This window comes from Scatophagus argus, chromosome 13, assembly GCF_020382885.2.
Source record: "Scatophagus argus isolate fScaArg1 chromosome 13, fScaArg1.pri, whole genome shotgun sequence".
In the NCBI taxonomy this organism is placed as follows: domain Eukaryota; kingdom Metazoa; phylum Chordata; class Actinopteri; family Scatophagidae; genus Scatophagus; species Scatophagus argus.
Genome location: NC_058505.1, coordinates 13,722,403 through 13,851,265, shown reverse-complemented (window position 1 = coordinate 13,851,265; position 128,863 = coordinate 13,722,403). Strand labels below are relative to the sequence as shown.

At 41.2% G+C, this 128,863-nt stretch overlaps 10 protein-coding genes across 16 annotated transcripts; 7 read left to right on the top strand and 3 right to left on the bottom strand.

Annotated features, from left to right (window-relative positions):
* Nucleotides 1-212: 212 nt before the first annotated feature.
* Nucleotides 213-27,075, top strand: LOC124069942 (semaphorin-6B-like). Of its 2 annotated transcripts, XM_046409484.1 has the most exons (18): nt 213-673; nt 759-835; nt 13,542-13,665; nt 14,947-15,058; nt 16,021-16,081; nt 16,196-16,258; nt 18,819-18,917; nt 19,003-19,093; nt 19,348-19,467; nt 20,043-20,131; nt 20,254-20,471; nt 20,560-20,691; nt 20,981-21,130; nt 21,242-21,418; nt 22,110-22,250; nt 22,984-23,061; nt 24,278-24,339; nt 25,736-27,075. In XM_046409484.1, exons 3-18 carry the CDS (start codon nt 13,545-13,547, stop codon nt 26,713-26,715), a joined length of 2,694 nt encoding a protein of 897 aa, XP_046265440.1. In that variant the 5' UTR covers nt 213-673; nt 759-835; nt 13,542-13,544; the 3' UTR covers nt 26,716-27,075. The 2 variants fall into 2 exon arrangements, with proteins under 2 accessions (XP_046265440.1, XP_046265438.1); XM_046409482.1 differs by having other exon boundaries at nt 213-835.
* Nucleotides 27,076-41,758: 14,683 nt separating this feature from the next.
* LOC124069001 (nuclear receptor ROR-beta-like) lies at nt 41,759-56,516 on the top strand. 2 transcript variants are annotated; one of them, XM_046407661.1, is made up of 11 exons: nt 41,759-42,223; nt 48,512-48,597; nt 48,690-48,831; nt 49,799-50,326; nt 51,439-51,560; nt 51,755-51,887; nt 52,399-52,506; nt 53,265-53,375; nt 53,772-53,884; nt 53,979-54,186; nt 55,147-56,516. In XM_046407661.1, exons 1-10 carry the CDS (start codon nt 42,217-42,219, stop codon nt 54,138-54,140), a joined length of 1,512 nt encoding a protein of 503 aa, XP_046263617.1. In that variant the 5' UTR covers nt 41,759-42,216; the 3' UTR covers nt 54,141-54,186; nt 55,147-56,516. The 2 variants fall into 2 exon arrangements, with proteins under 2 accessions (XP_046263617.1, XP_046263615.1); XM_046407659.1 differs by having other exon boundaries at nt 41,760-42,223; nt 53,979-56,516.
* A 629-nt stretch (nt 56,517-57,145) lies between these two features.
* Nucleotides 57,146-68,500, top strand: LOC124069003 (endophilin-A2-like). Of its 3 annotated transcripts, none has more exons than XM_046407664.1 (9): nt 57,146-57,398; nt 62,193-62,261; nt 62,402-62,618; nt 62,833-62,966; nt 63,202-63,360; nt 64,099-64,202; nt 64,549-64,682; nt 64,837-64,893; nt 65,668-68,500. In XM_046407664.1, exons 1-9 carry the CDS (start codon nt 57,354-57,356, stop codon nt 65,853-65,855), a joined length of 1,107 nt encoding a protein of 368 aa, XP_046263620.1. In that variant the 5' UTR covers nt 57,146-57,353; the 3' UTR covers nt 65,856-68,500. The 3 variants fall into 3 exon arrangements, with proteins under 3 accessions (XP_046263620.1, XP_046263622.1, XP_046263623.1); XM_046407666.1 differs by having other exon boundaries at nt 57,147-57,398; nt 64,855-64,893; XM_046407667.1 differs by lacking the exon at nt 64,837-64,893 and having other exon boundaries at nt 57,149-57,398.
* Nucleotides 68,501-68,599: 99 nt separating this feature from the next.
* stap2a (signal transducing adaptor family member 2a) lies at nt 68,600-74,685 on the top strand. Of its 2 annotated transcripts, XM_046407662.1 has the most exons (11): nt 68,600-68,950; nt 69,814-69,885; nt 69,965-70,084; nt 70,159-70,215; nt 70,311-70,462; nt 70,788-70,919; nt 71,018-71,087; nt 71,733-71,835; nt 71,932-72,027; nt 72,108-72,236; nt 73,027-74,685. In XM_046407662.1, the coding sequence occupies exons 1-11, from the start codon at nt 68,705-68,707 to the stop codon at nt 73,080-73,082; spliced, it is 1,233 nt and encodes a 410-aa protein (XP_046263618.1). In that variant the 5' UTR covers nt 68,600-68,704; the 3' UTR covers nt 73,083-74,685. The 2 variants fall into 2 exon arrangements, with proteins under 2 accessions (XP_046263618.1, XP_046263619.1); XM_046407663.1 differs by lacking the exons at nt 71,733-71,835; nt 71,932-72,027; nt 72,108-72,236; nt 73,027-74,685 and adding an exon at nt 71,185-71,684.
* Nucleotides 74,686-75,544: 859 nt separating this feature from the next.
* sema4e (semaphorin 4e) lies at nt 75,545-82,010 on the top strand. 2 transcript variants are annotated; one of them, XM_046407296.1, is made up of 15 exons: nt 75,545-75,639; nt 77,092-77,398; nt 77,546-77,691; nt 78,142-78,204; nt 78,289-78,387; nt 78,504-78,603; nt 78,702-78,812; nt 78,931-79,082; nt 79,245-79,423; nt 79,541-79,697; nt 79,887-80,109; nt 80,238-80,353; nt 80,489-80,646; nt 80,730-80,782; nt 80,974-82,010. In XM_046407296.1, exons 2-15 carry the CDS (start codon nt 77,296-77,298, stop codon nt 81,639-81,641), a joined length of 2,328 nt encoding a protein of 775 aa, XP_046263252.1. In that variant the 5' UTR covers nt 75,545-75,639; nt 77,092-77,295; the 3' UTR covers nt 81,642-82,010. The 2 variants fall into 2 exon arrangements, with proteins under 2 accessions (XP_046263252.1, XP_046263251.1); XM_046407295.1 differs by having other exon boundaries at nt 75,557-76,018.
* Nucleotides 82,011-82,238: 228 nt separating this feature from the next.
* cactin lies at nt 82,239-88,774 on the bottom strand. Its single transcript, XM_046407293.1, has 11 exons — nt 88,621-88,774; nt 88,152-88,496; nt 87,016-87,631; nt 86,792-86,887; nt 86,549-86,694; nt 86,183-86,345; nt 84,325-84,439; nt 83,972-84,164; nt 83,689-83,811; nt 83,137-83,474; nt 82,239-82,924 (listed from the first exon to the last, which is right to left on the bottom strand). Exons 2-11 carry the CDS (start codon nt 88,457-88,459, stop codon nt 82,434-82,436), a joined length of 2,589 nt encoding a protein of 862 aa, XP_046263249.1. The 5' UTR covers nt 88,460-88,496; nt 88,621-88,774; the 3' UTR covers nt 82,239-82,433.
* Nucleotides 88,775-88,933: 159 nt separating this feature from the next.
* LOC124068827 (ubiquitin-conjugating enzyme E2 R1-like) lies at nt 88,934-93,679 on the top strand. Its single transcript, XM_046407298.1, has 5 exons — nt 88,934-89,889; nt 90,199-90,285; nt 90,428-90,525; nt 92,247-92,381; nt 92,502-93,679. The coding sequence occupies exons 1-5, from the start codon at nt 89,704-89,706 to the stop codon at nt 92,710-92,712; spliced, it is 717 nt and encodes a 238-aa protein (XP_046263254.1). The 5' UTR covers nt 88,934-89,703; the 3' UTR covers nt 92,713-93,679.
* Nucleotides 93,680-94,529: 850 nt separating this feature from the next.
* Nucleotides 94,530-106,674, top strand: sirt6 (sirtuin 6). The gene is made up of 8 exons (XM_046407297.1): nt 94,530-94,743; nt 95,599-95,726; nt 99,995-100,177; nt 102,026-102,085; nt 103,521-103,616; nt 103,707-103,787; nt 105,181-105,304; nt 105,452-106,674. Exons 1-8 carry the CDS (start codon nt 94,537-94,539, stop codon nt 105,767-105,769), a joined length of 1,197 nt encoding a protein of 398 aa, XP_046263253.1. The 5' UTR covers nt 94,530-94,536; the 3' UTR covers nt 105,770-106,674.
* A 6,889-nt stretch (nt 106,675-113,563) lies between these two features.
* On the bottom strand, nt 113,564-116,329 carry LOC124070043 (relaxin-3 receptor 1-like). Its single transcript, XM_046409656.1, has 3 exons — nt 115,428-116,329; nt 114,759-115,202; nt 113,564-114,654 (listed from the first exon to the last, which is right to left on the bottom strand). The coding sequence occupies exons 1-3, from the start codon at nt 115,629-115,631 to the stop codon at nt 114,058-114,060; spliced, it is 1,245 nt and encodes a 414-aa protein (XP_046265612.1). The 5' UTR covers nt 115,632-116,329; the 3' UTR covers nt 113,564-114,057.
* A 2,283-nt stretch (nt 116,330-118,612) lies between these two features.
* Nucleotides 118,613-127,007, bottom strand: LOC124069677 (cyclic AMP-responsive element-binding protein 3-like protein 3-A). The gene is made up of 10 exons (XM_046409042.1): nt 126,860-127,007; nt 126,526-126,621; nt 125,905-126,178; nt 125,270-125,400; nt 124,829-124,939; nt 124,514-124,620; nt 122,365-122,433; nt 119,717-119,801; nt 119,285-119,378; nt 118,613-119,201 (listed from the first exon to the last, which is right to left on the bottom strand). Exons 1-10 carry the CDS (start codon nt 126,878-126,880, stop codon nt 119,089-119,091), a joined length of 1,101 nt encoding a protein of 366 aa, XP_046264998.1. The 5' UTR covers nt 126,881-127,007; the 3' UTR covers nt 118,613-119,088.
* Between the last annotated feature and the right edge of the window lie 1,856 nt (nt 127,008-128,863).

Here is a 128,863-nt window from a genome sequence, read left to right as displayed (position 1 = left end):
GCTATACACTCCAGTGATGAATTCTGATTTATTTTTCTTTATTATTTCTCACACAATATTGCCTCTATAGCATCCGTATTAATTTATTCATTTTCATGTTTTAGGTTTTTCAATTTACAACTTTCCTGATTATCAGATATTTCAATAATGGCTGGACTCAAAATGTGTGTGTGTGTGTGTGTGTGTGTGAGAGAGAGAGAGAGAGAGAGAGAGAGAGAGAGAGAGAGAGAGGTCCTCCATTCATCATTGATCCACTGCAGGACTGTGTTTCAGGGGGTGTGAATTATGGGCCCCTGCTGTCACTGTGACTGCTCCGCCTTGGACATTCCACCTCGCTGCTGTAAATTTAAAAAGGGGATTACATTTTGCTGACTACTTATTTCAAAGCCGTAGCTCGACCATGTGCAGACAACTGGCCGGTGGTCCCCACACACAGAAGACTTAATTTCGCAGGATGTGTGATTTTGCAACGGTTTGAACAGCAAGAGGTGGGGGACGTATTCTGGACCATAGAAAACCTCATTAGGTTGCCGGTTATACGTTTAAACTGCGGACTGATTTGCTTCAGTGGAAAGAAAGAAAAAAACGTATTGTAGTTGATTGGGCGTTTTGGACGCGCTCGGTGTACGGTGATGCTACGGCGACGCGCAGGAACCGTAGAGGGAAGAGACAGGTGAGGTGCGGCTGGGGAGCTGCTCTTGTTTCAGAGAGGCTTAGGGTACCGAGAGCCGTGGTATCCATCACCCTTTTCTCCACAGAGAGGAAGAAGAGCGACCGAGGAGGGCGAGTTGGCGACTGGCACCTGCCTCCGCCTTCCTACCTGACCATCTGTGCGGTGAGTGTGCCAAATGTTCGGATTGAGAGATGGATATGTGGGAAGGAGACAGGGGGGTGAACAGGTATATACAGCATGTGCGCAATTTTATTGCTGCCACCAAAGGCGATGCTGCATTATTCCTCCTCCGGCTGAGCCAGTGGATGTCTGCTTGGCATCGCCTGGACCTTTGTGGACACGAACCGCTCTTTGTGTCTGCTGCAAGTTTGATGTTTTTAATTTGAACATCATGTGCATATCTTGGTGGCATATCATTGTCCTTTCACGTGTTGCATAGGAGCTTACAGTGCTTACTCTTTTACGTAGCCTGTAGGTCTGAGGTGATGTCAGCAAAAAGAGCTCGCAATACTTGCAAATAATAACGCTGCATTGCAAGGAACGAGCACAAAGCCTGATTGAAATTCTCATTTGGATCACGACCCGGATCGTAGTTCGTGATTTAAATGAGACTCACTGTTTCTTATTGTTATAAATGTTGTGCGTCACGCTGTTTTATTAAATGCTTTCTTAAGGTTTTCTTCTAGAGTGAAGGTTGCATGTGATGATTTGGGAGCCCGAACAGTCAATTGATTATGTCATTACTCCTTCACAGTAGAGAAACAGGAGTGGCATGATAGATGCACTGTGCACACTGTATTCCTAGTGTTTAATTTCAAGATGGTTCTTTGTGGTTTAAGTATAACTACCCAATACCTTTATGTCTCTTAGCATTTTACAGGTGTTAGTACAGATCCAAACATGACTGACCAAACCTGGAGAATACTGAAGCGAGAACTTCCAGTGAGAAGAAAAATATGTCTTGCACTCTTACAATAACTTGTCATCTAAATTGCCCATAACCACGCTGCAAACTCTAAACCTCCATGGCAGTTAAACACTCACTCACTGCTGTCCCACCTCCTACTGAAGTGATTTAGCAGTTATATGTAATTTATTGTTTACAACTTCATCCTTCGCACTAAAAGCTATCAAGTTCCACAGAAGGACGATAACAAATCCCAGCTGCTGCTGTTTACGTTTGTGTTCCTGTGCGAGCTGAAAGGCTAGAAGAGATGGTTGGAGACAAAAAAATAGATGGAAAAGAGGGGTGGCAGGCAGCAGAAACGCAGACAGATAGACCAGGGACACAAAAGATAAAGCGTGGCAGATAGCAATGTGGCGTAGAGGCTACAGGGGGGATAAGCAGAGGACGTAAAATACAGAAAAAGAAATGATGAAGCGGAGAGTTTGCAAAGTGAACGAGCGTCGAGGGAGAGGGGCTGCAGACAGCAGTCTGAGCGGGTGTGAATGGTCTCCCTGTTATCCCTGCTGCCCACACAGACAGCCACACAGCAGCCGTGTGAGCAGGTGCTAACCCCACCACACAGCAACCGCAGGGAACAACAGGTGCAGCTTCCTCCAGCCTCCCTTTGGAAGGCAGTCTAACATCCACCCATCCCGCACATATCAACAATCCCATATCCCTCTCAAATCAAAACACCCATAGCCTACTGAAGGGAGCTAAATGAATGCTTCAGTCTACATTTAGGAAAATAGCAAGCAAAGGCCAGACTGGAGTAATTCAATTAGAAAATTAATTATGCTGGAAAGTTGGGACCACTTGAAACAAAGAGGCAGAGCAGAGCTACAGGTAAAAGCCATCTAAGAGAGCCTTAAGGAGAGGCAACTGCCCACAGGGACATTTAATGAGCTATATTGATCACAGAGGTCCCTATTCAATCACACATACTAAGCCGCAAACAGGACATCTCAGGCACGGGAAAAAAATTAGACTGGATTGCAGCGTAATACGGCCTACCCATAAAGAGAGTAAATCGACAGCAGATTATTGTGTTGGGGTTGCTAAGGAGCACATTTTTAGAAATGTGTAGAATGACTGTTTAAGATCTTGTGTGTGTGTGTGTGCGGGCGTGTGTGTGTCTTTGTGTCTGTTAAACAGAGTGAGAAGAAACAGACAAGATGTTGGAAGGAGAGAGATGTTACCTAACAGCTTCTCTTTTCCTATCGCCAGGAGAATACATCAAGCATTCTGCGACAAATTGCCTCTCTTTACCTTGGGTACACAGCAAGGAACATTGACATTCTCAAACACTCCTGGTTTTTAAGACACCTAAGACACTTAAAGCTACAAAAGGATTTGTTGGACATAACTTCATGATTTTGTTTTTGTCACTTTTTTTCTTTTGTCACTTGTTTTAACGTACAATCACTGTAGATTTTCTTGTTTTCACAGTCTGGTGAAAACCTCCCACTCACTGCTCTACTTAAATGTGAAGGAATGTCAATGTACGCTTTCATAGTGTGTTTAGTGCACTTTCAAGTTTAGATGAACTTTATGTAACTTTCTAAACTTACTGTATCAACCCCCATATGCCACAAAGTAACCACCCTGCTCTGCGTTAGAAAGCAGAGAGGATTATTCTCTAATCTGATCACAGAATTAAGCAAAGTTATGATTAGTGTCAAAAGATTTGAAAGAATGCTTTCTTTCCTCAAAAGCAGCCAGTTAGAGTATATTTTCAAGCTCCAGTTTCACACAGAGTGCAGCGTTTATCTGGTGGCAGGGTTTCTTGGGTTTCTTTAGAACAATATCAGCACTTGAAAAGAGTGTTGAAGACTGCAGACCTCGGGGCAATGAGATCAGAGGGGCTCTGGCTGGGCAGGCATCTGCTGGGTGACCTATTCCAGCAGGGTCCTCAGAACATGGACCTCAGGGAGTCATTGTGCAGGATTATGAGGGCCAGAGGGTCAGGAGTCATGCAGGCATTCTTTCTTTACTTGTCAGAAACTCGCTCTTATTTCGAGACAGGTATTTAAAATAAACTCCTTTATGCAAAACATTCTCTGTGTTCATGTGAGAGGCTTCCAGGAGTCAAACCAGTCCTTTTTGGACAAGTCCTTCCAGATGTTTGAAAAGGAAAGCAGCAAGATAATAGGTACTACACAAACAGCAGAGCTTTACCTATGGCAGCCTGTGCTGTAAATTGTCCATGGTGTCATAAACTGTACACCACAAGATAAATGATGTTCAGGTGGCCAAGCTTGATTTGGTTTGTGTAGCAGCCCCATATACTGTGTAATAATACCTTGCAGTTGTTTTCAATGTAAAAATCTGTCATATGCTTTACAGTGGCCATGCATCTTCAGTTTTATAACTCCCTGTATTCGCTGATTCCTCCCCTGAGGTGCAGCCTGTTTTTTTATGAATCCCCATGCATACTGTGTGGCCTCTGCACACGTTATAATGTGCTAACGTGTTATCATGTTGCATTGTATCAGTGTGTCCAATGTATCACCTTCACATCACCTCTGACACTCCCTCACCCAATGGTCAGACATTCATTTTAACAGCATGTTTATGTGCATATTTGTTGTGAGGGTCAAAAGAAGTACGAGTTAGTCTCTCTTTAATGAACCAATCTCTCTGCATGCAGCTGGTCCTCCCCTATAACTGCCGGGCAATTTTGGTTGTGAGTGATATCACAGCTATTTCAGCTCAGACGGATAAAGATATGGTCTAATCTCTCACCGTCTGTGATCTCATTTACATTGCAAAATTGCAAAGTGAGAAAACGACAGTCCACGTCATGCTTTACTGAGGCTTATCTGCATGGACAACAAAATAAGCAAATAACAAAGTAACCTTTTCTCAAATGCCACTGCTGGGACACTTGACTTTTTACTTCTTTGCACAAAATGAATGGAGGTATATATGCCCAGGCACTTGGTCTACCTTCTCATATTTTGCTGCTTTTGTTGCCCAACAATTTCTAACCTACCTAAGCCAATGGCGGGCTTTAGTTATGGCAGCTTAGCTACAGGGATTTGGAGGACTTTTTTATTGGGAGATAAAGGCACATCCGAGTCCTTTGTCTCTCAGCTACTCGAGATGGTTTTGTAGCCTGATGAAGCTTTGCTGTGGCTAATCTTTCTCCCTCCTTCATCATGTCCTCTCCCACAGCCATCCCTTCTTTGCAACAAACACAACTTTTCTCTTTAATTATGCCTTTTCATCTGGGACCCAGTCACAACTCAGAGGAGAGCAGCAGAAACACAATTATACCTGCGAGGAGGAGAGAAAGGTCTCAGGGGAGGCGTTGTCTCAGCGAATGGATGTGTATATGCTGCAGGTGTGTGTCTGTGCGTGCATGCATCATGCGCATGTGTGCACACATCAATCTGCAAGAAGATTCTTTGACATTTTGATGTCTGTTGCGCATAGACCACCTATTGTGAGCTGTGATCCTCTTAGCAGGCTTCTGCCAAAAGAGCTATATTTACCCTTACTGGTGATCACAGTACACAAAGAGCAACTCGACAAGAATATGAGCTACCTTTCAGCCTGTACCTCCTTCTACGCCAACATGAGCCACTGAAAGTGTATGAGATATATGGTAATGGAGGCCATGTTGAGACATTAGCACAGCCTATTTAGCATAGTGATTGCTGAAGTTCAAACATGAAAGGCAGGGAGATGTTGGGCTTTGGTCTGTAAAACATATAAACAAAGCAAACAAACCAAAAAATCTAACAAAAATGGCTGGTATCACTATTCATGTTAAAAAGTCATCAATTTTTCAAGCATTAAGAATATTCCTCTTTGTACTGTATATTACAAGATCACAGTGGTTCACTTAAAACGCAGTTAAGCAACGGAAAAGATACTCCCTAGAAACAGATGTCATGGGCTACCTTGCACAGTACAAAGTGCACCATTAACACTGTGCAACAAAACAGAATTATAACAGCAATAAAAACAGGTCAAATTGATAGATGAAAAACCATTGTCAATGTTGTGTAATTGTCTTCATCTTCATTGCCCTCGTATATACCGGAGTGTGCATGTGTTTCACTCTGTGCTCATAGTGTGTGTCTGAGCATGTGCACTGCATACTCATGTGCTCGCCTCCAGCTCAGAGCTGTGCAGTGAATGTATATGTGCTTACTGCAGTCAAACTCTGGTTAGTAACGTTTGCCCTTGCTGCAGCATTGTACAGCACCATAAATGTGTGTGTGCGTGTGTGTGTGTGTTGTTTTCATGTGGATTTCTGTCTCAGTGCTGCACCAGAAGCAGATGCATTACCTGTTTTGTAGCTCACATTTTGTCATTTGCAAGTGTTTGATTGCTTTGTACCTGCATTTCTGAGACTGTGTTTCTCCCGCTGAATGTACATGTCCATTATCCATAGGCTGATAACTCGCTGCATCCATATGGACTGCTGTGAGTCTGTCACTCGCAGCAATTTGGCTTTAGGCAGAAAGCCTGATTGTGGAAGAAGTCTAAGGGGAGATGGAGCTCTCTCTGGCTAGACTCCAGCTCTGTCCATCCTATTTTAATTACCTATGGCACTCTCTCAGGGGAATATCTCCCTTCCTCTCTGCCTCTGTATCTTCTCTGCTCCCTTCCTTCATCTCCCTTCTCTTTTTCTCCGTGACCATCTTCTGTTTTCATCTCCTCTTTCGTTCATTCACTCTCGGCATGTCTCTCGTCTTTTTATCTCTTTCCTCTTTTGTATACACACACATAACCTTAACAGGCAGCACACAGCTGCGTCAAAGGCCTATGCAGAGGTAACCTTGCATTAGCATATAAATGACCCTGTAGATTGAATAGTATTTTAAGATATTTAACAGCAAAAGACAGATTCCCTTAACCCTGATTAGACCTGCTCTGAGGAGACAGGAAGCCACTTCAGGGAATATCACCTCCACCTTGATAAGATAAAGACTTGACACAGTGATTCCACTGCTGAAGAGAGCATGGTCTTGTGTGTGCGTGCATGTGCATGAGTACATGCGCGACAACACATTTGCTCTTCCCTGTCTTTGTATGTGAGAGGGTGTGATCAGGTCAGTCAATCTGAATAAATATTCATTTCTCTTCACTCCGACTTGTTTTTATTGACACCATGTGTTTCTATTGGTGCTGCCACCTGTTATGGCAGCACGTTCTAATATCGCTCATAATTATCCCCAAAGCAACCAACTTGTATCAAACTCTGAATTTGCAGCCAGCAATACTGGCAATCATGCAATTCATAGCACGAACATGGACAAGATTTACTGGCTAATCGTTAAAAAGGAATGACAATGTGAAATTAAAGGAATACTTTGACGCTTTGGTAAATATGCTCATGTGCCATTCTTGTACATTAATATGGGGCTGTCAAAAGTTTAAAAAAAATCAATTTCCCAGCCCCTCTACAGCTCACTAACAAGCATGTTAGATTTTATTTTCTGTATAAAAAGTGTAAAAATGCAAATTCTCTGTATCCACTGTTTATCCACCAACTTTCATGTGATTAATGGTAAAATAACTGCTTGAGATTAATTCACATTCACTTTTTTAGAACATTACTGGTGGTGCTGATGAAGGGGTACTTGAGATGGTCAAGGATGATCAAAGACCGTCAAGGTTGTGTCAGTCAACCATTGGAAACTACAGGAAGTCACTGCTCTAGACAGATAAGCAGTCCTTCCCCTTTTTTATCATTCTTCTTCCTACAAGAAAATAAACCAACCTTGTACATGGGTCCATTCCTTTGCCAAACTGCCTCAACTATTGTGGGCTAATAGTCTGATGGTAACGTTACAGCACTTAAACTTTAAAACTTTGTTCCTTTAACCAAAATGTAGGCCCACTTGAGCAGAACTTTTCACGTGCTTTGAGTTGACAGGAATAGTGAAATTCACCTCTCTCTTTCAAAATTTTAACTCGAAAAATTAATTTTTGACAATATTTTGAATTCTTTCCTCATGTAAACTATTGCAGTTAATGGGAAGTGGGGCATCTTTAAAGATTATTTTTTGGTCCAGTCAGTTCTGCTGATGGACCCTCCTGTATGTCTCATTTGTCTTCCTCCCTTTCTTTTTTTTTAAATCTTTTTTCTCTGCCTCCTTCTTCTTCCTCCTCAAAATGTCTGTCTCTGACTCACTGCTGTGCAGCAGCTACGATCACACTTTTTATGAAGGTGGTATCAGTCTTATAGTTTACCTCTAACACAGTCAGTCAGTAATAAATACTGATAGCCTGGTGGATCAACTATTACGTGAATCTCAATATTTGAAACTTTTTCCTATCTGGATTCTTTTCTCCATGCGTTTATAATACAGTTTTCAATCAAGTGGACATCAGACCAGCTGAATCCTGAAACCAACATGAAAGTGCCACAATTGTTAAGTTCCGGTTTTTGAAAACTATGAATGTGAATGAGAGAATTTCCATATTATATTTTGAAATACAAACTGATTTCAGTTTTTCAGTTGCATATCTTTGTGGTGAATTAAAAAATCCTAATGTTCAAACAGAGGTAAAAGAAGAGGAGGTATGACACCCATTAACAATGCCATTTCCAAGCGTCAGAACTTCCCTACAGGTGATGCTGCAGATGCTCTGTCCAAGTGTATTCTGTGCTTCGTGTATGGAAATATGTGAAAGTATTAGTATTTTTTCAGTTATTTTGTGTGAAATTCATCCTGGTACCTCAAAGCCCATAGCTTGATTAGTTTGATTGTACACTGTTTTCTCTTCTAGAATTTCACAAGTTCGAGTGAGGAGTAAATTTGAAACGGTTATTGTGGGTATCATGATCAGATCCTTTAACGTGAGCACTCTCAACAACTTCGTCTTAAAGCTTGAGTTACAATAACTGAGAATAGATTCTTTGAAACAATCATAATACACCTCCTGATGTTTAAGGACAAGCTAGGAGCATTTAATTTTGTAGAGTCATAAAATGTTGGTGTGAAATTTACTATATCAGTGTTATCTGGAATCATCCTGATAGGAAAAACTGAAATCTCTCATGGTTACATTTTGTTCACGCCCTTTCAATTTTCAGTGGAAATCTCTTTTAAGTCTGTTAATGAAGCTATAGTGCTTGTAGCGTGGAGTCCTGAAGTGTGAAGGTGACCCACTTCTCCCAGTTTAGCCCATGTCTCTGTTTCTACCCTTAGGCCATCTTTTTTTATTCTGAGCTTTAACCTGTATACTGTCCTCAAGGAGCAAGTGTGTTGCGAATGAAACAAGGGTCTATGGGATTCTGTTCTAACTGAATTTTTAATTGATATATGATATATATTGACACTGATATGTATATATATGTGTGTATATTTTTAAACCTTACACTTTAAAAAAAATATATTGTAACTTGTCATAATAATCCAAAACATACTTCCTTTTGTCCAAAGTAATGTTTTTGGCTTCCCTTACTGATTGAAGTTGTTCTTTTTAGTGTGAATGGCAGTAATTGCCCAGCTAGCTCATTCGGTTGAACTGCAACATCTTTGAAGGGGAAACCCAGTGAAAAAAACTGTGTGTTTTTGTATCTTTTCCAAGCGAGTGTGTGATGAATGCATGGTTATGTTTTCAGTGAATATTTTCCATTGTTGATCTATTGATTTCAGATGAGCTGTGTGTCTTGCCAGTGTGTGGATAATGTGGAGACAAAATGCTTGCAGCTTCCCCATCCCCCTTCTTTCTAAGAGAGTGAGGGGACCCCCACCTCCCTATATCTGTGTCCATGTACGTGTTCATGCACACTCATGTGAATGTACATGGATTTGGGTTCATGCTTAAGCATATGCATCAGTGTGTGTATACCTGTGTGTATACTCACACATATGTGCTCATGTGTTTATTAGAGGGCGAACCCGCCCTCCTCGCTTTTCCATCTACTGCAACAGAACATCTCTGCCCAGCTTTGCTATTGGTTGCTACGGTAACAAAGGCACAGAGTGGAGTGGCTGCAGCAGCTGAAGAGAGAATGAGAGACAGAGGAAGAAAACAGAGAGAGAGAGAGAGAGAGAGAGAGAGAGAGAGAGAGAAAGAAGGGAAGATTTTTGCCTGTAGACCTCATCACAACAACAGATTTAATGCAACGCATCAGAAAACACAGCTCAGATACAGTGACAGGCGAAATGTCAGTGCCACAGAAAGTTGTGTTTAGACTTTGCTGTCACGCACATGCATGCACACATATTAAAGGATTAATTAATGGCTGTGCTGTAGCTAGTCGGGTGCAGCAGAGGTCAAGGCTCAAGCATCCTGACAGCAGTGCCTGCAGCATCAGTGACGACTGGTTTAGGTGGCTGAGTATCTGCGCTTTCAAATAGGCTTTTGACACCTTTTGTATTGTTATTATTTTGTATGTTTCAGTGTTTCCTGATGGTCAATAAATGCTCTTCAGTGTGGATATGGGTGGTGATTTTTATTCTGTCTCTGTTTAGTAGGATGAGAATGTATTGATCTTGCTCAGCAGCTTTAATAGTTGAGATGCCTTGTGCAAATACGAGCATGTCCAATATGCACTCAAGGCCACTGAGGCATTTTAAGATGGGATTATGGGTAAATATTAGATAGCTAATCATTAAATAGATATCTTTCATATAGCTTGTTGACTTACTCTGAGCTTTTATAGAAACTCCCAGCGTGCTGCTGTTTAAACCCTGTCATTGCTGTCCAATCAGCTGGAGCAGGTGAACCACAACACACGAACAGACTTTATGAAATGGAGGTCAGTCTCAGCTGATGAGGGCAAAGTATATGGGCATACTGATAAGAGGTGAAAGCAGGTGACTGTGCTTCTTCAGATGACCTGCTGATTGGTTAATGATGTGAGTGTCGGCAGGTGGTTTACTAATGGATATCCTGATGAGGGTAGATTACACTGTGTGGCTTTCACACTCATTACATGCATCCCATGATAACCATGTCATTGTCACACCATTTAATCCTATCACACCAACATGATCTGACACAAACAGACATGACACCCATTCTTCTTTCCACACTTTTGTCTCTCTTCCCTTGATTTCCCGATGCTTATTCTGTCACCAGCAGTCTGTTTTTTTTATAGACTGATGAGCTGGAAGTCTGTTACAGCCGGTATCTCTCTTCATCTTTCTTGTCTTCAACCATTTCAAACCATCTCTGTCTTTTATCCTTCATCTCTCTGTTCTGTCTCTCGGCTCAGCAGGAGAAAAAAAATCCAAACCCTTGATAACCACACGTCAAAGCGCTGCCCCAAAACCTGTTTTTGTAGACTGGAGCATTAAAAATACTGCCTTTGTCAAGACGCTGGCTAGCAGCAGAGCTTTCATACGTTGGCCTTGGCCCAGATCTGATGGTTTATTTTATGGATCAATAACCTTAATCAATATACCCTCTAATGAGGAGGCTCCATGAATGATTGGCCGCAGGGTCTTGGTATGTAGCATGTGCAGGCTGTTTGCAAGTGTGTTGGAACAGAGAGTGATGAAGGAAAGAAGGATCTCCAGCATTGAACCCTGTGCTTTTTTGTTCACTTTTTCTGTCTTAACTGGCCAGCTTTTAGCAGAGTTATAACATGTATGAGCCAGAAATGCCTGGCCATTGTTATTACAGAATAAGTTTTAAAATGAATGCTACTTTATATTGTTAATGCAACAAAACTATTTATACATAAATACAATTTTGGATCTCGACACACCTATAATTATTTGTGTCTACAATTACTACAACTTCTATAGTGCCTGGGGGATATTAACCAGAAGTATAATGCATATCTCGCTGATTCAGTGAGATATGCTATCAGCTAGTGGCAGCTTTCGTCTGAAATCAAACCGGCAACCCTCCGGTCACAAGCCACTTCTCCAACCTCTAGGCCACAGCTGAGTGTAAGTCATGCTGAGTGTAAAAATATATGTATCATGTCTTTGTGTTCAGATTTGCGCTGGTCCATAACCATATGATGGAGCACACATTTCATTTAAGTTCATCCATCCATCCTTTCAGTTCATACAAGAAAACAGAATTCCATTTCAGGTTTAAGCATCAAATTTGGATCCCTCCCATGAAATGAGGCTGACCCCAAACCTGACTCAATCAGTTCTAGTTCAGGGGCTCCCAATGGAGAGTGAGACGAAACAAACCTTCCAACCCCCTGTGAGGGCTCCACCAAATCCTTCTGATGAGGAAAAGGCTTAAAGATGTCAAAACTGTAATTTCTGGGCTGGAATTTCATTTGAAGTGTCCCCCAGTGTATAGTATGCAACCCACATCGCTTCACTGATGTCTTCAAACAGCTTGTCACTCAAACGCAAGCACAGTCTGAAGTGTTGGCAACACAGGTGAATGTGCTCACATATATATGAGTGTGTGTGTGTGCTGCATCTGGGTGCATCTGTGTGCTTCCAATAGCAATGGTCGTCACCTTAGCAACTAACACATCCACCTCCCTACCTGGTGTTTTGTCTTTGAAAACATTCATATAGGGTTTTTATCCTGGAACAGACAGGCCAAGAGATATAAAGAGAGAGACAGGAAGGGAGGAGGTGGGTAATGAGAGATGGAGGATGAAAAGAAATAAGCGGGGGTTGGGGGAAAATGGTATTCAGGTTGATTTGATGGGGACAGCATTCGTATTGTTCACATAATTTCCTTCAATTTCTGACTTCTTATTTATGTTCCATCAGACTCAACATTTTCCAGGATTTCAGCAGCACTGTCAGCCAACCCAGATCAAACCTGGTTACTCCAGCCTTTTTTATTCTCCTCATTTGTGTGGTCTTTTCTGTTTTTATCTTTGTATCTTATCTTTTTAGTCTTCTCACATCAAAGACAGTGAGATTGTTTGATGGTGTGGCTGCTTCAATTAATGGCGGTGGTAGTAACTTATGTGCAGCAATGTTGTGTCCCTGTCTTGGTTTTAGAGGTGAAAGAGAAGCTGATGTGCAGAACTGATGCTTGTTTTTGACTTTCTGACCCTGTAATGTGGATTTTTAGATGGTTGGCATTATATTTTGTGCAGATCTAGAGGATGAGCACTCCAGACTTATGTGATGCAATGACTTTCCGTGCTACACCATTAGTTCAAAATTATTAAAACCAAAACTCTCGTTTATCACCAAATACTTGCAAAATTATTGACATTTGTCAGCCCATTTTGTGGTCATGCTAGTTAGATGCTGTTTTGCATGCTTTCACAGTAAACTAAGATGTTGAAAATGGTAATGATGATACCTGCTAATCAGTATGTTAGTTTGGTTTGCTGATGGTAGCCTTTAGCTTGAACCACCAATGTTTGTACAGCTTCACAGAGCAACTAGCATCACTATAGCCTCTTTTATGAGGCTTGTTTGTGTGTGTGCACGTATTTTGCCCAATATGACCCTTTTCTGGCCTCTTATTTTTATTAAGACCAAGCTCTGTTTCCTCCCCTTTTCTTTGTTCATGATTTAGGACTTTTGACCTTAAAAAAGTCGTTGTCCCGCTTATCTCAGTCACTCCCTTCATCTCTTTCTTCTCTCAGTCTCTTATCTATAAAGACCAGCCATTCTTTTCTTGTCTCTAATTACCAGTAATATAGCCTCCATATGTTCACACAGAAATGCATTTAGTGAAAGGAACATTACCACCCAAAGTGGCTTTGTAATCCTGTGAATGTTAGTTTCTTGGTGTGTTATATGGCTGTGAGAATCTCCTTCAATTCAAACTGTTTGACAATAGAGTGACATTTCTGACAATAGATCCCATTACACCACAAGACAAACAATAGAAACACATTAGTTCCTGCTGAAAACAGGTTGGTGACAGCAGTCACCCTGCTGTACTTCTGACCCTGTCCTCTCTCTGTCACAAACACACACACACACACACACACACACACATAAAATATTGAGTGCACAACAATGAATTTTTTTCTGTCTTCTCTCTCTGTGTTAACAGTGCATGTGTGTTGCTGCCATGGGGACCGTGGCTCCTCCCCTCACATTTCTCCTCCTGCTGCTTCAACTGGCTGATGGCTCATTCCCAGAGGAGCCCAGTCCTCTCAGCTACGTCCCTGTAGAGGGTATGTTACCTTCCTACTGTGTGTGTGTGTGTATGCGTGTGAGCGTGTGGACATGTATTCCTGTAGTTGTGGGGACAAAAATCTGTTTACACACTCACATTGTGGGAACCTGCCTTACTTATAGGGACAAAATGCAGGTCCCGGCAATGTAAATCATTAAATATTACGCTGAAGACTTAAGGTAAGGTTGAGGTTAGGGTTAGGATTAGGCCAGTAATGTTTATTGTTATGGTTAGGTGGTGGTTAAGCCTCCAGGAAATGAATGTAGGTTTATGTAATGTCCCCCAAAGTAATGGGAAGAAGACTGTGTGTGTGTGTGTGTGTATGTGTCTGTTTGCGTGTGTGCGCGCGCGCATGACTGCATGCAGCATGTACAGCATTGATGAATGGCTCTGTGGTGGATGTGGAAATCGGAGTTCAAGGGTCAGAGCCTTGGTGTGAAGCTGCTTTGAAGCTACCCAGGCATACAGATAAATTTTAAGAGACTTCACTCAATCTCTCACTGGCACAGTATAGCAGATTAATCAGAATGGAGAAAGAAAGAAAATATACAGATGAGAGAGAGAAATGATTGGTATAGATATTGAGAGATGCAGGAAGATGAAAAACTGTGAGACTATAGGATTGGATGGGGTGATGCAGATGACGAGAGAAGGCTGAGGGGTGGAGGAGAGAAGAGGAGGAGACAGGTGGAGATGGATCGCTATGTCCTCCCTCCCTCGCCTGCAGTCAAGGACGATGAGACAGTTTCCCTATCTGTCTCCTGATGATGAGGGCTCCCTGTGGAGACCATTGTCCTCCTCTTAGAAACTTTCTTAGAGTCTGATACTGCCACTTTCTCTCCCCATCTCATCTGTACGCTCCCATTTATCTGAAATGTAGGAAAGGAGAGGGAGGGAGCGTTCTTTTACACAATGAAATAACAATGATTGCACACAGTTTTTCTCATTATGGAGCTGCATGCATCAACAAAAGCAGGGGGAAAAAAAAACACTAGGAGGATAAAAGTGTGTCGGTGTGCTGTTTCTGGTACACCATTCGTCTCTGCCCATTATCTTTGTTTTCCTAAACAAAAGCATCAAGAATGAGTGAAGACACTATTAAAGTGAAGGTTAGAAAATCGGTTTTATGACCTGCCTTAGCTGTTTGAGTAAATGTATGTTGAAAAAGTACTCTCTCTGTCCGTCTGACTGTCACAGTATCCTTGAGCAAAGCACTTAGTTTCTACCTTGTTTTAGAAAAGTGCTTCTCTCTATTCCTGTGTATGTGTGTTCATGTCAGTTGTGCGCAGGTATCCAGTGTTCTTGGGCAGAGCTCATCGTTCAGCTCAGAGGCAGGAGCTGCACATCCAGACTGTCCTCCAAGTCAACCGCACACTCTACATAGGAGCCAGGTAACCAACGGCAACCGCCTCCAACTGTGTGTTACTGATGCTCTTGCATTAATATCCGTTCGCTTTCATTTGATGCCTCAGCTTCCATCTGCTGTCACTCTGTAGAGGACATCCAGTTTTTTTGTTAAATGTCAAGTCAAAGCAGTTTGTTCACATCACTCTTAAGGGAAATAAGAATTGTTGTGCACCAGCAGTTTTAAAAGTGTGGTCCCTTGGGCCAAATCTGGTGCTCAAGCAATATTATTTGTCCCCCTGATGAAAGCTGAAGTGTTTACATAAAAAATTTCACATTATCTTTCATAACTGTACTGACAATCTGAATACAAGGCTCATGTGAATCCCAATAAGAATGACCTTGTAAAATCTAATTCTATCCCCACATAAGGCATGAAAACCTGTGCTACTGTGCCTCATGCTGAAATAAAGACTAATAAACCAAATGAATAACACAAATGCATAATATAAAAAGACCAGACTAGAACAGATTTGTGTCGCATAAAGAAAACACAAACAGGTGGCAGAAATGATGCAGCGATAACAGTTTTTTGTCTTGTTTTTTTTCCCCCAGGCATCAATAACAAAAACAAGAACAGTACTTTCATTCAGCCATAAATGAAGCAGGCCACTATTTTATGCTACACACAGTATACAGTCACACATATACTGTTTTTTTTCTTCTTCTTTCTTTGGCAAATGAGTATTAACATAAGCTGTTGTAACTCTGCTAGTCCTCCCTTTCTAGTGGGAAAAATACATCTGCTGTCACAGAAAAAATGAAAACATCAGTGTTATTCTAAAATGAATTAAACCACTAAACATGAAATAAACCACTAAACAGTGACTTAAGTGGCTAGTTGCTTTAACCTTCCATACACATTGTTTATGCTTTATATCAGATATGATATCTTAGAAATATATTAGCATGATATTGGCACTGATTTGTTGTGTTGTGTGTTTCGCAGAGATGACCTGTACAGAGTGGAGCTTGATAACACGGCAGGTGATGAGATGTTTTACAGCAAAGTAAGACCCATTGTCTTTCACGCACACACACACACACACATGCACACTCGAAATTGATGACATATACACACACAGCAACAACCGGATTCTGACTGTGGTTTATTCCTTTGGCAGAAACGGACCTGGGAATCCAATAAGAACGACATTCGAGTGTGCAGGATGAAGGGCAAACATGAGGTACAGGGCTCATGCACAACTCTCTGACTTTGAGATCCACTCTCAAGCGCGTAAACACTATCTACACTATCACACGCATGGACAGACACAACAGCTGTTAGAGGAACTTTATTTCCTCCGGGTGCACCTGCATGCAGTATTTACACAAATTTGATCTTGTTGATACGGAATCAGCGCATCATTTAATCAGGCTAGCTCAGTGAAATGTTGCCCAGGTCCAATAGATGCCCATGAAGCTTGAAAGCCATTTTCTTGCACACCTGCATTATACCAGTTTTCTGCTCATACCTCATTTGTACCCCGTGAGGAAGACAAGAAAGTGGACCAATTATGTGTGTATGCAAAGAGGTAGTTTGTGGTGTTCTGAGGTGTGAAAGGAATGTGATCAAATCTACAAAAGAGATTCGATGTGATGGTCGCTGGGATGACAGGGAGTACGCTAAAATATAAGCTTTATTGTCTGGCAGTGCCACCGGCAAAATCCAATTTGGGTGGAACTCGTGAAAAAAAAGGAAAAAGAAAAAAAAAAGAGGCAACAGGAAACATTATTGAGCAAACTGAGCAGAGAGAGTGACACAGCCTCAGGGTGGAACCAGTAATTGAAATCAGTTGAGGAAGGGAGTTATAGGTATAGGATGGGATGTGTGTAGGCGGAGGTGAACTGGTGGAAGAAACACGTAAGGAGGACAGGGCAGCCACCAGGTAATAAGAAAGAGGTGAAGAAACGACAAATGTGCCGCTTTAAAGAAAACAATTGAAAAAAGAAAAGACGCAGGTCGCTGAAAAGGAAAGAAAGCTGTGATAAAAGAGGAACAAAGACAGGTGGGGAAAGACTGGCCCGAGGTGGAGAACTGACGAGTGCATCAGAAGAAGAAAACCGACAGACAGTGAAAAATGTTAGCTAAAGCAGATAAGGAGATCAAATCATAAAGCTCAGGTATTTTTGATGCAATGGTCAGTTATCTGTCATAACAGTTAAAAGACCAGTCCTAATGCTTTGCAGTCTTATAGCATCTAGAGGTGAGTGTGAAGCATCATCCAGTTAAAGATATTAGAGTTTCAGAACAGATCTTTTTCACAGTACACATTTTTCCTAACAGGGAAAGCACAGATGGATCAAATAACATTGCAAATGGCCATGTTCCTTTTGGCTGTGTCTGTGAGCCAGTGTGAGCCTGAAACTGAACTGAAACACCTGAATGGAATGTGTCCATTGTTGAAGTTAAAAGGAAAACATTTTTTGGAGACACAGTCATAGTTAGATTAGACAGATAGATTAGGAAATTGGTCACACATTGGTATGTCAAATATGTAGCTGAAGCCAGCAGTCACTTGGCTTAGCTTAGCTTAACATCTTATATTTGTTTAATCAAATTAAACAAATGGCATACAGCATATTAAATAGTGAGTTTTAGACATCAGTGGTGAAAAGTAAATCAGTGACTTAGCTAATTTACACAAACAAATAGCAGATAAAGATATATCAAGAAGTTAAAACACCTTTGAGGTGATGACCATGTTAATGCATCAATAATGATAGCGTAATATAATGCTTAATGAGTACTTTAACTTTTGGTGCTGTGTATATTGATGGTAATAGCGTGCTTTTACTGCATGACGTAAATACAGGTTTACTTGTAACAGAGTATTTCTGCACTGTGATATCACCACTATTTAAGATGAGTGCTTCTTCCATAACACTCAGATATGCTGGTTGGCATGTTTTGTAAGAGTCACGCTAGCTGTTTCTACAGAAACCATTATAGCATCACAAGAAGTTAATGTATTGTTAAGAGAAAATCTTTTCATATGAATGGCAAAACTGTCTGTTGCTTTCTCAGTCTCACTTCAGCTACAATTCTGGCCAGATGTCAACATCAGTTGACCTCTGCAGTACACATAACACAATCAGCTGATATTCATGTACCAGTAATTCAATCCCAAGTTATATCCCAAGTATTGTTGTTTTGGCACTTGGCAAGCAACAAAATGATACGAAGTTTACGCAAAATACCTTAAACAAAACATAACTTTGTCACACATGCTGTTAGCTAGCAACACTAGCATCAGTCAGTATCAAGAAGGAGCATTGACTTTCATTCCTGATAAGCAAATCAACATACACACGTTTATTTCCATCAAATTCCATCGGTTCTTTTCTCTGTCATTACAACTTCACGCCACCTGATGCCGTAAAATGCGAACACAAATGAAGTGCAGGTCAGACCAGTATCATTTCATTTACAGATTCACTGGTGGCAGCTTCAAATTTCAGCTCAATCAGCTGCCTCCACTTTGAAGAGGGCTATAAAGTCCAAGTCCTGTTGTTCCTCCAGATGGAGTGTGGCTGAGGGTGTTATTTCCTCTAAGGATTGGTTTAAGCTGCATTTTTCATACTTCACACTGGCAGTCTTCTCTGACTGATAGTTTTGAGTTTAGATTTGGTTCAAAGCCGCCTTTTTTTCATGTTGCCTGCACCTTGTGATTTCCTCCTCCTCTTAAATCTTTCCCTTTTGTGTGTGTGTGTGTGTGTGTGTTGTTGTTGTTGTTTTTTCAACAGGGAGAGTGCCGTAATTTCATCAAGGTTTTGCTCAGACAGCATGGTGGTCTGTTTGTATGTGGAACAAACGCCTTCAACCCGCTCTGCGCCAACTACACTGTTAGTATCCATCTATCTGTCAGTCTGGTTGTTCTCTGTGTAGCTGCCAGTTTATTTATCTGTATACATTTTTTTCCTGTTGTAGAGAGACACTCTAGAAATGGTGGGAGAGCCTGTCAGTGGGATGGCACGGTGCCCATATGATCCTCGGCATGCCAATGTGGCTTTATTTGCAGGTAGTATCTGGTGTTTGCACACTACAGATGAAAAATTCAGGGTTTCTAGTAGACATCAGATTCAGTTTTCAGCCCCAGACACCAACACATCTGTGCCCTTGTGTTTACCTTTACAAATGATTTATTGTCGGACCTCTCGCCGCATTGCTTGTTTGGTTTTAATCTTCCTGACCTTGTGCTATCTCTCCATCTGTGTCTTCCCGTTCGTCATAATCTCCTCCTTTGCTCTTTCTGTGCATCTCTCTCGCTCTCAGATGGAAGTCTCTTTACCGGTACCGTGACAGACTTCTTGGCCATCGACGCAGTGATCTATCGCAGCCTCGGAGACAGCCCCGCCCTCCGCACAGTCAAACATGACTCCAAATGGTTCAGAGGTACTTTTACAAACAGACACCTAAATGAGCCTCAAGAGCCAGGCACTTTCAATAAACTGTCAGCAAGCAAATAACAGAAATCATCTGCATTATCTTCAGCAGTTCACTAAAAGAAAATGAAATGGCTGTGGTTGTCTTTTTGTGAGTGGCTTACAAGGTAAATACAAGGGAAAACCAAACATGATTAGACCTACATTTAATAGATCCGTTGTAAGTGTAACATGTTCACACAGACTGATGTATTCAGGTTAGTCGGACACAAATTCATCGTTTCAGCCGTCGACTGAACAGTCCAGTGCAGGAAAAACGAGCCGGGGTAGGTCAGAGCTGGAACAATTCTGGATGAATAAATGATAAATAATGTGAATCATCTTGGCCATGACAATAAATTAAACAGGACATGAATATTTAATGAGTGAAGCCGATGGACAGCGGCAGTCCGTGTCGATGTGAGTCTTATTACAGCTCCATGTCAGGGACTGTGCAGCGTTACATTTGGCCACAGGCACTGTGCTGCCACTCCTGTGTGTGTGTGTGTGTTCATCTACAAGTGTATTTCTCTTATTATTTTTCAGAGCCCTACTTTGTGAGCTCCATGGAGTGGGGGCCTCATATTTATTTCTTCTTCAGAGAAATGGCCATGGAGTTTCATCATCTGGAGAAGGTGCTCTCTGTTCTTTTTTTTTCTTTCTTTCTTTTCTTGTTTGTTTGTTTATGTCTTTTAAATTTTAATAATTTTAAATTATTTCCCTTCCATTTTGCTAAACCTTTCTGGTTTTTTTCCAGGTGATGGTGTCCCGTGTGGCTCGTGTGTGCAAAGCAGACCTGGGGGGTTCTCAGCGCGTCCTTGAGAAACAGTGGACGACATTCCTGAAGGCACGGCTCAACTGCTCTGTCCCAGGAGATTCACACTTTTACTTCAACCTCTTGCATGCCACAAGCGAAATCATCCACATGCAGGGCCGTGACGTCATCCTGGGTCTCTTCTCCACACCACCAAACAGGTACTGAGACGCACACAATGTGGACACAAAGAAGCACAAATGCTGTTTTTTTGCTCATCAACTGTCTTCTTGTCTCCGTCTCCGCTAGCATCCCGGGCTCTGCGGTGTGTGTGTTTGACATGCAGCAGCTTGCTCATGTCTTTGAGGGACGGTTTAAAGAGCAGAAATCCCCCGAGTCTATTTGGACTCCTGTACCGGATGAAGCAGTGCCTAAACCGAGGTATTGTTATGTAGAGTGTGAGCAGAACAAGGCAAAATGCTGCAGTGCTGCTGTCCTGAGCATCGGTCTCACATATAATCTAATTACTCTCCCTGCTGTGAGCTCCAATTCTCAATCACACAGCAACTTCACTACTATTCAGCAAATATTCTAAAAGCCACCAGCACCCACATAAAGAACTCCTCCTCCTTTTCTTGTTCCTATCTCTGGACTTCTTTGTCTCTTTTTTCCTATCCATCTATTCTTAAACCCTCATTTTCTCTTTTTCTGTGTCTTTCCCCGTCTGCAGACCAGGGGGATGTGCAGTGCAAGGATCCAGATTTAGCTCCTCTACCACACTGCCAGATGAGGTGCTGAACTTTGTGAAGACCCACCCACTGATGGATGAGACCGTTCCACTACTTGGGCACAGACCCTGGGTGGTCAAGACTATGGGACGGTACATATACCGTCTCAGTTGTTTGATGGTGCCCATGCAGGTCTACTTTGAGGGGAAAAAGTGTTTTCACTCTCTGTTTATCTAATGTAGGCTAAATCTCTGTCTATCCAGGTACCAGCTGACAGCCATGGTGGTGGACACAGAAGCTGGCCCCCATAGGAACCGTACGGTCTTGTTCCTGGGCTCAACGCGAGGAACCATCCTCAAATTTCTTATGATTCCAAGTGGAGATTCTGTCTCTCACAGCAGTGTGTTTCTGGAGGAAGTTGAGGGATTCAACCCAGAGAAGTGAGTGGGAGTCTGGACATATTTGTACTTGATCTCCACTAAACTTCCATTTGAAAAAAATTGAATATTTCTACCCCAAGAACTGTGGTCAACTACACTTTATTAAATATTTGACTTTGACATTTTGGAAGTGCAGCTTAGAGTAAAAGTCTATACTCAGCTATTCACTTGATCACATCTATAACAGATATATTCTCATATATAATGAAAGTTAGAATTTGGTTACAGGGTTGCAATTGTAATAATTTTTTTCAAGAATTAATATTCACCCGATTTAAAAAACATTTATAAAGTAAAAATCACAGCCCAAAGGTGATTATTTAAACTGTTTTGTGTTTTTTTTTCATGCAAACATTCAAAATCCCCAAAATATTCAGTCAAATATCAAATATAAGGAAAACATAATAATATAATGTGCACATTTAAGAGCGTGCAGCCAGAGAAGATTTTATTTCTTGCCACCGCACAGCTCCACCTCTGTGCAGTGTCTGCACAGGGCTAGATAAGGCTCCAGTTAGCTGACATTTGGACCATTCGTCTGATGGTTATGGCAACCTTGACCAGGTCGTATGAAACCTTATGAAACCTTTGACCGTGTCACAGACTGATACGAAGCTAAAAGAGGGCATTGACCTCCATCTACTGGCTCTTTACCCTCTGCCTCCTGTCTTGTTTGTCTCACTTTCTCCAGGTGTGGCGAGGACACTCTTCAGGCCCGTCAGCTTTTGTCCCTGTCGTTGGACCGGACCAGCCACACTCTGCTGCTGGCCTTTCCCTCCTGTCTGGTGCGAGTGCCCACATCTCGCTGCCACCTGCATTCACGCTGCATGAAGTAAGCGGCACACACAGTGATTCGGTTTTGTCCTCGAGAATATTTTTTGATAACTAGGCTTTTCTCACACCCTGTTAACATTCATCCCGATAAAGCCCAGTTCTGTTTTTGTTTTGATCGGCAGCAACATGGCATGTCTGTTTGTTAAACAACTTTTTTGGCTTAATATTTTGAGGGTGAAATTTCCCTGGGAAATACCATTTAACTTGACCCAAGAGGTTTCAAGAACTTGATTCTTTATGAATACCAAGAAAGCCTTTGTTTATTGCTGCACATATGGGGAAGATCATTTGAAGTAGACCTCAACAGCGTGAACATGATTCCCATAGCAGTCATATATCACAAGTGGATACAGAAAGCTGGGAACAAGCAGCAACTAGTATGTGTGACTGCTTTGTATGAAGATGAATACCAGATGAGGATTTAGTATTTCACAGCTTCTCCACATGTTACATTTCAAAAGAGATCACAAATAAATCACAAGTCCAATAGAAACACATAATATTTCATATTTTAGGATCAGGGCCCATAATGACCTCCTACCTGACCACTGCAGGTACCTTGATAGCTAGTGGAACTGTAAGCTAGCTAACTGCTCTGCAGAATTCATAGTTGTAGCAACTGATCCCAGGTTTGATAGGTGACTTTCTCAAAGTTTTAGTCCTGAAAAGGTTGCTGTAAGAATCAGGTCAGCTTTAACTTTTTGTTTCCTTTGGTGTGTCTGGGTGTGCAGGAGTTGTCTAGCCTCCAGGGACCCATACTGTGGCTGGACCAGAGGCAGCACCTGCTCCTTCCTGAGACCAGGAACACGGTAAGAACAACACACACACACACCAGCCAGCCTGTTAACAGACCTGCTTTCTGCAAACATAGGACAAGTTGCTATATGTGGAGAGTCTTATTGGCAAAGATGCAAGATTCCTGGAAAGACTTGGCAACTATAGCTAAGGTTGAATTTGTATTTCAACATATCACATAAAATAAGTGTTGTAGTTTTAGAGATGTGGATTCAAACCCCTGTGTCTGCAAGCAAGACATTAGACTTTTATTTATCACACACACACACACACACACACACACACACACACACACACACCTTCCCCCAAGGAGACATATAGAGATAATTGCACTAGAAAGAACACAAAAGAAACTGCAGAGGAACCACAGAAATAAAGTGGATAGTGACTTGTTGCTCGGGGGTTGAAATCAAATTCTGGGAAAATATAATTAAATGAAAGAAAATGAAGAAGAAAATAATACGTAAATAGTCAATGGAAATGTCAAAACTTTGTCAATCTATCTGTAACTACAATAATAGTTTAGTTTAATAGTAGCAGTTTTATTTTAACATAATGAGATTTGATATGTCATTGATATTCTTTAGTATTCACCTTGTATCCTTTAACAATAGATTGCTAATATAATGTCCACACCTGTTAAACAATATTAGTCAAGGTCAAAATGAAAAAGGTTACATTTTTTAGTAATCAGTATTAAATAAATTTTAGATGATAATTTATTATTATTATTTAATATTCCCATAAACAATATAATGCATTAATAGCAGCAGTTGTTGTAAAACTATGTGGTCTTACAGTCCCCACTTCAAGCTCCCATCACCACCTGTATGGCTGACCCTGATCTCTGACCTCTCTGAGGGGAGGCAAGCAAGAACTGAAAATCAATAATGGGATCAATAGCGTACACCATTACCCTGGATGATACATCAGTATATGCCATTTCAATTTAATTGATTACTATCCACAATTCTTTTACAAATTTTCCACATAAATGTGAGCATGTTGACATAAGAGGTCATTTATTACATTTGAGTTACTTTCAATCAGATCATTTTTCTCTTACATATGACTGTAAACATCTGTTACGCACCATGAGTGATCACTTAACTGTAGGCTCATTTAGTGAATAAAAGGCACAATGATATATAAAATTTCCTGCTGTGTGCTGTTTCATATGAAGAGAACTATTGAAGCCTCTGATGTGCTGCGATCTCTGTGTAACCGCAGGCTGCCTTTTCAACAAGATGTGGAGTATGGGAACACCACTTCCCATCTAGGAGACTGTGATGGTAGGTTGCTGCACTATGACATGGATGCTTCTTGCCGAGTATGTTGGACTGAAGGCCAGCTCCGCCTAGTGGCTGAATCCCTCATTACACCTGCCAAACATTTATTTCTGAAAGAAAAAAAAAATCTGATATTGCCAAGTGAGAGGAAATTTGTGAAAACTTTTGTGATTTAGCATATTTTAATTAAGTGGGGGTTTAGTGTGATTTTCTCCCCAGCTCAGAAATTAATATTTGTAACTGAATGCTTTGGTGTCTTTGTCAGACCTGAATTAGGGTGGGGGTGGAGGTGGGATTTTGGGTTCAGTCTCACTTCCTACAGGTCAGAGCGCTCCCAGTGTGAGACAGTTTAATTAGCGAGGATGTGCGGCATCTCTGGTAGACAATACCATCAGACTGCACAATGGGAAATGCAACATCCTCCTGGTTAGGATGCTTTGTTCTCTCAAAGCCGAACATCTGAGGGAGAAACAACTAAGGGCAACCAGTGAGCAAGCTAGAAATAGCTTAGCATAGAATACTGATGTCACTTTTGTTGATAGGTTCAGATGTCACTGCAGCAGCACCAGACAGGGCCTCTTTGAACCTTGCTCTGAAATTCTCAAAGTCAGTGGGGGAAAAAAAGAAAAGCAGATTTTCTCTCCAACAGATTCTTTCTGAAATGTTCTGGCTGCTGCGGGCCAGTTGCAAAGTCATAAAATCCATTTGGCTTGATCTCAATTTCCAAAGGGCGGCAGAAATAAAGTACATAGCGCATTCCAAACCTCTCGTCACTTGTTTTAAACTGATATATGGCCTTCTAGTTTTCATCCTGCTCTTAGAAACTGATAGCTGTAGAAGTCAGTGATGCCAGGCTGCAGACCTGACAGACTTAGAGTGGTGAAAGCGCAGCAGCAGAGGCCGAGCCAGAGACAGGCATGTGCTGCTGCGTCTGCAGATGGGAGCGATTAAAGCTGGGTGGAAACACTGAGGTAATGGTATGTTGTGAGGAAAGACTCTCTTACCAGGCTGCAGGAATGGAAAGTGTGAGGGGAGGAAAGGAGAAAAGGAGACTCAGCCGCTGTGGTCTGAGCTGTGCTGATGACAAGTGCAGACCTCTCTGAACCTGGAGCCTGTGGAGCCTCAAGGCCAGACTGGAGAGAAGCTCTTTTTAATGATAATCATCGCAGACAATAATCATATATTGCTCAACACGATGATCACCAATTATGAGTGTTATTGTAATTACTGATTTATTATGATGCATTATATTTTTCAAGGGCATTAAGCAGAGGAAGCAGAATAGCACTATATGTGATAATAATCATAATTTCAAACTGCACCCTGTGGACAGACATTGAGAGAAGATGTCTGTTGTACTGTTCTACTAAATGTCATCTTCATAACTGTGTCTCTTAAGGAATTCTGCAGCAGAGTTTGCTGATTGAACCGGAGAGCTTGGTCTCCCTCAACCTGCTTGTGGCGTCTGCAGTCTCAGCTTTCACCATTGGGGCGGCGCTCTCAGGCCTTGCTGTATGCTGGATCATGGCCCACAAGCCCACAAATCGTCGCAACCCCAGCCAGTCCTCCATCCAGCGTCGGGAAAGAAGCCTACTAAGCAATGGCGGCGGAATGGGAGGCTCTGTGCTCAGCGTGACGCGACAGGGAGGTGGGGAGCGCCCCTGCTCTCAGGGTGGGGAAACCCTGTTTGTTATGCCCAATGGCTGGGTGAAGTCCGGAGAGCTCGACCCAGGCTTCCTGCCGACCCCAGAGCACACGCCCCAGCAGAAACGTAGAGGACTACGACTGTCTGACTCCAATTCTGGAGGGTGGGACACCAGTCAGACGTACCTGGGGGGAGGCTCCGTGGGGCTGGGTTCACCCTGCCGCATGCCCCCCTCCGTGTACCTGACCACCAGACTCTTCCAGCAGGGAGGAGGTGGGAGACACAGCAGTGAAGGCAGGGGAAATGACACACCACGCCAGCACTATGTATGCCTGAGCAAGCAAGAAAAAGGAGTAAAGGGTACACCCAAAGCCCCTCTCAGGAAGTCTGCAGGAGAATATGTATACCCTATGACCCCCCAGGACTCACCTGAGCGCCGGAGGGTGGTCTCAGCACCCAGCGCCCCCATGGAGTACGGCGAGCCGCTGCCTTTGCGTTGGCCAGCCCCGGAAGGATACATCCTCAGCAGTCATGGCATGGTCCCAGTCCCCCTGCCTCCACCCTCCATGCCCGCTCCTAGTGGCCAGCCTTACGTGTCCCAGCAACACACACCTGGGCTGACCAGGGCTCTGCTGAGAAGTGCCCTGGAGCGAGGGGAGTTGGGTGAGCTGGTCGACCTCAGCCAGCTGATGAATAAGAAGAACTGCAGTGACAGGACTCAGACTGGCCAGTGACTCTTTTGGGGATGATGGGGACAGAAGCTTTTCCATTCCAGAGCTCTCTGTTTTGTTTACATAGATCTCTCTTTTCTCTTTCCTCATTCTGTCCATCGCCGCTCTCCATTCCCTTCACTTTTCCTTACATCTTTATTTGTCATTCAGCCCCCACCTCGATTTCCTCTGTCAGTCTCTCAGGCTACCCCCACTTTCACCCCCATGATGAGCCTCTCCTTATAACTGGCTGCCAGGCCTGCCACTCATATCCTGGCTCACACTAATTGGTCAGAAGGCACTGAGGTTGTTGCTGTGTCTGCATTGCAGAGCTGCCTCTCCCTTCTGCTTCTCAATGGGAGCAGGAAGAGGGTAGAGAGAGGAGAGCTTGGTCTCCCTCAAGAGGATGTAGAGGAAAAAAAAGAGAAAGAAAGGAGGGCAGAGAGGTTGTGGACAGAGACAAAGACGGACATCGCACTTAAAGGCTGCCTTCTCAGTGCAGATTAAGTGAGGCTGCAGAGCCACACAAAAACTGCTGCAAGAGTCAGCGCTTTCTCCCTTGTGGATAGCATTAACAAGACTGTCACCCATCTGTTCGTCACTGTATTACCTGTTGGTCTGATTGCCAACTAGGTACTTGAAGGAAAACTGCAAATTCTGAATGCCATAAAAGTATCTGAAGCTGTAGGTGACTCATCAGACAAGTCATTCTGACTGTAAACACAAATCCAGCCGATGAAGAGGAAACACAAAATCCTTCTCTCCACTTCTTCTTCTCTATCTTTCTGCTTTCTGCACACATACAGTAGATACATACATGTTTTTGTACAGGTGACTGAGGGTATTTAATATTCTGTGCATAGGAGAAACTCAATGTGTGTGTGCCAAATGCCTCTAACCTGTCTCATAAGGATATGGGACCATAACTCACATCTTTGGAGAGCAGAGTGCAGGACTGAAATGTCAGCACTATTTCTGCCAACGGCATGCTCTCTGTAATGACGTCCATCGCTCTATTCGTTTGCCTCTTTAGACTCTGTGTACTCTTTAGTGACCAATAATTCCATGTGAACGTCGGGGGAGACTGCACCAGAGCGCTGGACTGACGCTGCGGGACAGAAAGAAAGGAACGAAGAAAAAGAGAATTTAAAGTAAATTCACTTAGATGTGTTTGTCCTTCTCTGTCACCTTAGGGTTTTTCCACACACACTCAGTCATTAATGCTGCATTATAAAACACAGTCTGGTTTTATTGGGAAGAATTTCTCCTTAAGCTCTGAGTAGGTCAAGGTCCCACAGATGTGACGCAGAGCAAAGTGACACTTACAGTGGTGATGACTGAAACCCCTGGCCAGTAGGCCTAATGGAAATGTTCCCAGCAGGCGAATGGGACTATATATTCAGCCCATCAAAGTGTCCAGTGCTGTGAAATGTTCTGCGTTTAGATCAAAACAACACGGTTTGAGTGTGTTAGCAAGGAGGTAAAAGTCATTTCAAAAAAAGAGATAAGATAAAGAAGACAGAAATGAGGTGAACCAACAATGACAGTGAGAATATTGACTTGGTTTTTGCCCTCAGTCGCAGTCAGACGACAAGTTTGCAAGACTTTGTAGTGAGCGTCAACATATGGTTTTGCTGTACATAGTAAACTTTAATTTCAGATAAAATGATAATGTAAGGCAAACAGTAACTCCATAAAAATGATATCAGGCACTAGCTTGCTAACAAAATCAAACATTTGTCACGTCATTATAACTATTAATATATGAAACCTGTTTTCAGATAAGTTCAACCTGCTCCAAGATTGAAATCAGCAAGACACTCAGTATTATCAGTGTCTTTTTGTTTTTACATCTGTGTGCCAAAACCGAGTTATGAATGATTTACTGATGCTTAATTACTGAAGCAAAAAACAGAGAGAAACTTGTTTTAAAGTGCCATGAAGACTATTCCAGTCAGCAGTGCTCCTATGCACTGTGGCGTCAGAGAACTCACTTATTGCAGTATTGTGATATGTATGCCTTTGACCTTACATGCTGAATGTTTTGTTTTTTATTTAGATGTCGGCTTGTACTGTTGAAATCCTTTTTTTTTTCAGCTCCCAACAATGTCTGAGGGTCTGTTTTTAAACTACTTTGACACATAATCGCCATACTTATGTACTGTAAACATGTACAGTTTGTCATGCCCTTTATGATTATGCTGTAATGTAACCACTGATATCACAACATGAACTGTGTTTATTCCAGAATAGCCAATATGTAATTAGAATGATTTACAAGTAGTTTATAAGCAAACCTTCAAATGAACTGAAATGCTGTGAGGGGACACTCTGTATGTCATTTTCCATCTTAATTCTGGACTTTTTTGTCTTTTGTTCTATAGTCTAGTGATTGTCTGTTTGTCATTACAAACCAACTGCCATTCTGGAGGATCTTGAAAATACTTGTCAGCATCCTGAGTGAATGAATGTACTCATTCTTTTTAGTTTATAGTCATCGTACTGTGCAGTAATAAGGAAAAGCACAAAGACTATTTTGTTTTGCATTTTGAAAAAGAGCTGTTCTGTATCATTTGTGAATAGTGTAAATAATCATCCTGAAGGTATAGTGTATCAGTTTGGTTTACGTTCGGGGAGGGGGGGGGGGGGGGGGGGGGGGTGTCATTCATGCTCTTCTGAGACAGGACTGTGTTTAAAGTGTGAGATTTTTTTTTCCCTTTTCTCAGTGACAATGCTGTGAATAAGATGTATGTACAGTATTTACGTGACTTTGGCTGACTGCTGAGTTCAGCTGTTTCCTGTTATTAGAGTAGAGTCGCAGGCCTGATCTCAGCCAGGACTGAGCCTTCTCATTTGACTGATGCCTGCTGAGTTTTTGCAGTTGCTAAGAGACTGCTGTTATAATACCCATCAATCTTTGGAGTACTGCTATTAAATGGCATTATATAATTGACTGCTAATGTTGTCGCGTGTGGTTCTGAATGCGCTCATTGAAATAAATGCATATCGTTACACACATGCCCACGCTTACACACACAGATACACACATTTACAAATGCAACTCTGTTGCTTCACAGCAATCTGTGTAATGTGTGTATCATTACCGCAGTTTATTTTCTGTAAATGAGGCATATCTGTCATCACACTGACAGCTCGAAGCTTTAGCCTGAGAACAGGCACCGGAAAATCACTCAAGCACTCACTTTCCCAGCCACAAGAGGGAGCTAGAAGCTGGCCTTCATACGTGTGAGGGAGTGAAAGACTTGAGCTCCCATGGGTGCCTGTGCATTGACACTATCTGTCTGTGCTGCTCAGCTCAATAGACTTTGCCTTTGCTGAGAGATGTGATGCAGAGATTAGAATACCCCTTGTTCTTCTGCTTTGATATAAGACTTTGAACATCACACACAGACCAATAAGGTCAACAAAAGGTTGAGTTAGATAATAGTTATTTATATCGCAAAACATTTATACACACACACACACACACACACACACAGACAATCATCTCCACATCATGTTAAGAGTTCATACAGCAACTTGATCATTTAGGCCAAGCCACATGCCACTGTAAATACTGACAGAAATTCACAATACTGTAAAGCACATGTCAATTAACCAACTGGGACTTTAGGAGTCACATGGAACCAGCTGAAAAGTTCATTTTCACATTACTAGAATACACAACTAACATGTCCTCAGAAAAAACACATAAAAAAAATGTCAATAAATGTCACACTTCCTGTTTGTAATGCAGGTTCATGTTAAATTATTAAGGGCTCAAGTCCAAGCATTGTCAGTGATGGTATCATCAGGGATCTTTCTTTTCAGAAGATATTATAGCTGCAAATTGACCTTAATGTATAAAAATCAGTGGAATACCCCTTTAACAATATTTATTCTACGCACAAATGCTGTTCTTGGTGCTCCTGCTTACTTGAATAAAACTGTCTTAGTAAAAAGTAATAGCTGAAGGAATCAAAACAGCAGTTTGTGGAAGCGATCCATTCGGACACAAGTAAATATGTATGTGAAGGCAGGTATGCAGACTGCCAGTCTGGAGGTGCAATGTGGACGTAGTTAACAAGAAAGCCAACATGGATTGGTGTGTAGCAGACGATGAACACAATCAAGTTTGCTGTTACTATGCCAATGGTATTTCTCTTGTCCTCTGACTTGTCATCCCCTTTTAACAAGATATAGATGATCTGACTGGAACAGAAAACAACAATCACAAGCGGAGTGAGGAAGCCGAATAATAACAGAATCACAACAAATTTTAGATCAAGTGGAAGATTTTTACATCTTTCATAACAGGTCCACAGTTTGTCAGGGTGGTTTTCATCTCGAAATATAGCACATATTGTGATCAGGAGTACCCAGAAGACCAAACACACAGCAAAAGCAGTCTCTTTCTTCTTCCTCCATGATCTGGTCTGCAGTGGGAATCTTATGGCCAGGTAGCGCTGGGCACTGATGGCCACTGTCGTCAGGATGCTGGCATACATGTTGATAAAATGTATGTAAATAAGGAAAGTACACAAGTGAGTCTTGGGCAGGCAGAAGAAAGCATGGAAGATCCTAAAGGGCAGGAAGAGAATGAGGGCAGAATCAGCTATGGCCAGATTGAACATATAGATGTGGGTGTCTGTCCAGGAGTCCCGTTTGGCAATGAAGGCACGCAGAGCAGCAGCATTGACAAGAAGGCCCAGGAGAAACAACGGGCAGTAAGCCACACCCTGCAAAATGTCAACATCACACGTTGCATTGGTGACGTTGTTGCAGGTGTACATACTTGTTTATAAGACTTATCTGTAAAAAATAAATAAATAAGAAGAAAAAATCGTAAGTTAGTTTAGACAAAGGAGTTTTTAAAAAATTGTTAATGGTATTCATTAATTAAATGACAGGTTCACACTTTTTAAAGTCTGTATAAAATCAATGCTTAGATGCCCATATGCACGTTGAAATAGCTTGCTGGCCTTATTCCTCTTGTTTCAAGAATATTCTGCTGATTTAACATTACATTTATATATATATATATATATATATCTAACATGGTTCATTGGTATCGTTCCCAGGGATGAGAACGTACTGCATTGTCATGGTGGACAAAAAATGTCAAAAATCAATGAAGCACAATTCCTTTTCCTTGTCAAAACCCACAGCTGTGCAGATCAAGCAGAGATGTGGAACTGGCTACAGAGATCTTCTAAACTCACTTATTTGTAACTAAGTTCCGGGAGAGCCACCATTGTCATTCTGTGCTCAAATTAGCTTTGGCTCAATTTTGGAGTGAATTTCTCTCATTAGGACAGATGAACGATTACGGCCCCCAAAAACTGTTTCAGTGTGTACATATGAGCATATCGTTTTCTTAATTTTATATAACTTGTTCAAAAGTTCACTGTGGTTAGGTCGTATTTCTATGGTTAATGCCATGTTCTGATGAAGCTGTTGAATTATTAAGTACGTAAATTTTCCTAATTGAAATCAACAGTAAAAATAGTTTTACTTTATAATCACTCTTGGTCAATTTTGTTTTTTGATAGCATCCATAAATGTGCATTTAGAACAGAACTTACCGAAGGAGCTGTGTTTTCAGCGAGCTAAGTTTATAGGCTGCTGCACCAGCATGACTATACCGGAAATAAGCTACCGTGTGAATATTTGCTGTTCTTACACCATTTCCTCTCTTCTTTGTACACGTTCATTTCTGTGGCAGAAAGTGTTATACACAGCAAATAGGAGAAGAGATGCAGTGCTAACTAAAGGAACATCAGGCTGCAGACACAGTTTCCTTTACAGTTTCACTTCAGCATTTGTCATCCATGCTGTGCTGGAGTTGTACAGATATATATGTTCAGGTGAAACTGATGCAAACTGTTGTGAACTGAAAATATGGTTTTGGTGGTTATAGTCAGTCTCAGGGATAAGTGGTATAGAAAATGAATGGATAGTCAGTCTCAGATGTTTGTAAACCTCTTCATGCCATTTTACTTCCCTGCTTGACATTTTTAATCAATGCTATTGTATTTTCATTTTTCAATAACCCCCACCACAACCATGTGATCATTCCCAGCAACAGTGCTGAAGAGGAAAAGACAGTCACACTGTCATGGAGGTGAAAGCGGGAAGTCAAGCGACACTGACAAAGTCAGCCTGGAAAAGGAAATTGCAAAATAAATCTTGTTGTTCTGCGATATGTGTGATTTAAAGCAGCTAGACTGCAGAAAGAAATGGGTCAGTGCCTTCTTTTCCTTTGACCGAAAGGAGAAAACAAGAAATCTTTAGCGAAAAAAAACATGACATTAGTGGCGCTTTTGTTTGGAAAACATGTGTCAGTGTATCAGCCTTGGCTGGGAAAAAAAAAAAAAAAAAGTTTGTCCCACATAATGTTTTCCATAGTGATACGTCAATTGACAAGCAAAAATATCCTGTAATTTCTCCTGTCTATGAAAGGACCTCAGTGAATATGTTTCTGGATTCAATAAGACATAGATAATTGAAACAGACTGAGAAATCATTAGGACGTCTGCAGGTCTTTCTCTATCTTTCTCCTTCTCTTTTGTGTATGTCTGACCATCCTTTTATTTAGCTATTTTGTCTACATGTGCTCATGATTCTATTCAGAATCAGAAAACACCCAGAATTGGACAGATGGGGTGGTGGAAGCCCAGACACTGGCCGGTCTGGCCACTGCTCACACAAGGAAGAAGCTGCACACTGATGGCCCACTTAAAGGGCGTTTAATTAGAAATTGAGCCACACAGTTCCTCACAGAATAACAGTGCGTGTTTGTGTTTCGGTGAGCATTGCTCTTGTTGTTAAGTTTTGCCTTGTTTTCCTTACAGTAACTATGTCTCCATGTGCTTGTTTGTCTTCTGAGGACTGATTCACTTGTTTGTGGCAGAAGGCTTGTGCTCACCGGTAAGTGACTAAGCTGTGTGTCACATCACACAAATCCTGGACATTTACTGAACACAATGCCAACCTCAGAATTAGTCAATTCTGGTATCATGTAACGTTAAGGAGTTTCTGCTTCTGACAGTGTTTGACATTGCTCGCCTTCAAGAATCATACACTTTGTCCAGATTTGAACAAGACTGCTCATATATGAGTGCAGATGGTCAAAGGAGAGCTAGTTTGTAAGATACAGGCCTTCCACTTGGACAGATGACTTGTTGAGAAAATGAGAGAACATTGTGTACAATGGTTGTTTCTCTATCATGACCTTAAATGTTTAGAACAAAAGGGTGTCTTTGTTTGAGTGGAATAAATAAGGACTGCTTTGAGAGGACATAGATTCATAGTTGAGAATTTGTACATTTTTTTAGTTATCGAGGTTAAATGTGGAATAAAAATGTGCTGAAAAAAGCATCCACTGCTGTACATCTGGTCTGGATGGAACAAAACCATTTCTGGGTTTTGTCACTTGTAATCCAGGACTCGAACAACAGCATTTTCAAAAACTCGAGCAGTAACCCAGGCGAGCAAAGTGCAGAGATAAGAAGAACATTAGCCTCCATCTTCATTTTGTCAGGGAAGACGAGGACTTCGGCAACAAATTGCAGAGCTGAAAGTTCATTCAACAAGGGAAGGAAAATATTGATGGAAAGAAACCAACTCAGTGAACTGAGGGCCTTTTAAGGGGGGGGGTCTGAAAATGTGATCTGGAAAAACTTTTGGACAGACCAGACGGAACACTTGAGAATACATGACACAAAAACAGATGACGGAGGAGAAAGGTTTGGAGAATGAAGCTGCCCTTTTACTTGTTGTTTCATGTGGCTAAAACTATTTTTAGTTATAACAGTTTGGTTTCAGGAACATTTTTGTGTGCCCTTTCATGCCAAAACACTGTGGCCTCCACACTGAAATGTGGACTATTAGAAGCCAAATTAGAGAAAAGACTGAAGGTTAGATGTGCTGTGTAAATGAGCCTGGGCCATCAGTGTGAAAGTAACCTGGAAATGTGATAGTTTCATTAAGAGAAATACTTCTACTACTACTTGAAAATTCAGATTTGGACAACAAGAATCCCAAAAAGCATGAAATGTTTGAATCAATCCTATTTATTAGGAGTTACAGCGTGTATTTTTGCCGTTATTGCATTTCTTGGCAATGTTGTGATTTTATTAGAAGCTGCTTTATGCTTCGATGATGTTATTCTCTGAAAATAAAGGCAGATATCTAATATTGCACAGGATATGAAGGGGTTTCATATTTCGAATGCGGTCTGTTGTTATTATTAATTTGTTTTAAATCCCTTCAGGCTTATCCTGTTTTCACAAAGATATTTCCCAGATCTACCTTAATCTGGTCTATCACTGCGGATATATTTGTCTGATGGTCTCAGTCAGTCTCATTTCTCTTGTCTGCTCTCCCTGTCTATCTCTCCTCTCACCGCTTGGCTATCTCTCTTCCTGCCTCCCTGCGTTCATTCCTGTCTGTCTGGTACTGTTTGAAAGTGCCCTTTACACGTCAGTAGTGAAGCAGGGTGGTGGGTGGGTGAGGAAGGATGGGGTGGTGGGGAGGGGGTGTCATATGCTCTAACTAGGTCAGTGAAGACACACCCCTCTCTCCCCTCAATGTGCCCCCACTCTCCCCCTGTCTCCTTTCTCTCCCTTTTCCTCTTCTCCCTGCTGTGACGCAATGCAGGCTTTCTGCACAGTCCTCCCGTTTCTCCTGAATCTGAAAAACACCCAACAGCACCGTCCTGCACTTCACTGATGAAAGTGATACACCATCCAAATCTGGCATCCAGCAAACACATATCAGCTGAACAAAGACAGCTTGCACTTTTATAGATGGCAGTCAAGTTAGATGAGTCGGGTGCACCATATGGATCTGCTCATCAGTCAGAGTTTCCGATTTTTTCCAACTTTTTGTTGTGGTGACAGATTACATAATGTTGCGAGATTGCATAATATTTGTAGTGGTTGTCAATCTGTGATCAGGCACTTGTGGAACGTGGAGGTGCAGTAAAGTGTAGCCATCAGAAAGTGTGTCACTGTTACTGTGCGACACACTTTTAATAGCAACTTTTTAATAGCGCAGTGGGCTGATGTATGTGTGTCACAGAAGACAGAAAACAGTTACTGTGTTCATTTACAGTTTCTGAAGTCCATTAAATACTTGTGGCTTATCATGTGTTTGTGCAGTCTGTTCACATCATGGGCTGAAAAACATGAAAAATGCATACTAAAGAGCAAACTCCAAGTATTACATAAGCCCCACATGTTAAACCACAATCACAACACTAGATGTCTCTGTTTCTGCTGGCCTTGCTGCAATGAGTCCTCTGGGTTGTTATATAGCATGAACTGAACTGAATTACCAAATCTCACCCATGTCTGATTTTCAAATGCAGAGTGTTTATCTAGATAAAGAATGATGTGAGGTGAGATGTGTGGATCGTATGTGTGGAACAGATGGTCTGATGTGTGGGCGATGAATGTGATAAACATGTTCAGAATCCAGATATGAGCTGCGCAGTTATACACAAATGTACAGAGGAATAGAAGTTATTTAAATCAATGCATCATCACTGATCATCTCAACAGGATTATTCAAGCAGATAAGGAACATAAAAAATCAGCTCGTATATGAAAGTTGAAAGGGAACAGACAATCTGAGGAAATATAGGGAGAGAAAAAGCAAATGGGACAATGGCACACAACAGAACATCAGGCCAAAGATGAAGACTCAAGATGATGCGAAGTGGAAGTGACAACAGTCACAGCTGAGGAAAATGTGCAGGATACTGGAATAACTTTTTCCACCTCAGTGTGCTCACTGGCCTTATTCATCGCAGATAGGAATATCACAACCTTGTCTGTGTCCATGTGTGATCACATGTGTGTATCCATTTGTGTATGTACGCTCACACTCACTTGGGTGTAACTGGGTCAGTTTCACATGGCAAAGCATGTCGATTCACTCTGGAGATAAACACAGCCAAACACAGCCTTAGCAACCTCCTGTTCCTCTTACCACATCTTTACATGGCACATATTTGTATTTGCATCAGATTTCTGTGTTAATGTTGACACAGACTAAAACCTGCTCAGCTTTTTCCACTCTGAGTAAAACAAGTACATTAAAGCCTACTGCAATGCTTTCATTTATGATTATGAGCAGAATCACACTTTAATCACTGACGATCGTCTTTTGTTTTGACAATGTGTTACCTGATTTAGACAGTCAGCATGGTGCATGTGTCAACACTGCAGTGGCTCTCCCTCTATTCAGGCATTTATGGGTGTGTATGTTGAACCTGCTTTGCAGAAACAAAAGACAGAAAGACGTGGAAGGGAGAAGGTAAGTTACAGAGCAAGAGGCTTGCTGACTGTGTTTGTCAAGACAAGTCTGGACATACTGCAGGGAGTTACACAGGTGTAACACCGTGGACGTGTGCGTGTATATGTGTCAGCATGTCTCTTACACACTAAAACAGCCATCAGACCATTTCTGAATTTAGCAACATGTTGGAAGGACACATCCTGTTTAGAAGATATTTTGGTATGTGGTGGAGGTTTAGACAAGTGGGCTCCTGGTTAGAGGGTTCATTGTTTAATTCATGGGTCTCTTCCCTTGAACAGACACTGAATGTTTAGGTGTATTAATAGTAAAATGCTGTGGTTCCACTGTGTAAATCTGAGGAGTCAGTGTCAGTAATTGTGTTTGCAGAAAACAGACATTTACTAGCAGAAATATTTTATGCAGCATAATTATACTGAGATGATCTGTAAACATTCAGTTTGTGTGGATTTGTTCATGCAAAGTCAAACTGGAGTTTAAAGCCCACAAGACTGTGGCTTCAGATCTTAATTGTTTCTATGTAACGTCAATTTTTCATGACTAAATAAGCTACGAGTACATTTCAATCATGTTTAGGTATTCTTAATGAAAAATTAAATTCATCTCATCTCCTTCAGGTTTGTGTGTGGATCAACAATCCGCCAACTGTCATCAGATCCTAATTCAGATATTGCTAAATACTGATTGGTCCACAGAGATATGAGTCAGTATGAGTCCTGCCTGCCAAAAGCCAGTGAAACGCGTCTGGGTTCAAGTTCAAATACACATAAAAATAAGATATTAGCAACATTTGTGATGTGAAAATTATTTGCATTTTTTGGCTTCAGTCAGGCTTTGTCTCTGAAATACCTCTTCCTCTTCCTCAGAATTGACTAAGGCTGTGCTCGACCTGCTGAACATTTGCTGGTGGCTTTTGATGGGGTTCATGGTTTTTGATGTTTAGGTGCTCTGTGATAAATGGGAAAAGAACTGTTTCTAGACACTTCACAATAACTCAGCAGTGTAACTGAGTGTAACGCAGACCAAGGATGCTACGAGAACATAAGTCATAAATGTATGTGAGTTAGGGAGGTGAGAGTGCTCGGTGAGATGAATCTTTACTTAATGACCTGTGATTGAACTCATACATTATTCATTCTGCAGACTTTTATCAAACTCTATAGTGTTACAGTGTATGAAAAATGAAACTGATAAGGAGAACAAAGAAAGAAATGTGCATGCTTCACTCAGATGTCGCAACAGGAAGATAAAGAGAAGGACAGAATGAAATATAGAAAATAAGAAGATAGGATGAAGATGTAAAGTGGAGTCGAGTGGAGGAAGATGAGTAGGCCTGGACTGTGACAGGAGGAAACAGTGTTTGTACACTCCCTGACACACTGACCCAGTGACGCAGCAAAGCTCACAGCTCACAGATTACAGAGCCATGGCTTCGGGGAAGGGAGGGGTGAGGGATTAACAGTGCCTCCAGAGTGGAGAAAACAGGGAGATTAACTGAATGACGGAAGAAGGAGTGAGGGATTACAGCTCTGTGCATGGCAGGAGCTAAAGGTAAGCACAGAATGCAGGCTGGCACAGTCCAGTACATGTATGTGCATGTGCGTGCTGTTGCCTCTTTGTGGACATGATGTACAAATGAGTGCACATTACGAAATAAAGGGCACGGCATGGTAAACCTACAGTACATGTAGCTCAAATGACCCTGTTCACATATAAATGCATGTGAACGATTTATAATAGAAGACTGGAATGTAAGGAGCTGATGCAGTTAAGGCAGAGAGATTGGCCATGGGGCCCCACTGAAACCATGTGCAGCCAATCAGTTACAGTTGGTCCCTCATCTCTACAAAGACTACTTTGATGTGAGCGAGGCCTTTAAATTCAACCCTGGGGAGTCACAAGGCTACACTGGCTTTGATCTGAGTCAGAGGAAAGCTTATGCCATTCCTAACAACAAGACCTTCCGCAAAACAACACATTATCTACTTGTTTGACATTCAAAGTGAGGGCTATGGTTTCTACATGTGCCTGTACAGTGTAACTACTCAAGGTAACAGCAACAAGCATCACACTTCATCTACTGTGACTGGACCTCCAGTCCTATATTTGCCCATAGCAATCAAAGAGCCAAAAAATAAATGAACTGTAAACCGGAAGTACTTCATTAACGCTTCTTTGCTGAAAGATCCAACACTGGCTCCACAGGGTTATCCACTTTAAATGACTGCGTTGCTGTGGACTTAGGAAGACTCAAGTCAACATGGGCCATAGATCACCTGTGTGTGCTTGTTGTCACATGGTCTATGAGATAAATATCCTTCCATTTATGTGTCATTTCTGCTGCTTCCTCATCCTGTTATGCTGCTGCTGTTGCTGCTGGCAGCCTTCCAAGATCCCTGAGCTTCAACTGAACCCTAAGCTCTTCCTTGCCTCTTCTTTCGCCACTTACTTAATCATGGAGCAACAAAATGTCTGCCATATACTAGGCAATGCTGAATGCCTCCTCCTCCTCCTCCCGTAGTCCTCCCCCCCTTCCTCTGCTGTCTAACTGAGCTGCACAGTGGTTACGTAAGAGCTAAGGTCAAAGTGTCACTGCCGTTGTCAAGGGAGACATAGAACAGAGGGGCTTTAGAGGAGACTGTGCACAGGCCGAGGGAGGGGGAAAATAAAGCACACACTACACAAAAGGCTGAGAGGAAAGACTGTGCAGTAAAGGCCAGATAAATAAGGATTTTAATGTGAGCATGAATAAAAACATCAAGACATTAAGAATATGTTTCACCTGGACTGTGGTGAAAGAGATGAGGAAAAGTACAAATATAAAATAGGAGTGATTACGTATGAAAAACAAGGAGGAGGAAGAGGATTTGGAGAGGAAAAAAATCAAAAGGAATGTGAGCGCCTGTGTCTGTTTCTGTGTGGGTGAATGTGTGAGAAGCAGAAAAAGGATCTGTGACTGTAGATGCTCTGTGCTCGGCTGCTCCACTAACCTAGTTTGTGTAATCTCTGCCTTCATGCTGTTTCATAACACTGCTGCCAAAGAATTGCATCATAAGACCACCCGCTACAGCCACCAACAGACGCCCCCTGCCCCCCCCCCCCCCCCCCCCCCCAGCATCCACCCAACTCTTCATCACAGTCACACATGCTGCCCAAAGCCCTACATCAAAATCTGAATCTGACAGCGAAAACTGTCCAGAGAAATAAATTATTCATCTAAGCAAAATAACACATTTGCTGCAAAAGTGCTTACCACTGTGGACAGGCCTGCATACATACGCAGGACATATACAGACATGCAAAGAAGCAGGAAAGGATTATAATTTATGCAGTTATTTGTTTTTGTAAAGTGCTGGGCCTATGAAACTGAACATTTTCTGAATGGTTATTTTCTCACAGTGTCATGCTAAAGTTCTGTCAGAATGTCAGCTGGCTAGCCAGCAGTCCATACATCATGAATATTTTCCACTCTCTAGTTTTGCATGAGGTTAGGATCCGCTAATGTTCCTCTCAGTTGTTGTTGAGCCACTTATTATTAGGATATTATAACACTGTACCAGTAACACTTCAGTGCAAATAAATAATGCACAGGTTCTGGTTATGTTTGTACTTTATTAGCCCCTGATCTCTGCCAATGCCAACAACAACACCATGGTTACAGCCTTGCAAGCATGTGAAATAAATGATATGCAAATGTTACAGCAACATGACATGTTCGTGCATAGTCAGTACAGAAATATGAACTTGAAACAGGAACCCGACTACTGTCACTCAGACGGTGAGGTCACTGGGTGTAAACTCTGCTCCACAGAACAGGTTGAATGCTGGTGAGCAATCGAGAGCAATCACAGATGTTTTTATGATACTACACTATAAAACAATTTTAAAAAGTAGGTCTCTAAATCGCTGCCACAACTCTAAATGAGATTAATGTCATTTGCTCATTTTTCTTTACTGTCATTTCTTTGGGAAAAGAGCTGCTCATTTTCATGAATATCACAAGCACTACAAGTGGCAGGCACAGACTACAGTTTAACATTGAGTTTATCGTGCAGCTGGGAAGCAGTCTTTAGTGCCCCTCTTTGGAGGCGTTTGGGATTCTGCTCAGCCTCCAGTTACTTATTTTCTTTATCAGTTAATCGAATGATTAGTCTTTCCATTAATGGTTTTTATCCAAAAATGGTCTTTAAATGTCTGAAAACACTGAGTCAATTCCAACCACTGTCGTTTAAGATCATAAAAACTAGCATCTTTCTTTGTATTTTATGATCAATTATAACCTTTCTATTCTGCTACTGTTTCTGTAAGATTTCTGCAACACAAGTCACTTTTTATTTGGGAAGACAAGTGTTTACATTAGGGCTGTTACTTAAAGTCAACTTGGTCAACACCATTAATGCAAATACAGGAAATCATGTTAGCTCTAAAAACGAAACGATAACCTGTTTGACTCGCTGCTCGTTTTTTAAGCAACCTAATTATGAGTCTCATTTAGACACATTTTTAGGCTACATCCGCCTCTGTTACAGTAACTGGTGTAAATTATATGAGGCCAGGGAAGAGAGAGGAACAGCATTGCATGCATTTTTTTGTTGTTGCAAAGCAGAACTGACCGCGGCTTTAATTGTCTTCCTATTATCTCCTGTATGAGATTTCTCACGACACCGGTGTGAGTAAGAAGTGAGCGCTAGTCAATCATTTGCCCGGCCACCTTAAACCCGTTCACGACTGCGCGCCCCCGCGAATGCTGCGAGAGGAGCTGTCGGCAGTGAGATCATGGGAGAGTCCACGCTTGGAGAAAGTAGGTTAGCAGGGTAGACTGAGAGGAAAGCAAGCGGAGAGTCAGAGCGCAGAGGGGGGTGTCGAACACCTCTCGTCCACCGTGGGACTATTCTGTCAAAAAAAAAAAAAAGTTGAGCCAAATCTATTCGCCGAGACGATGCGATCCAAAGCGACTTTCTTCACTTTTTTATTTCGCTCGGACTTGACCGAGCGATAGAAGAGAGAGGAGTTTCGGTTAGTTTTTTCCCCTTTTTTTCTCGTTGGTCGTGCTTTACGAGAGCCGTCTGCAGCCGGGACGAAGTTAATATTTACAGAGCCAGCTCACTCTGGCTCCGCATTATTCTCCTCTGTTCTGTCACCTGTATTCATCACATGTAGCCGAGTTTATATCGTCCAGCCCAGAAAAAAGACAACATCAAAATGCGAGGTAAGTTGCTGAATGTCACAATAAATCTGTGCGTATTTGGTTTGAACTTGGTTCAAGGATCACTGTGTGTGGGGTTTCTTGTACGCGCTGGAACGGCCACATGTGTGCGCACGGGGGGACTTGAGTGCGCCTGTTTTTCTCCCAGTGCGCATTAATCCCTCATGACTGGATTATCTGTGCACAGAGCCAGAGGCTGCGTGCTCCACACCGAAGTTCAGCATGCATTGGTTAAGAGCTGCAAGCATGCTGTTGAAACATTATTCAGCCAGATAACCTAGATTAAAATAATAATAATAATAACAATAATAATAAATCACTTCTCAGGTCTGTTTACGATGAAACCAGTCCAGGACTGGAATTTTGCCTTATGATTCGTGGCGGTGCCACATGGTTCAGTTTTTGAGGAAATGCGAGTCTCTCACCTGGGAGTCCTGTAAATTTTTTGTCTGGGGATCCATGTTATGAGTTATGCAATAAGGAGAGGGAGGGGCATAAGTGGAGGTTGTTGTTAACCAAAACTAGAATTATGTAATCAAAATGATCAGATTTTGGATCAGTTGGATTAAAAACTTAAATAGTGGGAATATATTGCATATAGTCATAGTCAACAGCTAACAACAGCTAATGCATTAAGGTTTTTCTCTGGCATTTAGTATATAAAGAGCTAATTTTATGGATTTGACAAATAAAACAGTCTTGATGATTTTTGAAAACTTTCTGTTTTCCTATCATTTACGTCTCAAAATGAGTCTGAGCAGTGTTGTGATGTTGTGATGGCTGTGTCAGCATGGCCGACAGTGTGAGCGCACGGAGGGAGAGGGACCTGGCTGTTCCACTGACCTGGTTATGTCACCCAACATTATACAGCAACAGCATGCGCAGCGGAGGGAGGGGGGAGGGCGGCTCTTGGAAGCGCCGTGCCGCCGGCAGTGGTGCGCCATGTGCGGTTACAGGCGCACAGTGACGGTCGGCCTTCTGTGTGTCCATGACACAGACTGAGCTTGAACTTGTGCAGTGGGGGCAGCATGTTATTTACAAGGAAGGCTGTTTACATGCCTTATATATACTTTACCAGTTTAATCCTAAAACATCCTTGTCTTAATGCGGACTAAGATTTGCTTCTGATCTTGTGTTGTATTTCTGGGTCTTTGGTGTCTGAGCATTGCCAACATTACAATCTTTTGTTGTGCAGGACAGGAGATAAGCAACAAGGATTTTTGTTTTTTTCAGTAGGGGAGGAAAGAGATGAATTTTTGCACTGAAAAGGGGGAGGGAGGAAGATGCAGAGGGGGCCTCTGGTGGAGGGAGGTTCCATTTCTGGAAGGATATCCAAATGTAAACAAACCACAGCCCATTCTTAGCTCACTGTGCTGAAAATGTAGGTTAGTCGCTCAACTTGTCACTTCCTCACTAGAACAGCTTGTCAGCAGATTTATCCTATTATGAAGACATACATGCAATCACAATCATTTTACTTTAAATTTTTGAGTCATTCCAGCAGCTCTAGCATGCCGACAGACTTTTAGAGGTCAGGTTATGATGTCTGGTTTGCTGTACTGGACAGCAGAGTTCCCTTTTGTAGAACCAGTGCAAGTGTTTGTTCTAGACATAGTGAAAGACTTGTAGGACTCATGTCACACCCTGACACCTGGTAGAAGACGCCTATGGAATTCTTAGCTCTGTTGTAATCCCCCTCTGTGGGCCTCAGCCTGGCCTCCACTGGCATTTGCATCTTTTAAAATAGAGCCCCTTGATTTGAATGTAGTCAGCCAGACTGCCAGACTGTATGCATGCAGTTTGAGTATCATCTGTTCTCTCTTTTCCATGTAGTATCATCCTCAGAGAATGTAGTACTAATATTTTCTGAGACTTGTGTGTTATAGAAAGGGAAGAAGGTGTCAGGTGTGATCAGTGCAGATGTAGATTCAACAAAAACAGTTTTTGTTTTCATATCTGAGAATATATCTGTTCCCCGTGAGTTTATCTCTGCAGGCCTTGAGGCTTTGCAAGCTCCTCATCTTACAGAAACAGAATAATAAGGAATACACTCATGCACTCCAACAGGATTTCAAAATAGGAAGAGAGGCTGCAAGGACGACCACAGTGGATTGTTGTGATACAGCTCAGTGCTGCAATGTAAGCCTACACCCAGCTGAGGCATGACATGACAAGTGCTTTAGCATCACACTAATATGTATGGAGCTCAGGTGTAAGGCCCCCCCCCCCCCTCCACCACTTATTGTGTGTGTCTTCTCATTCTGTCAGTCATTGTAATGAAAAGGTCATGAAAAGAATCACCAGATTCCTCTGCATCTTGTGTCAGTCTGTTGCTCAAGGGCAATGACAGTGTACGTGTTGTTGTGACTCGCAGAATAAGAAAACACAAACAACCCGTGCTTGTATGAAAAGTGGTTGTAAGGTTATAAAATTAAAAAGTTTTGCGTGCGTGTGTGCCTGCATGCAAATACTGTATATGGTGGTGAACATGTGGAGAGTCAAATTTCATCCCTTTTCTCTTTGCCACACTACTGACATACTGACTGCTTAACACCCCTACTGAATTAGCATTTTGCAGTGATAACACGGTTACATATTTCGCTGGCTAATAAACACAGGCAATAAACATGGACAGATACAGGATTTTTTTTCCTGCCACATGCAATCACACTGTACAATAACAGCTTAAACTTTGGTCCAACATACAGTCACTGGGCACTTTATATGTTTTTACACTCAGTTCACTGCACCTTACGTTCTATTTTATTTTGCAAAACATTACACTGCTTATTTGTTGTAGATACACTTTTTTATATTGCTTTGTATATTGCTGTCTTAACATTTTTTGTATAGGTTATTCTTTCACGGTATCGTCACTGTGTGTAATGCAGCTGCTGCACTGTAATTTCCCAGCCTGGGATCAATTAAAAAAAAATTATAAAGGTACAAAAAAGTATATCTATCTATCTATCTATCTATCTACACACTACGGCCAGCGTGTTTGTAGCTGAACTGTTAAGAGTGTCTGCTCCCAGGTTATTTTGTGAAAAGGCCTGACTGTGCCACACAACATAGCAAACACAGGCCATACTCAAACCCCAGTCTTTTTCGCATAATTTCAACTACTGTGTGGGTTGTTGTGGTTGTGAAATACATGTAGAGCACTGCAAGCAGCCCCCATTCATCATGTTAGTAAAAAGCTGGATTGATATCGAGCTTCTTGGAATGCCAGGTCTCTCCAGAGAGCTAAAGGTCAGATGCCTAAGACTAGTGTTTTAGCACAGGTCAACATTGATATTCAGGGTTAATGGTAAATGTTTCTTTAAGGTTAGTGAGTTTCTGTCTGCATTGTTAGACAACTTAATCAGTCAAATCAAGCCAATTTTCCCAGGCCAGTGTTCACTTCTGGAGTATGTGTGTGTGTGTGTGTGTGTGTGTAATATACATATATATATATATATACATATACATATATTTTTGTGTGTGTATAGATAGATAGATCTATAGATAGAGATAGGTATAGAGATATAGCTAAATGTATAGATATATAAACTGTGTATATGGGTTTTAAATGACAGTGAACAGTTTAACTTTGAATGTGAGTACTTCAGCTTTTGATGGGCATTTAGAGTAAACAATCAAGTAAAAATTGGATTAGCCAACTGGTTTGGCAATTTTTCATTTTCCAGCTGACAGATAAAATAGTCACATTAAATAAGGTTACATTAAGGAGGTGGATATTTTACTGTGTCGGAGTTGTGCTTTGAATATCTGCACAGTGTCAGAGAAGTGATAAACCATGTACATGTGTGGTTGTGGCAACAGGGGCTGGTGCCCTGGCATCTGTGTGATTCTGGCTCTCAGCAAAGGACAAGAATAGAAGCAGAAGCTCAATGTCAAACACCGGCGAGAGGGGTGGGTCCTGAATAGCTGACATTCAAGTTCAGAGTTTGTCTGCTATGAGTGGACTGTAGCCAGGTACAGTATGGGCTATTAAAGTCAAATCAAGTGTGGTTTTCTCGTTAATAACACAGCACAGAGTTGGATTAAAGCATAGAAATCAGTTCATACAGACACACGCTTAGGAGAATTCAGTGAAGATCTGTGTTGGGCATCAGTTGTTCAGTTGTTTGTTTGTTTTTTTCTAGACTCAGTGCCTCCCTTGGTTAATTTTACTGTTATGTAACGTAGCCAGTTTTCTGACATAGGCTACAAGCATTGAGGAAATGTTTTATGGGGAAGTCATTGTTCAGTTCCACCTTAAAACTGGTCTGCGGAGTGCTGGATCGGCCTGCCTCCCTCCTCCCTCTCCTCCTGCAGTGGGAAAGTGTGTCAGTAGGACAGAATGTCCACATGGGCTGACAGGCTACAGCGCTGGAGTGATGGATGACTCAGCCAATACCAAGGAGGATGCAAATATCGCTCAACCAGTGGGAAAGCGGGAGTCCGAGGAGGGTGGGGTGTTGGTGTTGCTAGAGTGAGCCTGCTGAATGAGTGTTGTGAGGAATGCTCACAGACAAGAGTTATATAACTGCTGAGATGAGGGAGGGGTGGAGGGGAACCTGAGAGAAAGAGAGGAAGGGAGGGAGGGAGATATTTTTCCATTGCATGCCTGCAGCTGCCCTGATCAGTTGGAGTATTTTAGTCTACTGTTTTAGAGAAGAGACAGCCGACTGTGTCATTAAGGGGGAAAAGAAGTGGAAAGTTGTGTTTTCCGGTTGCCCAAGAGCACACCAGTTCCTCGCCAGTCACATAGTAGACCTAAGTGGTTCTCCATACCCTGTCCTCACAAGTGGTGCAAAAGGGATTTTGCAAATCAGTCTAAGATAGTTCAGAGCTCAAGGCTGACAAACAACAGCTATATCTAATGATATAGCTGTTGTTTTTCTCCTTGGTCAAGAAAGAGGGAGTCTTTGTGTATGTGTCATCTGTGCAAAGTGTCATGTGATTCCCTATCTGTTTGTGTACTCTGTTCCCTCATGGGGGCCACATGCAGGGTGTAGACACAGCTCACACAGTTGACGGCAAGTTATCTTTTCTTGTACTGTGTGCAACAGTGTCTCTGCGTCTCTCCGGATGGACACAATACCAGAAGCATTTTTCTTGGTTTTGTCTCTGTTTGAATTCCAGTATGTGTTGATAATTTGCTAATAATCATAAAACATGATTTATAAAGTGTTTTTCCGTTAATCACATGTTGTACCAAACAAAACAAAGTCCAGAGGTCAGATAGAATCATTAAAGATAAACGGTATAAGTTCAATAAAGATAAAACATGAGAGTAGGTGTTGGATTTACAGACGGGGAGTTTCAAAGACACGGCCACTCCCAGGATTGAGGCATGTTTTAACCCGAAGGACTCACAAACTTATTTCAGAGTTGACTGCAAACTGTGTCTGAAGTTAAAACATTGTCTATAAAATTTCAAATTCAAGTCTGAAACTCAAGGGCTCCTAGAGAAGGGAGACAAGGGTAATATGTGGTGTAACAACTCAGTGAATTAGAAATTGTGAAAAGCCTCGCAGCTGCATTTTGTGCCAGCTGGAGGCAGGAGATAGCCTTCTGATAGGGCTCAAAGGACGCAGAGTTACAGCAGTCTAACTGTGAAGATAAATGCTTGCACAACCTTTTCAAGGTCTACAGAAGATACAAGGGTCCCAATTTTGCCAAAGTTTATAGCCGTAACAAAACATGACAGCATAACACAAATGACCAGGGAAAGAGAAAGTGACAAAAATCATCCCTGGTATCATAGTGATGTAGAAGCATTCATTTGAGTCAGTAATCAGGAAAACGTTCCGGTGCGTCCAGCACTTAAAAAGAGAGAAAACATGTAACCGTAGGATAGCTGAAGAGGTGTTTACAGTTAGCATATCATTGGACATTAATATTATGTTTGTTTGGTAATGAAGACATAACTGACTGTTGGGTAACACCGGAAGGAACAGGGACCAAAGTGAAGGGGGCCCTCAAAGGGGCCTTTGCAATGCTGTACAGAGCACAGACCTCTCAAAAATATTCATTAGCAAAATCATTTACAAAATCTTGGACAAAGACTTTGTTTAAATATATGCCAAATATGGGCTGCTGTGAAAGTGTTTGTTATGTTAATGTGTAAATATTAGCTGTTTTTGGCAGTTCATAGTAGAAGTATAAGTCAAAGCTGAAACTGCTACACTTCACTTAGCAGATCTCAAGTTCTCTTTTTATGTAAATTCAAGGTGGTTTCCTTCCTTACACGTTAGGCAGCAGCATTCTGACCTCTTGTCCATGTTGTCCTTGTTCCTGCAGCTCAGATCGAGGTCATCCCCTGTAAGATCTGTGGGGACAAGTCCTCAGGAATCCACTACGGAGTCATCACCTGCGAAGGCTGCAAGGTGAGGAAAACAAGGCTTACCAAACCTAACTTAAGCCAACCTGTGTTATCTCAAATGTGCAAGTCTTTGACCGAGTGTGTTTGTTTGTCTAGGGTTTCTTTCGTCGCAGCCAGCAGAACAACGCCATGTACTCTTGTTCCCGCCAGAGGAACTGCCTGATTGACCGAACTAACCGTAACCGCTGCCAGCACTGCCGCCTACAGAAGTGTCTGGCTTTGGGCATGAGCAGAGATGGTAAACACACACAAAGAGAGCCTTGTAGTCTCTTTACACACTACCGTCAACCATGAGATTCTTCAGTAAACTTAGAAATTTACAACAACTGACTTTTGTTACAGATATAATATGCAACATATGTAACATAGACAAGTAGGCCTTTGCTGTATATTTTGTTGTGTGTTTAGATTATCCCAAATGTTTCCAACAATGTTCAAACAGAGAAATCTGTAATTTTTTTCAGTTGATCTCAGTCGCTATAACTTCTAAGAGACAGCCAGAGAGTGAGGGAGGAAGCTGGCAAACATGACTTAATGTAATGTGCATAAAACTTTAAAACCTCTTCCTTGAGCAATTGTGCCTGAGTCATATCATGTACATTTTCATCTGCAGTGTTGACTGTGTGACAGTGAAGGCAGAAATGCCTGTGTCACACTGCTTCACAAACTCATCAAACTAGGTCTTTTGTTCTCATCGTTTTAATTGAGAGACCCCTAGTGGTAGACATTTCGTACTGTCAGTTGGAGCTGAAACATTCACTTACATATGGGAAGTTCAGTGAATGCCAGTGCTTTCGTGACTGCAATTTGAGAATAATACAAGGAGACTTTGAGGTCTAGCTAAAATGTTTCGCATCAGCTGTCATGAAGGGACACGTGTTGCACTTGTTCCCCTCTTCTGTAAGTTTCAGAGAAACAACAGATACGGTGTACAGAGTAGACTGAAGAGGTGACAAGCTGTCACCATGCAAACTAAATATAGACACTGGAACATACAGTACTTAAGGATAAGGTGGCAGAAGTAATTTGTGTGAGTCAGAAATATCTTACAGTTAGACTGAGGTAACTTAAGAAAGCAGATGGGAATTTTTTTATCTTAAAATGTCTACACTCGGTTAAAAAATATTTTATTTATTGTTATCAGAATTCACTTTCACTTATAACACGTCTATGAATTGTTGTTGATTAAAGTTTTCTCTCTGCAGCGGTAAAGTTTGGTCGCATGTCTAAGAAGCAGCGTGACAGCCTCTATGCTGAGGTGCAAAAACACCAAAAGTCCCAGGAGTGCGTTGGCTCCGGAGGCGGGGGCACTACAGCTCTGTCCATACCCAAGGAGGAAGGTGTCTGTGGTGGTGGCGGAGAGGATGGCGAAGAGGGTCTGAGCCGGTCCTACAGCACTGGGGGCTCCAGCTCCACCCTCAGCGACTTGGACGACATTGCGGCACTGCCTGACCTGTTTGACCTGCCTCTGACCCCCGAGGAGGCCAGCGAGTACTGCAGCCTGGAGCTGCTCGGCGGAGGAACCAGCACTGGGAACACCTCCAACTCATCGTCCTCTTCTTCGTCTTCCTCATCCTTGTCCAATCAGAATTCCCCGCAGCAGACTATACTGGATGCGACAGACGGCAACGGGATCCAGCTCCTGCACACACACTCCCACACGCGTCCGCTGCTGGGACACACACATGCACTGCTGGACCAACTGCCCGATGACTGCTCAATAACAGACCTCGGTGAGTACTGACAGTTCCTCAGTCCAGTTCATTTTTTACACAACGCACAAAGTGTATGAGAATAGTTTATGATCGTAATGCAAACTCAACACTTCGTCCCACTGTTTCACATTCAGTCCTGCAGCACTATTTCTTTCTCTATCAAACATTTGCCAAAATGTTTGAGCTTCAGTAACAGCAGTTTACTGCAAGGCAGAATTGATTAAAAATCGGTGAGCAATAGTAGTATCTCTAATATTGAATGAAATAAAACAAATTGAAATAAGAAGAAATATCATTTAGAAGGCAAGGACAAGAACCAGAATCATACATAGCAGATTGAACAGCAAAATGGAATAAAATGGACATAAGGACAAAAATACAAGATTAAATGGGAAAAACAACCAGGAAAAGGACAGTGGTGCAGTAGTATTTATAGAGGTGTCTTTGGATACCTTGTGGGAAGAATAAAATTGTATTTTATTTCATATCTTTACGGTTGTGGCAACAATAAACTGCAAGAAGGCTCTGACTAGTGCTCTGGAGACCTATTAAAGGAAACAATGGGCAAATATTGTGACTAGAGGATATTATACGTGGGCGGCATGGTGATGTGGTGGTTAGGACTGTCGCCTCAAAGCAAGAGGGTTCCAGGTCTGACTCCTTCTGCGTGGCGTTTGCATGTTCTCATACCTGTCTGGGTTTTCTCTGGGCAATCCAGCTTCCTCCCCAAAACATGCAAATTAGGTTGCAATTCAGTCCAGAGTGTACCCTGTGTCGTCGTCGTCAGCTGGGATAGGCGATAGGCGACCCTGATGGATACAGTGTTATAAAAAATGGATGGATGAATATTATACATACAGGAGGTGGGAAAAATGCTAACAGCTGCAGAGATAAAATGAGTACATGTAGACATTAGAATTTAATTTCACCTGGGAAGTCAGGACAAAAGAGCAGTGCAAAGGATTTGGTTATTCAAGGTCACATGATCAATGGATACATAAACAAGATCACTGTTACACTCTTTTACGCTCTCTGTGTTTCTTTAAATCCCAAACCTGCTAGGACCAAAAAAACCACCTGAGAGAGAAGAACACTTGTGTTTATGTGTATATGCTTATTTGTTTTCACAGAGCGCATCACTCAGAGTATTGTTAAGTCTCACTTGGAGACGTGTCAGTTCAGCGCTGAGGACATGAAGAGGTTTACCTGGGTGCAATACACACCTGAAGAAACACGTGCTTTTCAGAGCAAGGTACATAATCCACACTTTATATCCCATGTGCATGCAGTCTGCAGTCGTTGCATGTATTTATAGCATTGAAATGTATCATTACCAGATCAGAATAACAGCTCAGTATGACGATATCACATAGAAATATCAAAAATGACAATTGGAACCGTAAAGAAATGAGAAAAATCTCAGTATCTTTTGTGTCACTTCTCCAGTCAGCTGAGTGGATGTGGCAGCAGTGTGCACACCACATCACCAATGCCATTCAGTATGTGGTGGAGTTTGCCAAACGCATCGCTGGCTTCATGGACCTGTGCCAGAATGATCAGATCATATTACTGAAAGCAGGTCAGTGCACAGTCTAAAAAGGATCACTTCTCAGATGCTTAATGCACTTAATATTTCCAATGTAAATACAGTCTGAAACTTGCTAACTTTAGTTCCTTCCTGTTTTTTTTGTCTCCAACTCTCTACCTTTGCCTTTTTGCTCCGTTCATGTGTTTGATGTTGAATAAATGACACACACCTGGTTCAAACATGGGGGGAGAAAAACACAATTTTGACAACAAAATTTGGGATGCATATATTTGACAATGTGTTTTCATAATGCTTAAATCTTTTGAAATTTTTAAAATTCATTTTTGGATATCCATGTTATCCTGTTGATTTTTAAACTGTTCAAAAAAATGTCTTATATATGCTGTGCATCAATCTGGATCAAAATTATTTACATTTTGTGATGTTGTTTGTGCATGTTGGAGTATCTTGGCCCCTCTCTGTCGCTACCTCCCCCTTCCTCTTCTTTCTCCATCCCTCCATCTCTCCACATCTTCGCCTCTGTCTGTGGCTAACCTTTCAGGCTGCCTGGAAGTCCTGCTGATACGTATGTGTCGCGCTTTCAACGTCAACAACAGCACAATTTTCTTCAATGGAAAGTTTGCCCCAGCTCACTTCTTCAAAGCACTTGGTGAGGATCAGATGGGAATTCAGCTGTGTGAGCTATAAAGCATTTAGATAATCAACAGGGTCACACATGAAAGCTTCTTATGTTTTCTCGTGCCTTTTTCACACGCACTATGCACAGTGCTTACCATTAATGCTACTACTGTTCATGCCTCTGCACTGACTAATGTAATTTATTATTTTAAATGACCCGACTGTAATAATTGTTCTGAAAATTACTCTGTTAGACAGTAATATCAGATTCAGTCTTGTCAACTGCAGTACCTTAAAGCCAGGACTGGCTTTGAGTAATTGAAAGTCTCCCGCTGGATGCTGCTTTCCAATTTCTAAAGCCCCATCTAAAGCCTCGATTTCACTACCAGAACTGTGTAAAAATGCAACCCTAATGGGAAAAGTGGAGACACACACCATTAAACACAGCAGTAAATAGTGTGATAAACTCATTTACGAGAAATTTACCCAAGTTGTGTCATTTAAAAAGGATATATAGTCAATGGTCAGCAGTATTTCTCAGTGAGCTGTTTTTAAATAGGTTTTTGAAAACACTTTGATCCTATGACAGTAATTTAACTAAAAGTTTTCACGTTAGAGCAACCAGAGTTTCCCATCTCAGCCAATAAGGACAAAATTAGATAAATGAGTGAGAAACAGTCATCAGTCATCCCAGCTATCTAACAAAGTCAGTTGAATTAAACAGGCCAATAAACCTCTGCATGCTATTACATCTGACAGCTAATCAATCAGTTTCCCGTTTTTATGCAGGTTGTGACGACCTAGTCAGTGCAGTGTTTGACCTGGGAAAAGGTCTCTGCCGTCTACAGCTGTCTGATGAAGAGATTGCTCTGTTTAGCGCTGCCGTCCTTCTATCTCCTGGTGATTTTTTTTTCTTTTTGTACTCTTTCTCACTCACACATGCACACATAATAGTCTATTCAGCACTGTTTTGTTTATTATTTATTATTTCATTATATAACTGGTATATTTTCCCCAATGTGTCTGTATATCAACTTTTCAGTTATGCTTCTGAATTGCCAGTTTTAGAATTGCTGATTACATGACGTCATTGATTAGATGATGTGTAACATCTTTAAAAGCAGCAGCCCACCAGTCCTTTCAGCCTGTGAAGATTGTAAACACTGGCAAAATTCACAGAGCTTGATTGTGAATTAAAGTTACTTAACTTTGCAAACATACAAGTATGATTTTAAAGAAGCTGCTTAAGGAGAAATAAACCTGTGCGTTAAGGGGTTTATATTTTTGTTCCTGCAGATCGACCCTGGCTAACAGAAGGCCAAAAGGTTCAGAAACTCCAGGAGAAAGTCTACCTGGCCTTGCAGCACAGCCTACATAAGAGTGCTGCCTCTGACGAGAAACTGGACAAGGTAGAAACAAGCAGTCAAGACTCTTCTATAGTACATGTATTCACATAAAGATGCATATACACTGACTTACTTTTTTATATCTTCTTTCCCGCAGATGTTGTCCAAGCTGCCCATAATGAAGTCTATCTGTAACCTCCACATTGACAAACTCGAGTTTTTCCGTTTGGTCCACCCAGAGACTGCCTACAGTTTCCCACCACTGTATCGGGAAGTGTTTGGCAGCGAGATGTCTCTGCCAGACTCCACCGGCAGCTAGACAGACAGATGGACAAATGAGAGTGATGGAGAGAGTGTATTAAGAGGTAGGGAAGCAAGAGGAGAGACAGAGTAGGATAGAGATATTAAAGCTCAACAACCAGCAGTTAAAGAGACAATCCAGGACTTTAAATACTCCGTCTCCCACGATCCCAAAGTATTCCTCCACTTTCCCAGCAGGCAAAAGCACCTTACACTACAGACCGCAAATGCTCATGGTCCTCTGCACATTGTAGCATTAACAACAAGCAAATGGGCATCACAAGAATAACACAGTGGCCCACTAATCACACGACAGGTCCAAGCTCTAACATGTGTCGAACATAAGATCCTCTGTGGATCACCGAACCAGTTGAATGAATGTACCTCATCGATAAGCACCGGTGCACAAACCAGAACCCAACAGTGAATGTACAACCCCAATACTCTGAGACACAGTTTTACACTTAGTTCAAAAATGATGTCGTGTTGTCAGGTCTCACTATTAATACAGTTCTCAGTCAATGTTTTCTCTATATTAATACATCTCAGTATGGTACACGTGTGTATTCATACAGACAGTATCTTTGTACTGACCATTGCTTAGGGACCAAGATCATGAATCATCTTCTCGGATATAAAAAGAAATACACAGATGCGATATAACTCACGGCTTAGGCTGACCTCCTTAATCATCTTTTAGACAGTGTTCGGTGCTGCCTCTTTGTAGGCTCTTGTAATGCAATGAAAAACCTCAGTCCCACACACCCCTTTCCTTGTAAATGCCACTTAGAGACAGGATAAGAAGAAATTATCTTTAATTTATATACACATTTATAAACAAATATTTTAAATGAGAATGTAAATAGATGACTGTATAAGTATATGAAGAGAGCTAGAATGTGTGAGAGAAGGGGAGAGAAAAGTGGATAGTAAGATGTAGAGGGAGGGTGGGAGGGCGGTGGATACTTAAACAACGAAGACATTTAGACTCAGATCTTTTTCTGGACCATTTCCTCTCTTGACAGTACTCTCAGGTTTCCATGGCAACAACCCCCTCTTGCCCCTGACGGCAAACTGGGTTAGGTGCGGCCATCACGCAAGCGATGGGATGGACACTCGTTGCAGACGTGACACAGCAGGGGAGGCAGCGCACCCAAACAAAGGTGACATGGCATTACCTTTGTCCTGCATTTAAACTGAAAGCTTTCAGCCTGCGCTGTTGCTGCCTTCCCCCCGCCTAAAGAGACAAGAGGACACTAAAGAAAAGGAAAAGCAAGGCAAATAGGACTTCATGAACTGTATATTAGAAGGGGATACACAGGGTCTCCCCATCTGTTCCTAACCAGCAGTCCGTACAGTAGGTGTGGTATAATTGTCTTTCACTCATGTCTCAGTTGGCCAGAATGATGATGATCCATAATATGTATCATAAACCCTCCTCGCTGGTTGGAGCAACTGTATTATTTTGTACATTTGCTGTTCCTCTCTCCTGTAGTCCCAAACCCAACACTTGTCTGAATACCAAGCACTTAAACTTTCCTCTTTCTCACTGGACACAAGTCTAAGGCCAGACAGAGCTAGCAGCTGTCCCCCTGAGTTGGGCTTCAGTGCCAGTAAGACCTAATAGTTTTCAGTCAATCTGTTTAATTTTTTTATTATTATTCCATATATATCATACAAGGTTATGCATAACTGTTTGCATTTGTCATGTATATGATTAACACACTTTCTGAAGGTTGTTATAGCATTGAGATAATGATGATGATAATGTCTTACGTGGGGTGCTGTGAAGTTTTTGAGCAGAGTCTGAGGACCTGCTGCCTGCTGCTCAGGGAGCTAGCTGTGATCTCTTGTCCCTTTATTACCAGTGTCGTATTTTAGCCTTGTGCTCCTCACAACCTTTGCACCTAAGATGAGACCCATAACAATAATCACTGTGGACGTAAGTTCTATTTTTGTGAATGTTACTCACAAAGTGTCAAAGCCCTTCCCGTTTGTCCTAATATTGTAACATTAAATTTATGAGACATAGGAATTTTTTTAAAAAAGAAAATGAATCAGTTAGAATTAAAGATGAATTTCATTATTGGGGAATAATGTTTCTTTTGCTGTGATTTTGATTTATTTGTCAGTCTTTTATCCACCTTTTTCTTTACATGTCTCCACTTTTGTCTTGTAAAGTCAGTGATCTTTTTTTATGAAGAAAGATTAGCAAAAGTACAAACAAAAAAAGATTAGTTTGTCTCCCTTCTCTTTCCCTGTATGACAAAATGTACAAGAGGTATATTACTAGTTCAAGAGTAACTGAGTCACACAGTGCGATATACATTGTTGTCTGATGGGATACATTATATGTGGTTTTAAGAATGTAATAAATGGTTTCTTTTTCTTTTGAGATGTGTCAGCGAGTCTTATTTCAACTTGAAATTGGCTTTCATGTCCATATGCATGTATAATGAGTGTTTGCATATTGCTGACTGATCAGACTTCTAATTAGTGTCTAAAATCATTAATGTGATATTGTAACCCTGCAAATGTAAATGGCCATGACCACTCAAATGTTTTGAATTTTTGAGTTTTTGATATTTTTGAAAAGTTGAGTTTTGTGTGTATAACCTTCGTACCATTAACTTACAACTGCTACTATTTATATCAAATATCTTTGTGTACCATGTGTTAAAAAGGACCTATATGTGCTTTCAACCACTTTGGCTGGATGAAAACATTTCTCTTACATTTCATGAACCAACTGATTAATGATTAAGGAAACAATAGGAAAAACGAATCACTGTCCACAGTGTGGACTTTAAAAAGTAGCTCAGTTAAAGAGAGAATCAAATAATTTTCAAGTGATATCTTTGCTATTGGCATTCAGCTAAAGTCAGCAATTTATTCATTGTGACATTTTGCTGAGAAAGAAGGATGTTTGGATGAATGATTTGTGTGTGTGTGTGTGTGTGTGTGTGTGAGGGAGAGAGAGAGAGAGAGAGAGAGAGAGTGAGTGACACAGAGAGAGCGTCTGTTTTGACCCACTTTATCCACCAGGATGGAGCCTCCCACATGAAGCTGAAGCCAGGAAATTGTGGTTGCCTAGCAAGTTTTACATCTACGGTGCAAAGTTTGAAGACGTGTTGTTCGGCTGCTGTCGGTGCTGTAAACTGGAAACCCACAGCAACTATTTTGAAACACATTTTCCCCTTCGAGGTCCAGGTGGTAACTCTGACGGTGCAAGATGTCCGTCGCGGGATTTAAGAAGCAATTTTATAAAGCAAGCCAGGTAAACCTATGACTTAATAAAAAGAAAGGAAAAAAACATTAGCTCGTAGCTTAGCTAGCTAACTTAGCTAACACTGTCGTTACTTTTATTGCTAGTTGACGCTAGGTTCAAGCTAGCTTTTCAACCAAAGAAGAAAACGTTTATAGGAAACTATAAAACACACGGTGTTGTTTCAATAATAGCTAAGTTATATGAAGCGTTTTAACTTAATGTAAAGTATATGACTACTCATCAACTACTGTCAAACGTGTTGTGTCTCACGGGTAACGACAGCGTTAATCCGTAACGTTAAATTAGCTAAGGGCAATCTGTTGAGTTAAAGTTTTTGTTAGCTTTAACCTAGTGGACGAACGTTAAGCTTGGAACACTTACTCAGCTTTAAGGTAATGTAATTGTGTAATGTAATCAATAAGTTGTGTGACAAGATCAACGCTAATTTGCCGAAGTTTAATGATATGTCTGACACATAGGTCAAGCATTGGAAGGATGAGTTTCTGGTTCCGTGGAGATGAGCTACTGTATATGATGATGATGGGCTTGGTTTCGTCCTGTTTTGCTGTATTTATCACTCAAGAGTTACCTAATACACTCGTGCCAAAGCGAAGTTCGTTTTTGTTATCTGTAACATAATATATTGCGCAATGTCTCTAGACAGATTTTGCAATTTGTTGATGGTGATACTATAATTAAAATCAGTCTGTATATTTGGGCGATGCTGCACGAAAAGGCTGTCAGCGGTATCATTTACCATTTTCCACCACGGAACTCAACTTACCTCTGAGCATCTCCATTTTACTGATAATATCATGACATATAATTACAAGATGTTTGTATGTACTGTATCTGTGTACGTGTGTTTGCATACCTTTATATTGAAGAAATGTTAGGATATGAAATCAAGTATTTATCTCTATCATATAAAGGATCTTTTATGTCAAAGATTTCATACAGTATTTCATACAAACAATTGGTTCCAGGTTCTTCATTTTGTTTGTGATGATACTGTTTCTATTGCTTAACATCTCATGCTGGTAAATAACCCCAGTTTTCTTTTAGCATAGTTGTGACATACTTAGATTCCTTGTAAAACTTGAAACACAACACTGACACCAGATGGATCTGGAAGCTTAGAGAGGCAAGCCTCATATTTTTTAAAAGCGGAAGCATTAAAATGCATTCACATGCATTTGTTGCTTTTGAAAGTCTTGGATTTGTTAAGCTCAGTGTGCATTGTGATCCTAAAATTTAAATAGCACTCATCCTTAGGGAAGATATATGTTTACTTGTGAAGCAGTTAAACTTCAAACCTGCCACCACAAACATGAAGCTAAACAAGACATACCCTGCAAAACTGGTGGCCTTTGTTTTGATGACACCTGTCTTGCTCCAGGTCCTTGCTTTGGCCTCACATGTTATGAAAGTGATTGCTCCTCGCTCAGTGGGTGTGTAATGGAATCCTAGTCATGTGAATACTCTGCCCAAATCACCCCCTTAACCTAGTAGATTTAGTCAGTAGGTTCACAATACACTATTAACAACAAACTAGGAGTTAGTGCACATAGGTCTTAAATTCTTTATAACCTCTTACAAAGCTTTGAGGTGTATTCCTAACACTACAGTATAGAGTAGATAGTGTACACGTGTTGCATTTTGACATTCAAGCCATGAAAAGAAAGAAAACATGGTTTATAAGTCCATTGCTAAACAAGGTCCACATCTCACTGCCTAGGCTTTGGCCATATCTATTTTTCCAAACATTTTTGATATTTCAGTGTGGTACACAACAAGGTTGGGAATGGCCTTTTTTGTTCACCTGCCACTCTGGTGGATTCCAATATCTACCAGCTACTCTATTTTGTTACCAATAGCTTTGTGAAAAATAATAAAACAAGATCTAAAATATTCAAGCAATAGGCTATTTTATATCATAAGGTGAACACTTAAAAACTCTTAAAGAAAATACTGACACACTCTTTTTGTGAATATTTTGCTCATCTGATTTGGTGTAATTAAGTATCAGCTGAAAGTCTAGAAAGTCATTGTCTTATTTAAAATGATGTGTGTCTATAAGAAGCACCATCACACTCATATGTTGTCTAAACTGACTGGTCCTCTCAGAGTTTGCTGCTTTGCCATGGTGCTATTTATGGACTCTGTTTCCTACAGGCATTTATCAAACATCATAAATAGTTGCGTTTCTCTCTTACTTTTATTGGACAAAGTCACAGGACACAATCCTGCGAGCCAAACAAGATAAAGACCAAGAGACGCACCAGCCAGTTTACCAAGACAGAGAGAGACGCACTGCAACATCAACACATCAACTAGCACATCAACTTAATGTTACTGCTATTTACTGACATCAAACTAGGAAGGAACACAAGTTTACCCTGGTAACCAACAAAATGGAGGAGAAGCTCATTAGGCTTTGTCAGACACTATCATAACATGAGGACTTTTGTCACCGTATGAGTTGTAAGCTTGTTCTGTGACATGAACCTTCTGTTAACACAGTAATGAGTTAACTTCTTAGCTCCATCAGTTTAATCAAGATTGTCGACTACATTGCAAAAATACATGAATACAGCTGACACTGTGAACATGGCCTTTGTTATTGTGCCCCTGCTGTTTCGTTTAAATGGATATCTTTTTATGCATTTGTTTTGACACTGACCATCAAGACTCAACTCGCATACATTTCTTGGCTAGACAAGATCCCCAACTCTACCTCCACAAAAACTGGGTGATTTTCTTGATAGATTTAATGACTTTTCAGACCCTCTTAGCAACTTAATTTCAAATTACAAATTAGTTACAAATTCAGCAGCTTATTCCATCTAGACCATCAGGGAAAAGGCGAGAAATATGTTAAGATACACAACATAACTTATTTCCTTGCACCAGGGTTTCTTCCTCACCTCATGCTGTCTGCAGGCAGTTAGTAGGTGTGTTTACTGCTTGCCATTTGTCGAGTGAGAATTACGTTTTAGTGTGTTTCTATGGTTAGATTGACACTCTGACTCTGAAACCAAGCAACTGCTATAGTCTGTATAAATACTATATATAGTTCATTTGAGCTTTTCCCTTACTCCTTGTCTCTGAATCTCTGGATTAGGATGTTTCTTTAGCCAGCAGTAATTTAAATAGTTTGAAAACAATGGAAACCTGCATCAGATCTCCTTAGGAATATATCTTTAAACTTATTAGATTTACCTTTCAGGAAATCTGAGTAACAAAATGTATAGACAATTTAAAACTACATATGTATAGACAATTTAAAGCTATATATTCTCAAAGTACAACTTAAACTCAAGTTTTTCTAGATAGATTACATACCATATCCAGTCTGAGGTGGGTAGGTTCATTAGTCGTGGAGATCAGAAAGCTTGTTCAGTCAATTATTTAGCCACATGGGGTGCTGAAAGTGTGTTTGTGTTTGGATTTCACACATCTACTCACCACAGTTTCACATCTGGTACCAGGAGATTCATTATTTGCAATTAAAATGGTGTTCATGAGACTTCATAATAAGGGAACATGTGGGACTGAGTTGTATCCTATGAACCAGTTGGCAGTCAGTCTTTATAGCATTTTCAGAGTCACTGAGTGTTTCACACTGTATAACTTTGCCAGGCCTGTGTATTATATAAACTAGAGAGATTGATTGACCCATCTGGTCATAGAGCTGTATGTGCACTGCAGTACAGCTGCACCAAGCTGCACCAAATGAGAAAAATCACACACACAATGAGTCTCTGTTTTGCCTCCCAGCCAACTGCACAAGATTTTAGAGTTTGTTACTCTGGTTGAGAAATGTATAGTGTAAGTAAGGATATGAATTAGTGAGGGAGAGCAAGATGAAATTAGCATGTATGTATAGTAAAAGTATCCATGGAGTGGCTGTAGTTCAGGAAACTAGAGCCTATATGTGCTGACCAGATGGAAAAAAGAAAAAAACTAACCAAATTTCTGGACTTGTGAAGACGTTTCACTGCTCATCCAAGCAGCTTCATCAGAGCTGCAGTCCCACATATTTGTAAGATAATTCATCGATGAAAGTTCATCATATTAGCAGTGAAAATAGGTCCGCTTCTTTAATCAAAATTTTCACTAATATGGGCAGGTCATCATGAAGGTATTGAAAGTAATGGTGGTTTTGTGTCTGTCAAACAATCATTTATTGATGGTCCCCAAGTTAAACCCCTGCGCTTATGAGCAAGGGCTCACAAACCAGTCAACTGCTTGATCTGGAGTGAAGGTGTCAATTATCCATTGGAAACTAGTGGAAAAAAAGGGTTTACTGTGGTAAATTGCCTTTTTCTAAATGACCAAGTGCTGGCACTCATAAAAGTAGGTTACTGAAGTTCCATCTCTAGTCCTATTTGTTTCTGTATGCCTGTTTGCTCCCACCCTTGATTTCCTGGCATAACATGTACATACTCTTGGTATAAGCACATTGAAGCAGTTGTTGATTAATACACAATAGCTCTGCTGTTAAAAATGTCAGGGTTTTTTTGTTTTTTTTTTTGTTTTTTTTTCGGAATTTTCAGCAAAGGTGGCCAACAACAGCAAGCGCTCACCCTGCTGAGGCATTCCTGAGCAAGGCTCTGATCCCCCTATCTGCTCCAGAAATTCTGTTCTGTGGTGAACCTCTTTTCTTTCATGATGCTATAGATTGGCAAGTTAGTCACAGAGCAAAAAAATTGTGGAAACCTATAAGCAATCATCCATGAGAGACTAGTGAATATGCATACTTCGGTTGGCTTCATTTCTCTGGTTGTTCTGTATTCACAGATGGTGAGTGAGAAGGTTGGAGGAGCAGAGGGAACCAAACTGGATGAAGACTTCAAGGACCTTGAGAGGGTAACATACATATGTGTTAAGCGTATATGTATACTCTATGTGAAACAGCGATATGTTCTTTTGGTGTACTCACTCATCTTAATACCTCAAAGGCATTCAAGTCAGCATGTGTTCAAATATTGTGTCTGTCTAACCACCAGAAAGCAGATATTACCAGCAAGGCAGTGGTGGAAGTCATTGGTAAAACATCAGAGTACCTCCAGCCCAACCCGGCAACCAGAGCTAAGCTTTCAATGCTCAACACAGTGTCCAAAATCCGTGGTCAGGTGAAGAGTCCAGGCTACCCCCAACCTGAGGGCCTCCTGGGAGAGTGCATGACCAAGTATGGACGAGACATGGGCGAGGACACCAACTTTGGTAAGAACAGTGTAGAACAGTTGGATGATATACTGAGTGGAAACCATGAAAGGAGAGGAGACTTACAGCAGAGCAACTGTATTGTCCAGGAATCTGCTTGTACTTGGTAATGCTTTAACCTTCCTTAATGTAGATCCAGTGATTATTATTGCCATGGCTCATAATGTCCCACATTTTCTAATGCTGATACTTTGCGTGTGTGTGTACACTGCAGGTGGGGCTCTAACAGACTTTGGGGAGTCAATGAAGAGATTGGCAGAGGTCAAGGACTCTCTGGATATTGATGTAAAACAGAACTTCATTGACCCACTGCAGGCAGTCGTTGAGAAGGATATCAAGGACATTCAGGTAGAATCAAAGAGGTAGCATGCTTCTGCATATACAGACCACGCGCCGACTAATGAGCTCCGCAGTCTGTCAGTTGTAGTAGTATGAAGAAAGTATTTACAGTCCAGATCCATAGCAGTGGAATTACATGCAAATGTTTAAATTTCTCAAAACTATCATAAACAAGTGAAAGTATTTATAGAATATCATTTGTAAAATGTCATCCTTATAATCCCAACTCCTTTCACACCCTCAGCACCACCTGAAGAAGCTTGAGGGCCGTCGTCTGGACTATGACTATAAAAAGAAACGCCAAGGTAAAATCCAAGAAGAAGAGATCAGGCAGGCCCTGGAGAAGTTCCATGAGTCAAAAGAGCTGGCTGAGAGCTCCATGCACAACCTGCTGGAAACAGATGTGAGTAGCCTTCAGAGTAAACTTGTTTCCTGTTGTTTCCTGTATAGTTTTTTTGGAAAGCCATGGTGTATTAATACCTCAGTCTTAAAGATTTTGATCGGAGCTATGAAAATTTCAGTGTTGCCAAGAAGTGTGGCTGTGAGTGCGCAGCATTCATTTTCAGCACAGTGACATGAGAAATGTGGTTGGTATAATTTGACAGAATTATTTAACTCAAAGCATTTGTGGCTGAAGCAGATGGAGTTAAGTAGGCATATTTTATAATAGTGTATTAATGCAGTAAATTCACTCTTTGCCCTTGAGAATGAGTTAGACAAACTGAACAGAAAAACCTTCTGAGCCTAAATAAGTACCATTATATCTTATGAATGTGCCCATAAAGTACCTAATTAAGACATAAGTGTCCCCATGCCTTGTACATGCCTTTTGTTTTCCGCTCCTGGTTTCTCTGCTAACAAACCACATTACGTCTTTAAGGACAGTAGGTGTTGGCTAACATGGCTAACATGCCTTGAATTTTTTCCCACAATGACTTGGCAGTAGTGTGAGCTTGTCAGACCAGTTTAGTTTTTTCATGCCTGATTTAATGAGATTCTTCAGAGCTTTTTTGGTGAAGTTACTGGGATGAATAATGTTATATAATGTAATGTAATGATGAGACAAATAAAGAATGATCTAAAGAGCTACTACTATTTCTACATGTGGTCTTGTTCTAAAATAGCTTTTGTGTGCATGCAGGTGGAGCAGGTAAGTCAGCTGTCATCTTTCGTGGAGTCTCTGGTGCAGTACCACAGGCAGGCTCTGCAGATCTTCGAGGACCTTTCTGACAAACTGAGAGAAAGGTCAGTGTGATGACTATTTGTGGAAGATGGCATTCTTTTTGTATCTTGAGGCTGCGTCCTCTGGCTCGTGACGAGGGATGACTCAGCAGCACTTTATTTTATAAGTAATGAATGTCAAGTAGCAGCTGATGTTGAGGACAAACCGCTAAACACTAAACAATATCAATTTAGGCACGTGTCTTTTATAGGCAAGGATAGTTTTGACATAATTTGGTTTTCCTCCATTACAGAAATAAAATATCAATTTTACTTTGAAATAGAAAATTTAATATGTCTGTGTCTGTACTGGTGCACCCCTTACATGTGAGCTCAGAGAGATGATGTTTACTCTTTCGACTGTGCGCAGGGTGAACGATGCTCAGTCTCGTCCAAGACGTGAATACACACCCAAACCCAGACCAGCCTTTGACTACGGAGAGGTAGAAGACTCTAACGGGGGATACTCACCAGCTGCAGCAAGCCCTCCAGCATACTCTCCTGGTAAATTCACTTGTATTTTGTCTGAGCCGCGTGAGTGTGTGTGTGTGTGTGTATCTTTGCACATGCAAACAAGGCCTACTCCCATTGAGGCAAGTGTGCAAGTCAGTCTCATTTTTTAAGACTGATGTGTCTTTCCTTCTGCAACATTAACCAGCCCTTGCACAATATCCAGGTCCGTCCTTCCAGAGATCCTCCTTCAAAAGCAGACCTTGTGAGTGTGACAGAAGAAGATAAAGTGTCACTTATACAGAACTATAATGTTTCTCTACTTTGACTCTGTTATACATCTGTGTGGCAGAGAGGTGTATGCATGTCTGTGTCATGGTAAAGAATTTCACTAACACTGTTGAATGGTGTCTGTTGGGTCCACTGTGTCCGGTCTGTCAGGTTCCCAGAACAAGTCGGGGCTTGTCAGGGTGTGAATTTTACTCTGACCCAGGCTGCAGATATATAGAATTTTCAGCAAATCATATTCTTTCTTTTTTTAAGTAGTATTTTAATCAAAGCTGTCAACTAGATTTAAAATTGAAACTTTTTTATTAAACCTGTTGTTACTGTTTTGCTGAATTGTATGTATCTGACAGTCTGTTTTTGAATGATGAAGCTTCTGAACCTCAAGAAAAATCACTACAGGCCACATGGTTCATTGTGCAGATATAGTCGAGGGATGGATCTAATATTATTCACCTCATCAGTCAAACACAAATGAAATTAAATGTGAAAAGTTTAGGCCTAAATGTTCATTTTAGTCGAAATAAAAGACCTCAGTTATGTAATGTATCAGTACATTGATTTTAATCTTGAGCTTCAGAAGGATCCTCCTTCATCACATTTATTATTTCTAAACATGTTTAAACATAGTTTGTTGAGTTTCCTTATGGTCTATTCCAGTTGAAGGGAAATTGTCAAATATTCTTTTCACGTAATGACAGTATTTGTTCTTTCTCCCTCCTCCATCTCTCTACTGTTTTGTGTCTCTCTGCAGCTGAGCCATGCTGTAAAGCCCTGTATGACTTTGAGCCAGAGAACGATGGAGAGCTTGGCTTTCGCGAGGGTGACGTCATCACTTTGGTCAGTCAAATTGATGAGAACTGGTATGAGGGAAGCCTTCGCGGCAAATCAGGATACTTCCCCAACAACTACGTTGAAGTGATGGTGCCTCTGCCATACTGAAAACGGCCAAGCGAGGGGGAGCAGCACAATGGAGACGATGAAAGGGGGCGTTGGGGAAGAGGATCAGTCAAGTCTCAATATTCCAAAAATATTTTTTCTGTTGTAATGAAAGGGTATACACCTGAAGACAGGGACCTAATTTTTGTATCTAGGAATTCTTTGAGTAAAGAATTTTTTTTATTCTGTCAGATTTTGTCAGGGTTAAAAGGGTTTTTAAAGAGGGTAAAGATAGAGGGGAGTTCAATCAGAAAAAATGATGGCGTAATGTTTGGGTGCATCACCATATCTTCAGTCTTAACATTCCTTTTCTATGCACCTGTGCACTTTGTATCCTGCACCTCTCTCACAGGACTGATGAAGAAAGACTAAGAAAGAATGAATGACATCTGTGACGACTTCCAGCAGTATCCATGAACACTAAAAAGTGCAACTACTTTATTCTAATATTCTAAACCTATTTAATATTCACAAGAGGACTACGTATGTTCTTTGTATTGTTCATATTGGAACTGCACACATGCATGTGTACATATGCCTTTTTTCTAAGCACTGTTTTCTACACACCCAGTTTCCACTCCTTTGCCTTCGGGCTTTAGTACTGTTTTCATCGTGGACTAGTTAGAGTCAACATGGAGGACTGGCTGCCCTTGGTCCATGTTTGAGACTATCTGTCACTGCCACCTGCTGGTAGTAAAGATCATTCTAAGCTGTTGGTTTGAATGGCACTGTCATTATGTGGCCTCTCTTAACCAAATCCCTGTTTGGTGGTTTGTCAGATGTTTTAGTGTGGAGAAAAGTGTGAGAAAGTTTTAACAAACATCAGCTAAGTTTATTCAAGACAAACAATTTGCTTAATAGTTGATTTATAAAGAGCTGGAAGGCATCTATAAATATGCTAAGTTTTATAACCTTTGTCACACTAAATTGTTACTAGGTTATCAGTGATTTAATTTACCAACAGCTGTTTCTCACTACACTCTCTTCTCTCAGAGCTGATACCAAAGAAAGGTTGTATGAAGCACCAAACTGGATGAGGTTGTATGCATTTTGTACACATTGGTGCACACAATGTTGCAAAATTAAGTTTGAGATGATTATGTTCAAACATCTTGTTTTCTCTTTCTATTCACATTTTAAAGAGGAGATGCAGACATTTGTTTCACAACAAATATAACAAGGCAACCTGACCCCAAATGTCTTGCGACCCCAAATGTCTTGCAGCATCACACCGAAGCCATAAGCCTACATTGTTCAGTTCCTCTTTTTCTCAGGCTCTATTGATGCTGCTGGCAGTGTCACAAACAATGTTCTGTGGGATTTTACCTAACTGCTTGTCAGTGAATTCTCAGTCTGTGATTTGTGTCTCCCCCCCCCCCCCCCCCCAATAGTGCTGGAGTTTGTCTTTAGTGCTCTAACGTATAATTTGGAGCATGAAAATTAATCTGATATGTGTTTGGGTGTGTTTGGTTGTGCTTGTACCTGCCTCGTTTTCATGTCGAAACTGTGCACCAGACCTGACAGAAAATGCTATCTCCTAACTATTGTGCTAAGAATTTACTAATAATGAGGAGGGCCTGTATACAATAGCCGGTTTCAGTTTCAATTAAGCCTATTACAAGCTGAGCATGAACTGTGAGCGTCTGTGTTGTTCACTAAAATGCCAACTTTCTCCTCTTGTCTTGATCCCCTTGTTAGAACGCCCTCACCCCACTCATCCCTCCCATCTCTGTTTAAACATGGAGTGGAACAGACAGGTCTTTTCAGCAGGGAAGGGCACACAGCAGTGGATTACGCCCTCCCTCCCCCACTGGTCTTTATTCACCACCTGCCCCTTTACCCCTACCCCCTTTCTCATTATTTGCCACATCCCCAGTCCCATAGTGCCTCTGGTGAACAGTCTCCTGGTCCATCCCTGGGATAATCTTCTCATTGTTATCATAGTATGTGCCTCTTAAATGTTGGGTTTGCATGTTACTCATGTTATGTATTTGGGCCAGGGGCTTTGGCTGTACTCTAATAACTGTGTGGTTCAGGTGTGGGTTTACATGCCTCATTACACTAAATTAAAAGCTGGGAGAGGGGAAAGGAAGGTCAGGGGTTCAGGTTGAGCTATTATGTAGCTCATATAATATTGATCATGAATAATGTCGTGGAACAAAGGGCTGAGAGCATTTTTGTGCGTATGTGTGTGCATGTATGTATGTATGTGTGCCGCTGCTGCTGAAATAGTTGTCTGACTGCTTCAGCTGTCATTGATTGCAACACTACACTTTGTGATGACTCCTATTGTACCTATGGCTTTAAGTATCTCGAGATTGCAATATTGATAAATGAAGTATTATCAGACTTTAAAGCTTTATTTTATTATGCTCAATGTTAAAGAAATTTTCTGTGTTAAAATGTAATCACTTTGCATGTGTCTTCATTACAGCTTCTGTGTCTTCCTCAATGCCTTTATTTAACTGTGATACTGTGGGGAGACTCAAAGTGGGATTATCCTGGATTATCTTTAGGATATATGGATTAGGCCTACCTCTATACTAATTGTAATCTTCTATGTATTTTATATTGTTTATTTTTTGTTACCTTGTCAATGGGAATGAATGCTATTTGTTTGCTTCTTCAAATAAATATTATATAATTTAGCTTATATATTTTGTTTCTTTACAGTTACAGCCCTGCAACTGAATTGCTTTTTTGTTTTTTGTTTTTTTTTAATTTAAACAGTTTAATCATTAATCAATCATTAAATCCACCCATTAATATTTACACAATCGCTCATTTTAAGATGCCTACATTTCGGATATTTATCCAACAATCACCCAGTTTTAAATCTGCCACCCGTCTGCATGATCCCCAGACACAGCAGGCTTCACCAGCCAGCTGTTGGATTATTGCCACTGCACTATCTCATCGGGGAAGGCGTGTCACTCGCCGAATTACTCAGCGCCCCTTTGTCCTCGGTCGGTGCCCAGCCAGCGACATTCATGGCTGCTGCATCCGTCAGGCAGCGCTCCGGGTCAGGGGGACCCCGGGCGCAGCTCCCACCCTGCTACTACGAAGGATACCTGGAGAAACGTGGGCCGAAAGAAAAGGTATGTTCGTCTGGTGCAGATCAAGTGCCATGTTGTTTCCGACGCATGCTGTGGATAGCGGTGGTCAGTGTGCATGTGAACGCACCGCACGCCGGCTGATCTCCTATACCCAGAGAGCTGTCAACTTCCTCATTGTGTTGGAAAGGGCGAGGCGAGACTGGACACCGCTGCAGACTGCCTCACATAGCGGATCACAGATTTGTTGTCTAGTTAGGCGGCTGGTTTGCACGAATGTGACGGCGAGCGTGCGGCAATTTACGAATCAAATACGAACGTATCACTGCGTATGAATCGTGGAAACCCGATTACTGTCAAAACATTGTTATACATATCACATCACAGGAAGGATTTGCGGATGCTCCTAATCTTAAAATAGATAAATGTCTCAAAGTCTGCCAAGCAATTTCCTCGCCCAGAATTCAGTGCTAACCCAGAGAAATACTCCTCTTTTGATATTATTTGTTTTGAGAGCCTGATTCATGAAGTGCATTTCTCTTTGCAATATCTCAAATGCAAAGTTGCATAGGCTACAGCAAAACTGTCAGTGTCACTGGTTCATTATTTTTGGATGTTATTTTTATTTATAAGGTGACAAAGACGGGGATACCCTCCCCCCAGACCCACCCTATCTCATTAGGCTCATTTTATGCAATATAGCCCTGTAATGTGATCCTGGCTCAGGTGCAGGTTATTGCACTGATCCATGGCCGCAGATTGACAGCAGCTGTGGCTCACTCCCAGTCCATCTCTGGGGACAAGAAATGTGGGAGGAAATATCCATTACATGGATGTGGAAAAACAACACTGTTGTTGGACACTGTGTCCCGTCATTTTACATGTCTGTTTATGTCTGTGTGTCACAGGCATCCAGGCGACTGTGGACCTGTCTGTGTGGGAATTCTTTGTATTTCTTCAATAATGCTAAGGATACTCATGTAAGTTTCAGACAGAACTTTTGTGTGCGTGTGTGCATGTGTGGGCACATGTTGAAATATGTTTGTGTGTGTGTTCCAGTATGTGGAGAAGCTGGACCTTAGCGGCTTTGTGTCCCTGAAGGATGACTGCAGCCGTGACAGAAACCTGGAGGCTGCCAGACTCATCCTGCGCATGAAGGATGGAGAAACCAAACTCACAGTAAAGCCCCTCAACACACACACACACATACAGTTACTTTCTGCATGGTGTGAAAGAGATGTTGTCTTTTGCAGGCACCTAACTTGGAATCAAGGGAGCTGTGGAAAGGATTCCTCTACTCTGTTATAGATGTAAATATTCATCCCTTGCACACTTGCATCCCTTTACCGATCTGTCTCTTTTTTGGGTTTCCTTATTAATATTCTCCTCACTGTCCGAAACACAGCTGAATGTCCCGTCCTGTCTCACGTTACTGCCGGGCCAGCTGCAGATGCTGAAGGAGGTGGTGGACAAAGAGAGGTCCAGGCGGAGAACTCGCACTCCCACGCGTGCTCCTCCCTCACCCCTCTCTGTGCCTTTAGTGGGAGAGATCCCACCGTGAGTTCCCCTCCTCTGTGTCGTATAAGATGCACTGTAACACCTTTAGTCTATGCACAACTGTTTTCAGTGTAAAAAAACATAAAAGTCTTGGTTTTTGTGAAAGCAGTTGTTAAGTTAACTGAAAACATTGAACCTTAAGAACCAATGACCTTAAGATATTGAGGTTAATCAACATCTATTCAGTCACACTGATGAACATTAAATACATTAAAAAAAATAACTTAAATCAACTCGAAATAAATAAAACGTGTATGTTTTTGTTAAGTTAATGAGAAAACATTAGCTGTGTGATGTTTTTGTGAATACTGTGTGTGGCATGCAGGTGTTTTCGTCCAGTGTCTCGAACAGAGGCTGAGGTCCTTTTAGAGAGACACCCAGACTGTGGCAACATGCTCCTCCGTCCAGGCAGGGACGGATGCTCACTGGCTGTCACTACTCGGCAAGACCTCAATGGGTAAACACCTGCTGAACATCTGCACACTGCAGCTGCAGCTGTCAGACATTTAACTGCAAACGTTACAAGCTGGCTCTCTTTCTCCTATTTTTCTCCAGGTCCGTCTTCAGACATTACCGTGTGACTCAGAGGGATCAAGGTGGTTATGTTATTGATGTAGAAAATCCTGTAAGTGTATGAAACCTGCAGATAAATTCTTATTATAATTGATTTATTACATATATTATATGTTTACAGTTTTTACATCATGATTGTATTTTTACAGGAGAAACCTCAGGTCAAAGATTTAAAGCATTTATCCAACTCCCCCCCACAAGATAGCATGTGCCAACCTGATGCTAGTGCTTTTAGAATATTTATAAGGTGTATACCACACTGTGTGTCATCAGATTCTATTTATTGTATGTAACATGAGGCCAGGGATTGATGTGGCAATTAGACTTGAGTCCATGGCTTGTGCAAAAACACAGAATTTTATAACATTGTTTAAAAAAAACTGACATCATGACTGATATATGATCTGCTTTGTGGTGTTGGTGTAGATATAAAATCATCTTGTCGAATGGATGTATCCTGGTCACAGGAGATAAATCTTTGAACATGTAGAAAACACATAATGCAGCAAATCTCCTCAAACAGCTCTTCGTCTTGTTTGCTGTCAGATAAAAACACAGTTCCCAAAGAGACAAGCTGTCAAACATATAATCAGCTGTATCTTCACATACATTATGTATTTCTTGAAGTTTTTTTTCAGTTCTGAAGATCTTACAGGATTTGTTGGACCATGGAAACAACTCAGTTTTGTTCTTCTAGATTCCCTGTGCTGACCTTCACGAGGTCATCGACGCTCTGGTGGAGAAGACAGCAGGAACTCTACAGCCTTTCCTACTGGAGGAGCCTTACGAAGAGAACATCAGTGAGGCGACCATGCACCACACACTTTTTTTTTTCTTTTTTTGGTCTTCTTATGTGTGTCATTTGTCACAAGGCTAAATTCTTTCTATGTCATCAGCTTATGTTTCTGCCAACGATGAGAGTGGAGAAAGGATCCTCCACACGGCCCCTTCCAGCCCCCTGCCAAAGGCTCCTGCCCTGCCTCCTAAACAAGGTTTGTCTTGGCCGCACAAACCACATGCAGCCAGTAGTATGCAGACAGTGATAATGATCGCTGCTTTCATTCTGGTACAGATCGTTGGCCAGGCAGCCCTCTGTCCAGGTCTCCCGCCCCTGACCGCCGTATCCTGACCTCACCAGCGCCGGCCTCACCCTCCAACCCAATGAGAAGACTCATCCTCTCCCCTTCACCTCTCACACAGAGTGAGTGGACAATGCACATCTCACCCGCTGCAGTTAATCCTGACTTATTACCAGCGCAACACATATCCAGTGATTGCCAAGTGCCCATTAAGCATGTGTTTATCCGATCTCATTGGAACACTCTACATAAATGATCGCCTCACTCCCACAAACTACAAACACTGTAGATGGCACAATCTCAGATGATTTGTTGGAACAAATAAGTAAGATCAACCATCAGATGACAGTGTAGGGAAGCAAAAAAGGATCTGAATTAATGGAGCAATAAAATACATTATTTAATATTTGTCCTGACTCTGTCCGATATGCAATATTATTCTTATCAGTCCCATCAAGAAGAACAGAATAGATTATTATGTGATAATCATCTGTGAAGGCTCTGGCTTGACTTTGTGTTGTTTATACCTGAATCTAACAGTCATTAACTTAACTTCTTCATTTCTGCTTCTTAATGTCCTAAAACAAGCCTATAGGCACATTACTCCCAATAACTGGACTGGTGTGGTGCAGTGGTGAATTGTGGGATAGTGTTGGCTCATTTCTGTGTGAGTCACATCAGATAGATTTTCATCAGCAAACACTGGTTTGGTTGAAGCAACAACTCCCATGATCCCATTTTCTTTTGTTTTCAGTGTTTTGGTTGAGAGACCCCTAGTGTGTGTTTAAAGAGACCGTGTGTTGCTATTTTTCTGACATGGGATACACTACTAGCTGCTGGCATTTGAAGAGTATTCAAGATCACAAGTGTTGGCATGTGGACAGACACTGTATTTATTCTCTCTTTCCACAGCACTCAATGAGGAGCTCAAAATGAAGCTGGAGAAGAGACGAGCCAGTCAGGAGTGACTTCCACATAAGGAACGACCTTCTGTCACAGCATACTCAATCTTCAGTGCCAAACCCCTTCTCACCGCAGCTATGTATTCATCCTGTGCCTTCTAGGAGGAAGATAAGGGACTACAAATGCCACCACCCTCTCATAAGGAGATACAAAATCAGTTTCAGTCTTTTGGTCTTAACTACGTGATAGATGGACTTGGATGATTAAATGACTCTGATTAGAGCCAGTCTTCCTTAAGAGCAAGACTGGCTGGTGAACACTAGATTAGGTTCATAAAACCTCATAAAATGCTGCGTACCTTACTTGGGGTAATAATCCACTAGTGCTTTGTCCTGACACACAAAGCTGTTTACAAAGTGACTCTGAGCAAAAATGAAAAACAGCACCACAGTGATTTTTCTTCAGATTAAAGTCCATAAAAACATTGAATCTATATGACAGGCAGCTAAGATGCATCGAGGAAGCACTGACAGGTGACAGACCAACAACTGAGCCTGATGTTCTCCCGTCTGAGCCCCCATCTGAATGCTGAGCTGCTGATGTTACCGCTGAAACACTGGAGACTAAGAACAAACTAACCGCAGGCTACCAGTGTCAACACTGGAGCCACATACTCTGACCTGAGACACTTTATCTGCTCCAAAAGTGTTAGAAACTCAAGTTTCAACCCAGCAATTCTTTTCATTCACCTCTTTAAATGTAATGTGACTGAAAAAAAAAAGAAAAATTGAATACAGTTGAGCTGGCAAGAAACTGAAAACTGCACAATCTCTGCCTGCTGCTCTTGAGTGCTATTTGTGATTGACAAGCAATCTTTAATGCATAATTGATTCAATGACAGTGTTGTGGTTCATTTATAACCATTGGTGCTTTACTAAGTATTTCCTTACTTTCTGCTACTGTGTACGTGTTGGTGCTATGACTCACCAGTGCTCAAACCTGCCTGTAACCTTCAGGTGATTTCTGTTCCCTAAAGAAAATCAACCTGCTGTACTTTTGTGTGAGGGTGCCCTCTAGTGGAATGGCTGTCAATTAATGGGACAGAAACCTGAGCAGGACACAGCTTTTGGGTGTTAACACAAGTACGAAGCACTTGGTGTAGAGTGACCCTTTTATGTTGGAGTCCGAACCTGGAAAAGACTTTTGGCTTTATCACAGTGTTACACCACACCCTACCTCTCTACCTTTAATAACAAAATCCTAATTTATTGCAGATCTGCATAACAACACGTACTTGACATTTGTCAATTGGCCGTTCTTTGCAGATTTGAAGTGTCTAAGTGCTAGTGGTGATCAAGTGTCTTCTACAATGAACAGTTGCTTGTATGTTTGTACATGATGTGTTGTGTCTACTTGATCGCCATCAAAGACTAGTGTTTGTTAGATATCAAGGGCATTAAATTATTTTGCATGGATGTGATTTGTGAATTGATACCTTGTGCTTTCTCAAACGTGCACCATTTTGTTTTGGTTTGTTTCCTAAGTGTCAGGCTGTTAGGACCCCCACTACTGATTGATGATGAAACTGAATCAGGACATTATGTGACATTGGAATTAAGCAGCACTATGAGCGGATTATTAGAAAGAGTCCCAGACAATCTGTCCTGTTTTTTTTTTTTTTAATTATTGTTAAGTTGTTTTTTTTTAGATGATTCATAATCAAGGCTTGTTAATAATGTCTACCACCAAAAAATAGAAGAAAAGAGAAAACAGGGAGTAATTTTTATTTTTACACTTAAACATGGAGATGACAGTTGGTTTTTTTTTTGTTTGTTTGTTTGTTTGTTTTCCTTAGTTCTTCATTTCAGATAGGCTCCCATGCTTTCACACACTTTACTAAAAACTTTTTTTTTTTTTTTTTAGTGTTTCTCCATGTAGAAAAAAGGTTACATTTTTATTTTCATCATTCCAATTTAACTCTGCAACAATAAAATGTGGTTTTTAGCTTGGTGGCTTCCCCTTAACTGTTATGAGGTAATTTGAGTCCAATTTAAAAAATAAGAATACACTTTATTTGTTTAAATAATAATATAGATGAAAACAAAACAATAAACCTCCCAGTAATGTAAAACTGAGATCCGATATCTACACATTAGACTCAAGATGCGTTTAATGACGGCCTGTTAAAAGTACAGAGGAGGGACAGAAAGACCCTGAGCACTTGACATCCAATTTAATCCTATGTATTTGTAGGCTAATAAATTTTTGTGGAGCTTGTAACGAGTTATTGCTTATATTTTGTTATACAACCTTCAGTTTCAACATTATATTTTATTATAGTGCTGACACCGTGAGAACAATTAAAATATTTGTATGTATGAACAGGTCTCTAATGTTCAACTTTAAAAATTAACATAAATAAACAAACCCTCCAGTTACTTTTTTATCTTTCCCAGTTCAATCTTCAACCAGCCGTGCCCTACACGGACAAATGAAAGCGAACAATGACAACTTAATCAGATCTCAGATCAGTGCCTTCCGAAGGTGGTACAAGGGAAAAAAAGTACTTGTGGGGCCAACCGGAGTAGCAGCCAGCCATTTAGATCCTTTTCACCGCGGGATGTGAGCGCTGAGAGCGTCTCTACAATGCAGGATGACCGCTGTGACTTTGAGAGGACTGAGACAGAGACAGAAAACAGACTGCTGAACCTTTAGAGAAGCGGAATTCTTAACGGTTTTGCAGATGTGAAAGTGTGGCGAAGTTGTAAGCTAGCACGATTCCACCGTTCACGTTTCAGCGTGCGGGCGCTAGCTGCGTTTGTGTGGGGTTTATTACACTTGTCAGCCGTGTATAAGTACGAGGCTTGTAAGTTAGTTTTGCCACCAAACTGTTAGTTAATGGAGTTGTGGTGAAGCGGGGGTTTTAAAACAACGCTTAAACAGGTGTTTGGAGTATTTTTTTAATGGAAGCCTCCGCCGCCTTGGGCGTGTCAGTGAGCAGGTAAGTGATTAACTTTTGATCGGAGCGTTGACGCTTAACCTACTTCAGTTCGAGCACATTGCTAGTACGTTTGTCTGATAAATCTAAGCTTAAAGCCGAATACCTTCTGATCAAATAACGACTTCTGATCCAAATTAACCAAAACAACTAACTTGCTTACTCTCAAGTCTGTCCGAGCTGCATTATTCACTAAAACAACCTATTTCAATTATTGTTGTTCAAGCTGAACTTTTACACACTTGCCGACGGGCTTGTTCTTGCTTGTGGACATTTGTCGCATTAATATGAACGCCGAGACGCACCGCTTGTAGTTGTGTGTGTGAGACTCTGTGTGTGCAGATGAGTGCTGAGCGAAGGTAGCTTTAGCCCCAGGGACAAAAATGTGAACCATGTTATCAGGGCTGCATTCTCTGACATGCTGCAGCTCATCGGTAAAACACAAGGCACCCCTCTTGGGAAAGAGGCGCCCACGGTGCAGCACACACCCACTCTGCAGGTTGTAGTAACACTGCTGGACAAAATCAAAGAAAAACAACAGCTGTTACTGTTACGACATGGCAATAAAAAGAGATGTAATCCTGGGCCAATCGTCACCTTGTTGGTAGACTTAACTGGGTGAAGTGAGGAGGGTGAGTCAAACACGTTTCCCGTCGGTTTGTGGGAAACCGTCTGTTGCAAGAGTGGTTGCAAGAGCTTCTTGCTCGTCTGCTCCAGTCTCTGGCGCACTCCTCGAATTTCTCTTTGTGTGTTTGTGTTTGTGCTGCAGGAGAGCTGCAGAAGGTGACATCCCTGCACCCTGCTGAATGCCTTTCATGGCCCTGCATTAACATCACTATGGCACTGACAGAATTACTGCCGCGCTGACTTTAGCTCACTCTAGGGCTTTCTGGCCGTCCCTCAACTCTTTTGCTTTGTTCCTCCCGCTTTGTTTTAAACACAGATGTTTTTTCTCACATCAAACATAAACATTTCTTTTCTAGTGTTTTGCTATGTGTGTATTTGCAGCTTCTTTTCTGTCAGCTCTTACTTCTGGTGAATTGATTGTGATGTCCATACAACCTTGTCTTTTTCAGCCCTCCTCGGCTTTGTTTCTTTGCTCTGTGCCATCCATCTCATCATGGACAGCCTGCTGAGCGGGGCCAGTAAAGGGGCCGGTGCCCTACAGTCAGCACAGACCTCATCACGTCATAGATGCCACACGGTGTCTTTGCCTCTGTATGACTAACTGTGGTGGAAAAAATAAAGCTTAAATTCTTCTTAGCTTAAACAAAAGAGCCATGCATCCGCTGCTGTCCCTCAGTGTCTTTTGGCTGCTGCCCCTGGCCTTGACACTGGAAGACAACTCACCGCTGGTCCCCCGTAGATCTGTGCCCTATGATAGTGAGTGTTTTTATCCATCTTGTGTAACCATGGCTTACAATGTGTGAGCCTGTGTTTCTCATATGGTTTAAGTTTGGGTCTGCTCATTGGGAAACAGGGTTTAATCACAAGGGGGTGCTGAGTTAATCACTCATCTCATGTCTCTAGGGGACAACACTCCACTGTTTCGTGAGGAGGGAGTATTCAACTACTCCACCATGCTGTTGAGAGAAGATCTGGAAGTGCTAGTACTGGGTGCCAGGGAGGCAGTGTATGCTCTTGACCTCAGTGACATCTCCAAGAAACTTTCTTCAGTAAGAGCACCTTTGTTAACAATGCAGCTGAGGCCAATTCTAACTTGGAGCAGTGCCCATCATTGGTTATTAATAGTGTAATAATAGTTTAAATACAGTTTACATTGTCTCTACAAATTTAGCCAACATGTACTAAATGGAACCAGCTTGACTGAAACATGTTTCAGCTGTTATATCTCCCATTGCTTTAGTTGCATTTGCAATGACATTTCACCTGCTTCTCTACCCCAGTATCTTCCTAACAGCTGCTTTGTTTTTGCAAGAAAGAATGTAAATGGTTATAAGTGTTGCTTTGGGTGCTCCAGAGGCCTAATGGTTAAGGTGAATGCAATGCAATTGTCCTTGGTTTGGTTCTGTGTCTTTCTGCACTGTCTATTGTCAAAGAATGGCGTGACAAATACCATTCAGACATCTAAAAATGGTGACCAAAAGTGTTTGTCCTTCTTTTAGGTGAAGTGGGAAGTGACGCAGCAACAAAAAGATGAGTGTAAAAACAAAGGAAAAGATCCTGAGGTGGGTATCTTTTAGATTTTAGATTTTAAATTTTAGAGCAGCATTGAGCAGATGAGTTCATTGATCTCTAAAATGCATTTACAGATGGACTGCAAGAATTATATCAGGATCTTGCATAAGACAGATGATAACAGGATGTATGTGTGTGGAACCAACGCTTTTGATCCGGAGTGTGATTACATGGTGAGATGAATTCAGAACCATGCTGCTTGCTTATTGCAGCTCCTATCTCATACTGTATAAATTCCTGTTGCATAGCTTGCCACATCAAAAGGATCTAAAGATGTTTGTCTGTGCAGTCCTATGAAAATGGCAGGCTGACTCTTGAGAACAAAGCAGAGGACGGCAAAGGGAAATGTCCATTTGATCCTTTCCAGAGATACGCTTCCATCATGTTTGGTGAGTAACTGTACAACAGATGAGAAATCGAGGTGGACTGGTTATGATGGCAGAGGGTTTTGATTTGTATCTCTGTGTCTGCTGTTGTGTCTTGCCAGAAAACAACCTGTACTCAGCCACTTCCATGAACTTCCTGGGCTCTGAACCTGTCCTGATGCGCAGCTCTCCTGTCACCATACGCACTGAGTTCAAGAGCTCCTGGCTTCATGGTAAGATGTGAGAATGTGTTTTTTTTTTTTGCAAGTTTCTACATTCACTGCCTCTGTCTCAACTTGGGGATTTGCTCAATAGTTGAGTCACAATTGAAGTTGCTGCTTTCTCTACCAGAACCCGACTTTGTTTCCATGGCTGAGATACCAGAGAGTCAGATGAGTGCAGGTGGAGATGATGACAAGGTTTACCTGTTCTTCAGTGAGACAGCTGTAGAGTGTGACTGCTACAACAAACTGGTGGTCTCCCGCGTGGCCCGCGTCTGCAAGGTGAACAAGTTCATCACACATGCACATATTTTCGTTGCAGTTCCATTTCCCAAAATGCTAATAACATAAAAACAGCGCTTTTCCGCTGCTTGATTGTGCATCCCGTTTGCTCTGTTTTTCCACTTGTCAATGTGGCCTTATGGTGTCCTTCTGCGCTCACAGGGGGATCTCGGAGGTCAGAGGACCTTGCAGAAGAAATGGACATCCTTCCTGAAGGCCAGAATGGACTGTCCAGTGCTTGATTCTCAGCTTCCTTACATTATCCAGGATGCTTATCGTTGGTGTGACTCCCAGAAGCCCTGGAAGGACTGTTTGTTCTACGCCGTTTTCACACCACAGTCGTATGTATAAATTAACACACGTGTTTGTTTCTGTCAGAAGGAGGAGGGACTGTTTCTCTTTAATGGCCTTGGCGCACCACTTGGCTCACATTTTCTGTGTGTGTGTGTGTGTTCCAGAGAAACATCAGACATGTCTGCGGTGTGCGCGTACCGCGTGTCTGACATCAGCAGAGTGTTTGCAGAGGGGAAGTACAAGACCCCAGTCACTGTAGAAACCTCTTTTGTTAAATGGGTGATGTATAGCGGAGATGTCCCTGACCCTCGGCCCGGAGCTGTGAGTCCAACCACTGTTCAGCTTGTGTGTGTGTTAGAAACAAAGGCAAAACTGAAAAGGCAACTTTTTTTTTTTTTTGTAAACGTGTGGCCCAGCAGGAAATGACTTTCTTTTATACTCTGACTTTGTTGTTCTCTTTTCTCTTCTCTCCCCCCCCCCCCCCCCCCAAAAAAAAAAAAAAAAAAACAGTGTATAGACAATAACGCTCGTAAAGCGGGCATAACTCAAACTCTGGACCTCCCAGATCCAACTCTTCAATTCATCAAACTTAGGCCCCTCATGGACCAAGCTATCCAGCCAATAGGAGACAAACCTGTACTGGTTAGAAGAGGAGCTACATTCACACGCATAGTAGTCAACCAAGTGCAGGCCACAGACGGCAGGAAGTACCACGTGATGTTCATAGGCACCAGTGCGTGTGTTCATGTTTTGCAGCATTCCACCACTTCCTCTGTATATTTCTCAGTGCTGCTTTGTGGTTAGCATTAGCCTTCAACATATAAATGTATTGTGCTTCAATTTTTTTTTTTGTTTGAAAAGAGAAAGGCACATTGCTGAAAGCAGTGAACTACGATGGAGAGATGTTCATCATAGAGGAAGCACAAATCTTTCCGTTCCCAGAGTCGATAAAGATTTTGAAATTCTCAAATGTTACGGTAATTTAAGACTTTGTCATACCTCAATTAATGGCTTATTACTTTCACATCACCACTTAAGTGTATTTTCATTGTATATTACAGTATATACAAGCGCATACATCAGTGTTATTTCTCTCTGTGATGGATGTACAGGGTCAGCTCTATGCGGGCTCAGACTACAGAGCAGCACAGATGCCGGTGGCCACCTGTGGGAGGTACTTATCCTGTATGGACTGTGTGCTAGCCAGAGACCCATACTGTGGCTGGGACAAAGTTGCTGGGAACTGTACCCTGCTTTCTAGTTCACAAAGGTAGGCAGCTGTCCCAGCATGTGGACCAAGCCGCACTGATATATGTTATATCCAAACTTCAATTATTATATCTTCTTCTCTAGTGAACTAATCCAAAGTGTGAAAGAAGGAAATGCCTCTATTTGCCCTAAAGCTGGTGAGTTAGTGCACTTTATTACCCAAAGAACTGTAAGTATGATCAGTGCTATTTATTTTTTTGTGATTCAGAATAACAGGTTTCATACAGCTTTTTAGGGGTAAAATTCAATTACAATAAACAACAATAGAGTTTGATTGTGGGTTGTTTAATTAAAATGCATCTGTGAGGGACTTCTGTTTTGTTTTCAGATCCTGTTGAGCCAGTGAATCGGTCCATCTTGCCTGGGGGAAACTTGAAGCTCCCTTGCCCTTTGCTTTCCAACCTGGCAGAAACCACCTGGGAGCGGGACGGCACACTGCTGGTCCCTGCAAATCGCTTTCAGTTTCAACAGGATGGACTGCTTATCCTCAACGCCGTAGAGTCCGATACCGGTCGATACCGCTGCCTGTCTGTGGAGCACTCCAAAGCTGGGAATTACACCACTACTGTGGCCGAGTACCTCGTTGGCAAAAGTCCAGCAGGCCCTGGCGATAAGAATCAGATTCTTCTGCAGCCACAGAGGGATGGGCCCTCTGTGGCTGGACTGCAGGCTGTCATTGGGATCCTTCTAATTTCTCTTCTCGCCCTTTTGGCTTGGAACTTTTACAAAGGTCATTTACCGCTGCCCTGGAACTGCGGAAAGCAGACTAGAGAACCCCACGAACAGGGGGGTCCGAACTCCTCTGTGACCTACCATGATGCACAGAAGCCTGCACCGCTAGAGGATAAGCCCTTGGTGACTGGAAGAGACAATGTCAATAGTAATAACAACCACTCCAGAGGTGAAACAGCATTCATTGCTGCAGATGAGGAGACTGATGCCCCAAAAGTGATTTTTCCACCTCTGCAGTATATTGATGATGAGTCAGAAATCTGACAATGACAGGCACATTATGATATTCAGGATGCATCAGTTCAGATGGAATATTTGATTGGAAACTTTATCAGTTTAAGTTGTTTTGTTCAAGACTTTAGTTTTGAGCTAAGAGCCTGTTGAACAGATTTTATAATCATTTTTTTGTATAAGAGATACACTTGAATTTCTGCTTCACTTGTTTTAGTACAATTGAGTTAACTTTTAAAAAGTTAATTTTAGCTTCCTACTAATTGTTTTAAAGCACATTTTACTTTGAAATATCTTGCAAAGACTGGTACTGGATTCTCACAGGGAATGTACAATAACTCAAAATGAGCCATTTCACGTCGCACCACTGATTTTTAATCATATTAAACCTTTTCTACCTGGTCCTGTTGTGCAAGTGTATCCAAATACAGCCAACAGGGTTTCCTACATTTCAGCAAGACTGGACTTGCAAAGTATGTGAAGAACAGATGCGGAAGTTACCTGCTGTTATGAATCAGCTTTGTATTTGAGACAGTTTTTGAAGATACTGTCTCATTCTACAGCCTGAGTGTTAGATGTTTGGTGTTGAAAATACACAACAGAAAACCAACAGTGGAAGCTTACAAAGAGTAAAAGCTGGAAAAAAAATCTTTAATATGTAATTTTCAGACTACATTACAGAGTGATTTGTAGCTTTAACAGACTGCTTTTTGATGAAAAAGGAGCCCAAAACAGTACATCAAAGCACACAGACTACACAGCCTATATATTCTGCATGGTTAAAACCCAGTGTCTGGGCTCTTGGTCCATTTTGGTATGAGGTCTCTATCGCCTGTAACGGTACCTCTTGAAGTGGAACCACAGCTGGAAGATCCCATTGGCAAACTGACATCGGAAGCCATGTCGGTGCGAGTACTCCCACTCCCTGTTTACAATCTTAAAAGCTATGTCCTCATAGGGAGGACCCGCGTGGAACCTTAAAATGCCAAAGTCCTTGTTTTCGGGGCTGGGCTCGAGGAAGTATTGTGGGGTGGAGCGCTTGTCGATCAGGTCCGGGTAGAAGATGTTGAACTTGTAACCCTGGACGATCTTGGGTGGCGGGTTGTCGAAGTCATAATGTGTCTGGTTGTATTTGTTCCACTCGAAGCCCGTGTGGACCCTGTTGAAGAAGCGGGGCTTCCTGGGACGGTATTTGTCAGCCCACAGGTACACTTTCCCTGTGACGGGAAACTCCACGCTAAACTGGGCCTCATCGTTGCCCATGCCCTCTTTGGCTCGCCGTACAAAGGCGTCCTCAGCGCTCTCGTTGGCATCACCTGAAACAGAAGAAGAAGAAGCAGCAGTGAGTTTTGGGGAGAAATATGCATGCACCTGGTTGGTTTTATGATCAAACACCTTTGCTTTCAGAAACGTATGCAGTAGTGGGCAGATCTTTTTGGAGAGGTTTCTGATCCAGAACTGCACTAGTTTTAGAAATTATTTTGGAATCGATTTAGAAGCCCTTAAGTGTGTGTGAATAATCCCATACCCGTGACTTGTAGCTGTCTGCGTGCTAACTGCAGCCTGTGTAAGTCTTCTTCTGGTGTTATTGTGTGCGAGTCCAGTGGCAACTCAGACGATGTGAGCAGCGTGGGACTGTAGCGACCAGAGTCATACTCCGCCTGGCTCTGTTGGATCAAGTCCTCCTCCGTCAACACAGCCTCCACCACTTCGCCCTTCTCTTCTTCATCCTTTTTTTCACTCTTATCTCCTCCATCCTCCTCTTGATTCCCTGCTGTGGATGTTGATGGACCGTCCTCTTCAGATGTCCTGGAGGAGGAAGTCTGGCCAGGTTGTTCTGTTGTCGCTTGCTCTTCTGCTCTGTCCCTGAGGTTGCAAAAACATCACGGTTTAAATTTTATTTAATGCACAAGTTGGTGCATCAAAAGTTTTTTTTTGTTACGGATTTTTGCCTTAATCCTCTAAAGAAACAGAAATGAAATTTAAACGCCCACATCACTGCTCCTAACAATATGCACAGCAAGTGTCTGAACCACTTCGTCCCCACAGTTTCAGGATGTTTGACTTTGAAGTAACTCACTGCTCTTCATCACTCCTTGTTTCCTCTTTGATTATGGGGAACAGAGGTTCACTTTCCACTCCTTGTTCCTGTTTCAGCTTGAACAGCTTCTGACGCAGCACATCCTGGTGTCGCTCTCTCAACCTGGGAGATAAAATTGTAGATTTAGACACACATTTCCACTATCCAGTTAAAACCCAAGCCATATAACTTCTAGCTGTAGATTTGTAGTCTGCATACACATTCAAAATTGTTTTAAATTAATTAATTAGCAGAAACACAATAAGGTTTCCCACATTAGTACCTTGCTCTGGCCATGTAGACTCGGACTTGCTGCAGCAGACTCTCCCAGTAACCGATATCAAGATTGGATCCTCCGGCCCGAATCTTTGACTCAATGTTCTGGTGCAGTGCCTGCAACTGGCTGTATGTCTTTCCTTTGAACACCATCTGAACATCTGTACTCACAGCTGTGTTGATGCCCTCACGACGATCCCCTAAGAATCAGAAAGTTAGCAGTGCACATTAAACAGCTTTAATTTAGATGTGGTGGACCACAGCTTCCTGTTGTATACAGGTGTCGAAAACAAAAGCAAGAGGCAAAGAGAAACTGAGCCCAGAACTGCTGTGGAACCAATGAACAGCAAAATGATGTACCTGGTCCTTTACCAGAGGCCTCCAGTTTTCTCAGTTTGCTGATTTCATCCTCTGTGATGGTTGTCATGTCTCTCCAAAAGTCCACATTCTTTCCTTGCTCCAACTCCATATACACCTACCAGTACAACAAAATTCAGTAAATAATGCACAGATGGAGTTTACTGTAGCACAGGGCCTCTGTCATGTTCAGGGTCACACATCATGTGATAAAACCAGGTGCAAGATCAGTTTTGTGTCTGCGCAAAACTGTTATGACTTAATAAGTCCAAGTTAAATTTAACCAAAACCTGTCAGAGCATGGTATCTTGATATTTTAGGATTTGGTACCCCTCAGTGGCAGAAAAGGAGAGCAGTGGACAGATCTGACTCAGGCACACTACAATGAATCTACTGAAAGAAACATACACTGTACCAGTTTCTTTCTCGCTGATTTATATTCAAACAAGGACCTCTTCCATCAGAATAAAATGACTGTTGCTATATGCACAGTTATATATCCTACATATGATGACTTAAATTTGAATCATTAATTAATATTTCACATGTCAACTGGATCAATTAAACTTTATGTCATTTCAGTACGTTGTCCAAATCCATAAGAAAGTTACGCAACACTAATGGTAATCTCGAGTTTGTTCACTTGAACATGAACGTCTTTTTCATGAGTTCACATCCACTGTCTGCAAAATCTAAAGCATGGATGCTTCACACACATCTTCAACTCAGTAGCACAGAGGTTCAATACCATCAGCAGTTTTGGGTTTACACCCAAGATTAGTGTCATCAATTCAGTATCAGACCAACTGTGAAATATGGTCACAATGTGCCCTTCTGTTTCTGAGTTATGGTGTCAAATCATGGACAGAAAACATTACATGACTGTGAAGCTGACCTTTGACCTCTTAGATATGCAGTCACTTCATCATTTTTTTACTGTTAGACATTGGTGTGAATTTTTAGAATTTAATTAGCCCATGAATTATTAGAGTTATGGCTAAAAACATGTTTTTGTGACATTACAGTGACCTTTCACCACCAAATTCCAGTTGGTTCATCTTAAGACTGCAAGTGGACAATTACACCAAATTTGAAGATATTCAAATTATAAGATAATATCTTATAAGATAAGATATTCTCCCAAGGCATTTCTGAGACAAAAATGGGATGGATGGACCACCTGAAAGTATAATATCTCCAGCCACCGCTGTCACTGGCATGGAGTCACAAAGGCGCTTCATACACTATCTGGACAAAAGCATTGAGACACACCTCTTTGTTACGGAATTCAGATGTGATACGCGGCTGTTTTTCAGGGGTTGGGCTTGGCCCCTTACTTCCAGTGAAGGGAAATCTTAATGCTTCAGCATACCAAGACATCATGGACAATGCTATGCTTTCAACTTTATGGCAACAGTTTGGGAAAGGCCCTTTTCTATTCCAACATGACTGTGCCCCAGTGCACAAAGCAAAGTCCATAAAGACATGTTGGATGAGTTTGTGTGGAAGAACTTGACTGGCCCACACAGAGCCCTGACCTCAACCCCATCAAACACCTTTGGGATGGACTGGAATGGAGATTGTGAGCCAGGTCTTTTGGTCCAACATCAGTGCCTGAACTCACAAATGCTCTACTGCACGAATGGTCAGAAATTCCCACATAAACACTCAAAATTGTGCGGAAAGTCTTCCCAAAAGAGTGGAAGCTGTTATAGCTGGAGAGGGAGGACGAACTCTACTCTCAACAGTCCCAATACATTTGTCTACACAGTGTATCTTCTTACTTGTTATAACATAACTACATCCATGTGATTTTAAACTGGTCGTACAACTTTATCAATTGAATGGAACATAACCAAACCTTAATGTCCTCCAGCAGGTCATCCATGTCAGTGACTGTTAACCCGTTGAGAAAGGTGTAAGGTTCATGCATCTCCACAGCAAGATCGTCATCTTCTGCACTGATATACTTCGCCAACAGGTCAATAGGCTTCGCACGTCCATCACGAATTCTGATCTTAGACCTGGACACGCAGCATATACAATATTGTCAGGCTGTGCATATTTGCATTAAGGGACAGTTGTAGGAACCTGTAATTTAACTGGAATTGTGCTAACAAAAAGATGATATCACACTGCAACACTAATCTTTGCAGCCTGAAAAGAGGAGGCTGACCATGGGTATATGTGTTTTTTGTTTTGTTTTGTTTTTTTGATGCACACTCACCTTAGTTTGGCCTGATGTAGATGGAAGTTGTCTTCCTGTTCAGCCCAGGTTTTGAAATGCTCTGCCTCCTTTTCCCTCTGCAGCATCTCCAACTCCGTCTCTCTCATGGCCTTTTCTCGCTCCCTCTCCAGACGCAACTGTTTTACCTTTATACAGAAACACGGTATGATTAATGGTAGGGCTGTTATTCATAACTTTGTGACTTCATACTGCCATAGGTAAAAGCTATACCACAGCTCATACCTTCTGCAGCTCTCTGCGGTTCTCCTCCTGAATACATTTGTTCCGTTCTTTAAGCTCTTTTTCTCCAAGATGGCCGATGCCTTTCTTATCCAATGCCTAAACAAAAAAAAAAGCAAAAAAACAAGAGTCTCGAATTAGTTACAATATGACAGGTAATTTTCCAAAATTTTGTGAATGCAAATAAATTTTAAATACAATTGATACTAAAATGCTCTACAACTCACCTTCTGCCATTTGAATGTGCCAAGTAAGTTATTGTCACCAAAGGGATTATCTGCATTGGTGTATCCCATGTATTCCTCACTCCAGCCCATCTTTTCTCTCCGTTTCTTCTCCTTTGCTTCCTTCTTTGCCAGTCTTCTAGCCCTCTTCTCCTCTGGTGTCTCCAGAGCTTTCATCACTTCCTTCTGTTTTTTCTTTTCCTCCTTTTCTTTAGCTGCATGGGCCATACGATCAGATTCAGAGCTATCAGATGACTCCGGTGAACTGGAGCGTCGCCTCCCTCTGTCTCTGGTGGCCCCTTCTCTGCCTCTCACGCTCCTACCACTTTCCCTGTCTTCACTCCCCTTCCTTCGTTCTTGGCTCTTGTCTCCTTTTCTTTCCCGGTCTTTGCTGTTGCTCCTCCACCTCTCTCTATCTCTGTCTCGCTCCCTCCTCTGTCTGTCTCTGACTGGACTCCCTCTGTCGGGACTTCTCTGTCTCCGCCTTTCTCTGTCACTACTTCCACCACGGGAGTCAGAGCTGTGCTGAGACCTTCCCCGTCTCCGTTCTCGAGATGTTCCTCGTCTGTTCTCCATTTCCTTTCGCCTCCTCCTCATTTTGGGATCATCTGAATCAAAGCTGGGAGAGGGGAAAAAAAATAATTTAGTACTTCTTGTGCTACTGTATGGGCAACCATGAGACTACAGGGATACATTTATTTATTCTCGATCAGTTTGGGATCTGGGGAGTATGCAGGCCGTTTATGTGGTCCTTGACACATCCCTGAGCGGTTTTCGAAATGTGATGGGGCGCATTGTCCAGTTTAGGTGAATGGTATCACCGCAGAACATTGCATTGTAAACAGATGATGAATGTTTTTCACCTCACCGGTCGGTGGTTTTATTGTTGTGGTCGATCTGTGTGCTTTATATATTTCATTTAGTTTATTGATTATTTTCAATATCGGTACACGAATCCCTGATTGATACGGATTGGACGTATTTAATTCGTACAGTTCTTAAGGTACAATACCATCGGACACACAGATTAAAGTCTATATTTAACTCACATATAAAGACTTCTTATTCGTCAATCCGTACTATTGTTAGTATAACAGGTGGAACCGAGCCGTAAAGCAGCAGACAAGAGAGCCAGTTACCTTGATGATCGACCCCTTGATTTGCTCCTGGGATGCTGTGGTCCTCGCCTTCTGTCGCTCTCCGAACCGCTGCTGGAACCTGGACGGGCCCTGTGTTGAGGCCGACCTCGACGAGGCGAGCCATCGCTGGAGTCCTTGCTTCCCGAGCGTCCCCGTCCGCGGGCGGGTTTTATTTTTTTGTCCGCAGAGCGACTGCGGCCTCTTCTTTCCCCTGAGGATCGAGACCTGCTCACTCTTGATCTGTTGTGCCCATCCCGGCTTCGACTTCTGGACTTGGAGCGGGAACGACGCCGTGATTTCGAACCCATTACGGACTTTCTGTCGATGCGAGGTCCGAACTGCACACTGTCGCGTAAATAAGAGGTAACCAAGAAAACGTTCTACTTTCTTCACAGTTTAAGGTGTATTCGTGCATTTGTAAAACCTTTAATAAAGTAAATGAGCATTGAAGTCAACCTGAAATACTTACCTTACTCAGCTTACTGAAACAATGTTGTTTGCTTTCTAAATAACTAATTAATCAGGCAACAGAAAGCCATCTTAAAGGGTCTTTCTACAAAATGGCGCAGATTTTGTACGTCACCAGTATAACGAGAAAAAATAAAGTTGAAATAAATACAATTCGTTTAACTGTAGTTTTTACAGGACACAGAACGCCCCAAATTAAATTAATACCACAGAGGTGCGTTATTTTGTCCAAATAATTTAGTTTTGAAAATAGGTCAGAGCGGATTTTCAGAAACACAAACAACATTCGTATTTTCGTGACGTCAGGCCACTGCCAAAAGTAGTTGCCGAATTCAGTCTTAAATAAATAGTTTTCTGAAAAGATAGCCAAAACTTAATCGGTTTGCCGCGTTTGGCGTTTCTTCGTATAACCAAGTGACTCGTGCGTTATTATTAAGCATCGTGGTTATCCTTAAGGTTAAAAGTAATGTTTACAAGTGAAAACTGGACTACAAGTCCCAGACAACATAAGGCGCGATTGCCTGTGTTAAGGAGAGGGGGACTCCTTTCAGCAACATTCTTCTGTACCCAGACTTCAGGCGATATCAACTACGTTTCTGACTGTCATCGTTAGGGTTTCTCTTCTCTAGCATTTCAGATCAGTAGTTGTGTTTTCTTGCCTAATTTGGCTCCCGCATGGCGATAGAAACGATTCGCTCGGCGGTAAACGCGGCTTCAGATGGTCGGTAAGGTAAAGCTTTTTAGCTAGCTTCCTTTAGCCAGCAGCTACCACTAGATTTGCGGCTTATATCCGTGGCTGCCCTGCCAGGTAGATCAACTAAAGCTCGAAGCGCTGGTCAGCCACTATGATTTGGTCAGTTCACATTTTTTTGAATATTCACGTTGCTTAATAATTCATCTGTTCGAGGGACAAATCAACGCAACCTTTGTTTGACTTGCGCGTAGCCCGTCTGGTTTGGCCTGTTTCATTGTCTCCGAACACCGAAAACACAAGTTGTTTTTCAGTGTCAGAGGGTTGTTTGGCTATTAGGCTAACTTAGTCAGCTGTCGACTCCAGATAATCTTGAAAGCTGCCTGGTTCAGTATGGCGCAACACGACCACTCTCATGTAGCCAGTTCACAGAAAGCACTCATGTTGGAAATGAAGAGCCTTCAGGAGCAGCCTGTCGAGGGATTCAAAATTACATTGGTGGACGAGGCTGATATGTACAACTGGGAAGTGGCCATTTTCGGACCTCCAAACACTCACTATGAAGGCGGGTATTTTAAGGTAAGGATAGACTAGAATACAGCTTTATTGTACAGTTCATCAAAACACTAAAACCCGCATCGCAACCGCACAGTATGAATTCTCCAGATAGTAAAGTACCATATGTTATACAGTGTAGTATGTGACTGAACACCTTCCACGACATACCTGGAGGGTTTACATGGTTGGATGTTTTTAGAGCCAATAGAAACGTTTCTTAAAAACATAATCAGTATGAGAAACACCATATAAAAAAAATCAGTAACGGTACATTGAAGTGAAAATGCCCTTCAGCCACATTTAAATGTAAAATGAACTTTTGTGCCCCAGGCTCGGATCAAGTTCCCAATAGATTACCCATACTCCCCACCTGCCTTCCGGTTTCTCACCAAGATGTGGCACCCCAACATATATGAGGTGAAGTATCTCCCCTTACTCTGTTTTATAACATTAAAATTAACCTCTTTTCATTCCCTTCTCATTATATTTAGAATATACATCCTTCAGTGGTGATATGAAGCATCTTGTAGTGAAATGAGTTCATTTTCTCTGTTTTTAGAATGGAGATGTGTGTATTTCTATATTGCACCCTCCAGTGGATGACCCACAGAGTGGAGAGCTGCCCTCAGAGAGATGGAATCCCACCCAGAATGTCCGGTTAGCTCTCAGCCTCATTACCCGTTCTCATATGCCTCATTTCTCTCTGACTCATACCCTTATGCCTTCAGAAGTTCCCAGGAGCTAACACTGAATTCCTAAGTATCTCCCCCTGATATTTGCTGAGCAATATTGGTATGCCTACACAATGTGTAGCCTGTTTAGAAAGTCAGATATGTCAAGTTTTGTCTTTTAAACAAATTTGCTTTATTGAGGATCTGTGTCAGAGCTCCATTTTTGCAAAATAATTAATTAAGCCATAACTTATTAAGGCCCTCTGCATCAAGAAATCCTGCTAAACCTTGAATTAACCCAGTTAATACCCAGTCACAAACAAAATAGGCTCAGTCTTTATAAATAATGTAGTAATCAAAATACATGTTAAGATTATGTTGCATACTTATATAGAGTAACTTAATGTGTTCAGAACAATGCAGTAAGTTTGCATTTTTATAAAAGATACACCCTTATTAGTCCCACAGTGGGAAAATTCTCAAAATTATCAAGGCTTTGTTGTTTCTTCTGTAAATGAACGTACAAATAAGTGGGGATTATAATTTATAGGGTGATTGAATCCCATAGTTGACCATTTCTTCTTATTTCTTCCAGCCTCAGTTTTTCAGAAGGTTGTTGGTTATAGATCTTTTTGACTTGCCATAGGAGCACAAGCACATGTGTAACTAATGATAGTAATAATAGCTATGTACCAGTCTTCTGTTTATAAATGCTTAATTAAAGTTAGTAATTACACCCAAGCCTTTCATGTCAAATACCTGCTGTGGAAAAATGTCTGTTGCAGTTGAAATTATCCTGTTTATTCGGACTGTGCAACAGCTCTTGATGTTGCCTGCGATATGTGATAGTGAATTATTCAGTTAATACAATATTTATAACACTGTTCAAAATGTGTTACTTCTGTCTAGACAGCATGTTTTTGAGTCGGCATCTAGTGGCCATTAAGCAGAAGTGTGACTCAAAGCACTTCTGCATTTTTAAAAAAAGGAACAACCACTTTCAGGGAAGACATAAATACTACCTTTTAATAAAGATGATGTTCAGATTTGATTGACTCTGTCACAGAGGCACTTATTTAATCATGTAGTTATTATTGAGCTTGTAGTTTGCAGTGGTGTTGTTGTGAACTGCATTACATTGCAAGGTGTTTGACCACCCCCAAAAGTGAGGAGGGGAGACTATTAGAAACACATTCCAGTGTAATCTGGTCAAATGCAGCAACACCACTAACCATAGCTTTGCATATCTATATTATAATGTTTTATAAACAAGTTATCAAATGTTTGTATACTTCTTATAAATGCTAGATAGCAGGGATTAAAGTGCAGTGTTAACTCTTATAGACAAAAATATTTTTTATGCAAAAATTCCATACATTTGTGCTTCTCAAATGGGAATATGTGCTGGTTTTAATGATTTCTATGACTGTAAAGTGAATATCTTCAGGCTTTGTCTGTAGGTCAGGCAGAACAAAATATTTCACCTTGGGATCTGGGAAATCATGATGGTTATTTTCACAATTTTACACACTTGAGAAGCTGTAAAATGCAGTGTTTAAAGAAAGGAGACACGATGGAGATGGCAGGTTGAATTTTCCACTTTTGTGGTCGAGTAAATGATTTGTGTGTTTATATCCTGTTTATTTTATTTCTGCGGGATATTCTTTGGAACCACGTGTTGACGCTCACCTTTGTGTTTCTCTGCAGGACCATTTTGCTGAGTGTGATCTCGCTGCTGAATGAGCCCAACACTTTCTCTCCCGCCAATGTGGACGCCTCCGTCATGTACCGTAAATGGAGGGACAGCAAGGGCAAGGACCGTGAATATGTAGAGATCATCAGGTAAATGTTTTTTTTTGTTGTTGTTATCACTCAGAACCTATTCTTAATGTGAATAGACCAGATTTTAAGAATGTCTTTCCCAAGACCCTGTCCTGACCCCACATGTAATATCTCCCTCAGGAAACAAGTATTGGCCACCAAGGCGGAAGCCGAGCGTGATGGCGTAAAAGTGCCCACCACGCTGGCTGAGTACTGCGTCCGCACCCGTGCCCCAGCCCCTGATGAAGGCTCTGATCTCTTCTATGACTACTACTATGATGACGATGATGCGGAGGACGGGGATGGCGACTGCTGCTACGATGAGGACGACTCAGGCAACGAGGAGTCATGACGTGCTTTTTGACAGCGTCTTTATTCTAGCTGACAAATGCTACCCCATTTCTCTGCCTGGGTTGCCAGAAATTCTAGGTTGACAACCAAGAAAGATTTGAAGTTTCCCACTTCTAAACCTTTGAAAAGAGCTGTTTTTTTTCTTGAGCCTCTAAAAAAACTTTTCCTGAGGCAAAAAAACAAATCGATGCGCCGTTGTGGAAGGGTCAGACCTGGTAAGATTTGCACCAGCACAAACGTCACCAGTTTCTTCAATTTTCTTCAACAGTTTGGATTATCACCTAAAATCTTGCTTTGAGAGAATAGATTCAATTATTGTTTAATCCTGCAGGAGTAGCTCAGTCGCTTGTACAGTGTATGGTATTGTGGGGTTAATACCACTTTTAACAATAGCAACATTTGCACTGGTGCAAACACTTCCAAACTTTGCTCAGCATCTCTCTCACATATCTTTATTTCCCTAATTGTAACTGGGTGTCACTCCTCCCGGTGACTGACAGACGATTGAGGACTTAAAGCAGTCTGTTTGTGTTGAACAACCTACTGCAAATACATTGAATCAGACATTTCCAAGTTTGACAGTCGCGTCTCGCTTTGATAGGATGGGATGTCACGAGGAGAATGTTTTCAAAGTTCTTGTGCATGCCAGAACATCATCGGAAGCTTTTTCTTTACTGGTGGATTGTTTACCTACATCATGATCTGTTTTCAGATAAGAAAGACTTGTGTTGAATGAGATCCCAGAGAACTTTGTATCTGGAGGACCAGCTGACAGGCTAAGTCAGTGGGTCAGATCGTCACATGAACATTTTTGGCAACATGAAATTGGTCTTTGCTGTGTTTGTTCTGGTTACTGTCGGACGTGTTTTTCTGTCGTTTTGGCTGTGGGAGTTAATTGAAGTAGTTCAGAATTTAAGAGATACGTAGGATCACCATGGTTTTCGGGGTGGGAGTGTGGGGGGTCGGGAGGGGGGGGGGGGGAATCTAATTTAAGATCAGATTTTCTATCCCTTCAAGTTTACTCTCTGAGAGACCTGATTGAGCCCAAGAGCTGAAACAGTGTATAAGATAGCCCAAAATATTTTATGACTGTTTGTTGTATTCTTGTCCTTGTTTACTCTGCACTTGCAATTTTTGTTAATTTAGTCCCTTTTTTTTTTACTTAATGCCTGCAATCTTCACTGAGAATGATTTATGTGATGATATTATTAGGTTTGATTGGCAAAAAAGCCAAGGTGTTGTTGCAGTGTCAGTCAGGTTCATGAACGAGAACAAGGCCACCACTTTTTATTTTCATTTCTATTTTTTTTGTGTCAGTGCATAGGGGTTTTGATATTATTTCTAGAATGCATGAGTGTCCTCTATTTTTGCATCAGCAATATTGATTGTTTCATTTACTCAACACTTCATACATTTCTCAGGATAATGAATAGCATATGACAAAACAATTAAGACAAGCAACTATTTTCCTCTTTTTAGATGGTCTTTGGAGTTGGTTTGCAGCTTTAACAGGAACCGTAACTGATATGCACATGTAGCTGTATGGATGATCACCGTATTGTTCTATTCACCCGTCTTTATTTTTTATTTTCGGCTATTTAAAACTGAAAAATAAAGATTTATCGGGAAAAAAAATGTTTGGAGTAATTAATGCGGCATTTGCATCTCTTTGCTATAGTGTGTTATTACTGGTTGCAACATTTTCTCATGTGACAGGAGACACATCTTAAAAACATTTGAAAATATCTTCACCTTTGATTGTTTCGTTATATGAACTGTATGCCTATCTTTAAAACTTCCTGTACCTTCGGGAAAGGGTTCCCTAATGCAGCATACGTCGTCGCTCAGAGATGACGTCACTGGAAGAACAGAATTGAAAACCCGTCTGGGAGAGCCAAGATTTCAGAGCGTGACAATACGAGAAGATCTAAATCAAAACGAAAACGATTCGACACCAACGACAGCCATGTCTGTGAATTATGCAGCTGGGCTCTCGCCGTATGCAGACAAAGGTGTCTGCGGACTTCCCGAGGTAAAAAATATACACCGTGGGCTAAGTAGTTAGCTTCTGATGACGTGCTAGCAGGTTAGCCGAGGATACCTGTTTCATGTTCTTTTTTAAAGGTGTTAGGATGTAAAAATGCTGAAATAGCTGGTCCAACGTCTAATTACGTTGTAAATAGTTTGTAATTAAATTTAAACAGTGCGTCATACTGTGTCTTGATATTGTATGTGTTCATTCGTGTCCACAAAGTAGCTACTGTCCTCCAGTTTGTGTTGGAATTATAGCTTTTACATACAAGACGAGACACACAAACACAGTCCCATCAAAGCGAGAAATATTTTGCAAAATTGAAAGGTACCAGTAAATCTAAACTGAACAGTGGTGGAGTGAAAATACTTTACTTTCCACCTCTGTTGAAAATAGATAAACACAATGTCACCATTTCTGTTACGCTTTGTTGTTTACAGTTTTGTCCCCAACGCTGTTACATGTTCAACAAAAACTCATTTACAACAGTAATACACACATAACACGATAGATTGAAGGCGTGTGTGGAGTGTGCACACACAAAGACCCAACACAAAAGACACACAAGTCTCACACTTTTTGGTTCAATACAGTTAAATCAGACCTTTTCAAGAGACAAGATGGTTTCATCAGGATCTTTAAAAATGCGCATTTCTGGAGTAAAGTTGTATTGTTAAGTTGTAGTATAAGTGTTTGGGACTGTAACTTTTACTCACTCTTGACTACTGACTGCCTCACTACCAAATACCCGTGTAATATGTAGATAATGTTTGTAAAATATTGTGATATTTGGTTGCGCCGGTAATCAGATATCACAGCTGTTTTTTAAACCTTATATTTTCTGTTCTGTGGCAGGTGTTTGATAGTCCAGAGGAGATAAAGGCAAAGGTGGAGATCCTCGCTCAGCTGATAAAAGAATCTCAGTACTTTGTTGTTCACAGCGGAGCTGGAATCAGCACCTCAGCTGGTATCCCAGACTTCAGGTGAGACACAAAAAAGTACAAGTTATTTCTTCATGTCACCCATTACACACACACACACACACCACACACATACACACACAACTGCTTTTCTCAGTCAGCCATGTTTAGGCCCTGACCTCATCACGTTTCTGCATGGAGTTGTGTAAAGATTGTGTCCCGTGCAAAGATAAATAGACTGATAGAGAGACTACACACTGATGGACAAAAGCAATGTATCATAACTGATTAAAACAATTCTTTTTTCGGGCTGAAATTTAAGATATTGTTGGGTAAATAACAAATAAGAATCCAAGTATCAAATGATCACAAAACAAGACAATGATATCTGATCTGTGAACACGAACTGCTGTCATCCTCCAGCTAATTGTTTCAATACATCTCAAAGCCACCGCTGCTGAGAGTAGAGCTGATGAGCACTGACTGGATGGCATCCTATTTTTGACACTGATAAGGAGTTACACGGTGCAAAAGAAGCTTACGAGGCATGTCCTCCAGGAGTGCCTTGTTTGTGTTTCTATATCATGTCCCCTAGTTCTTCTTGTGCCACGGTGCTTTTTACGGTTCTCAAGTAACAGTCTCTTTATGTGCGTTTATCTTTGATATTTATAACTGGGAAATCCAGTAAACAGTATGCTGACTTTGATTTCAAATGAACCTCATGCAGTGTTTCCAGCGGTTTGTTATTTATCTTCCAAAGAATTCAGTATACATTTTTTTTTGTAAATCCCAAATCTTTGATTACCATGTGGTGGTGAATCAACAGGTCAGTCTGATGAAATGTTTGCAGTGCAGAGGATTGTGGATTATAGCAGCCATTCTGAAAATAATCCTGTTGAAACTGGAAGGTGGGATTAGAAGGAGGAGAGAAGGAGACTGACCTCGTGCTATTTCAGATTTTTGGCAGCCTTGGAAAGATTATGATAATGTAAATATGTCTACCTCACTTCAATTCAGTTTTCTTTTTTTTTTCTTAACTTCCTTGTATGTTAAGAAAAAGGGCACTTGAATCCTTTGATAAGTCTGTCATTAGACTGATTTGGCTTCTGCTTTTTAGTATGCTACATCAAGTTCCCTGTTCCTTAGAATATGTTACTCTTGTTTTGTCAGCTTTTAAACTAAATATTTTGCTTATGAGAAATGGGCAGTCTGGGATGTCAGTGATCAGGTGTCAGGCATAATATCAATGTATTTAATCGCAGTCATGATCCAAATTGTGATCTCATTTTTGCACCACCCTGTAGATTATAGACAGTCTTGAAATTTAGTACATTTTAAAATGGAGAAATTAATTTGCCATTTTTAAATAGTCTTGCTTTAAAAATAGTTCTTATTGTAAGTCACTAGAGCCGCATGAAGTAATTTGTCCAGTCAACCGAAATATACAATTTAGAAAAAGCAGTTAGCAAGTGTGTGAAACAAATCACAGTATGTTGCAACAACAAGAAAGATGCCTCTTGTGAGAGTCGTGAATTGTCTCAGTCTGAGGAGTCATTGAACAGAGTGTAGTGAATCAAGTGATGAGTCCTCTTTAACAGCATCCTCATCAGGACTCATCCTTTTCTTTAGCTTTCAGTCTATGACTGAACAAGCTGACATATGGATTATTTAACACTGGGACTCTGAGGGATTAAACTCGTGGAGAAATAAGTAAGCTGCATCATTCGGGCCACAAATTATAATTTTGCTCCTGCTTTCTCTTGTAGTACTGCTGTGTGAACAGATGAGGGTGGTACTTGCTTAATATTTGTCAGATCCAGCTCTTTTTTAAAAAAAAAAATTGCTATATTTAGATAGTGACAGATGGAGAGAAATGGGAAAGACAGGCAATAGAGACAGGGAATGACATGCATCATAATGTCCAGGCTGGAATGGATCCCGGGCCGGACTCAACCTTATAGTAGGTGCTCTAACCAGGTGAGCTACTGTGTTTGATCCTGAACAAACACGCTTTTTTTTTTTTAACCTTAGATTGAGAACCCTTTTTTTTTTTTAAACTCAGGAGGACTTAAATTGAAATTCTGCTGGTGTGAATGACAGACATTGACTGACATCTGTCTGTGTGAATTCATATATACTGCATGTGCCTGGAGACTTAAGCTCTGGACACCTGAATAATATTTGATTGGTCTGCCTGTCAGTTAGGTGGTCGACCTTTGACAGCAATACCAATAATATCAAGGTTTCTATGCACACAGCAGGCCTGCTAACACAAATTATGTTCCTACTGTTGGTATACACACACACACACTCCTCCACAGAGGGATTTTATTGACAACACATGAACACACTATAGAGATCCTCCCTGCATTTCACGCCCTGCGGCATTGTTCTCAGTGTGATAAGCATGTAATACAATTACCTCCAAAACTATATATAAAACTATATATATAAATATTTGTGGTACACTGAAAACATTTGGGTTTGACATCAAAAGATAAAAATAAGACAGGAGATCAGAATTTCAGCTTTTATTCCCAGGTATTTATACCTACATCTGTCTGACATGTTAGAAGATACTGTGTACTGTAACCCGTTTTTCACATGAGCAAAATTATTGGCTCATGTGAGAACAAGGGTTTCTTGTTGCTTAGGTTTGCTTTTTTATATTGATTGTTCTAACAACAAGAAGCATTGCTCTCATTTTCAGTTTTGGATTTCACATTTGCAAGCTGCATTTATAGTTAAAAATGTAAAAGCAACACGAAGAGAAAAGAGCTGTCTGTGAGAGAAAAGTTAACAGTTTTGAAAATGAGAGAAGACCAAACATTTTCCATAACCGGTACAAGAAAGAAATCACTGTTGTACTGAGCAACAGACGTCAAACTGGTAGACCAAGGAAAACATCAGCAGCTGATGAGAGCAACGTTGTGAGAGCTGTAAAGATAAACCCCTCAACAGCTGTGTGTAACATCACCAACAGCCTGCAGAGGGCAGGAGTGAGACTACCACAGTCCACTGTCAGCCGAGGGCACAAGCACAGAGGCTACACCTACAAGATTCAAACCCCTTATTAGCAACAAGAGCAAGAAGGCTGGATCGGAATATCACTAAAAATACAGAAACAAGACTCAGTGGTTCTGGGACACAATATAATGGACTGATGAGACAAATGTTAACCTTTAACAAACAAACAGAAAGACTAATGTGTAAATTATGCCAAAAGCCTGTCTGTGAAACATGGTGGGGGTAATGTCATGGCTTTGGGCTTATATGGCTCGGGCTAATTGATCTTTATTGTTGATGTAACACAAGATGACAGCTGTAGAATGAATCCGGAAGTCTATTCGGAAGCATTTTGTCTGCCCGTTTGAACCAAAATGCATCCAAACTGAAGGGAAGGTCCTTCTTCACTCAGCAAGACAACAACCCAACACAACCAAGTAGTTAATCAGTGGGAAAAGCAGAAGGTTATCGACTGGCTAAGTCAATCTCTAGACATAAACACTATTGAGCATGCATTTTACCTGCTACAGAGACTGAGCTGAGAGGCCTCCTGAAACAAACAATAGCTGAAAGAGGCTGCAGTGGAAGCCTGGAGAAGCAAGACAGAATCGGGAAACTCTGTGATATCAGTGGCTTGCAGGCTTGCAGGCAGTTATTGAAAGAAAAGGCTTTACAACTAAACACCCTCTACATTAATCTGTTTAAAGTGAATGTGTTCCTGTATATTTGCTCACGTTAAAATTGGATGTTTAGTCACAAAAGGTGCTACCCCTTAAGTTTTTTTTAACAGCTCTCTATGTAAATACCAGGAAGCTGAAATGCTGATCTCTTCATTCATATTCATCTTTTCTTGCCAAACCGAAATGTTTAAAGGAGTTGGATTCTCAGGATGCTCTCATCTGATGCATAAAGGTGATTCGAGAGTCCTTGAAGTATCTTGGCAACTGTGGGGATATTAGAAGTCACCAGGGAGGACAGGAGCACTGAATTCATCCTTTATTCAGACATCCAAAGCTGAGTGGGTAATCAAAGAATAATGTCAGGGTGATCTCACATCGGAGAATAGCTTTTTCTTTATGCACATTTCAGTGTGAGAACATCTCACTCTGTGCAGATATTTATCAGACTGGGATGTTCTGTACTGAGTATGCTATTTATCCTGTTTTTCTCCTCTATTTTTTTTCTTATATATTTCAGTTTTGAATGAATACAAACCCATGCATCAGTTAAAGACACATGTGCCTCTAGTCCACGCACTTCCTCTCAACCTGCCCAATCCTGGAAACACATCCAGTCAGTCTGCTCATCACTGTACTCTCTTTCAGGGGTCCAAAGGGTGTGTGGACGTTAGAAGAAAAGGGTCAGACACCCCACTTTGACACGACATTTGAAGATGCCCGTCCCAGCTTCACTCACTTGGCCCTCCTTGGACTTCAGAGGGCTGGGTACCTCAAGTATCTCATCAGCCAGAACGTGGACGGCCTGCATGTCCGATCAGGCTTCCCCAGGTAACTCCGCCCGCCTGCAGCATGATACACACAAATCAAGTATTCAAGCCTTTTTCACACTCAGTGGTTAACCTGTCTTAGTTGTTGGTAGACATGAAGCTGTAATCTGACAGACAGACCAAATTTACTTGGGATTCTCACACACGCACACACACAGAAGAGAGAACACACTGAAGGACTTCAGTGGATATTTTGACAATGAATTAATCTGCTGATTAGTTTTTGAATTCATCACTTAATAATTTGAGTGTTTCTGTGGGAATTTTTGCCCGTTGCAATAGACCATTTGTGAGTTCAGGCAGTGATGTTGGACAAAAAATCCTGGCTCATAATCTCCATTCCAGTTCATCCCAAAGGTGTTTGATGGGGTTGAGGTCAGGGCTCTGTGTGGGCCAGTCAAGTTGTTCCACACCAAACTCATCCAACCATGTCTTTATGGACTTTGCTTTGTGCACTGGGGCTCAGTCATGCTGGAATAGAAAGGACCTTCCCCAAACTGTTGCCACAAAGTTGGAAGCATAGCATTGTCCAAAATAAGATTTCCCTTCACTAGAAGTAAGGGGCCGAGCCCAACTTTTGAGAAACGGTCCCATACAATGCCTGAATTCAGTAATAAAGAGATGTGTCCCAGTACATTTGCCTATATAGTGAATTCTCACTAAATAAATTTTTATAGCAAATGTGCTAGCAGCAGTAAACCATTTACACATCCAGCAGACACAGCAACATTAGCTTTTTGGGGTCCACCTGATGAATATACACAACTCTGATATTCATTCTCCTTCAGTTGCTTTCTAACATGAATTTTGAATTGTCTGGCTCTTTAGCTGCTAAATGCTCCATTAATGATAATTTCTGTTCTCTCATGCAGTTGGTTGACTTGTTGTTAATATAACAATATTAATTGGTGCTGCTTGTCATTCTGTCAGATACTGTGTGAGAGATTACAGCAACTTTTCTCATTTTCACAAAATGATCCTAATAGAGATAAAAAAACATCTCCTTATGGTAATACGGAGCACATTTTCAGGCTATCACTGTGCTTGAAGCAAAGTGAGTTAAGAGTGGGAAATGAATAAATGAGTGGATGTGAGGCACTTATTTAGAGGAAAGTTAACTTGTTCAGAAAGTGCAATGAATTCTTTATTGAGGATGAAACTACCACTTTAGTGTTTTGTGTTTTTCTTCATTTCTAGCAGTTTAAAGACCCAGATATATGTAGTGTTGTTAGCAGTGTGGACATATTGTTTCACTCCAGTTTGTTACGTGTTGGGTTATGACTCATTGTTTTTGAATGAACAAATTAACAAGCTGCTGCTTTGTGATAACGGCTGAAACAGTGCCAGAAATGAGTCACTCTTCAAACACAGCTCAAATAACTTAAAATAAAGCTCAGCGTATGGAAAATGTTTGGTCTCATTCTGGTTTATTCAATCATGTTGGACTAACCCAAGGCCAAGAATCCAATTTCTCATTCAGTACATACATCTGGCTGTTACACATATTGGAAGTCGCTTTCCCTGGAAGCCATTTCTTAGCTCTCCTTCTCTATCAGTCAGTTTTTTTAAATAGGCTAGACAGCGAAGTGGTGGTTCTCTGAGGAAATCACTGAGACAGCAGACAATCTGGTAAAGTAAACTGGTTTGACACTAATCTGCAAAGGTGCCAGGTGCAATGCAGAAGTCAAAATAGGTTCAGAATATCTATCAGGGCGCTAGTTGCAGAGAAGGACTGAGAAAAAGTTATGTTAAAGAGCTCTGACATTCATTTTGGAGACAGTGATCTAAGTGAATAACATCTTTGTGATCTTTATGTCTGTGCGGACTTTTCTCCCTCTTGCTCTATTAGGGATATGCTGTCAGAGCTCCACGGGAACATGTTTGTGGAAGAATGTGAGAAATGTGGCAGGTAAGCACACACACGTGTTCATATGTGAACTTCTTTGAGAATTCTCAGTCTTTCCAAGGTATTGTTGGGGTCTCTTTATCCGCTACACCTGTCCTTTTAGTGCAAAGAGCAAATCAAATGGATGCGACATGGTATGTAATGTATGCAGAAAGGGGATTCAGTTGCAATTCTTCTAACATTAGCATGCACAGTATCCGATGTGTGCCAGATGTTGTCTTATTAGCATCTCAGAATCTGGCATCCTCCTGGGATTTTCATATGCACTGCATGTTCCGAAGACAGTGAAAAATATGCATTTGGTGACAGTTCAGCAATTGAAAACACTCCATCAATAAGAGAGGTCAGAAGAGAAAGGCCAGGTCAGTTCACAGACTACAGGAATGCCAAAGGTGCACAAGTAACAGCTCTGATGTGCGGAAGAGAGAAGAGAAGCAGTGTTCACTAACTATGAGAAATGTTGGTAAGTCCAGTAAATCTGAATTGATTTCTGAAAGTCAGAATTTGGACAAAAAAACAGCTTGACTGCCTGGTGGGTCCTGCCTTGTGTCCAAGGTAAAAGTCATAATTGTACAATGATGGTCTTCTCTGCACATGTGATGCATCCTAATACTAACTGCGACTCCATTTTTTCCCAACAGGATAATGCACCATTTCACGGAGATACAGAAGCCCTGAGAGGCAAGTGAGAAAAAAATGATCTGATCTGATTTACATTGTTTCTTTGAGAACATATGAAAAACAGGGTAATTCGTGTGAAAACAGGTTAAAAAAAAATTTTCCCAGATGAGAGAAAACAATTTTGTCAGGATCATTATTCCAAATGTTTGTTGTTGTAATACTCATTCTGACCACAAGAGGCTGAGATGCAGCACCACGACTACATTCTAAATTGGACTTTAAGCATACATGTTTTGTTGAGGTGAGTGTTAATCTCTCCATGCACTCTAAACTAAACTTAGTCCGCAAGTTATATAGCCTCACTGTCGCGTATGTCTTTTGGATAGAAATGCGGATTAAAATACATTTCTAGCCAAAACAACAGCATAAACACAGGGGAGAAAATTATTTAAATCCGACTCAGAAAATGGATCGCCAGATATTTTTTTTTCTCACACGTCTCTCAGGGCCACACAAAGTTCTCATTATCTCAGAATGATTCTGGGGACATGGTAGTGATTTCATTTCGCTCCATTGACCTGCACAGTGTTCAGATCTCATCCAAGTAGGTTACCTTCGGGACAAAGTAGAGCAGAGGCATGAAAGCATGTTTAAATAATTTTGCAGCAGCTACATGAGTCGCTAATATCCCAAAGGAGGATTTCCAGAGTCTTCAGGCAAAAGTTATGTGGTTTAACTCATGAAGTGGCCACAGAATCTAAACCAAAGCTGATCTGACTGGACAGAAATGTAACCTGTGGGAGTCTTGCTTTTCCAGGCAGTACGTGAGAGAAAAAGTGATTGGTGTTATGGGGCTGAAACCAACAGGGCGACATTGTGAAGTGGTACGATCCAGAGGGCTCAGAGCCTGCAGGTAAACATGTTTTCACTGCATGACATAACTGAAACAGTGTGTCGTGATTCATTTTTTGCCATGACTGTGTGTTGTTCTTTACTCAAACAGAGGGAAGTTGATAAGCACTATATTGGATTGGGAAGATGCTCTTCCTGACAGAGACCTGAACAAAGCCGATGAGGCCAGCAGGTGAGACAGGCAAAATTGCAGCACTTCCTTTTTTTTTTTAAATCTTTTCTACTTTAGGCTGTTTTTGATAACCGAGCAACTCACAGTACATACAGTGCCTACAAATAGTATTCGCCTCCTTTTTTTAAATTTCTTTTATAAATTGAATTCATTCAATCATCATCACTTTGCTTTCTTGACAGAAATTTACCCTATAATGTCAAAGTGAAAACAGATTTCTACAAAGTAGAAATATAGAATGTAAAATAGAATAGAATAATTGATTTCATAAATGTTCACCCCCTTCAAGTCAGTATTTAGTAGATGCACCTTTGACCACCTTTGGTCTCAGTCAGGCTTGCACATCTGGACACTGCAATTTTACTCCATTTGTCTTTGCAAAACTGCTCAAGCTCTGTCAGGTTGCTTAGGAATTGGGCTTGAACGGCCCTTTTCAAGTCCAGTCACAAATTCTCTATTGGATTGAGGTCTGGGCTTTGACACAGCCACTCCAGAACATTCACCTTGTAGCTATCGCTGTATGTTTCCGGTCATCGTCTCGCTGGAAAATAAATCCTTCCCCAAGTTATTGTTTTCTTTACTCTTCATGATGCATGCATTTTGTGACGTGTTATTATTACATTCTTTGATTCTTCGTCGGCTTATGGAGAGATGGTGGGCTTTGCACGTACTTGTTGCAGAGCTGGAGGTACATTGAGATAGCAGCTGTAAGTGTTATTTTCAAATATGGACAGTTAATTACTTTTTCAGAGAAACTGATGCTTAGTGCCAGAGGTGTGAGCAAGGTTCTCATGTGCAAATGGAAAGCAACTAAAGCTAGAGTCAAATCATTCCTCACGTCAAGCATTAATGAAATTCTGCTTAGTCTTGATAAATCTTATGTTAGTATTTGACATTTTCAGTCAATAACAAGCTCTGGTCCCCCTTTAGGAAGATCACACCATCTAAATAACTACACATCAAGATAGTGGTACCTCCATCACCCACTCTGATAATGACCTGTGTAACTGAAGGGGAGAGATAAAGGGCTGGTCTGCCCCTTCACCACTACGTTAAGGGCACCAAGAGCTTTTGAATGTAGTACACAGTGATGTAATCACCTTTCTTTTGTTTACAGTTTCCTTGAAACTATCTAGGAAACAATTTCTGTTATTCGCAGACATTTCATGAGGTCTTGGCTGGATATATTTTTTTTTGTGCTAGACATATATAAGTCATATTTCAGAAATGACTATATATCTCCTTTTTTGTCAGTTTATATGTGTATGTATGTAACGCTAATAAATGAAACTTAAACTGGGACAAAATTCGGACCTATTTTGATTATTTTCTTGGTTGACTGTTCGCACATGCGGAACTGTTATCTATCACTATTTCTGTTGTGTGCACCCAGACGAGCAGACCTGGCACTGACGCTTGGCACGTCCTTGCAGATCAAACCCAGTGGAGATCTCCCACTCCTCACCAAGCGCAAAGGAGGGAAAGTGGCCATTGTCAACCTGCAGCCCACAAAACACGTGAGTCTCATCAGCGCACCAGCACCTGATACATGAATGGAAACATGGAACAGCACTTAAAATACTGCATAACTGGGGTTAAAATATTGTGCTGATGTGCTCTGTGTGGCATCTTCAGGTTAATCAGATGTCATTCATATCTTGTAGGACAAGCACGCATACCTGCGTATGCATGGTTATGTTGACGATGTCATGAAACAGCTGATGGAGTTGCTGGGAGTGGACATCCCAAAGTGGGAGGGTCCGACTGTCTGCGAGAGCTCAGCACCCACTTCTGAGTCCACCACCGATGCCAAACCACCTCAGACAGTCGCTACAAAGGAAAAGGTGAAAAAGGACCTGATTAAGGAGGAGAGGAAAAGAGAAGCAACAGCACTAACAGATGATGGGAGTGTTAAGGATGAGAAGGTTTTAGTAAAGAAGGAGAGAGCAGACTCCTCAGTGGAGATAAGTGAAGTGAAATAGCCTTACTTTTTTTTTTCTTCTTTGTTTTTTTTATATCACAACACAAACCTGTCCAGAAACAAATTTAATAACTGAGGGTTCTCAGCTTGATCAGCTTCACAGAGGACAGCAATTCTTCCCATCTTCTGCCTTCAAAGACTCTTCTGGCACCACTTTCTTCATTTCAGATCACTTCCCGTGCAGCCACAGCAAACTGTGATGTGAAAGTCACTTCTCAGCTGAAGGTTTACCTCACAAAGTACAGTTATTGAAGTAATTGTGTTAAAAGATGGCACCACATTACCTGGATGTTTAACTTTTTCATTTCTGGTCAAATAACTTGAAGGGTCTTTAACAGATGAGAAGACAAGAGGAGGGAAGATCTGGAGCACATGGTTATAAATAAGTCATTTAATAAAGTATTTAAGGTCATTGCAGCTTATTAAATGATTTATTTATAACCATGTGCTCCAGATCTCATCCCTACAGATGTAACCTTTAAAGAGACCTTGGTCCAAAGCTTCTCGAGAAGTTGACGTCTCCAAGTCTGACTGACAAATGGACTTGTACAGGTTGGGGAGACTTTTAGGTTATTAATATTTTTGTAATTGTCTTTTAAACAGTTCAATCTGGACATCATTATGTTACATTGTAAAACAATTAGATTTTTTTTTTTTATCCCTGACATTTAACAATTGCAAAACTGCTTGTCTCATTGTCTTCTCTTCCTTTGGCAAGATGCCTGTTTCTGTGCATAAATGGAACATCTGTGGCTGAATGACTGTAAAAGGACCATTATCACAATTGTAGGAAAATGTTTTTATCTCAGGAAAAAAAAAGCATTATATTCTGACAAGAAAAGTCACTTTACTGGGGTTTTTTTTTTCATATAATGTTTTTGCAATAAACACACATTCTTAGTAGAAGCTCCTGTGTGTACTCGCAGTATGTCTGATCAAACTGCAGCGACCTAGTTACAGATGTGATCGTGATAATGGTATGATTTTTTTGTGTTTAACCTCATTAGCGTAACTGCGCTCAACATCTATATGCCTTTGTAGCTTTAAGATGTAATTATCAAGCACTGCATTTAGGCAAAACATGAAAAAGATAGTCAAGCTTACCTTCTGCTGAAGAGGACCAACAAGCCTCTTCTGGTTGTTCTGTTAATCCTAAATGTAAACAAAACAAAACCCAGCATCTTAGCTGCTCTTGAGTTTTCCATTTTTAGAACAAGAATGTTCATATCAAGATGCTATGATGGTATAATGGGACAAAGTGTGTCTCCTCAAATGTATATGACTATGAATGTATGAAGTCCAACATCCACCTCTGTGAATGGGTCAATACACAGTCCTCATTATGGCTGTTCCAGTCTACTTGTATGGGTGTAGGGTTAGAGGATGGGCTGGAGTGTGTTTGAGAGACTTACAATTGAGGCAGAGGAGTTTGGTTTTTTTCATCTCAATGCAAATTGTGCACGCCAGTTACAGCAAAATGATTAAATTCACTCACAAGATGCATTCAGTGTGGTTGGGGTCAAAGGGGAGTATTTATAGCCTCATTACTGTTGTTTACTGTCCCAGCAGGAGAGCTTGTGCTGTCCACCCTTTCTTAAGTGTGTTCATGTGACCTCTTGATGGGGACTTCTGACAGTGTTAATGAGCTGAATGTTCACACTCTGCCCTTTGCGTGTACTCAGGCTGTTTTTCATTATTTTATGAAGATATATCTATACCGTAGCACCTCTTAGACTAGTGATTGTGATCCTTGTCACCTTGTGACTTAATATGCATCAAAGTGTACATGTACTAACTTATGGTTTACCCTTAAATTACAACATTTTTACTGGCCTGAATAAGTGAAAGTATCCTGTATTTCACTAGAAAAACAGCAAAATGAGAAAACAAAATGTGATGAAGTACTTTGGTTGGTGGAGTTTTTAAATTTTTGGATTTGACAACAATTGACTTTGCTGTTTGGTTATTTTATCTGTTAACAATTTCCCAACTGAGTTTTAGAGAGAAGAGAGAATGTGCTATGTTACCCTGTCGCCATATAGAATTAACATCTGATAGAGGATTTTATCCGTCTTGCTCACTGCTAATTGTAGCCCAGATTGCCAGTCATTAATTACATTTGTGGACAGTATTCTGGTGAACAGAAAAATTTGTTATGACTTTGGTTGTCATTTGTCTTTCATTCAGACCCCCACCCACCCACCCACCTGGTAATTGAGGATGTCTTTCCTCAACTCTGTTCCCCCACTTCAGAACACAGCTTTTCTGTCACAAAAGAAAGCCCAGTCTGAGGTAATCTCTATAAACAGATATCAGCATGTGAATGCAGAATATTCAGGCAAGGGACAAAACTTTGGTATCTGAATTGTTCTGTTGACCAATCACATTTTGAGGAGGTTTTGTTTGTGTGCAGGGAAATGCTTTGTGTGGAGAGCAAAAGAGGCGGAACACATTGTTTGAAATGCAATCTGAGAACCCATCTTCTATCACTTCAGGCAAATTCAGCTTCTTATTCTGCTTTAGTTTACTTTATCTGTATTCATACATTTTTATAGAGATTCATTGTCTCTGAAGTCCAACTCATTCCCGCAATTCAAGTCACTAATTGGACTGTAAACACTAGCCTGCAAGGAAGAGGGAGTCTCGGCTGGGATGTTTGTTATCCGGGTATCCACCGGCGGATGCACCAGAAGGTTATAAACATTGGCTGTTGCACCCAGTAGTAGTAAATAAAATGACCACTGCAAACTTTATCAATGTGTAGTTCAAACAATAGGAAATAGCTTATAAAGTACACTGTCTCTCCCTGAAAAGTCTCACAGTCGAGCGCAGTTCAGAGGCATGTACTGCAAGGAGCTGTTCGCTCAGAATAGTGAGGAGGAAAAGAACCGAAGAACAGTGTCAAAAGATTTCTAATGTGTCAGAGTTTCACTGGCATTAGAAACTAGAAACTGTATATAGAACCTGATGCATTCTGCCTACAGCTGCTCATCCTCCTAAACTTAGCGAGAAGGCTCTTAGTGAGAAAATCTACATTAGAGCCCCATTGAATGTGAAGTCAGAAGTCTTTGGAAGGGCAACAGACAGTGCAGCATATCATAAGTCTGTGCTAGGTGGAGGTGGAACAAAGAGAGTAGAGGACTGTGCATCAGAGATTTTGTGGTTTGATGAAGCCAGAATCAAACTCCTCAGTTGTAATTCAAAGTGCTACGTCTGGAGGAAAGCAGGCACAGCTCATTAAGCATTTAACATGAGCCCTGCTGCGAAGTATGGGGGTGGCAGCTTCATGCAGTGTGAGATGAGTTTGTGCTCCAGCATGGCCTTCGCAAAAAAAGGGCGACAGTGTGTTGCAAAAAAAATAATTTGGTGAACCAGGAACCAGAGTGTGGAGTCCTTGAATCTCATTAAAGAAACATTTGAAATGACAAGATGGCTGTTTGTTTACAGAAGTTCCCCATTCAGCGCAAGCAAGCTCGAGCAAGTCTCTAAGGAAGAAAGGCGAACTTGTAATCACCGTGGAAGGCGCTGTGCTGCAAATGTGATGAAGATGGAGTGCAGAGAGGAAGAGACTGAAAAAAGAAAATGCAAGCAAAAACACTATTCATTTTGAACAGTTAATACTTCAATGTTTTCATTTTGCACATGATTTCCCTCTTCAAAAGTGTTTATTTTCTCAACAAACCTCCTGATAACTTGAACTATGTATTGAGTCATCCACATCAGCAATCATTTTAAAGGAAAATATTTTCTATAAGTAAGTAAGATTTCTTCCTCTTATCTTTGTCCAGTATCAATTTCACTGAATCGGTGATTAATTTGCTTTCGGAGATTAAAAAAAGTTTCATCTCATATTCTCCAATGAGTCCAATAGACCATAAATAAATTAAAATAGTTCAGAAAGTTAGCATGAGCCATATAAGAACATTTTGGGTGACCTGTGATCTTTATGCTCAGTTTGGGGGGAAAAAAGGAGAAGAATTAGCCACAATTTAGTCCTACATGCGTAGTAAAATGGTCAAAAAGATTCTGAATCGAGCTGTTAAGTGGGGCAGATTTGATGATGGACTATAACTGGCACAACAGTTAAGACTGCAGGAACCATTTCTTCCTCGTGGGAATAATTTTTATTATGATGCCGGTCTTTTTGGAAATTATCAGCAATTTTGGCCTTGAAAGAGGAACACAGCTTTGTCTGTTCTCCTTGCACATTTTATAATTGTAATATGACTGAGTCACATGTCTCACAAGCTCTGGAAGACCACTAACAGCTGTATTCAGATTCATTGGCACAATTCTTGATGGAGGTTATTCTCCTGAGAGAGTCATGTTTTTGTTCTTCCTGTTTGTCCTGATTGTGCTGAAACACAGTGTGCACTTCAGTCCAGTGTAAAAGCTCATTTATGTTAAATTTATTTTGGTAAATGTTTTTGTAATAGTATCAAATGTCATTGCATATGTTTATATGTATTACCCAAAAGTAACAGTGCGGAAAAGAATGAAATTCACAGTATTTAAATGAACAATTAAATTAAAACTGAAAACATTTAAAATGAAATCTTTAGAAATCTTCCAGATCTTATAGTTTGAAGGTTTTAAATGTCAAGCAGTGTTATTAAATGATGTTACAGAGTGTTGTTATATCAGAAAATTACATTTTTTTAAGTGTAGTTCAAAGTTGATATTTTCTTCAGTTCAAGGCTCTCAGCCTTCATGACAGAAACTGAGTTGCAGTTGAAAGCTCTTCATGATGAAGACAGTGACATGACATTGAAAGCTCTAGTAAAGCTGGCAAGTGAATGTTGGGAATAGACTGTGAGATGTTAAGCCTTCAGCCCAGAGCTTTACACCAGTCCTCACAGTCTTCGTGATGAAGACCGGAATTTTCTTGATGAAAATGAAATTTCTTAATGAAAGTGGAAAGTGGTTAAAAGTGTTTCATGATGAAGTCCAGCCAAATTGCTTAAGTTTTCAACAGCATGTTGGAGAATTCATCATGATAAGTAAGAATGATCATGAGCTTCTAACCGCATCTTATGGGCTTCTTGAAAACTTTAAATAATGAACATGTGTCATTTGAATAGGAGCTTTCAACTGCAGTTCAAGACTGTGAGATGTGGTTGAATCTTCCCAAACAAGCTGGTACAGTGTAAGTTGATCTTGAGTGCAACCTGATAAACGCTCCTAATGAAACACCAAAATGTTGTTTTGTTATTATTTATTTGTCCATAAATTTAAAGTTCAAGAGCAGTGGTGGTTCTGCTTGACTGACAGTGCAAAGCAGATAGTGTACTGTCCTGTGAAGACAGCTAAAAGACCTCCATAATGGAGACTTTGGGCTCTGGCTGAAAGCTGCAGCTAAGACAGTAAGTGGTCCTCGAGTTTAGATTATGTTGCTCATTACGTGGTGTAGTGCATTAACACATGATGGAGAACATTTTTGCAGCAATTTTAAAGGTGAACCAACCCTCAGAACATGTGCAAAATGGCTTGTGTTTGTTCTTGGAAATTGTGTACCCTGAGAAACCCTGAGTACTGTGTGTAGTATGTTCTGTGTTTGTACACAGCTCTGGCTCTGTAAATGGGGAACTAACAAAGTGGCTCGCTATTCCAGGCAATCAGCAGCACGTGGGATTTCCTTTCTTGCACTTGGCAAGAGGAAGAGGAGGCGAGAAGAGGGATGGTAGATCTGACACATGCGTAATGTGTAATTGCATTGTTAAGCAGGAGAGATGGCCAAGAAACTGCCAAGGAGAAGAACATCAGAAAAACAAGGGTGATAATCAGACAAGGGCTAAGAACTGAAATGTTTTGATGTTTGTGATTTGTGTGCCCGATAACGTTAAATTATTTACCCAGTATTATTCAGGTGACTTTATAGCTTCCAGAAATGCACTGTTATGATTTAGCTATAGTAGTGAGAGTTGTGAGTATCGTTCCTTGTTCTGGCTCTGGAGAACCCTCTTGCCCTTTCTGTATGTTCGCTGCATGTCCACTAATCTGAGGATTGTAGCTTCTGAGGCAGCACTGAAGGGAAAAAGAATACCTCACCCCACCTTTAATTCTTTAATCCCTACTAGACTTAAGTGATAGTCAAGGTGTTTTCTGCAAAGTTTTGCTTGCTGAGATGTAAAGATGCATCACAACTTCACTGCATGTTTAACAAATTGCCTTCAAGCGTGAACGACCCAATTCTGTGCCTTCAGAAACTGATCTTTCACTCTCACCTCATGCTGGAAAGTAAACATCTCCAGTCTGTAATTGCTTTAAACTAAAGGATCTGTACTGGCCCCACATGGACAGATAGGACTGACACTCGAAGATGCATTTCCTCAAGTGGTTTTCATCGGTGGAAGTTGTTCACTGTACTTAACGATGAAAGATTGTAACGCTTGTACCTGTCAAATGTTGCTTGTTTTCTGTAGGTCAGCTCCAAAAAGGAAAAGGACCATGTGGGTGTGAGTGAATGTACTGTAGCCGATCTGCCCACTGGTTAGAGCCTGTAAGTAAGTAAGGAGCAAGCTTATCTAAGAAACAATAACAGATGTCAGTAACAGAACACTTTCTTTAAATAACACAGTAAACACCAAAGAGGGCAGCTATCTATACAAACAAGCTGGTCCTGATCTTCAGATAATTCACACTTGGAAATCACACCTTTAATTTTTTCTCATTTGCAGCTGGAAGATGGCCTGCTTGCTTTTTAGTGGCACCAGAGCCTCCCACGCAGAGACCTGTTGAATGAATCTGTGATTCTGCTTGGAGAAGTAATTACTACCACAGTGGGACACAATAGAAGGACTGTGTTGGAGTGTGTGTGGTATTTGCATGTCAGCCCCTGTCTGTGGGCAGCTGAAGATGGTTATCTATGATCAAATTTTAAAGGTTGCAAAAGGGTAAAAACGTGGAGCAGCTTTTGTGTGGTTGACTCATTTTTATCGTCTGTGTGGTTTTGTGACTGCTGTGACTGCAGATGAGATTAACTTTTCAGGGACGTGACTAAACTCTTTTGTCCTCTCGTTTTATTTAAGGTCACATTACATACATGTAATCACAAACAATTCACAGCAAATACAGCAAGGCCGACACAAAGAGACATGAAAGCGGCCAACAGTTTCATGCTAGCAGCACACGCTGCCTACTCTGAATAACAAATATCCTGGTGTAAAGTTTTACAGCATGAGTCCTGAGGGAGTCAGCAACAGTAACATGAATTCATATAAATCACATCAGTCCTAATGAAAACATTCTTCTCTCGGTCCTCAGGGTTGCCTGTGTGAGTGTCTGAGATGCAAATACAAATATCACTTCTACAGGTTGAACTATTCATGCATATCACACTAAAGCATGATATTTTGTGCACAATTACAACCCTATTTACTTCTTTCTCATAGAATAAATGCAAATGCCACCTGAAACACTAGTCGATCAATAGTAAACTGTCTCTCAAAGCCGGTTAGATCCTTTTCTTTCTTTTGTCTTGCCATCCTGATACAAAATCAGAATCAACTGGGCCTGCTTATTCTTATACATGCAACAGAACATGACTGGATGCTAATTGCTAATTAGTACCATTCAGTGCACCATTCAGTGCACCAGTGAGGAAGCATCTGCATTTGTTCCAAGTTTCTCCACTCATTTATTCAGGTCTGTCCTATATTTTGTCACTCGTCTGTAATTTGACAATGAGTTCTAAACTACAACATAGCTCTTCAGGTTTGGTTTTCTAAAGTGACTGTGTCCAGTTTGAAAGCTGAAATAGATTTGGTCACACAGGAATGTGGTTAAAAGTGGCAACTGAGATTATTGATACCACTCTGATGTCTGTATACTAAACATAAAGCTAGAGCCAGCATTTTGCTGACTTAGCTTAGCACAAAGACTTAAAACATCTGGTTCAAAGTAAACAAAATTTGCCTACAAGCACCTCTAAAGCTCTTTTTATATACTAATCTGTACCAAAACCAACCCATTGCCTGAGACTGCAGAAAGCTCCCAGTCAAGGTCAAGAAACAGTCCAGCGCATGATTTTTTTCACATTTCTGTACACATCGTGTTAATTAGTGAGCTTCCCATGTGCTCGTGGACAGAGCCAGGCTAGTTGTTTCCCCACTTCTCCAGTTGTTGTGCAAAGGTAAGCTAACCTGCTGCTGGTTGCAGCTTCATAAATCCAAACATGAGTGCGGCAATTAACCTTTTTATCTAACTGTCAGAAAAAAAAGAAGTGACTCTAATTCCCAAATTGTCAAATGTTTCCTTTTTAAAAAGGAAAGTAAACCACATAGTGATGTCTTAGTGTATCATAACCAGGCTGGGTGGTGCTTCCTCCACTCTCCTCCCTCTCAGAGCCAGAGTGAGGACATTTTGGATGGAGCGAGACACTCTCAGCAGAAGTGCCTTCAGTCCCGCTCTGTACTCTTTTCGGATCAGGCAGTAGAGCACTGGGTTGAGACAGCTGTTTGCATGAGCTAAACACACAGTCAGGGGGAAGGCATAGGCCTGGGCATTGTAGAAGGCTTTACTGAAGGGCACCATGTCAAATTTAATCAGTACCCCCCAAAGGGTGAGAGCCTGGTTGGGCAGCCAGCAGATGAAAAAGGAGAGAACTACAATGGTGACAGAGCGGGTGACTTTGGAGCGGCGGCGTTGGCGTCCTCTCTCAGACTCTGACCTCTCTGTGACAGCACTGCTGACCATGCTTCCTACGATGCGCCGGCTCAGGATGAACCTCAGGAGGAGGAGGTAGCACACGGAAATGACGATCAAAGGAACTACAAATCCCAAAAGGACTTTCTGTGTTTGATAGAGTCCAAGCAGGATTTGAGGATCCCAGTGATCTGAATCAGAGTCAGAGAACCGCACTAAGCACAGCTCGTCATCTGTAGACACCTGCAAACAGAACAAATGCAAAAGAGGTTGCTCACCCAGAACAAAAAGCATGTACTGTAAGCAAATCAAATCAGAGACGGTAGTTCAGGCTCAATTCAACAAACCTGGACTGTGGTGGAGTAGAAAGCATGAGGCAGCGTAGCCACCAGTGACACCATCCAAATGGCTAAACTGGCCCATTTAGCACGAGCGGTGGCAATCCTAGGACTGCCCATCTTCAGGGAGGTAACCATTGAGCGGTAACGGGTCACGCTCATGGCAGTGAGGAAGAAGACGCTGGCGTACATGTTCAGGGTGGTGACCGAGCTCACAATCTTGCACATGACCCGGCCAAAGGGCCAGCGGAAATCCAGCATGGTGTCCACGGCCCAGAAGGGCAAGGTGAGGACAAACTGGAGGTCAGTCAGCGCCAGGCTTATCACGAAGCAGTCGATGGAGGAGTGCTGGTGACCCCGGTGACGGGAGTGGAGCAGGAAGAGTGCCAGGAGGTTACCCACAAGGCCCAGAACACACACCACCAGGTAGACCAGGGCAATGAGAACTCGCACCTGTCAAACACATGCGATAATGTTTTATTCTGTGGTTTCATCTTAGAGCTGCTACATGCTCATAAAAGTGCACCTCCAAGCCTTTTTTTTCCAGAATATTTTGACTGTTGCAAAATGGCTTGTCTTGACATGAACACTTATTCATTTTATCCATCTGGATTTGTAAAAATTAATTAATTAATTAATTAAAAAGAAAGGAAAATGTAAATCCTTAAATACACCTACTACCAGGTTTGCACTGTCTCCGTGCAGGTCCAGCGAAGACTCCTTGGAGAGGATGTGAAGCCAGCAGTTCAGTGAAAGATTCAAAGCTGCGAGGTTGGAGGCTGCTCCTGTGGTGCCGACAAGTTTGACGATTTCGCGTTCATCCTCCTCTCCGCACACACTCAGAGCGCTCAGGGATCCGGAGGCGCTGCTGTTGCTGTGCATGATTCTGCAGAGGAAAAGGAGGCTCTCCGTTTAAAAACAACTTCCTCCTGTTTCAGGCTAACTTCCAGAGTGTGGGTGCGCAGGTGTGGATGCAAAAATCCCCATCGTTCTCGTTCTGTATTTAGCCTATAGTTCAAAGTCTCAGCGGGAGATCAGGGCTGCATGATTCATCCGAGTGATTTCTAAAGTTAAACGCATTTCTGCTCTCATGTTGCTCTTTTTTTTTATAAGCGAAATAAAAGAAAAAAAAACTGATTAATCCGCGCCAGCCTACTTGAGGGCGTTCAGGCTGAAGTCTGAAGTGAAGCAGGCGCCTCTTCTTTCACTGACGCTGACAGCAGCCTCGAACTGGAGGTTTTTATAGTCGCTGAGGTTCTCCTCCGCTGCTCGATCGCGCATCGCCCGGGCGCGCACATGGAGGCTTCAGTATGCAGACACGGTATCACCATACTGGCCTGATTATTGCAGCAGATATAAGGCAGGAATGAAAATCCACTTTTTGTAGCTTCAAACTTTTGTAGCTGGCTTTAAACTTTCCACTTCCATTTAAAAATAACGAGATATGTTTTTTAAAGATTTTCATTTGAGCAGTACATGATGATTTATGGGTAAACAAACAGGCAAAGGCTTGTGTTGTGCTGCATGATGGGAAAAATTATTTTGTTGTGCAAAAACAATCAGTGTTCTCTTAATTATCTTTGCTGTTAGGTGAATGGATTGTTGGCTCTTTTCTTGAAAAGCTCGAAAATCAGACAATTTCATGCTGTGGTTCTGTTTTCTTTCTAAATTAAAACTGTGTTGCACACGAGGTCACTGACTAGCAGAGTATTTGTATTCTATAAGCTTGCTATTCATTGTTTGTATATTTTATGTGTTTTTTTATTACATCATTTTCCTCTTTGATGGATCCAGCTAATCACAGCCCCTGATGTTATGTCCAAATATCGCCTGTAATCTTCCTGCACATGAGGGTAAATTATGGTATTTTCAGAAAGGTTTCCTTATCATGTCAGCGTTTGTTCACATGCATCTGAAATGATGCACATCAGAGGATGATACTTTTGATTTCACACACACACACACACACACATGCATCTATTTCTGTGTTTGTGTGTGTGTGCTTCATTTGCATGTCTTATAGGTCACTGTTGGTATTCACACAACGCTTTGGCCAGCTGCATATGCTTTCCAAAGAAAAGAAAGGGCAAATCAGGGCAGAAAAGTTAAAAATGGTTTTCTCAAGTAGCCTCAACGGTCTAAAGTGGACCTGCTTTAACACATCTGTATCTTTCACCTCTCACCTGCATAAGGTGTTTTTGTGTAGAATCTGTGACATCCTGTCCCTTAGCAAGCCGTAATGAGTCACCTCCACCTCGCCGGCTACAACTCACACTGTATAAGCAATCTTCTCCTCTAAAATACTGCATTACGAGCTGCACTTTAAACTCCAGTAAATGCAATTTGTTGTTCTTGCTTATTCTTGCTTGTTATTCTCACGGATAGAAATGCAGATTGAGTCCAACCCTGAGATTTTCTGTGAAGGCCCTCATTTGCATTCTATGAAAGCTTTCTAAGACACTTTAAGATGTCTAATCTTATTTTCATCTGTTTGCCTTTGTTTTTCTCATCACCTAGAAAACAAAGGAACAGAGGGAGACTGACGCAGATCATGCCAGACCATCTTACAGACAAAGTGATTTGAATTCACACTCTGAATGCCTCCCTATGCATTGCTGCAATTCATAAAATACAACAGCAGTGAAATAAAGCTCTTCATGCAAGCAAACACACTTTTTTAGAAATCCAAGTGTTTGCAAAAATGCAAGAAAGTCCTTCATTCCAAAAAGGGAACAAAGCAATCACTGAGACTCTAAACTATCCTTCACATCCAAAAACTGTTACCATTAACCACCCAAGGTTGTACACTGCACATTTTCTCCACATTTTTATTGTCACTTAAGCAGCAAAATTTGAAGTTCCCCAGTTCATGATTGTGAAGGTAAATGTTTTTCTCCTTCTACTCGTCTTGCAAGAATATTTCCCTCTTCTGGTTGCAGCACCACTGCTCAACTCTGACGTGAGTGATATTCTGATGTTCAGTTTTTTCCTTAACTCTCTCTCTCTCACATCATCATAACACACTGCTGGAAGCAGTCTGATCAATAATTTATTCCTGACCCTGCTAGTGTAGGCCTAATTTTTAGTGGGGTTTGCTGAAATCATGTGTTTATTTAAATTGTTAAGTTTCGTCTGTCTCTTCATGTGTTGTAACACGTGAAACAAACAGCACTCACCTATTCTGCCAAGAAAGCAAATACTAAGAGTCCTCATTAACACAGAACACACACCTAGAACATTTTTCAGTAAATTCTGTAGAATTTTTACAGCATGGAATAAAATAACAAAATTGAATATTTTACTTTTAATTTTAACGGCTTCATTATTTTTTATTTAATCTACATACATTACAGTCTGGTGCCAGCTGTGTAACCCTAGTGTAGAATACTAAATTCTTTTAATTTTATTTAAATTGATTTAGTTTTTAGATATGCACCTGACTCTTGGGATGAATATGTTGGTTGTTTAATGGGCACACAATTTAAGTCCACACTGAAGTATATCAACAACTATTGGATGGATTGCTGTGAAAACATTCATGGTGCCCAGAGGATGAAGCCTGTTGACTTTGGTGATCCTCTGGACAATAGTTATATTTTGACAAAACAGTAACAACAAAGGCTCTTGTGCTCTAAAATCAAGATATGAGCTCCACTAATTTTAAAACCCAAAGCCCACATTCCCATGCTGACATCTGGCATGAAGGTGGAATTTGTTAGGAGTTTTTATTGAAGTGAAAAGTCATCTTACAACTTTTGCTTGTAGTGTAAATTACCTCATTATTTTTAGGATGCAAATCTCCTCCACCAGGCATTACTGGGAAGAACAAAACATTTCTGGTGCTCTCAGCATTCACTGGAGTAAACTTTTTATTTCTCTTGTGCTTTTGTCAGTTGCATCAGTATTACACTGAACTGTTTACAAAATGCATTTTTGATAAAAGTTTTCAATATATACATTAAAAGTAAATAACACGATACAGAATGAATATACATTTGTGTCATTTCAGAATTTATACATGCCTACATCTTGCAGTGGTAGACCTTAAGAAATATGAAACATGTTTCAACAAGTCCCAGAGGCTCTTTTGTGCAAAGTGAAAAAACAAAGCTCCTCACTGACCTCCATCTGAAGGAATTTCAGTTTGAGAAAATCTTTAAACGAGCTGTTTGTGTGTCTGTGAGTTGGAGTGGATGGCAAACACATCCATAACACCTCACTCTCTGCAGTGAGAAAGTGAGAGACGTACACTGTTAAGCAATCAAACTGCTCATTTGGATGCTGTGCTTGCAAATCAACAAGAAAATGAGAAATCTGCCTTGGGCAGATGTGTCTGTGGTCAGAGCTTCTTCATCCGGCTGCACAGGTTCTCAAATCCCCCGGAGACAGACAGGAGAGGGAGTGGAGGGACATCTCGTGCTTGATCCATTGACTGCAGGGAGCGGAGCGGCACTGTGGGCAGAGACATGATGAAGAGGAGTGACTTTGTGTATGTTGGAGGGAGAGGAAGTATGAGTGTGTGTATGTCTACAGACCTTTGATCTGTGTGTACTCTCCCCGGCTGAGCTGGCTGTAAGGTTCTGGCTGAAGATTTGAGGAAATGAGCAGGGAGAAGGAGAGGAGCAAAACCTGGACATAAATACAGACAGCAGGGCAAAAACAGGCCAAGCACAGCACACAGAGGCCAAAGCAAAAAGACAGACAGCATGGGGAAAAGAAGAAAAGGGGTCATTAGATGTAACCTACATACAGTTTTGCACGAAAGATGAGCACAGGTGCTATTCAAACCTTACACTCAATTAAATTCTTAAAGGCAAACACAGCAGTAGTCTGCAGAGGAGTACAGGCAGTGGTTTTTAATGATGTGCTCAGGCACTGACCTACATCCATCATTTAGCTGCTGCAGATGATGCTGTCTGAGCAAATCCTCAATGGTGCAAACTAATGTAATGTGTTAGATATCTCACCAGGATGCAGGTCCCTCTGTGCGTTGTTTTGCTGGTGCTGTTAGGGAGGAGAGCCTGCAGCTTGCTTAGCTGCTCCAACAGAGCACTGCGGTTCAAATACAGACAGGAAGATAAAAGAGAAGGTGTACAGTTTTCACATGAAGGGCTACATACGCATCATTGTTCCAGCGTCTGTGATCGCTGGCAACTAAAGCAACAAAAGGAAGAGCAGCGTGCGGCGGGGAATTGTACACAAAAGCCTTTTTATTTCAAGTCACCGCAGCAGTCTGCCTACACCAGGAAGAACGCATCACATCGACATGGCAGGATGAAGAGGAAATAAATTTAGAGAACATTATGTGAGGTTTTAAAATTGGGTGGGCTTGTATTCTAGTGATTTTACACCAAGCCTCCTCAGTCCTGACTTTAAAGTAGAATTTTTCTTAAAAAGGCTGTCAGAATCTACAGAGGGAGGGGCCTGGGGACAAAATCAATAATCAAGATCAATGAAATATTGTCAGGTATAGTCCACACAGCAAAGGCACAAAAGAGAGAACGAGACATGACTCATGCAAACAATTTAACCACACGAAAACAAATCCAAGTGTGTGATGAAGTGACAAGTAAAAAAGATAAACCATGAGAGTTAAAATATTCAAGGCATCGCTTTAAAGGGCGTTTTGTTGGTTTTATTTCCTGTCTTTGAGACTATGCCCACAGTTGAGCATAACAGGAATTGCAAAGACTGAAGAAGAAACACGTGATGTTGAACTGTGGCTGTTTTTACAGCTTTTACAGTGAGAACACACACACATTCACATGTGAAAAATGCTAAGCTTCTGCATGTGAACTGAAATTTTAACACGTGAAAAGAAAATAGTGTCACAAGTGAATCGGACATTTTCACAAGTGATTGACCTTTTTCACGATGAATGTGAAATTTACATTTTCACTTGTTACATTTCCTTATGTGATGCGCGTCTTTTTTTTCACATGTGGACAGAGTTTCCACATGCAGCAATCTAAGGGTGTGCAAAACCACATAAGTATAAATCTTACAATCAATATTTAAAGCGAGACTTTGCGTCAGTAGTATTCTTTGGGGATCAGTTTGCCCACTTTCTCCATATGGTGTGCTAAGTGATACTCAGTATTTAAAGAGCTTGGAAACTTTTTTATGCTTTCCAACACCAGAAGCACAAGAGCAAAATTGCAATGAAAGGATTAAACAACGTGTTTACATGGTCCAGTGATGGAAGAAGTATTCGAATCCAGCATTGGGCTAATATTACTGCTGCATATGGTTCATCTGACTGCTGTAGATGTTTGAGGTTGAGCTCATTTTATCTACTTTATATCCTGTTGGGTAGTTTAATCTACAGCAATGCATCATACTCTGTCATTTCATTATGTGTCTGTAGCGTCGCTGTCCTGTCAGCAGCCCTGTTTTCAGCTTTGTGACAATGCAGTTTCAATTTTTTTTTAATTTTGAATTTTGAATTTTTTTCAATTCAATTTTCAATGCAGTTTGTCCACAGGTTTTTTGAAATATTTATCATTTGGCCTTAAAATCAGAGAATTTTCTGTGTACATAAAGGAACACTACCTCCTTGGGTTTATTGCAAGCTTTCACATTCATATTCACTGCGTCTGTAGCTACAAGTTTTCATGGAAAAAGAAGGTATGAAAAACTATCATATGAAAATGAATTATTAACTAAAGCTATAAGACAAATGTAGTGGAGCAGAAAATGCAATATGTGCCCCTGAGATGTAGTGCAAAATGTGCTGTACAAAATGGAAATACTCAGTATAGTACTTGAATTAAATAAGTAAGTAAATAAGTAAATTAACTTTTGTTTCATTCCAATCTGCTGTCACATAAACTGTAATCGTAAGCATGTCCAGCTCACCAGCTACAGCAGTAACTGAACATGTGAGCAGCTTTAATTACATTATGTTGTTGCCTTACAATAACGAAGGCTCATTCATAACCAGACGATTCACAGTGCAGCTATCATTTCCTCACTGTGGTGTCTAATCTCACGACTCATAACTAACTCCACTCTGCAACAGAGGGACAGCGCATTTTAATTGTTTGTCTTATTCATGAATCAGTCACTGGTGTAACTGGTGCTAACTTCTTCCACATTCAGCTTTAGCTTTTCTTTTATCATTATATCATGTGTGTAAACATCAAGAGCATATTTAGGACTCCATTTTACACATTGTTTAAATAAGTCAGCCGGAGCCTGCATTATTAACCGGAATTTGAGCTTAGACAGAAACATGTGGTAGTTGCTGCTGAATACAGAAAGTTTGACAGCAGTAGTAGCGATTATTAACAGAGGCAGAGCTCAGCAAATGGTCAGCTGACTCACTTACTCATCGATTAGCCAGTTCACAAGATTATTTGTCTAAATTGTTATTCAATAAAAATGACAACTCGATAAGAATGGAAAGACTTGCTGCTTTTCTCTGTAAATTGAATATGTTTGGTTTTATCAGAAGCGATTTGAAGACGTCACTTTGTGTTTTTGGAAACTGATGGGCATTTTCCCACTAGTTTCTTTCATTTTTTTACTAGAGCTATTGGGAGTAATAAATAGATCAATCATTGATGAACATAAGCACTGGTTGCGGCCCTTGTTGACTCATTCGAGGACTCACCTGTTGGTCTCTTCCAACCGCTGGATCTTTCTCTGCAGCTCGAGGTTGGTGGCATTACATGCAGACATCCTAAAGAAAGACAGAGGGAGGAATCAAGAGAAAGGGGGGGTGATGTAGATAAAGTTGGGGTATCAAATAACATTGTGCTGTTATGCTGCATTGTTTCCCCTTCATTTCTCTCTTTGCCAATATCCGTCTGCCGGGATTTTATCTCACACCCCATTCTGTCATCCAATGTCTCCATTCCACCTCTGCCGTCTCCCCTGTTTCTTTTTAGTCACTATGAGTCACCCTCCATTCTGACTCTCTCACTGAGCTGAATCACGCCTGATAATGATGCCCTGTTGATACGCTCTGCTTGCAGCTGACTTAATTACCAACAAATGCTGACTTTGCTCTCTGCTGACAGCCTCACCCCATCATGAAACTTTTGTTTTCCTCAGGGAACAGATCTCAAGCTTGAATGAGATGTTGATAGCATGCTGTTTGATATTTAAAGGTCCCATTAGATAAGTAGTGTTTTTTTAAAAAAGTACTGGTACATGTACAAAGGTTTGTTAGGGGATTGTTGGCCTCGGCTGTGTGCTAACAATCAATTTTGAATTAAACTTTGACAGAAGGCAGGACTAGGCAAAATGTTCTCATATATAAAATATGCGTCAATTGATTCAGGGGAAAAACATCATGGTTTCTTGGTTTATTGATTACCACACACTGGCCTGTCCATTTTCAGACCTTAGACTCTCTTCTTTCTGCCGCTCTGATTTCAGGTTCAGTTTTGGGTTGTGGCACCTCCACACAGTCTCAGGTGACTACCTTGTTCGAGTGTTACAAAGAGAATTATCTGAAGCCCAGCATCAGTAAGATCGACCAATACTAATAATTACTTCAGCAGAGGCTGAGGGGTCTGTCACATGTGGGGGCAATAGCTGCATAGCCCTTTGCCGAGGCATCTTTTATTATATGAATCAAACTACAAGCTCTACCACTCTGTATTGTTTGCGGAGGCGTGATGAGGCAGAAGAGCCAACGTGGGGGAGGCAGGCAGGATAAACAAATTTGGTGACAAAAGATGACTGCATGGTAGGGCTCATTCTACAGAGCCTGAAGGCAGAGGAGGAGGAGGAGGAGTAAACTGAACTCCATCTTGGCAAAAACCTCCAGCCTCTCCATTGTGAGACGCTGCAGCTATAACTTTTGATCAGAATAATTTCAATGATTTGTGTGCATAGAGCACCTCCCTCTGGAGTTTTTGGTGATGTGGACATGATGTTAATCTTGATCTGTTTTATGCTGCATACACAATAGTTTCTCCAGAAGGAGTTTCTGTTTGTATGAAAAGTAAAGTCTCTAGTTTTGCATGTTAATAAATTAAATTAAGATGTCTTAGCTTTTAGCTCAAAGCTCCACTGTACTGTAGATTCTTTGGTTGAGTCTGTGTGGACACAATTATGGATATTTTACTCATCGTATATACTCTTATAGTAGTTGTGTGCTACCTAAGAGAATTAGACCATTATTTTAGTGGAAGTACCTGTTGAAAATTCTCAGTGTTCCTGGATCGTAATGAACCATATCTGTGGAAGTAAAAATCTGCTCGCTGCTTGGGTTTTGATCTTTGCAATGTCAGGTCTCTATTATTTCTGTGGTGTTTTGGTGCTGAATCCCCCAGCTATCAATTTACTTTGTGTCCAGCTCTGTGAAGCCCTTTTCTCTTGAGACAGTTTGAGTTTCTGTCAGAATCAGGTCTTTCTTTGTTTGGTCAGCCATGACAGCTACCACAACTCAGAGGTTTGTCTTTTTATTCCAAACAAACCTCTTCTGTTGCTGTGAATTTCCTTTGAGCCTCAGCAGTCTTTTCGAGGGCGGACCTGATAAACACCAGGTATCAGCAAGTGGAAAGGTTTTCAAAAGCTCTTTGTGTTTTTTATCTACCCTTTCAAAGGTATGGAACAGTCAAACGATCATTTATTTTTTGAATTTTTTTCCCATAGCATCCTTGCAGCAGTTTATTAAAGTTAATGGGTATATGATAAAATAGACTCAACTGATAGCGCTTCAGAGCATTACACATTACTACAAAGTTTAATTGTCTAAGCCGGGGTGTGTGGAGATTATGTTGTGGTGACTGAGGAAGCTGAGCTCTTACCTGCCCTCCAGACTATCAACGTATTCCCTCTTCTTCTTACGACTCTCTTGAGCCGAGTGCTTGTTGCGGATTTTCCGCCGGATCTTCTTCAAAACTCTCTCTTCCAACTTGTCATGGAGATGAAACACATGGGAGGATATGGTCAGTAAAAGTAAGAAGAAAAGGGTAAGTGAGGGGAAACTGGCTTGGGGCGAGGGGCTCACTGGCAGAGCTTTTGTAAGCAGGGATCCAGATTTAGATTTAGATGTGTGTGTGTGCAGCATGAGAGAAGACATCTGCCCTACATACATGTAAGTGTGTGTCTTGCTCATGTACCTTGGACAGGGGCAGGTTGCTGGGTAAGTTCACCCCTTCTTTGGCCAGAAGTTTCTTCTCATCCTCATTAAGTACAAGCTCTTGCAGGGAATACTGGGGGATTTGTTGCGCCTGGGAACCAGATGGACAGAATATTCCAGTTAAAGTTACTCACTGGGCGGTTTGGCCAAAAGGGTGTTTGAGTGGATCAGTGCATTAAATTCTGTTTATTTTAGTGCAGAGTGTACCCTCTTGCTCTAAGAGTGGGGAAAGTCGCCACAAGATGGATCTCTTGGTAAATCATACAGAGAAGGAGAAAGCACGAGGTTGTACACATAGTTTATAATGTATCTTTTCGGAACACTGAGACTGAATTATTTTTTCTCTAACTCTTCCCCACTGGTTAGAAAGCATGACAAAATTTCATTCCTTCACAGAAATATTCAACTCTTCTGTCCTTACTGTGTGTCCCAAGTTGGACAGCAGCAGGTCCTTCACTGTGAGAGTCTGAGTAGATGACAGAGGGGAGCTTTGGTTCCTAGTGAGGCAGTATGCAATGCCAAACTGCTCTTGGAGGTCAGTGGACTCCCAGCCTGCACAGTGAAAACAGCAAATGACAATTCACAAAATTGCCTCCATGTGCCATTTAAACAAAATGTTCACATAGCTGCCTTAAACTCAATCCTTGTGTCTGCTCCACCCTGCCGTTCTTTAGAAGACCCTCTACAAAACATATTTCACATAAAATACAACATGAAAGGGACCATTATTCAAATGCTGCCCTAAAAAGACAATTTCCTCACGTGATGAATGACAACTGCATGGACATTAATCCTTTTCAAATGCTCAGAAATAGGAAAAACAAATTATTTGCACTCTGAAAGAGCCCTTAACTGTAGGTCAGTGGCTCTCATTATTCTGCAGCAGAAAGTACAAATGGATAAATCTCACACCAAGGTCTTCGTTTTACACCTGGCTGTTGATTTGCATTTTAACATCCCATTTGTTCTCACTATTAAAGCAAATAACTCTAAGCTCAACAGCATAAAATGCCAGTTGTTTCATGTCATAATTTTTCCTCTTTACTGCAGTCTTACCAAAATCTATGGAAACATAAGCAGTATTTTCATTTGGTGGTGGCTGATACTCCAGATGTGGAGGCTGAGGAAAAGACTGTGTGTCAAAGGCTGAAAAAGATGTGCAGGAAGGAGGGCGAAGGCTCTCTGTGGGATCTGCCGGGGGGTCCTCGTTGATGCCACTGTCAGTGGTGCAGGGTGACCACAGGGGGGAAGCTGTAGCAGAGGAGCAGTCACTTGCACCCAGTAGGGCCTCCAGGAAGTCATCAGCAGTGCTTCCTTCAGGGTTCAGGGTCTGTCGGGGAGAAGGGAATGTATACATCATCCCATCTCCTAATCAGATAATCATATTTCTACACACGAGAACAGTCACACACACACAAGCCTCTTAATTCCTTGACCACATGTGCCTGTGCCTCATCGGTGCCTGCAGCCACACAGGAGAACACAGTGAAGCAGTAAATGAGCTCCTATATCTCCAAAGACCAGTGACACACGGCCCTTGCAGAGGATACAGATTACACGCAGCAGCAGTCAGATATTCATTTTCTGATGAGATCCACTGAATTTGCGGCTGAGATAATGTGCCCCTCAGATGACTCTGCTCCGAAGCATATGGCGCCAAATGGTCATGGTACTCACGTCATGAACTGTAGTCCATGGTTGATTGTTGTGGCAACCGGCGGTTTCATCTGTGTGCCTAAGCAGGAGGTCAGTGAGGTCCATCCCACCATGCGCCTGAAAAGAAGAACTACTCTGAGCAGCGGGTTTAAAAGTCAAGGCACTTCTCAGTTTCTCAAGAGAAAACCTCTGAGGGTGTTGGGGCTCAGCTCCACTCTTGACAAAGACTTCTTAACTACTCAGTAAACTTTATTGTGCTGTAAAACTGTTTTTTTCCTGCAGGCACACTCAGCCTGAATCCTTCTGTTTGACACAAACCAGTAGTTGCACCCATTGCATAACAAATGTGTCTTACCTTGTCCGCAGTCAGGCTCATAATTCCAACATTAAAGCAGCAGCTGATGAAATTATGGTGAAATTATCCAGCAAGAATGAAAACACACAACCAGATCAATATGTTCCTCTATGTGACTTTGGCGTCTGGAAGGAATGTCTGAGTGTGCAGCAAGGGACAAAGTTGAAATGCTGCATTCCTCGAACCCAGCTGATCACCATCCAATGAAGTGTTTATCAGACAGCTGAGAGAGCCAATCAGCACAAACTGAGACTCGCTGATGAATTAGTTACTCAAAGTTGGTCACAGGTAGCCCAGAGTGACCTTTGATGTCATCATGGTGAGTCAGGATTGATTCCCTGCAATGTGGTTTCACATTAGTTTTATTTGCTGGAGAAGGTTGATGAGATCTTTCTTTTTTCTTTTAAAGTATCACGCTTTTAACTTCACCTGTCACCTTGAGAAGAAAGCTTTATTTGAACAGATGTTTTTGCCTTATGATCAGACAGGCTGATACAAACAAATACTCACTCTTCCTCTCTCTACTCCACAGTTCACCACTTGCTTGAAATCAAACCAATTGTATTTATTTTATGATTACTATAAATATCCACAAGTGAGCATTTTAATCACCTTAAGTATCACAGTGGTTCCCAAAATAGTGACAGAGAGTTATGCCAGCAGTGTGGTTAGACAGACAACAGTGTTGGTCCATCAGAGGGTTGTTGGATTCAGTACATCAAACTATTTGCTGAACCGTCATGAAATTTTGATACAGACATTCATGATTCATGATTCTTTCTGTTTCCTGGGGAATTTCTGGTAAATTTTACTTCTTCTACACCTCTAAAAATAAAACACAGATATATATTTTTGTATTTCAGCTGGTTGAATGAGGGGTCACTGGCAGACATTGCTTTACTTGTGCTTTCAAACTGACAAAACTGACTTGCTTTGAATTCAACATTGATTTTCACAAAATTGGTCACAATGTTGTTGTTTTTTTGGAGGGCAGGGGGCTTTCCCAGCTTCATTGTGTCATGCAGTATCCATGTACATACATACATACATACATACATACATACATACATACATACATACATACATACATACATACATACATACATACATACGTACGTACGTACCATTCAAGCGAACATTAACAATTTTTCTGTTTATCTTTATGGCCACTTTCAGCACCTGTTTTGTTCTATTTCTCCGCATACACACCATCAAGCAAAGAAATTATATAACATGTCCTCCAGTTACGTAAGAGGGACATGCACACTTGCAAAGACGTATCTAATTGTTATCACAGTGGGGAAGAGATTCTTCCAGCGGCAGAGCTATTACAGTTGTCTTCAGTACAGAAAAAAGCAAAATCAACAGTCTGTCTTCAAGTTTCCAGATGAATAACAACAACACAATGAGAGACTCAGCTCCACATGTTGATCTGGTACTCAAACAATTGAAAGCCATTTTCTTTTCTTTTGACATTGTTTTTTTTCCCGTTGATGTTTTTTTATCTTCATCAGGCTGTTCAAAGTAGACAGAGATGTGACACATTTTCTTTTGATTTGTCTCTTTAGTTTCTTTTCTCTGGTATGTCGTTGGCTTTACTAATCCACTAAAAAGTTTTAAAGTGTGGAGGGATGTGAACGTGTGGCAACTGGGAAGAAAAGAGTCTATCCTGACACAAAGGTCCCAGAGCAGATTCAGAGCTAGGCTTTGTAAGGGGCACAGCTGAGACCTTATTTTTCTGTATAAATTATAAAGATGAGAAGGACCTACTTGTTTCTTATCTTTTCTGATTGTGTGTGACTTATGGCACAGAATGTGAATAAATCAAACTCTCCAAAGCAGCTCTGAGGGGTTTGATTTCAACACTTTGTGGAGACAGACATTAATTTTACAGCTCATGTGGACTTTTCACAGTCTCCTTACTGAATAAAAATACAGTTCAATCATTTCTAATGTTAATCCCCATATCCAAGGTTATAGTATGTCAGGAAAAGGTTGAAGGTT

What these genes read in the sequence shown, in the direction of transcription:
- LOC124069942 (XM_046409484.1), top strand. Translation starts at nt 13,545, where the DNA reads ATGTGTGTTGCTGCCATGGGGACCGTGGCTCCTCCCCTCACATTTCTC. An exon ending in ATGAGATGTTTTACAGCAAA is followed by an intron (nt 16,082 to 16,195) that starts GTAAGACCCATT and finishes TTCCTTTGGCAG; the next exon opens with AAACGGACCTGGGAATCCAA. An exon ending in GGATGAAGGGCAAACATGAG is followed by an intron (nt 16,259 to 18,818) that starts GTACAGGGCTCA and finishes TTTTTTCAACAG; the next exon opens with GGAGAGTGCCGTAATTTCAT.
- LOC124069001 (XM_046407661.1), top strand. An exon ending in TTTGGGCATGAGCAGAGATG is followed by an intron (nt 48,832 to 49,798) that starts GTAAACACACAC and finishes TTCTCTCTGCAG; the next exon opens with CGGTAAAGTTTGGTCGCATG. An exon ending in TCACTTCTTCAAAGCACTTG is followed by an intron (nt 52,507 to 53,264) that starts GTGAGGATCAGA and finishes GTTTTTATGCAG; the next exon opens with GTTGTGACGACCTAGTCAGT.
- LOC124069003 (XM_046407664.1), top strand. Translation starts at nt 57,354, where the DNA reads ATGTCCGTCGCGGGATTTAAGAAGCAATTTTATAAAGCAAGCCAG. An exon ending in GGGCGAGGACACCAACTTTG is followed by an intron (nt 62,619 to 62,832) that starts GTAAGAACAGTG and finishes TGTACACTGCAG; the next exon opens with GTGGGGCTCTAACAGACTTT. An exon ending in CCCTCCAGCATACTCTCCTG is followed by an intron (nt 64,683 to 64,836) that starts GTAAATTCACTT and finishes AACATTAACCAG; the next exon opens with CCCTTGCACAATATCCAGGT.
- stap2a (XM_046407662.1), top strand. Translation starts at nt 68,705, where the DNA reads ATGATCCCCAGACACAGCAGGCTTCACCAGCCAGCTGTTGGATTATTG. An exon ending in AACGTGGGCCGAAAGAAAAG is followed by an intron (nt 68,951 to 69,813) that starts GTATGTTCGTCT and finishes TGTGTGTCACAG; the next exon opens with GCATCCAGGCGACTGTGGAC. An exon ending in ATAATGCTAAGGATACTCAT is followed by an intron (nt 69,886 to 69,964) that starts GTAAGTTTCAGA and finishes TGTGTGTTCCAG; the next exon opens with TATGTGGAGAAGCTGGACCT.
- sema4e (XM_046407296.1), top strand. Translation starts at nt 77,296, where the DNA reads ATGCATCCGCTGCTGTCCCTCAGTGTCTTTTGGCTGCTGCCCCTGGCC. An exon ending in TCTCCAAGAAACTTTCTTCA is followed by an intron (nt 77,692 to 78,141) that starts GTAAGAGCACCT and finishes TCCTTCTTTTAG; the next exon opens with GTGAAGTGGGAAGTGACGCA. An exon ending in CTGACCCTCGGCCCGGAGCT is followed by an intron (nt 79,698 to 79,886) that starts GTGAGTCCAACC and finishes AAAAAAAAACAG; the next exon opens with TGTATAGACAATAACGCTCG.
- cactin (XM_046407293.1), bottom strand. Translation starts at nt 88,459, where the DNA reads ATGGGTTCGAAATCACGGCGTCGTTCCCGCTCCAAGTCCAGAAGTCGA. An exon ending in ACCTGCTGGAGGACATTAAG is followed by an intron (nt 84,440 to 86,182) that starts GTTTGGTTATGT and finishes TTGTACTGGTAG; the next exon opens with GTGTATATGGAGTTGGAGCA. An exon ending in ACAAGGAGTGATGAAGAGCA is followed by an intron (nt 83,475 to 83,688) that starts GTGAGTTACTTC and finishes TTGCAACCTCAG; the next exon opens with GGACAGAGCAGAAGAGCAAG.
- LOC124068827 (XM_046407298.1), top strand. Translation starts at nt 89,704, where the DNA reads ATGGCGCAACACGACCACTCTCATGTAGCCAGTTCACAGAAAGCACTC. An exon ending in ATGAAGGCGGGTATTTTAAG is followed by an intron (nt 89,890 to 90,198) that starts GTAAGGATAGAC and finishes TTTGTGCCCCAG; the next exon opens with GCTCGGATCAAGTTCCCAAT. An exon ending in AATCCCACCCAGAATGTCCG is followed by an intron (nt 90,526 to 92,246) that starts GTTAGCTCTCAG and finishes GTTTCTCTGCAG; the next exon opens with GACCATTTTGCTGAGTGTGA.
- sirt6 (XM_046407297.1), top strand. Translation starts at nt 94,537, where the DNA reads ATGCAGCATACGTCGTCGCTCAGAGATGACGTCACTGGAAGAACAGAA. An exon ending in GTGTCTGCGGACTTCCCGAG is followed by an intron (nt 94,744 to 95,598) that starts GTAAAAAATATA and finishes GTTCTGTGGCAG; the next exon opens with GTGTTTGATAGTCCAGAGGA. An exon ending in GTCCGATCAGGCTTCCCCAG is followed by an intron (nt 100,178 to 102,025) that starts GTAACTCCGCCC and finishes TTGCTCTATTAG; the next exon opens with GGATATGCTGTCAGAGCTCC.
- LOC124070043 (XM_046409656.1), bottom strand. Translation starts at nt 115,631, where the DNA reads ATGCACAGCAACAGCAGCGCCTCCGGATCCCTGAGCGCTCTGAGTGTG. An exon ending in GAGACAGTGCAAACCTGGTA is followed by an intron (nt 115,203 to 115,427) that starts GTAGGTGTATTT and finishes TGTGTTTGACAG; the next exon opens with GTGCGAGTTCTCATTGCCCT. An exon ending in TCTACTCCACCACAGTCCAG is followed by an intron (nt 114,655 to 114,758) that starts GTTTGTTGAATT and finishes TTCTGTTTGCAG; the next exon opens with GTGTCTACAGATGACGAGCT.
- LOC124069677 (XM_046409042.1), bottom strand. Translation starts at nt 126,880, where the DNA reads ATGAGCCTGACTGCGGACAAG. An exon ending in GCAACCTGCCCCTGTCCAAG is followed by an intron (nt 124,621 to 124,828) that starts GTACATGAGCAA and finishes CTCCATGACAAG; the next exon opens with TTGGAAGAGAGAGTTTTGAA. An exon ending in AGAGTACACACAGATCAAAG is followed by an intron (nt 119,202 to 119,284) that starts GTCTGTAGACAT and finishes CTCTGCCCACAG; the next exon opens with TGCCGCTCCGCTCCCTGCAG.